This window comes from Musa acuminata, chromosome BXJ1-6 (assembly GCF_036884655.1).
Source record: "Musa acuminata AAA Group cultivar baxijiao chromosome BXJ1-6, Cavendish_Baxijiao_AAA, whole genome shotgun sequence".
Taxonomy (NCBI): Eukaryota; Viridiplantae; Streptophyta; class Magnoliopsida; order Zingiberales; family Musaceae; genus Musa; species Musa acuminata.
This window is the reverse complement of record NC_088332.1, coordinates 4,374,764-4,495,650: the sequence shown is the minus strand read 5'-3', so window position 1 is coordinate 4,495,650 and position 120,887 is coordinate 4,374,764. Positions and strand designations below refer to the sequence as shown.

The 120,887-nt window shown below is 38.8% G+C and overlaps 14 protein-coding genes and 2 long non-coding RNA genes across 29 annotated transcripts; 7 read left to right on the top strand and 9 right to left on the bottom strand.

Annotated features, from left to right (window-relative positions):
- Nucleotides 1-902: 902 nt before the first annotated feature.
- LOC135675731 (AT-hook motif nuclear-localized protein 10-like) lies at nucleotides 903-6,462 on the bottom strand. 4 transcript variants are annotated; one of them, XM_065186184.1, is made up of 7 exons: nucleotides 6,351-6,462; nucleotides 5,195-6,249; nucleotides 4,446-4,498; nucleotides 2,799-2,930; nucleotides 2,022-2,183; nucleotides 1,562-1,669; nucleotides 903-1,414 (listed from the first exon to the last, which is right to left on the bottom strand). In XM_065186184.1, exons 2-7 carry the CDS (start codon nucleotides 5,688-5,690, stop codon nucleotides 1,178-1,180), a joined length of 1,188 nt encoding a protein of 395 aa, XP_065042256.1. In that variant the 5' UTR covers nucleotides 5,691-6,249; nucleotides 6,351-6,462; the 3' UTR covers nucleotides 903-1,177. The 4 variants fall into 4 exon arrangements, with proteins under 4 accessions (XP_065042256.1, XP_065042255.1, XP_065042258.1 ...); XM_065186183.1 differs by having other exon boundaries at nucleotides 5,195-6,442; XM_065186186.1 differs by lacking the exon at nucleotides 2,799-2,930 and having other exon boundaries at nucleotides 5,195-6,451.
- Nucleotides 6,463-10,399: 3,937 nt separating this feature from the next.
- Nucleotides 10,400-11,125, bottom strand: LOC135677944 (glycine-rich cell wall structural protein-like). Its single transcript, XM_065190347.1, has one exon. The coding sequence runs from the start codon at nucleotides 11,123-11,125 to the stop codon at nucleotides 10,400-10,402; it is 726 nt and encodes a 241-aa protein (XP_065046419.1).
- Nucleotides 11,126-15,901: 4,776 nt separating this feature from the next.
- LOC135677637 (AT-hook motif nuclear-localized protein 25-like) lies at nucleotides 15,902-17,617 on the top strand. Of its 2 annotated transcripts, none has more exons than XM_065190006.1 (2): nucleotides 15,902-16,101; nucleotides 16,216-17,617. In XM_065190006.1, exon 2 carries the CDS (start codon nucleotides 16,334-16,336, stop codon nucleotides 17,213-17,215), a length of 882 nt encoding a protein of 293 aa, XP_065046078.1. In that variant the 5' UTR covers nucleotides 15,902-16,101; nucleotides 16,216-16,333; the 3' UTR covers nucleotides 17,216-17,617. The 2 variants fall into 2 exon arrangements, with proteins under 2 accessions (XP_065046078.1, XP_065046080.1); XM_065190008.1 differs by having other exon boundaries at nucleotides 16,213-17,617.
- Nucleotides 17,618-18,621: 1,004 nt separating this feature from the next.
- LOC103986860 (uncharacterized) lies at nucleotides 18,622-27,803 on the bottom strand. Of its 2 annotated transcripts, none has more exons than XM_009404976.3 (4): nucleotides 27,621-27,803; nucleotides 25,752-26,812; nucleotides 20,634-20,908; nucleotides 18,622-19,639 (listed from the first exon to the last, which is right to left on the bottom strand). In XM_009404976.3, the coding sequence occupies exons 2-4, from the start codon at nucleotides 26,765-26,767 to the stop codon at nucleotides 18,918-18,920; spliced, it is 2,013 nt and encodes a 670-aa protein (XP_009403251.2). In that variant the 5' UTR covers nucleotides 26,768-26,812; nucleotides 27,621-27,803; the 3' UTR covers nucleotides 18,622-18,917. The 2 variants fall into 2 exon arrangements, with proteins under 2 accessions (XP_009403251.2, XP_009403252.2); XM_009404977.3 differs by having other exon boundaries at nucleotides 27,624-27,803.
- A 109-nt stretch (nucleotides 27,804-27,912) lies between these two features.
- LOC135675730 (rab escort protein 1-like) lies at nucleotides 27,913-33,370 on the top strand. Of its 2 annotated transcripts, XR_010513981.1 has the most exons (10): nucleotides 27,913-28,713; nucleotides 28,802-28,924; nucleotides 29,793-29,892; nucleotides 30,169-30,207; nucleotides 30,657-30,888; nucleotides 31,051-31,126; nucleotides 31,317-31,518; nucleotides 32,151-32,231; nucleotides 32,870-33,014; nucleotides 33,090-33,370. XR_010513981.1 is itself a non-coding variant. In XM_065186182.1 (9 exons), the coding sequence occupies exons 1-9, from the start codon at nucleotides 27,956-27,958 to the stop codon at nucleotides 32,957-32,959; spliced, it is 1,701 nt and encodes a 566-aa protein (XP_065042254.1). In that variant the 5' UTR covers nucleotides 27,913-27,955; the 3' UTR covers nucleotides 32,960-33,370. The 2 variants fall into 2 exon arrangements, 1 of the variants encoding a protein (XP_065042254.1); XM_065186182.1 differs by having other exon boundaries at nucleotides 32,870-33,370.
- A 1,877-nt stretch (nucleotides 33,371-35,247) lies between these two features.
- LOC135675729 (uncharacterized) lies at nucleotides 35,248-37,719 on the top strand. Its single transcript, XM_065186181.1, has 7 exons — nucleotides 35,248-35,466; nucleotides 35,805-35,865; nucleotides 35,959-36,053; nucleotides 36,149-36,182; nucleotides 37,037-37,091; nucleotides 37,175-37,217; nucleotides 37,507-37,719. The coding sequence occupies exons 1-7, from the start codon at nucleotides 35,248-35,250 to the stop codon at nucleotides 37,576-37,578; spliced, it is 579 nt and encodes a 192-aa protein (XP_065042253.1). The 3' UTR covers nucleotides 37,579-37,719.
- On the bottom strand, nucleotides 35,391-42,014 carry LOC103986856 (probable mitochondrial adenine nucleotide transporter BTL3). 2 transcript variants are annotated; one of them, XM_065186180.1, is made up of 5 exons: nucleotides 41,360-42,014; nucleotides 39,709-40,012; nucleotides 39,019-39,486; nucleotides 38,815-38,923; nucleotides 35,391-35,529 (listed from the first exon to the last, which is right to left on the bottom strand). In XM_065186180.1, the coding sequence occupies exons 1-4, from the start codon at nucleotides 41,863-41,865 to the stop codon at nucleotides 38,855-38,857; spliced, it is 1,347 nt and encodes a 448-aa protein (XP_065042252.1). In that variant the 5' UTR covers nucleotides 41,866-42,014; the 3' UTR covers nucleotides 35,391-35,529; nucleotides 38,815-38,854. The 2 variants fall into 2 exon arrangements, with proteins under 2 accessions (XP_065042252.1, XP_009403247.2); XM_009404972.3 differs by lacking the exon at nucleotides 35,391-35,529 and having other exon boundaries at nucleotides 38,639-38,923.
- A 2,763-nt stretch (nucleotides 42,015-44,777) lies between these two features.
- Nucleotides 44,778-50,170, bottom strand: LOC135581418 (sulfate transporter 1.3-like). 2 transcript variants are annotated; one of them, XM_065186178.1, is made up of 15 exons: nucleotides 49,955-50,170; nucleotides 48,273-48,668; nucleotides 48,142-48,190; nucleotides 47,847-48,054; nucleotides 47,597-47,771; nucleotides 47,451-47,516; nucleotides 47,245-47,358; nucleotides 47,034-47,150; nucleotides 46,824-46,950; nucleotides 46,444-46,730; nucleotides 46,144-46,334; nucleotides 45,717-45,802; nucleotides 45,544-45,620; nucleotides 45,296-45,440; nucleotides 44,778-45,224 (listed from the first exon to the last, which is right to left on the bottom strand). In XM_065186178.1, the coding sequence occupies exons 2-14, from the start codon at nucleotides 48,609-48,611 to the stop codon at nucleotides 45,297-45,299; spliced, it is 1,980 nt and encodes a 659-aa protein (XP_065042250.1). In that variant the 5' UTR covers nucleotides 48,612-48,668; nucleotides 49,955-50,170; the 3' UTR covers nucleotides 44,778-45,224; nucleotide 45,296. The 2 variants fall into 2 exon arrangements, with proteins under 2 accessions (XP_065042250.1, XP_065042249.1); XM_065186177.1 differs by having other exon boundaries at nucleotides 44,778-45,440; nucleotides 49,955-50,169.
- On the top strand, nucleotides 44,933-46,360 carry LOC135675728 (uncharacterized). Its single transcript, XR_010513980.1, has 2 exons — nucleotides 44,933-45,067; nucleotides 45,283-46,360. It is a non-coding gene; the product is annotated as an uncharacterized LOC135675728 (long non-coding RNA).
- Nucleotides 50,171-56,889: 6,719 nt separating the features above from the next.
- Nucleotides 56,890-57,894, top strand: LOC103988205 (sphinganine C4-monooxygenase 2). The gene is made up of 2 exons (XM_009406760.3): nucleotides 56,890-57,131; nucleotides 57,211-57,894. The coding sequence occupies exons 1-2, from the start codon at nucleotides 56,907-56,909 to the stop codon at nucleotides 57,760-57,762; spliced, it is 777 nt and encodes a 258-aa protein (XP_009405035.2). The 5' UTR covers nucleotides 56,890-56,906; the 3' UTR covers nucleotides 57,763-57,894.
- Nucleotides 57,895-58,561: 667 nt separating this feature from the next.
- Nucleotides 58,562-64,692, top strand: LOC135675726 (protein EMBRYO DEFECTIVE 514-like). 2 transcript variants are annotated; one of them, XM_065186176.1, is made up of 3 exons: nucleotides 58,562-59,018; nucleotides 63,287-63,373; nucleotides 64,164-64,692. In XM_065186176.1, exons 1-2 carry the CDS (start codon nucleotides 58,665-58,667, stop codon nucleotides 63,356-63,358), a joined length of 426 nt encoding a protein of 141 aa, XP_065042248.1. In that variant the 5' UTR covers nucleotides 58,562-58,664; the 3' UTR covers nucleotides 63,359-63,373; nucleotides 64,164-64,692. The 2 variants fall into 2 exon arrangements, with proteins under 2 accessions (XP_065042248.1, XP_065042247.1); XM_065186175.1 differs by having other exon boundaries at nucleotides 63,287-64,221.
- A 330-nt stretch (nucleotides 64,693-65,022) lies between these two features.
- On the bottom strand, nucleotides 65,023-90,682 carry LOC135581388 (uncharacterized). 3 transcript variants are annotated; one of them, XM_065186174.1, is made up of 14 exons: nucleotides 90,521-90,682; nucleotides 80,817-80,907; nucleotides 80,620-80,704; nucleotides 80,343-80,427; nucleotides 78,008-78,077; nucleotides 76,059-76,128; nucleotides 74,807-74,852; nucleotides 74,476-74,722; nucleotides 73,796-74,001; nucleotides 73,626-73,700; nucleotides 71,298-71,367; nucleotides 71,067-71,147; nucleotides 65,397-65,476; nucleotides 65,023-65,311 (listed from the first exon to the last, which is right to left on the bottom strand). In XM_065186174.1, exons 1-14 carry the CDS (start codon nucleotides 90,547-90,549, stop codon nucleotides 65,233-65,235), a joined length of 1,314 nt encoding a protein of 437 aa, XP_065042246.1. In that variant the 5' UTR covers nucleotides 90,550-90,682; the 3' UTR covers nucleotides 65,023-65,232. The 3 variants fall into 3 exon arrangements, with proteins under 3 accessions (XP_065042246.1, XP_065042244.1, XP_065042245.1); XM_065186172.1 differs by having other exon boundaries at nucleotides 90,525-90,682; XM_065186173.1 differs by lacking the exon at nucleotides 73,626-73,700 and having other exon boundaries at nucleotides 90,525-90,682.
- Nucleotides 90,683-91,199: 517 nt separating this feature from the next.
- On the top strand, nucleotides 91,200-96,346 carry LOC135675724 (phytanoyl-CoA dioxygenase 1-like). 2 transcript variants are annotated; one of them, XM_065186171.1, is made up of 9 exons: nucleotides 91,200-91,385; nucleotides 91,483-91,604; nucleotides 91,718-91,775; nucleotides 93,286-93,354; nucleotides 93,519-93,637; nucleotides 94,904-95,051; nucleotides 95,135-95,279; nucleotides 95,363-95,449; nucleotides 96,093-96,346. In XM_065186171.1, exons 1-9 carry the CDS (start codon nucleotides 91,331-91,333, stop codon nucleotides 96,139-96,141), a joined length of 852 nt encoding a protein of 283 aa, XP_065042243.1. In that variant the 5' UTR covers nucleotides 91,200-91,330; the 3' UTR covers nucleotides 96,142-96,346. The 2 variants fall into 2 exon arrangements, with proteins under 2 accessions (XP_065042243.1, XP_065042242.1); XM_065186170.1 differs by having other exon boundaries at nucleotides 91,715-91,775.
- A 2,269-nt stretch (nucleotides 96,347-98,615) lies between these two features.
- LOC103988204 (protein SAR DEFICIENT 1-like) lies at nucleotides 98,616-100,752 on the bottom strand. The gene is made up of 7 exons (XM_009406759.3): nucleotides 100,544-100,752; nucleotides 100,185-100,260; nucleotides 99,994-100,046; nucleotides 99,376-99,875; nucleotides 99,143-99,303; nucleotides 98,864-99,061; nucleotides 98,616-98,781 (listed from the first exon to the last, which is right to left on the bottom strand). The coding sequence occupies exons 1-7, from the start codon at nucleotides 100,633-100,635 to the stop codon at nucleotides 98,668-98,670; spliced, it is 1,194 nt and encodes a 397-aa protein (XP_009405034.2). The 5' UTR covers nucleotides 100,636-100,752; the 3' UTR covers nucleotides 98,616-98,667.
- A 1,872-nt stretch (nucleotides 100,753-102,624) lies between these two features.
- LOC135675723 (uncharacterized) lies at nucleotides 102,625-105,502 on the bottom strand. 2 transcript variants are annotated; one of them, XR_010513979.1, is made up of 4 exons: nucleotides 105,233-105,502; nucleotides 104,850-105,131; nucleotides 103,320-104,764; nucleotides 102,625-103,193 (listed from the first exon to the last, which is right to left on the bottom strand). It is a non-coding gene; the product is annotated as an uncharacterized LOC135675723 (long non-coding RNA). The 2 variants fall into 2 exon arrangements; XR_010513978.1 differs by having other exon boundaries at nucleotides 103,320-104,801; nucleotides 104,910-105,131.
- A 6,646-nt stretch (nucleotides 105,503-112,148) lies between these two features.
- Nucleotides 112,149-115,761, bottom strand: LOC135675722 (multicopper oxidase LPR1-like). The gene is made up of 3 exons (XM_065186169.1): nucleotides 115,319-115,761; nucleotides 113,483-114,943; nucleotides 112,149-112,365 (listed from the first exon to the last, which is right to left on the bottom strand). The coding sequence occupies exons 1-3, from the start codon at nucleotides 115,547-115,549 to the stop codon at nucleotides 112,312-112,314; spliced, it is 1,746 nt and encodes a 581-aa protein (XP_065042241.1). The 5' UTR covers nucleotides 115,550-115,761; the 3' UTR covers nucleotides 112,149-112,311.
- Between the last annotated feature and the right edge of the window lie 5,126 nt (nucleotides 115,762-120,887).

The window sequence follows — 120,887 nt, the reverse complement described above, 5'->3', positions numbered from 1 at the left end:
CACCTCAAAACAAGCAACAAAATTCCGATCTCTTGCATCAATTACCTACAAACTCACCTACTTTTGACGGAAAACCATCAGCAGAGAAACATATCCACTACGAAGACGAGAGTGAGAGAGCGCGACAGCAGGACCGTCATGGATTCCTCGTAAGGAACCAAGAGAAGAGATGACGAAACCGTACGCCCCGATGACAAAGTCGCAATCTTTATTACTCTCTCGCCCTCTCTCTCTCTCTCTCTCTGGGATTTTGCTCCAGAGCAAGGGCGGTCTCTTTGGGAAGAGCAAGCAGTGTTAGTAAACCAAATTGGTACCAATGGGGCCCTTTAAGAGGTGTTTGATAACTGAGCCACGACACCCCCTCTCTCTCCCTCTCTCTCTCTCTCTCTCTAAATTCCAACTGTATGTGCTCTCGGCTAGACTGACCATGAAGAGAGAGGAGGGTGGGCAAGAACTGTGGGATGGTCTCACCAGTGTCATGGATCCACCACCACCATCATTTTAGTATAAGCCCTTTTTCTCTGGTGCTGTTCTTTCATCTTATCCTCTTCTGCTTACCTATGCAGGTGCCAACACAGTTCCAAGCCACCTCCATTCATATGTGGGTTAATGCAAGTGTTATCAGTTCATCATCATATTAAATGTCTCGCCTAATTTATTGTTCATGTGTTATATAACTTGATATTAACAAGAGAAGACATATTCAGTTCAGTGAACTCAAGCATTTCACTTCTGTCAAGAAAATATATGAAACCTCTACAAAGTTTTGCAGAGGCAGCACCACACAGTATTGCAGTATGAAATCGGAGTCAGTATTGGCTGTCAGTTCTTTGGTTTCCTTGGAAGTTCAAAGCAACAAGATGGATACTGCAAATTTAAACAGGACTGAATGAGCCCACAAATATATAATCATCAACATATATTCAAACTGACATGGAGGAAGAGTAGATCCAAGGATTTGGGGCAGACAAGCACATATATACCGACATGACAACATTTGATGGCACATTCTGATTCAACTTCAGGCACTAGTATGATGTGCCGATACGACTAAAGAATAGCTACAAAGAGCAACATAAGTAATCTGATGAGGGGAATTTTTAGTGATTTTCCCTCTTCTTCACTTGAACTAAGCTTATTAAGGGTTCAAAACAGTAAGAACGCAAGTAAGCGCAAGTTACTTCCATGGTATGTTAGAGAGGCCTTGCTGATTGCTGTTATTGCACACAGGGGTGCTCTGGTTGAGTGGGCTCCCAGGGCCACCGGAGTATTCGCTCATGGTGCCCCGCGAAAGTGGGCTGCTGGCTCCCGTCATCCCATCTGCGGCAAGCTTTCCAGGGGCAGATGTTGGGTCTACGGGATTAATCTGTTTCGGGCCCTTTTTTCCATCAGGTATAAAGCTCCCCATAACTACCTGAAAAGGTCAATTCCAGTCAATTATGATCACTCGGTGCAAATATTGAGCTACATCGGAAACCAATTTATGCAACAAAGTATGACCCAAATGTGACCGGCGTAAAAATTTACGCCATGACATCACTCAAAAAGAGCCACCATTTACGTATTCAAACAGCCTGGAGTAACTTTTTGAGTGGATTGTGAAGTTGACAACTGAATGAAAACTTGAGAACGTAGAGATGTCTTGATGCATCAATCGCTTAAACCACAACTACAAGGAGGATAACACTAAAAATAATAAGTTCGGGGCCACAAAAAAGCACAATTATATTTTTAGCCAAAGCAATGTCAGATAGGACCTCAACAGCCATGCATAAAAGGTATTTTTATACAACTCCACATTAGCATTAAATGGCAACGTGGTGGAAACATCCTAAAAGGCACCAAGTTTATGTTGCTTGTATTTCCCCATTTGTGGAACTTGATGTCAATAAAAGTTTGATAAAAAAAATGAAGACCATACTAATTGTTTAATCTATAATATTCACAAGCTCAGTAGATAATAAATGATCATATGCCTAATTGGCCTGATGAAGTTTTACTTTAATTTAACACAAACGAACCTGAACTGGGGATGCTGCCATCAAAAGTCCTGCCACTCCACCACCTAAAACTCGTCCATCAGGACCAGCTAGCGATACACTCAAGCCACCTGTTCGACTTCGCTGTCCACCACTCTCTGACAGCAAAAATGATCCAGACAATGACAAGATCTCAAATCGTCCCTGTATAAGAAAATACTCTAAGAACCTGTACAAGTGACTAAGACACTCCACAAACCTGAATGAAAAGTCAGTCAACAGAACAATGAACAAAGCACAGTTTGAGGCTTTTCTTAGATTCCATAAGCAGAACAGATTTCGAAAATGTCAGGAACAAAGATGCAGACATCTTTCGAATGAACAAAGGACAGACTTAAATTATTCTCCAGATTCTGTAGGAGGGCTATATTTTCAAAATGTCAACAACAAGGATGTGGACATCTTTCTTATTGTATACTAAGAACATCTTCCAAAAAGGACATGCACATAAGGCTAAAATGACTGATGTGATATTACAAGTATTACCAAATAGCTTCCTATTAAATTTAGTGAACATCATTCCCAAAAAACCAAGACTTCAGAATCATTCACTAAAATGAGTGACATGACTTTGCCAAAGCTTCCAAACATTGATCAAGCGACATCTTCTGTTGTGAAATAGTCCATTGAAACAATTCAATCATGATAAATGGATTTGCAAAACAAAACAAGCAGGAAATGAACCAGATTGTCAGAGGAAACAAAAATGCAGTACTTAGCAGATGCTTGTAGCAGTTTTGGAAAGACTAGCATCTGTACCTCATAAGTTACAGTACCACCAGAAGTTGCTGGCTGACGAAGAGTTACATTAGATATGGCACCATTTGCTGAAAGAATGCAAATGGCACGTGATCCATGCTGAGAAAATGACATAATTTTTGAAAATACATCCTGAAACCAGAGATCGAACAAATTAATAGCAGTTAAATATTTTTTAATGGATCCTCCTATTCAACAATAAACCCAAGATCATGGACCTTAGACCAATCCAAAAATATGTAAGACTAAAATGCATGACATATATTTGGACTATCCATCCCACTAGAGATTCTCATTTGCATCAGGCATTAAGGAATCCAAGACTCAAGGCATCTTAGTCTGAGACAATAATATGCTTGTATGCTTTGGACTTCAATCTCTTTCAAGGCGAAGTATAACAGAAGTCATCAAATAAAAGAAACTAAGTGGGAAAAGAAAAAAGAAACTGGTACCCAACTTGTTATCTCGTGCATGAGAACATATTCTTTGTCTTAAGAGTATATTATGCCTGATTATGTGGATGATAGGTTCATAAAAGCTTTTACAACCATATGATGTTAAATAATAAAACGAATTACAGATGACAAGCGTTGCATGGATATAGTCATGAGATAAATATCCAAGTGTGGTGCAGAAAAGAGAGAAAAAGAAAAAAACATGGCACACAGGAGAAGAATAAATTATGATGTATACATGTAAATTATGTTTGTGCATTATGAAGCATATGACATTGTTCAAAGAGGTAGTTGTGAAAGATCAGGTAAAGTTTTAGCTAACATGTCAGATAAGTTTTACACCTGTTCCCCTGGCCATTAATGATTACTAATCATAGCAGTTAAGCAAACCTGGTAGGTCAACATTATTCTTGTGACCAAGTTTTTGTCATAGGTAATTTTCCAAATTTGATAAATAAAAAAACCTCGCCTTAGTAATCGCCTTTGCATTCTACATCTCATAATAAAATCTTTCAGTAAAAACAAAGAGTTGGTTGCCAAGATTTGCATCAAATGACTATTCAAAATTTCAGCCGAAATTTATTTCTATCACAGAATAAATTTCAAGGTGCCTAAATAAATAGCTTATATCACTAAAAAAATTATACAAAAAGGATGTCACAAAATTATACAAATAGGCAACATCCTTGCTCCTTTTGACATCAGTTCAATGGAACACAATAATTTTTCCTCTATGTTTAATTACTTTGGCCTCTCAAGGAAAGTTTTGGCTTTAGCCCTGACTCGATATAGAATTAGAAATAACCTAATGGAAAAAATATATATACAGAAACAACATGCATCTCCTTCATAAGAATGAGAAAATGAAACATGAAAAAAACAAATGCTTTGACGAACTACAATTTTAAATGTTTGCTTCAAATTAATTGGATCTTGTTTGCAGAAAAAGCAGAAATGAAAAGACAAACAAGTGTACAACCTATGTTGTACATCACTTGACAAATCACAAAGCAACATAGAGACGAGTTCTGTCAAGGTTACAGATTATTCCTTTATTCACGTTAAATGCTATAAAAGAATAATTAGATACAGGAAGCTCATACAACAATTAGATACAGTAAGCTAATACAACCAGGACAGGTGGAACCTATCATCCTCCATATATGAAACGATTTTAAGAAGAAATTGATACCTCTCCTGCCGTTACTGTAATAACATGAGGAGTAAATCCAGTTCCTGATGATCCTGCAAGTCAACAAGTACAGTTACAAAGAAGTGGCAAGAAATACAAACATTCTATCAAAAAGAAAAAAGAGAAAAGTACACTTAAAAGAATCTACAAAATACATCAGATGCATATCACTGTTACAAGCTTATAATAATTCAAGTGTTAACAGAAATCAAGTAAAAGATTAATGTGTCATTTCCTAACAAGAAACCAGACTATCAATTATTGGCCAATGGGAAAGCAACTTTATCTTGCTGGACAATAGAAAATATATAATCATCGAGCATATAATTTGGAGAATGTATATAAACTTTGTTAGGATGCATAAAACAATTATAAAAAAAATTAGTATAATAATGCATTTAGCATCAAACAATCATTTCTAAATTTCTCAGGTTTCAATAAAATAAGAAGAAAGAGGTCATGAACAATGATATATTTTGAGAACAGTTGGCCATGCCTGTCAGATCCATTAAAATTTGAATTCAGAGAAAAAAAAAAGAATCTTTCTTTACTTTTTGATAAGGCAAACACTCTCGATGGAAACAAGAATCAGCTTCTCCACAGGATACCAAGCAAGAAAAACAAATTTGACCGACGCAGTTAAGATCACAAAAAAGAGGGCCAAAGTCCACCAAAATATTCATCCACCGAGGTATATCAATACCTCATGACAAATGCTAATAGCAATACGAGATAAGCATTGATAATACCTAGAGCACCCAGCTTCTGCTTCTTGTTGCCGGAACCCGGTGGCCGGCCCCTTGGTTTCTTAGTGGCATCAGCCGGGTTAGCCATCCCTGCACGAGGAGAGAATGCACCGGCTACCGGCAAGACTGAAGCAGCAGTGGATAAAGGGTTCAGAGCAAGGCCATCGGGTCCGTACTTCCTCGGCCGCCCCCTCTTCCGTTTCACTGGCTCTCCAACGTTGATGTTCAGGCCATGGGGTGTGATCACCGCAGAGCTACCATCTCCAGCTCCAGCATTCTCTCCTCCATCTCCTCCTTGATAAGGAGGAGGAGAAGGCCGAGGAGGAGCAGGAGATGAACTGGTTATCGGCTTGAAGATAGCCGTGCCATCTGCCACGTAGGCCAATCGCAAGCTCTGCATCGCCGGCGGCTGCGATCGCACCGGACTTTTCTGCACACCAAAGAACAACGAGGAGGTTTCTCTACTAGCCATAGTCCCCTGCTCCAACCTCACTTCCATGCGACCAAGCAGCGAGCTGTAAGCACCATTACCTACCAGGCAATCCAAATCCTACAGCGACGCCAATAACATCCAAAACTTCCTACAGGGCTACTCTGAGGAGTAAGATCACACTCGAGAACCTCTTCCGAAGTCAAAAAAAGAAGAAAATTTGAGCGCTTTTCTCCACTAAGCACTCGAAAATTTAACTACGTTCCAAGGAATTCTAACAAAGATCAGGAAAGATGAAAATTTTTACGGCGAAAGCCTCCTGAAACATGCACCGAAGCACTGCAGCTGACAAATAATTCCTAAACCCATAAGCCCTACGCTTCAAAATCTATTCTTCGTCTCCAAATTACGACAGCAACGACCAGAATAACAATTCGACTTGTAATAATTGGCAGCACAAAACACTAAGAAACCAGACTAAGCAAGAAAATCGACATAACCCTAACAGTACTAGGAGATCAAAAGGGCAGGGACAAAAGAATCAAGATCCGGTCAAATAAAGCAGAGGAACTACTACTACTGTCCCCATCGCCTTATCACGTCAAAATTCCTCCTTTTCTCCAAACTCCTGCGGAAAAACACGACGACTCTGGCCAATAATTTCCTCAAGAAAGCCGAGAATGAGGGAAAAAAGACGAGAAAAGAGCGATTTTGGTGAAGGAAAAGAACCTAAACGCCCGTGTCAGATCGCTCAGAGAGCTTCTCTCACTGAGCCCTGAGAACACTAAAATGGAGGAAATCAATGCCCCTTTTTTTAATAATTTCGCGGAGGTTTTCCGAATTAAATAATAATCACAACAATAAAAAGAAGGCCGGCAAAATTTCTTAATCCAAATTAACGTAACAATTAACCTAAAACGCTATTAATTAATCTCCAAAAACCCACAAATCTTTCTTTCTACCATTAGGTGGCTCGTCACGATTCGTGCAAAAAGCTTGATAATCATGATGTCCACACCCGACTTGAGTTCCATACATAGTGGTTTTCATCCAATATAATAAATATATCATTAAGATTAGGGCCTGTCTGCAATTAGTTTAGGGGAATCTAAATTGCTTATTATTATTATAATATATATATATATATATGATTTATCATCTTTAAAATATTTTAAATAATATTTTAATTATATTAAATAACATACATATGAATTTACCTATCACTTATATAATAAATACATTAATCAATTTAAATATCTAAACATCATCCTTAAATTTGATTTATACAAGAGGGATATAAAAAATATTATGACACTTTGTTGATTTTTCTGTCAACTATTTACAAGAAATATTAATTTTTATTACTTTCATGGTTTATAAAGAAAAGCTAATAAATTAATTAGTCAAGATTAAATCTGCATTTTTGAACCAAAAGAGTAGTACTATCAACATGGATAGCTACTGATATAATATTTAAAACAGGCCAAGTCTGACTTTTTAAGCATGACATTATTATAATTAAGAGAAGTTTATCATTGTTAAGTTAATTAATTCAACCACAGGATAAGCATGACATCTCAGGAAAAAGACAGATTTAGTGGACAGCCTTGAACATATTACATGGAATTGAATTGTTGAGGGGAGGAGGAGGAGATGTGAAAACCTTATCTTGGAATTATATTGTGGACTAGCATACCAAAAAGGTGAGTGTTAGGTCTAAAACCAATAAGTTGTGTTGGAAAAAGTAGGGAAAAAGACAAATACTCCATGTGACCTCCTACCCCTTCCATTTCTCCCATTGCTCAACTTGATAATCTCCCCCCATCTCTTTTTGCCTTTCTTATTTTCTCCTACTTCCTCTTGTGAACAAAAAGATTCATTGCAAGTCTGGTCTCCCTTTCCCTCTTGTGAACAAAAAGATGATAGAAGTCTGGTCCCTGGTGTGGCCATGACTTGGACAACTAATGTTTATGCAACCAATTTACTGCAAGAAGATTGACAACAGCACCAGCTGCCATGGCTTTTGGTTGAGAAGTCAAGTTTAGAGGGGCAAAAAAAATTCATTAGGCTAGAAAACAAAAGAGATTTGTTTTCTTTCTAGCTTCCCTAGAAAGGGGAACTTGTATGGTGGTCTGTCTTGCAAGCAACTGGATACTGTCTGTTTGATGGCATGACTTGGAACCTTTTCCAAGATGGCCAAACTTGGGTCTGCTGGGATGCCAAGTGGATCAGGTTACATCTTCTCCAGTTGGGAACTGAACTTATCTGCCACAAGGTGAAAATTATTTGGTTAGACATGAATTTGAAGTCAGAAACACCAAAAATTTTCACTTTTTTTGTTGTTGTTGTTGTCATTCTTTCTCATTTTTCTTGCAATAATTTAACAGCAAAACTCTGCTGATATGTGTTCAATTCTTCTTTTAGATTGGTAGGACAAAGAAGAGGGTTTATTGCATTCATTCAATCAGGAAGTTATTCTTTGAAAGAAGTGAGATAAGAACTAGTTGTTTTGCCTGTATGTTTTACATGCTTGAAAAGCTCCCTGGCAGTAAATTACTACTGCAAGAGAGTTTGTGAGTTGGATGGAGCCTCCAATATGAAATGAGGATGACAAAGAGAGAGACAGAGAGATTTAATGCAGTGGAGATTAAGTAGAAGGTAAAGATGGCTCCTCCTAATGAAATAATGAAAAGCCATCTTCACTGCCTCAGTCACCAATACTCCTTGGTTCTCTTTCAGGACAGCAGATAAAAAGGTTTTCAGGAACTAATCAAACCCCACAAGAACACTCTTGCCATCTCAATCCATACATACATGATCTACCTTTCAAGATAACATCTTCCACCTGCCCTCTCCATAGCCTGCATGTTTCAAAAGCAATTAATTTGTGTATATCTGTAATTAAATTAGAGCAATGCAACAAAGCACCCAAGAAATTGATTATACCCAACAGCACATTAGCAAAGCTTCAGTTAAAGATACACCATAAAACTTGAGCTATTATGAGTTTATGACATGACAGGAACAACTTAAGCAGTAAGAAGAATGACCATAAATTTATGGTGTGGAGTCTCATTTTTCATCTGAGCTAATTTAAAAGAACCAAATGGAAGTGGCAAATGAAATCTAAGGTTGTGAGAGTACATCCCTAATTGCAGTCTCAAGGATCAAATGGTACATGTCATGCTTAATGGTTTGTATCTTTTACCAACCAGAATGTTGGTGGCCAATAAACCTTTGTATTGAGTTTACCCTTTGGCATAGTTTAATTTCCATTTTCTCTACAGCTTCTGTTTTATACCGATTTAAACTATGCTATAAATAATATCTTCACCATTTTAATCTTCCTATTTTACTCTATAAATAATATCTTCATCGATCTCCTAAATATATATAGCTTTTACTTCAAAGTTTTTTTTGTCTATTCAACTTAATTATATTATCTTATTTATTTCTATAATCACTAAAATTATATTTTATTTATTCAGTTTTAATCCTACTTAATCTAAAACTTTTAGTTTCTAAGGCTTATCTCTATAGGTCAAGCTTATAATTAATTCGACTAAAATTTTCATCAACTAAGACAACATCGTATAAGTGACTAGTAAATTCATCTATTATCAATATGAAAAGGTAGGGATGGATCTTTGATGTAATCCTATGCTAATTGTAAACCCACTACATACACTATTTATAGTTTTAATACTAATAGCTACATTATCGTACATATCTTTAATAGCATTAATATAATTAGTAGGTATATTTTTTTTTCTAAAATCCACTATAATAAATCTCCAAGAATCTTATGATTTTCTCTAGATTAATAAAATTTTTATAGTTCACGCATAAAAATTAAAGATTTTCCTATCCATTTACACTTTAAAAAACCATTTAAATTATTCTGGCTCCACTAGAAAGCCATGCATAAATTATGTTTAACTTGAGGATCAACAATAAATGATGAAAAAAAGTAAGATTACTTTTGTATCAAATTTTGAATGGCTATATTTCAGAACATGCAAGGATACGAAGAAAATACAACTTAAAGCTGTCTCAGGTTGACTTATAATGGATGATGAAACTGCACGACATGGAGGACAGAGGAGATCCTCTGGCGAAACTTTAGGCACCTAGATAGTTGTGAGAGATCCATAAAATCTATATAAACTAGGGATTCCGTCGTTATCAAACACCCGTATAAGTTAGGGATCTCGAAAACCCTCGTTAGGGTTTCAAGAAGACGTAACAATGAAACATATTGATTCGACGATTCAATAAACCGATCTGACCCCAAATTCTCACGATATCGAACCGTTCAATTAACACCGAACGGTTCAGGAAATTAAGATCCGCTTTTAGCTTATAAACCGTCATCAGGGTACTTCGCCTTCATCAGGCCTACTGTCCATCTGATCTCGGATCAACGATCAGGATACAACACAATACTTTGAGATATATATAATATATAATAAAAATTACTTTTCGTACGCGTTGTCTGTTACCCGCGCATGCCTTTAGATGTGGGGCCCTCTGTTCAACCAATCACAAGGCAGGAAGGAAGTCTTACTCGCTGAAATGGCTCAGAACAGAGCATTTATCAGAACAACGATTGAGACAGTAATAAAAGCTCATGCACAACGGTAACACGAAGCGCCTGCACCTCAAAATTATCATGGCAGCAGTAGCGCAAGAACAACACCCTTTGATATCTATCACCAATCGCCACTGCACACTCCGAGGACCAAAACATGGAAGCAACAACGACTCCAGTGTGCCGTTCACCGGAATCTGCAGTGTGCCCTGCAGTTGCTCTGGCAGTCGTAGAAGCAGGGCCCGTCGCAGTGCATGGGGCAGAGAAGCTTCATTCCGCCGCACCGCCCCCGGCCGGAGCACCGGGCGTACTCCCCCACCCTGTACAAGCTCGAGCTGTAGTTGTGCCTCCGACTGCCACTTAACGTGCCACCTCTTCCACCTCCCTGTCTCTGATTGTTCCCGCCTCCGCCGCCGCCTCCGTTTCCTCTGCATCCCCACCAACACCCCCCGTTTCTGGTTCCGTTTCCTCCTCCTCCTCCGCCGCCGCCGCCCGATGTCCCACCGCCACCGCCACCGCCTCCACCTCCTCCTCCGCCACCACCTCCTGCGCTGCCCCATCCCCATCCGTAACCCCACCCCCACCCCCAACTCCAACTGCTACCAGCACCGCTTCCTCCTCCACCGCCACCTCCACCACCATTTCTGCCGCTTCCTCCTCCCCCACCACTCCCACCGTTACTCCCCCCTCCGCCGCCTCCGCCGCTACCATCAGTTTGCCATTGCCTGCGCGCGTACATCTTGGCAGGAGCTGTTGTGTCGAGCTGCGGCTGGTGCAATTCACCATGTGAGTCATTGCTGCTGGTTGTTGGCGATGGAAGATCAGCCGCGTAGCAAAGCATGACGGCGCAGGCCGCCACAGAGGCAAGGAACAGGGAACCCCGCCAAGGAGTTCCTCCTGATGACAACCTCATCGCGGTTGCCTCGATCTACTTGCTGGGTTCAGGAATCAGGACACCATTAACTCTTGGAGCGCCGCACCTTTATACTCGTACCGGCGGTGGAGACGGCAATGATGGTGACAGTTAAGCAAGAAGAGACGGACCAAGATTGCAGACTGCGACAAAGACACAGACAGAGAAATGGCTTGCGCTCTACTCTTCCCCACAGGCTGGGGGAAAGCTTTTGGTTGGCCAATGCCCGTCCAAATCCTTGGTTTCATGGTTCAGGGGGGGGGAGGTGTATGGACCAATGCCTGAGATCATTTCATGAGAGTTGAAATGATTGCAGGATTAGGATGGAATGGGGAGTGCTTGCTCAATCTTTTCCTACAGTCTCTCACACAGTTCCCTCTGAATAGAAGCTTCCATTGGCGATCTTAATCCATAATCCCACTTGCTTCACTCATGGTGGAAGTTGGGATGACAGCTACCATCTCTGCAGTGAGCTATCAAGTTGGCCGGATGCTGCCCCAGTTGCATTGCACACATTGTACACTACAGTAAGTGCATCATCTATATCTGTTACTGCTTCATCTCAGGTTTTTAGAGCATTTCATAGAATGATTTCTTTGGAGACAATAGGCTGTTCTTGTTTCAAATTGATACAACAATTTATAGGCTGTTCTTCCTTTTAGATAGCAGAAACTATGGATTGTTTGATGTCAAAAGAATGGCTTAAATGAAGGCAGTGAGAGAGAGGCTGCATGGTAATACTCTTGCTGGCATTTCCAGTAACCTTCATGGAAGGATATTCTCCAATTCATCTGATGGCTATGCAGAGCTCCAATCGAGTTCAACTGATCAATAGAAATGCTGTTTTTACCATCAGAATTGTGAGACCTGAATTCTGCAGATGCTTATAATTAAAGATCCAAGAATTTCATGTCGTAATGACATCTGATAACCAGAAAAAGGCAGTCAAATAGAAGCAAGGATATTTGTAAGAAAAAAGAAATATTACTGTTCTTCATGGACAAGATGATGCAGATGACTGCAAGAACACATTCTGTTGGAGATTTAAACGAATAAAGATGGTTCCACCATGGGATTAATTCTATCCAAATCTTTATCTGAGTAACTGTGACTGGTTCTTGAGTTCTGTTTTGTTTTGAGTTTTTGTGTGGGTACTTTTTGATTCTAGACGTACATGACTCTGCAACAGTGGCTTCATTGCTCATCCAGGAAGAGCATCCTTCATGTGCAGTTGACATACAAATGCAAGCATTTGGCAACATCTAGCTTCTTTTCAAAGAAAAGAAAAATGATATGCCTGATAATGATACAGAATGCAGTTCCTGAATGTTGTGCTCTGTAAGTCTTTCCAATCCTTGCCTACAAGTAGCCTCAGTAGGTCTACACCACTCAGTGCTATCAAATCATGAACCCTAGAATATCTACAATATTAAATGAGTATGGTGTTTGATTCATATCCAGTGGGCCTTTTCATCCATATTGAAGTTCAAATGCCTACTTATTTCACTTGTGATGTAACACTAGCAAATTAGCAAATGTTCAGGAAAAAGCAAAAAAGACACCATCAGGACAAGAGAAATATTTTTATTTCCTATTGGACAGGGACAGGAATTAGATCAACTTCTTTGACCCAAAAAAGGATGCAAATGAAAGATTGAAAGAAAGACTTTATAGATCGAGTCATTTTCCTAACAGTTTATGCTTTTAGGATAACTAAGTTGTTATCCAACTAAAGTTATATCATATTATGAGAGCACTTTGAAGACATTCAACAAAGGATGCTAAGGTATTGACTACACATATAATTAAGCTATTTAATGCCTTGCCTTAGTTTATAACTAGCAAACCATCCATATCTTCTTGACCAAATTGCAAGCCCTGTGTTCTGATTCTCTTTTTCTGTAAACTTACTTCTTGCAGATGAACTTGAGGCCTTGATGAAAGAGCAAAACTCCAGAAAAAATGTCATGCAGAGAAAGGCAAACTGATATCCAAAAACAAGGACCAGATTCTTTTTTGTCTTTGCAGATGAATTCATTGAGTGTTGAATGGAGGAGGGACAGGTGAAAAGAGAAGCAGACAAAGGAAGTAGAGAATTATTGGGGAGACCATGCTCGTAAAGAACACAGAACATGAAAGCCAAAACCAAAGGGTAATAACAGAAGCTATTTTTTATTACTATTAATTTTTTTTTCCACCAATGAGGCTGCTCATGATGTCACAAAAAGTCAACGCTAGAAGAGAAAGAAAGGGTAAAAAGTCATCATCCTTTTGTGGTAAGTATTTATAAGTCAATCAAAGATCATTTCTCCTTAATATAAGACACTAGCATTTTGATCATGTCTCTTTATATTGTGGAAGACTCATGTACTGCATACATGAAAAACTACTATAATCGTCAAGAAAATCCTCACTCGTATAAACCTTTTGGGCCTTCATATTCCGATCTAAAACTTAATCCTCTCAAAAGAAACCCTTCTGCATCCTCAGAAACTCTCATCTCATAGAGAATTCTAAGTATATGTTTTCCTGTTATCTTGAATATAGCATATTTTCTCATAATTAGTGATGCACGTACCTATCATTAGCATTCCTTCCTCCCAATCCAGCTAACTACTGAACAAATCATCACACATGAGTTGTGTTCAGTCCTAAGTATCTGTGTCCAAACAAGCATGCAGCAGAAGAATGCAGGAACCGCTGATCGAAGAACATGTAGAAACCAGATTCAGATTTGAATTCATGCTTTCTTAGTTTGGTGAACAAGTTCATTTGGTGTTGCTGATGAATGCCTCATTGTTCTATGCCTTGTACCTTCAGCTAGCTAGAGGTCTTCTTTCACTTGATTTCTAGTGTGACTGCAACTTCATGATTAATCTCACATTATTCTCTGTGGATTTAGCTCGATAGAATGATTTGATAGGACAATTAATGCCTCTGCCTGCTGGAGCTTCCTTCATTAAAGTATGCAGCTTAGCTTATGCATGCATATTTATATGCTTACACACCCCAAAGTAGATCAAGGATTAACCATTGCTATCCACATACAAAGCATCCATCCAGTGAGATTAAACAACAGTTTAAGCATCAGATTAAAGTCATACCAACTAAAGAAATAGTGGTGGATGCAGTGGGTTAATTGGACAGAGGAGCACGACAAGAGCGGCCAGTGGAGCGCACATGGCCGCCTCCCACACCGCCGACGGCGATGCAGCGGCGCCGCCCGATAAAACTATTGATTGCCCAGCTTATTCCTATGCTTTCAGTCGATGGATTGATTGGAGTCTGCATAGAGATTGATGCTTTTTTGGATGCTCGAGTTTGTCAACCTTACAAACAATTGTTTTGCTTTGCCAACTACTCATCATCGAAGGAGAAGCAACGACATGAAGGGGTGCTGCGGAAGATTTCCCAAGTAAATGTTTATGGAGTTATAGATCGGACACATTACTTATCAGGTGGGATTCTCTCGCACAAGCTTGCCTTTGGCAACACAGACGAGAAGAAGAAGAAGAAGAAGAGGTGAGAGGGTTACAGTGAATGTTTACCTCAGCCCTGCAAAGGTAGAGAGAGAGAGAGAGAGAGAGAGAGAGAGAGAGAGAGAGAGCTTCGGTACTTGTCCATCACTTATTAATCCCTATATGTTGTTCATGATGAATGGAATCTTGGTGGAACAAAGTTGATCACAACTCCATGTAATTGGCATCTCTCAACAGCTGCTAATTAACTAATGCATGTTGCTTTTTCTACATGCTTTGGAACCCATTAAGTATTAATGATTACTCTAAGCATCTGACCCACTTTTCTTTAGTTAAGCTATTATAATTATATATAGTGGAAGTTGAATCCCTAATCTGAATATGTCATATTTGAGGTTGATCTAATTAATCTAATGGTTAATTCCCCATTTTTGTGTGTTCAAAACATCAGATTTACCCTTTAGAGTATATACAAATAAAATAAAATTTCACAAACAACCAAGAAGAGATGATGAAACTTAACCATCATTTTCTCGATCGTAAAGAGGTATTCAGTATTATTTTACATTATTTACATGAGCTAATTATATATTATCTCCTATAATTAGTTATCTTTAGCAACTCTATCTTTATACTTTTACGTATCGACTCTACTATTGATAAAAATATGATAAGGTTTACTATTAAATACATGCTGACTTTATCTCACTTTAGTTTATCATTAAGCACGTGCGATATTTTCATTAACGGAGTCGACGACATGAGAAGAAATGAGATTAAATATTTTTTTTTGTAAATATTTTCTAATATAACTTTTAAAAATGTAAAGATCGATATAGATAACTAATTATTAGAGATAATATGAAATTAATCATATTTATATTTAGTGTTGGTAAGTATAAGTCTTTTGTTGTATACATAAGAAATAACTTCCTTTGATGTTGCTGTAGATAATTACTTGAAGCTAAAAATGATCTCATCACCAACTTAATATATGTTTTAGGTAGATAATATTGAATTATGCATGTTTACCTGAATTAGAGGGTCAAACACCTGAAGCTGTAATTGATGGTTTAATGACAGTGAAAACAAAGTAGGAGCTGAATGGATCAACATATTCCATGTTTCATGATATCTTTACATGATATATGTATTATAATGACATCTCCAAAGTCCATACTATGAACAGTTGTGTGCAATATAATACAAAGGCTGCACTAATAGAAAGCCATTCGGGCTGCTTCCAATCCATGTTATTATACTAAATGGTCTCTATCTATCTCTCGTGTATCTTCCTGAATGGCCGCCGATCCAACTTGTTGCTTTTGGTATATTTATTCTGATGCATCTCTTCTCATCATCATCATCATCATCTTGTTTCTCTTCTCTCTCTCTCTCTCTCTCTCTCTCAGAGATGTATGGCAATGCAATGGGTTCTTGGAAAGAGAGGGTTTTGAGCTGAGATGGGTGAAAGGTGGAGAAGGACTCGGCTATCAGGTTAGTTGTTCTGATCGAAGGAGATGAATTAAAGAGCGCTCTTTGGGGTTCTCAAGCTTCTTATGGTTTGGATTTTGATCTCATTTGCTTCCTTCTGTTGCTGTGGAGGAGAAGAGAGACTGCTCATAAGAAGTTGGCTCAAAGGAGGGTCTGATTTGGTTCTATAGAAGACAAGAGAAGAGGGGAGGAGAAGCTGGCGAACAAGTGGTGGGAGAGAGTGGATGCGGTGGAGATGGCAGGAAAGGAGTCTGGTGGCAGCAGAGACGACTCTTCTCTCTACCTCCACCACCTCCTTGGCCCGCCAGCGCCCCCGACGCACGTCCCGCCCGAAGAGTCCAAGCTGCCTCAGAAGGAAAGCCCGAATCCCGCGGACCATGGCGATGGCAGCGGTGAACGACCTACTACCTCTGCTGCCGCCGCTGTAGGTCCTGTCCGCCGCCCCCGCGGCCGGCCCCTTGGTTCCAAGAACAAGCCGAAGCCGCCTATTATAGTCACGTGCGACAGCCCCAACGCCCTCCATTCCCACGTGCTCGAGGTCGCGGCCGGCGCCGACGTGGTCGAGTGCGTCAACGAGTACGCCCGGCGCCGCGGCCGGGGTGTGTCCGTCCTCAGCGGCGGCGGAGCTGTCGTCAACGTTGCCCTCCGCCAGCCTGGAGCCTCGGCGCCGGGGGGCGTGGTGGCCACCCTCAGGGGTAGGTTCGAGATCCTCTCGCTGACCGGGACCGTCCTCCCGCCTCCCGCGCCGCTCGGTGCGACCGGCCTAACCGTGTTTCTGGCCGGAGGGCAGGGGCAGGTGATCGGAGGAAGCGTGGTTGGACCGCTGGTGGCGGCGGGGCCGGTGGTGCTGATGACGGCGTCGTTCTCCAATGCCATGTACGAGCATCTGCCGTTGGAAGGCGAGGAGGAACCGACAGAGGCAACAGCAGCGGAGGGGCAGCAACCCGGCGGTTTGCAGTCCTCAGCAGTTACTAGCAGTGGCCATGAAGGTGGTGACGGAGGAGTTGGCGCCGTCGGCCTTCCGTTCTACAGTTTGGGTGCAAGCACGGGGAATTACCAGCACCCAGGTGATGCTTTTGGATGGGCTACCGGTAGTAATCTTCGGCCACCATTTTGATTCAGACACAAGTTCACTACTACCACTAAGTGATGTTCAACACACACTGCCACCGAAGAAGAAGAAGAAGAAGAATTCATAGGTTTCATGCTGTTTGCTTTGGAGTACTGCCAGATGTTAAGCTTCAGTTGCACCACTTCACCAGCTTCAGCGGCATCAATGGAGGCATGCTAGCTGATGAGGTTGGTATGAACAATGAGTAGGATCTGATCTGAGTACTAAGAATCACTCCATTAACTTGGATTTGCTGTGAAGCGGAAAGAATGGGAAGTAGGAAAGGAAGAGATGTCAGCAGGAAGTCACATATGTCTCCTCTCTTTCGCCTTATTTTCCTTTTGATGTGACGCTTCCTTAGCTATGTTGTAGAAATTGTTCTAAATCATGAACTCACCAATTGATGGACTTCTGGTGCTTATATCTCTTGTGTGGGTTGTATGAGTTAACATTCTCAGCTGAGCCTTCCGCAGAAACCCTAGCTGTGGGAAGAAGAAAGTGCAGACTTGACCTACTGTGAGACTGTGCAAGGAAAAGAACTGAAGGTGCAGTTAATTTACTGAGCATGATGGCAGGCAAACTGACCATATGATATTGACAAAGATGCTCATAGATTCTCAAATCTGATTTCATCTTCTTCTAAGTACGTTTGCAGAAGAAGATCTCTGCCTCCCACTTCCCATGAACATCCAAACCATGATCATGTTGGTTTCACTGACATGGTCATCCTCTCTCTCTCTCTCTTTCTCTCGCTTTATTGTGTGCATAAAGAATTATAATTTTATGTGTTAAGAATATTTTAATTTTAATTTATAATTTCTAATAAAATCTTTTGAAATCTCTTTTACATCTTTTACATCTTTTTTTTAATTTTTTCTATCGACTCCACATACGTACGTATATATGTATACATATAACGTACGTATGTATGTATGTGTGTATATATACAATGTTGTCACAAAGCTAACAATTTAAATATCACATTCTATACACGTCCATTTATTGATATCAATATACAGAAAGAAAAGCTTTCAGGTTCTTGATCCAAACGAGGCTATCTTACAAGCAGTATAAGGTTAATTTTCCACTATGTCAATGAAAATTCTTATTCTGTGTTACCTGTTCTAGCCAACTTACTGACTATTGTGTATCCACCCATGGATGCATACAAATCTATATTCTGAATTTTAAGGGACTATCGAACTCAATTGGTATATATCTACTTCCGCATGCTACCTTTCTGATCCATCTGACCTGTGAGTAGAACTTGGAAGTGCAGTCAATACAACTATTCATTAACTGAATGGAGGCATCGCTGGAACAATCTACAAAGCTGTTCTGCTATGAAAAAGATTCATAGAAGTTTCAGTTGAACCATAGCCAAAACTTTCCTCACAAGCTGTACCAGCGAGTAACAGGTTCAATCCAAGTCCAAATCATGGCTTTCAGCAAGACCAGTTACAATTTTGACGAAGTTGTGAAACAAAAGAAATTGTTAACTCGGTGCGGGCAAGCAAGAGCCATTTACATGAAGAACCTTTGACAGAACAATCTTTTGATAGGCGAAAGTTCGATATAAATAACAGAAGCAAACTTGCGCCGAATATTTAGCCACGGAAGTAGCGCAAGATTTTGGTGTGATCTATCACAGTAAGGTGCATTCCAGGATCGAACATGATTTCTGACAAAGGATGCAAGGGTTTCTCCATCACCTCGATGCAGCTCTGGCACTCATTGAAGAATGATAGTTGGTGCTTCTCTGTTTGCGATAGGAAGAATAGACATCATCGTACTGGCTCACCTCATTGGGGTCTGCAGTGGCTCCGAGTCCCAACCTTCCTGAGCCACCCGATCCTGCTTTTCGATCAACGCTACCATCAGCATACGCTCCAGTTTCTGCATCCATCTTCAAGTTCGGTGGAGGAATGCATGCCCCTCCCTTTCGAGCGGGAGGATCCATCCCACATTCATCGTATTCATCATCTGATGCAGACTGTCTAATTGGCCCTTCTGATGGGTTGATCTCTCCAATCTCTTTGAAGAACTTGGACACTTGATCGAGAACCTTTGAAGGGGACATGGTGGATGGGGCAATCACAGTGGGGATATCAAGAGTACTTAAAGGAGAGTAGGGAACACCACTACCGATCTGCGTCTTCCTCACCATGTCAGGGATGAGGCCAGGAGGGAACAAAGGATAAGGTGAAGGACCTTGATCCATTATGCTGGCTGCGGAATTGGGTTGCAGCTGAGGGAGAGCTGTCGGCACAGTTGGTTGGACTGGAAGAGTGAGCGAGGATGGAGTCTGCTGTGTTACAGTAGGTGTGAACTGCAGAGCTGAAGTTGGAAGCAAATGTTTGTTGGTGACTTCTTGACTTTGGAAACTCAGATCAGAATTTTTATTGTCTGACCATTGTTGTGGTGTTAAGCCTACAACCAAAAGAGATAAAAATGGTGTAAAGTTCACACTGTCAATTAAAAAAATGCTAATAGCGAGGTAATATTTAATGCTTAAGTGGGTTAACCAAACTGTCAATAAAGGTGCTCTAATTTTTTATAATTCATGACACAAACTGACAGGCCGAGCACCAAACAACATGGGTAAAAGATAATAGCATAGCATGAGGACCAATAAATAATCTTGCAGCATAAGACATGAAGAATGAAGATAAATGTTCCACAGGATTATTAGAATGATAGAAGTTTATTCAGAGATTCTGAAGTGCTTTTAGAAATAAGATGGATCATTTAATGTTCTATAAGCAACAGGAGTCGACTTGTGATCGAACATCTACATTCTGGGTAACAATGGCCATTGAATGATTGGAAGTTGGTATGATTCTGCTTCCAGAATAGGTTACTCATGTCCAAGGTTAATGTTCTATAAGCAAAGAATATCATGCAACCAATGGAGAAGATTGTAGTCATTCTCATGTATATTTCAATAATGAGTTCAAATTAGTGCATATCACAAAGGGTATAACTCGGATAAAAAACTGCAAAGGGGGTTTCTGCAGTCTAAAATAAGAAAATTTTGAGGAAGGTGGAAAAAGGAAGCAGTCAACTGGCGCAGAGCTCAATGCTTGTTAGTAAATATAGCTCTACCAAAAGACTATTGTTAGCTTCTCAGAATGATTTTGTAAAAAAAAAACCATGACATATAGGCAGGTGGAACAACTGTGGATCACAAAGCCCTAGATAATCATGACTTATAGTTGTCAAGAAGTTTGAAGAACCTCAAGTTCGAAGAACCTTTTACAATACAGCACACCTAGAAGTTAAGGTACAAACAAATGGTACATTTCATATGAATGTTTGAGTGGTCCAACAAAAGTAAAAAAATAAAAGAATTGAAACTAACATGGAGCGGATGTTGTAGCATGCAGAATTCTGTTGCACATGGATAAGAGATGGCAAAACAGACCTGTGAGATTTGAGGAGTTTAATCCACCTACTGCTTCCACTTGTGCTGCTGACCGACATGGTAATCCACCAGTCATTTCTCTCTCAAGGCTAGTAACAGTATCCTGGTTATACACTTCCTTCGATGCCCAAAACTGTAATATCTTCTCCAAACGAGACTGGTTAGCATCTTTGTTATGAGGATTATTGTAAATTTTTGCAAGCATGGATCCCAACACAGGTCTAAATGCAAGTGCTTCATTATCCAGTTCTTGAGGACTGATTCGGTGTTGCAAGCTGCAACAAAAGGTAAATGCTAAATATAGATCAATCATCGGAATGAAGTATCTAAACAAGTGGCTTCTTACTCAGTTGAATGAGGGCTAATCAATGTCAGAAGAACAAGAAAACAATAATTAGTAAATTGAACAAAGGAAATATAGAGAAACTTGGTAAACAAATCTTGACAGTACAACATATCTTTGCAGAAATATCCTACATTAATTAAATACAGACAAGTATTTATAAATATATGTGTATTATAGTATATATTGGCAGAAATTATAATGCTCCAACTGGAGCTACCTAAAAACTGAGCCAATTAGGAAAAGGATCAACCTAGCTTAGATCCTTCAGAGGTGCAAGTAGACCAAATTAAGATATGGTCAGTCAATTGGTCACTAGTCAATCCCATTTTTACCAATGCAACAAATCACTACAAAATAAAATACTACCTAATGACTATCATATTGTGTAATTTGGAAATATTCCCACATTATAGAACTATGGGTAGGTCGACCCTTTTCCTAATAGGAGCCAGTTGCTCCTATAGGAGTGATATAGCTCTCTCTCTCTCTCTCTCTCTCTCTCTATGTATGTATATGTATATTATATATGTATGTATGTATATGTATGTTTTTGTGTATATGTATGTATGTATATGTATGTATTTGTGTATATGTATATATGTATATACATATATATATTTATATATGTATATACATGTATGTATATACATATATATACATATATATATATATGTATATACATGTATGTATATACATATATATATATACATATATATATATACATATATATATATACATATATATATATATATATACATATATATATATATATATATATACATATATACATATATATATTGATGGAATAATCCTTTACTACTTAGATAGCTCATTATTTTCAATACTATGTCAGCTGTGATACCATTTATAACAACTTAAACCCATTGGATAATTGATTCATCAACTTATTGAGTCTAAACCACTACTAAAAATTCTTAAGCCCAAATTAACTGTAGCACATCCTCCGAGCACTTATTAGATAGACTCCATTCTTCTCTTAATTTTAATGTAGGACTAAACTAGGGTTTGCAAACTTCTGTTGATGCACAATCACAATGTGGGTTTGCAGTTTGCTATAAAGATTTTATTTTATTTCACCCTTCTCTTCTTTCGTTGCCATTGTTGGAGTCTCAAAAAGTCATTGCTACAAATAACAACTTCTCACTTTTTAATAAATCTATGATTCAAAATTCGATCAATTTAATAATAATTATTTGTTATTCAAAATCTTATATGCAAACTTACAACTTATTATATGATCGAAGATATCAACTTCACTCTTGAAATAAATATTCTAAAGAAATCCTAGAATAGAATTCATGAATATATTTTAGTCTAATTATTTTATCAAGAACATAAATCATATAGAATAATTTTCTCAAATTCTATGATTCGTTGAATAACATCATGTGATATGAAAATCATCAAGAAGGAATAAAACTTACATTCTAACATGCTTTCTGTAATGCCCTCGATTTAGTCCCATATCGAAAGTGGATTAAGACTTATATTGACTTTTAGGAGTCTGATAGGTATACAATTGTTAATTTCAGCGTAAGCATTCTAGGGCAGTGGTTCAAGCTCAACAAAGCTCCCATGCCAATTATCCCATTAGATCAGGTCGTAACAATTAGTATTATAATTGATCTAATTATGAGGCATGGTGTGAGGCTGAAATAAGAAAGGACTACCTGTGGATAGGGCCAGAGTGCACGTCATGGTGTGAAGCTACTAAGGCTACCCATGGATGGGGCCAACGGGCATGTCATGACGTGGAGCCATCACTAGACTATACTTTATATGCACCATGCTAGGTCTAACTCTAAACTATGTTAGGCCTTGACGAGGACGTCAAGCCCATAAGCAGAGAAGATTGGAATGCCCCCGATTTAGTTCCACATTAGAAGTGGGCTAAGACTTAGATTGACTTATAAGGATCTGATGGTTGTACTACAGGAGTACTACTATTAATTTCAACTTAAGCATCTTGGATCAGTGGTTTAGACTCAACGAAATTAACATACCAGTTAGCCCAAGTCGGGTTGTGACACTTTGATGACTAAAGAAAATTTTGAAAGAAGTCCAAGGCTTACTTAGGAATAGTCTTCGTGGATAAAAGATCCTTCAATGGATATAGACACAACCCTCTAAGGAGGTATTTAGATTCACACATTAGTATTTAGAAGATTGTCTTTACTCCCTATAACGAGAGGAACTAACCTATGGGAAGATTATGCACCGGGAACCAAGAACAACTTCAAAAGATCAAAATTCTATTCATAAGGACTAATCTTAAGTAAGCCTTAGACTTCTCTTATTTCCTTTTTTATCCATCAAAGCATGTAGATTGTAAATTCTATTCCTTCTCGATGATTTTTAGATCATAAATTTTATTCAAATAATGATAGGATAAAAAAATTTCTAGACAATTTATGTTCTTGATGAAATATCTAGATGAAAAATATACTTAATAGGATCACGATTTATTGATTTTTTTTAGAATAGTTATTTCAATAGTAAATTTGATACTTTGGATCATATGGTAAGTCACAACTTTACTTATAAAATTTTGAATCATGAATTGTTATTGAATTGATCAGAAATCTAAATCATAGTTTTATTAAAAAGAGAGATGTCATTTGCCACTAGAATCCATAGCTACGACTTCTTGAGACTCCGACAACAACAACCAAAGAAGAGAAGGGTGAAAAATAAAATAAAATATTTATTGTAGCAAGCCACACAATTATTGCACATTAACAGAAGGTTGTGATTAGGAACCAAGCAAAGCATGGGAAAGAAAAGAGGAAATAAAGAAGAAAAAAGTGAAAGAAAGAGAGATTGTTTTGCAGCAAATATGTTGTTTACTCCTTCAACGGAAGGAAGGTCGACGAGTAGAGAGGTAAAGGAAAGTGTAAAGAACTAGAAGGGAAGTAAAAAAGAAACTAAAAAAGAAAAAGAAAACAAAAAATGAAAGCAAAAAGAAAGAGAAGGATAAAAAGAAATTTTGATCGAGATCAATTACATCATGCATATATGATAAATTAGACTTGATAATCTGCATGATAAATTACAACATGCATGTATGCATGATTCTAATCATACTCCTTATATAATTTAAGAAAATCAAAAGGATATTCTATAATTAAGATAAGTACCATGTGATTTCGTTTACCCATACTCAAAGTTACTATATGTATTTTTAAAAAGAGTAAAACTATAAGATTTGAAAGGTTATTTGAAGTATTTATTGAATTGCATAATATTTTATTGTTCAAAAGTATTGCAATTTTTTTGCATATATTAGTCTTAAAATGTTATATGATGCTACCAAGATTTGAAAAGATTTGTAAAGAACTATTTAAACCCTTAGATTCCTATATGTATTAAATATTTCAATTGTCGGTCATTATGATGATCTTAATGGGAACTAAACATTGATTTTCTAAAGAGGCTAAAAATTAATATTTCTTCGAAAAGTAATTTCTTTTAAGCTCTAGCATAGGGATAATATATATCAGTGTCTGTCATACCGAATCGTACGGCCCGGTACGGGCGGTACGTACCGGTCCGACAGGCCAACGGTACATGGACCGCCCGGTACCGGTCCGCACTGTAGCAGTGCTACAGTGCTCGGTACACCGTACCGTACCGGTACCGAGCCCAGATCGAAATACCGGTACGGTACGGTATTGCGAACCTTGATACATATCATGAGGATTGAAAATGACTATGGACTTTATTATGGGATACAACATGGCCATCATTGTCCTTGCTAATACGACAATTATTCTCTATATATTCTTTGTTATGTACACATTATTTTAAAAATTAAATATGTATCATTTTGAAAAACTATTTAAAGTCTTATAGTTTATGGTTTGCAAGATACATAATGCTAAGTTTATGATTTACAAAGTATAAAACTAATGTTATGATTTCTGTATAACCAATAAGAAAGATTTAGCAAGTGCTGAAGATCAATACGATTAATAAGTTTTAGCAAGAGATATATTTTATACATTAGTTTAACTCGTATGTGTGTTTCAATGTTTATTAAGACGTGATTTGCTCATACTACCATAAAATTTCTTCAAATGTCCATAAATATGCTCGAAAGAACAATTGAAGTATCTAAACTTGGATTTGATTCTAATCATAATGTTATTTGAATTTGGATATTGTGAAATTCCAAAGATGTAATTGCATTTATTGAATATGTTATTTGCTTATTGAATAATGTGAATTTATTGAATATGATATTATTCTAAGAATAATCCCTCCAAGTAATGAAAGATGAAAATAATATTCCACTAATACCTTTAGTACCTGTTTCATGCTATGCCAGGCATTAGACCAGAGAGGTAGGCCTAAAGAGAGAGCATACTTCTCCAATAGCCTACCTCATCCATCTAAAAGGTGACATAGGAAAGAGGAGAAAAAAAAGTGCTCATATTGTTCAGTGTTCTCCAAATGTAAAATAAAAATATGAAAAATCAAATAGTGTATTTGGTTTCACAAGCAAAACCACTTACAACAAAAAATGAATACGGACTCCCATATCAGCAAATATGAAACCAAATGTTTGTTATACATCAAATAGAAATCAATTGAGGCGATCTTATATTCATACTCTAAAATTAATAACAAATCCGGCATATCCAAATGTCAAAAAAAAGAAGAAAGTGGAATGACTTTGAACCCTAAACAAGAACTGATCATTTTCTGCTAAAGATAATGTGACAAATAGATAAAAGAAAGAGATGTAGTACCTGTCAAAGAGAATGTCATTGACCAGAAAAATGATATGCATCTGCCTCTCAGAATCATCTAAAGCAAAAATTCTGTCTCTAAGTGACTCAGCTAGAGCTGGTGCAAAAGGTGACCTTTGCATAAACCACACTTTGGCCCCCTTTATTGATTCTTTGGTGCCAGTAAGATTGATAAGCACACTACTAAGCTCTGCAGCAACATCAGATGGAAGTGGACCTGATAGCCCCTTGAATGACTTTGTTGACAGTTCATAATCAGGTCGAGGTTGTCCCATGAAAGGTTGGGAGTGCAACTTCTGATGCTGATCATAAAAGGGTGGATAAGAAGGTTGATGCAACTGTGGTGCTCCGAACACAGAACCCGTTGGACCAGCTGGAGTGCTTATGAGAGTAGGATTTACGGCAGATGGATTTAACATTGGATTATGAGATGAAGGAATCATAGGCATTGAAGAGGAGTGGAAAGAATGGTGGGAGGGTGCACCAGGTGGTCGTGTGTATAGCCAGCACTTATATCTATAGTAATTATGTCCTTCGCCGCCAAAAAGGAAACTGTAATCAGGATTGTCACGCTGTTTCTCACAGACCATAGATTCAAATTCAGAGCCATTCTTGGCAACATATTCCACCAACATATCAATCCGCTGTTGAAGCTCAGGATCTGAAGGTGGAGCAACTGGTGGAGCTGACTCATATGGATGTGTGTAAGCCGCTTGTGCCATGATATGAAGGGGTAAATTATGAGGTTCTAAGGCAGCTAAGGCCTGCTGTTGTTGTTGAAGATTAAGAGGAAGATGATGAGGAAAAATCTGCTGCTGTGGGGGAAAGTGGTGATGATAGGCAGGAAATGGTTGAGAGGGATGAGGAGGCAGGAATGGTGAACCATGTACTTGATGAGGAAATTGCTGAGGTTGTGGATGAAATCCAAACTGTTGTTGTGGTTGCATGCTTGCCTGCTGCTGTTGTTGCTGAGCAAAGGCCATGGCTGTTAAGTACTCCTGAGCTTGCCGATCCATCACTGTAAGAAGTGTACAATGTTTCCTCCTTTTCCTAAAACAGATCTGAAAGCACCAACAAATAATACTAATTAGCCAAGAAAAAAAAGGAAAGCCTCCAGAAGCAGCAAGGTCAACAGAATGTGATTATTAAACAGCCAAGAACATATTTAAACACATTAATTTCCCCATTCATGGGCTAGTAAAGTATATTACAACTAGCTTTATAATTCAAACACATTAACCTGATAATATTTCTTATCAGAAACCGAGTGATAACGTTTACGTCTCACAAAATATGTACCGGTTATGTGATGGGCTACAGGTAAAGATAGCATGCCTTAAGTAACATGTTACAAGAACAAGAAAGAACAACTTCGCATAGAATATACGGCTTTCGTCTCCCGATGATCCAAATACGAGAACGCATTCCATTCTGTTAAAAAACGTGAAAACAAAAACTTGATGAAAAATAAAAATCCAAGCAAAAAATTGTTCTTTGTCGAAAGCTCAAAAAGATCTTATTTTGGGGCTGTTGAGTCAAGGAAAACATAGGAATAAAAAAAATAAACCTAACAACTGAAGAAATTTCACTTTTGATGATCCAGGAAGCACGAAAGGGCGATAACATATCACAGAATCAGAAAGAACAAACACGAACTCGAAACCCTAGAAGTAAAACGACAAACCTAGTGAAATCGGACGACTTTACCATCTTGGTGTTCAAATCAAGGCAAGGAAAAACCAATTTGACCAAGATTAATAAAGTTAAGCCCGTAGTCCTCTAAAACAAGGATACAAGAACGACGAGAAAGGCGAGAAAGATAGAGCAAACAAGAAAGAAAGAAGAGAGGGCGAGATGGGTAGGTATTACCACCCGACCAAGCGAGAAGAAGATGAGGCCGAGCTCTACTGATGGCTGCGGTGGCCCTCCGACGGGATTGGCGGCGTTGGGTAGCGGCGGAGAGAGGTGTCGTCGAGTGTCCGAAGGCGGGGCATGATAACAACTCGAACTTCGTCCGAGTCAGGACTCGGTTTAACATCAACTCGTCCATCTGTGCGTTCCTCGATCAGTCCCGTCGAATTAAGTCATCTCCGGCCCAATTTAATCCGGTCCGGTCCATTTCCGTCCAAGTTCGGTTTACCACCGACCCACTCGATTGATAATTCCAAGCCCATCCCTTCTTCTCCCTTCCCTCCGCTGCCCCCATGGCCGCCGACATCGAGAGTTCGTCTTCCTCCTCTTCCTCGTCTCTTCAGAACCAATATCCCACCATCGATCCAACCACCTTCGACCTCATCGTCTGCGGCACCGGTCTACCTGAATCCCTCCTCGCCGCCGCCTCCGCATCTGCCGCCAAGTCTGTCCTCCACGTCGACCCCAACCCCTTCTACGGCTCCCACTTCACCTCTCTCTCTCTCGCCTCCCTTTCCTCCTTCCTCGAACTCCCCTCCTCGTCCCTCGACTCCTCCCCTCTCCCTTATCCACCCACCGCCGCCGAAGACTCTTCGTCCTACGAAGCTGTCGATCTCCGACGCCTCCGCCTCTACTCCGATGTCGAGACTTTGGGCAAGTTTCCTGAACCATCTAAAGGCTTCCTCGTGGACCTCCCTGGACCGAGGATCCTCTACTGCGCCGACGCCATGGTGGATCTGCTGCTGCGCTCGGGGGCCAGCCACCACGTCGAGTTCAAGAGCGTCGACGCCACCCTCATCTTTTGGGAGGGCAAACTCTGCGCCGTGCCCGACTCGAGGCAGGCCATCTTTAGGGACCGCACCCTCGGCCTCGCGGAGAAGAACCAGATGATGAAGTTCTTGAAGCTGGTCCAGGGCCACATTGACTCCGATCAATGCGGCGACGGTGGCACCGCGGAGGAGGACGGGTTCGTTAGGATCCCGGCCGATGACTTGGAGATGCCCTTCGCTGACTTCCTTCGCAGCAAACGCCTCCCGCCAAAGATCAGAGCGTAAGTACCATTTTGCATGCTCGATGTATTCCTATCGCTTGAAGCCTCCAATTTGCTCCCTTTTTTGTGACTAACTATTGTATTTCAGGATGATTTTATACGCAATCACACTAGCAGATTACGATCAAGAAAATGCAGAGTCAAGCAAAAAATTGATTGTGACAAAAGATGGTATAGAGAGTCTGGCTCTTTACACCAAATCTGTTGCTAGGTAAACTTAGACGCTTGCTTAAATTCTTCCCATCTATTATGTTACAAGTTAGCATTTTGGAGGTGAAATTTGTGTCCAGTGAAAAGAGAACCTCGTATGTTCTTTCATTGAGGCCAATGTACAAAGTGTGACCACTGACTTCTTTACAATAACATTTGCTGATGCATCTGATAAAACAGTGCATTGCATTTACAACTTAGAACCTTGATAAAATTTCTAGGTTGGTCCATATATATTTTGTGCTCAAGTATTTAAATCACGGAGATAACTTCTTGACGTGTGGCAGTGGTTGCATAAGTGTGGCCTCTGCAGATACACACTTCTAGGAGTCTAATGCATCATGTTGCTCTATTTTATCTGAAAGATTTAATGCTTTCGATGAGAGAGGAGCAGGTGAATGAGGTCATGTGTTGCCATGACCATCCTTTGTACACTGAAAATGGAAGAACAACAAATATCATTAAAGCATTGAAACAGTAGTGGCTACTGTTTTCTCTTTTTTGGGTAAATAATATTTGGTCAGTAAGTGTAATGTTTCTGCTTTATTTTATAATTTAAAAATTAGCTTTGAATATCCTTTTTGCTCCAACTGGGAGAACTTTTTGGCAATATGATTCATGTTATTTTTTAGTTAATGTGAAAGTTGCTTTGATAATGCATCAACGGTCCCCTGCGTTTTGTTGATAGCATGTTATTATTACTGTTGGTCTTGGAAGCAGTACTGATTAAATCCCAAAAAATTGCTCACAGACTTGAAAATCCCAAAAAATTGATGAATTAAATTTCTATTTTTTGTCTAGGTTATGCTTCTTACTTCACTAGTGGTCTTGGCCTTGAAGTATTTGGTTACTGACTAATTTCATGGCAGGTTTCCTAATGCACTAGGTGCATTCATCTATCCTATGTATGGTCATGGAGAACTACCTCAAGCTTTCTGCCGTTGTGCTGCAGTTAAAGGTGCTCTTTATGTAAGTATTTGACAGCTTGTCCTGCCTGTCTGGTATGTCCTGCCTATCTTGTTTAAGTATCTCTAAGTAAAGAATGACACAAAGACTACCCCTCTTTTTGTGTTCAGAGAGAGTGATATACAGTAGTCAAATTATTTCAATTTGAAACAAAATTTGTGGTTGTTTGGATGTAAGGTATCACCTTTATTTATTGTTTTTATGTTTACATTGTCTCGCTTTTGAACTGTGATGTAGTCGGAACTGATTTGCTTGTTTTCTGGTTGTGATCATATGCAGGTCTTGCATATGCCTGTGTGTGCACTTCTCTTTGATAAGGTATAATATTTACGATCATGATTGTTATTTGACAGGGTAATGGTAATTACCACCTTTGCAGCTAAGTTATTCTCTTTCAGGAATATATATATATTATGTTGCCTTTGTATCTGGGTGATCTTGTGGTGAAAATAATTAAAACCACCATTGCTCCCAATTTATTTATCCAACTCCAGCAACCATTGGTTTATTAGCCAGATTATCTGGGTTTGGTTTCAATTGGATTATTTGTCTGGTTATTTGAGTTCAATTTGGCTAAGTTCTGAGTCAGATTATACTGTCTTGTTGTCCTAACAATTGTGTGCTAAACATGCTATCCCTTAATGACTTTAATAAACCACATCATGCCCTTTACTTTAATCTGTTCGTATCTCAACTCTATCTTATTAATTTCTTTGCAACAACCTTAGGTTCTATTCTAAAGGTGGAGGTATCTCTCGAAAATGTAGGAAACTGGAAAGTATAAAGGTGTTAAGTTGGCATCTGGTCAAGATATATTCAGCCACCAGGTGGTAATGGACCCATCATTTGACGTTTCATCCTCAATCTCACCTCCAAATGTTGCGTGTGAAGGGTTGAATGCCTCAAGCCTTTCGGGGAGAGTTGCTAAAGGAGTTTGCATTACTGGTAGCTCTATATTACCGGATTCGTCAAATGTTCTGGTGATTTTCCCCCCAAAATGTAAGATTTACACGTCTGTCATTTTCATCTTGATTCCTATTTAACTTAGCCTCCTGTGCTGCATACTAACATTTGTTTCACCCTTATGTCCATGTCATCCAATTTCAACTCAATTATCTCAGGTCTATCAAATATAATATAACTGAGTATTTCTTGATGTAGCATTGTACTCAGATCAGACAGCAACAATTCAAGTGCTTCAGTTGAGCAGCAATGTAGCAGTTTGTCCTCCAGGATTGTAAGTTAACCCATTAGAATTACCTATAGTTGTTTTCTAGAAAAACACCATCTTGTTACTAGTACCAAATTATAAAACAATTGTCTATATATATATATATATATATGCTACTCATCCTTCATAAATTTACAAAGCATCATTTTGACATTTTTCAAATCTACCTAGAAGGGATAATTTTCTTCTCTTGCAGGTTTGTAGTGTATCTTTCTACACCTTGTGATGATACCATATCAGGAAAGAAACATATAAATGGAGCTATGAATGCTTTATTCCATATAACAAATGTGGACGGACCTGTTACCTGTCATTTATCTACAGAGACTGAAGGCTCTGAAGGAGAAAACAAACCAGCTCTGAAGTGGAGCCTTGTCTATGGTCAGGAGCTGAAGCAGGTGTGGTTTATTTTTGTTATGCAACCCAATTTTTGGGGTTTGATTCCTTAACTCTGTCTCTTATCATGTGGGATTGCCATTTGGATCCACTAGATTTATATCCAAAAATTGATATCTTTCCAGTATTTATAGTTTAAAGTTTAAACATATCAATGTGACATTTATTATGATGTTTGGTTCAACAGCATATAAACTTAGGTTGAGCATTTCAAAATTTAAGTTGTGGTAAAGATTAATTATAACATGATTTTCATTATGTATACTATTGCATATTGATTCTCTTAAAAGAAGAAGACTCTAGTTTTTGAATTGTAATGCAAAATCTAATTTGTGACCTGGTAATTATTATTGGATGTGGATTTTGATATTAGGTTTAGTACCTTATTGGATTGTATTTATGTTTGGATTCTTTTTTAACTGTTTATATTTTCTTAATATTTTTTATGTTGGTTTGGTATAAAAATAAACAAGAGGAATTTGAAGAACTATTTTCATATTTTTAGAAGAGCATGAATTTTCATATTTTTAGAAGAGCATGATTACTTGTGCTTTCTGAGAATGGTTTTCAATATTTATAGTTCAGCTGGATATATGTTACTTTATATGTATATAAAATTTCTGTATCATTGCAGGCTTCATTTGGTGCTGTATGTTCATCTCCCATGCCTGATGAGAATCTCGACTACAGAAACATACTGGAGACAACAAAAAAGGTATCTAAGCAATTTGTTTCAGTAATTAACTTCTTGCATCTTAGGTCATCATCTTGTGGTGAGAACAATCTGGCACTACTAATCACACCATTTTGACCTAGTGTACTAGATTCTCAAACACCTTAAGTAAAAAAATAATTGAAGGTCATTTTGACCCAATTTTCAATCATTTGGCACTTTTGCTGCCGACTTGCATGATTTAACGTCAGGTTATTGGCTTCCATCAATCCCGGACTTTATCTTCTAGAAAATGCATATTTTGAGCTCCCAGTGACTCTTAAGCACAACATGTCTGCCTCTGTTTTGGGTCCAAAGAAAGTGGAAGAAAATGAAAATTATTGCTTATAGAAATGAAAAGAAAATAAAAGAGAAATAAAGAACACAAAATTATTGTCAAGTACAAGTGAATTAACCCAATGGACACACTATTTTCTTTCCAAAATGACCACTTATTTTGGGATAAATTTTAGATGAGAAAGTAAATTCTCAACATAAAACTATCTCAAGACTCTTCTGTGTTTTTGACAAATTAAATAGTGAAAAAGAAAATTCTGACCGTGCTAATTACCATCATTCATCTTTGATTATTTTTGTCATAATCCTGACTAGATTCTGGTTCTGTATACTATATGTGGCAGTTATTTACCACCATATATCCGGAGGAGGAATTTTTTCGGAAGATTCCTGCACCTGACAATGCTGAAGATGATAGCAGCCTGCCGGAGTGATTCTCCGCATGCATGCGCTACTGATATTAGTCCTCTGGATACTCATTGTATTAATGTAAGATTACAAAAAGAAGTACCAAATAATTCATCGGCGGTCAAATATTTTTTTGTGATTTTGTAAAATTAGCAGGGTTTGAACATCTACCAATCTCATGGACGTGCCGCTGGTGCAATTTTAATTTGCCTCGTGAGCTGCTGATGGTGATTTGTGTTTTGTGGAGCTGCGCCAGAGAAAGTTGCATCACTACTGATGCCTCCACAGTATGTCGAACAAAGAAAGTGTTACATGTGCTGCTGTTGTAAAATGACTGTTGTCTTTCCATATTTTTCCTTCTTTTTATTTATGTTTGTGACACTTGTGAGGTATTCTTTAGTATTTTTTAAAAAGTTATAAAATTTTCTTTTTACCTATTGTTAGGAGAAATCATCATCCATGGATTTTGAAGGCAGGCTTAAGTTCTTTCTTTGTCATGGTTCTCTCCTTTCGTCGGCTTCAAGTTTTTTCACCGTAACGGATTTTAAATCCTCTCTCGTTGTGGTGAGCTTTAAATTATTTTTTTATCATGGTGGATTTTGAGTCGTTGTGGTGAGCTTTAATTTTTTTTTTTTTGTCGTGGTGGATTTTGAGTCCTTCATCCATCATAGCGGACTTCAAGTCTTTTCATCATGACAGATTTTGGATCGTTGTGGTGGATTTTGAATCCTCTTGCTATTGTTGTCTTTTGAGACTTATCCTAAAAAAATATTTATCTTGATCGTAGGAGGAGAGAGATCGATATCCTCCTTATAAATCTTCTCTCACCTTGTAGGGTGGGATTTATTCTTCCAGCTGAGCTTCTAAAGACTTCAAAGTCTTCTCAAAAGTTTTTAGCCTCACCCTTAGGGCCTCCTTAGGAGCATTCTTCACCTCAACCTAGTTCTCGACAAGGTGGGTCAGTCTTTAAGTCCCTCGTCCCGACATCAATTCTACAACAAACTAATCGTCAGTCATCCTACTATTTTGCCTTAGTTCAGGATGTCTTTCTTTTCTCGTACAAGTTTCTCCTTATCTTCTAACCATCAATCGGGCGAGTTTTGTGCTTCGTCTTTAATCGTCTTTAAACAATCCAAGGGTGAAGGAGGTTGCATCCTCTCCTTCATCGGAGAAGGTATCTCCCATGAACCTAAAGGTTCTTGAGGACTTGGAGTTTATGAAAAGTTCACGTGCCCTTTCGACCACACACTAGGGTCTTTCTACTTGTCTTGCGATGCCTTCGAGATGGGACTCCATCTTCCCCTCTACCTAGTGGTAGTGTCCTACCTCCAGTGGTAAGGAATATTCGCCTTCTCAAATGATGTCCAACTCATAATGTTATTTAATAGTATTTGTGGGAGAATACCAGCGTGCTAGTATTACTCAAAACCTCACCCTTTTGGTCACTTGTTTTTCATTATGCAAGGGGAGAAATGATTACTTCCTAGTTACTCGGGGAAGTTTCAAGATTAGTGGTGCCCCTTCCAACCATAAAGGTTGGAATGAGCACTTCATTTTCATGAATTCAAGTTGAGACTAGGGATTCAACATTACCTGGTTAGCACATTACAGTGACAATACTCTTTCCTTCCTATCCGAACCTCACTCTTTTGGTCACTTGTTTTCGGTTGTGCAAGGAGAGAAATGACTACTTCCTAGCTGCTTGGGGAGGCTTCAAGATCAATGGTGCCCCTTCCAACCACAAAGGTTGGAATGAGCGCTTCTTTCTCATGAATTCAAGTTGAGATTAGGGATTCAACCTTGCCTAGTCAGCACATTACACGACAAAACCTTGGGCGGGCCTCTCGATGTTTCTTGGAAAGAGGAAGTAGGCGAGAAGATCAATCGAAAGAAGCAACGAAAGAAGCGGTGACAGAGGCAAAGAAGCAAACAAAGATCACCCGAGGAAGACGAGAGATCCTCGCTCTCGGCCTCCATTTCGGTCCCACGCTTGGAAGTAACGGCAAGAACGGCAGCATTCCTGCCACCCAAATATATATATATATATATATATATATATATATATATATATATATATATATATATATATATATATATATATATATATATAAAGAGGATATCAACTCGGTCCTTGATCGTGTGGTAGAACAAAGGCTTTCACGAATCGTAAAGCCATGTGAACCATAACTTCCCTGCACTCCGCTTCGTTCCTCCCTAATCTTACTGTGCCCTTCGCCTGCCCCTCGTTATACGATATACACACGTAAATTACCAACACCACCACCAATTGCTGCTGCTGCTGTTTGGAGAAGCGATGCAAGCCGCCGCTACCGTTGTCTTCTCCGTCAAGCCCCGCTTCAGCAGCGCCTCTCCTTCGGTCCCCCGTTTGAGATCCCACAGGGGCCCGCCCGTTGCCGCCTCTGCTGCCCTTGGCACCACCACCACCACCACGGAGTCCATGGCCGCCAAATGGGCACAGAAGACCGTCGTCATCCCTCCCCATAGGCGCGGCTGCCATCTCATCACCTCCAAGGTGAGATACCACTTCCTCGTCCTCTCTCGATTCTTGCAGTAGCTTCATAGCATCGGTCTCGTCCTGACCTCGTTTGATTGAGCCAATTTAGTAAAAAGGGGTTTTTGATGGAAACCACATCAGAGAAAAAATAAACAATTTTTAGTAATTACAAGTGCGTTGGTAGATCGCTGTAATGGAAATCGGAAGTATCATCCATGTTAGATGTTCCATCAAACACTACTATCGTCTCAGACTGACTCACATCTTGATCCCATTGAACTCGTCTGAGCGATCGATGCAGAAATATGCATCAATCACCCCATCATGTTAATTGTGTGCCGTCGGTGTTCTATCAGATTTTGAGAGGGATAGAGCAGGATTTATCAGGATTTAAATGCGGCCTTGCTCATCTTTTCTGTAAGTAAAACTTTCGGTAGATTTGTCTCTCTATTTTTTGAGTAGTAGTTTGCTGGTGTTTCTCTTAACCAGAAGCTGGTCTGCACTCTACAGTGCAGCATACGAGTGCTTCTCTCACCATAAACGAGAACTACGACTCAGATGTACAGGATGACACCGAAACATTTCTTAACCGGATTGTACCGGAGGTGATGTATAAAATTGACTCCTCAAGTGATTCTTTCAAATCTGTCGCATTGTTGTCATGCATGTTGTGAATTGATGCTTTTATGATTGTCTTCAGGGACGTTCTGCACCTTGGAAGCACACATTGGAAGGTTAGGAATGCATGGAACACCCCCTTACCCTTCTAATTCTTTCTCACCTACTGCTTGCTTGTTTCGATGATGGTTTCTCTTCAGGGATGCGCAATGCCCATACTGAGGTGAAGCCTTTTTTATTCGATTTTGTTTGCTCAATCCTTCAAACACTTAGTAACCTGAAATTTGGTTTGCTGGTAATGAACTCATCAAGGCTATTAATGGAGAGTTACTTTTCACCACTCTTCAAGTACTGTTGATTAAACTATTGGGGGAATAATTACTGTGATAGTTGTCCATTGACAGAAGGCCTTATGACTAGTTTGATAATATAGAGATCTCTCTCTTCTTAAAGAACAGCCATAGGGCCATTAATTGGGCATATTATTTGTCTGTTTTACGATGGTAAGAAGTGATTCTGCTGTTCTTCAAGGTCATTGATCTCTTGTCTTGGATCAAGGTCCTGTCGGACAAAGTCTGAAACCGATTCTTAAGTGATCCCGAGTAGGATCATGAGCCTTTACTGCAATGGAAAATGGAAGTAAATGTATGTCCTAGTCAAGTAAAATGAAAGATGAGAACAAGGCCTGTCCAACTGAAGCAACTTTGTTATCTCATTCTTGGATCAAGTATCATGCACAACATCATCTCTCACTCAAACAGGGCTCCCATATGAACAAATCTAACCAAATGATACTTCCAATCTAGCTAGTTTTGGATGGTCTGGTTTTTGGTGTAAGGTCAGTGCTAATGTTTATTGTTTGTGATCAAGGCATCACTCCAACTAGTGGGTTTTCTCCGGCAGCAAGATGGAGACTTTTTGGTAGCTTGCTTAGCATCTAATAATTCTCGATTCATTCGACATTTTGCAGGACCTGATGATATGCCGGCACATATAAAATCATCTATGTTTGGTTGTGCACTCACGTATGTTTTCAGTTCATTTTGTATAATGATTTCATCAATTTTCCAAAGTTGTCTGCCGCTAAGACTGCGTCATCTACATCCAGGATTCCTATTACTGATGGTCGTTTAAATATGGGAACTTGGCAGGTGAGATACAGTTTCTAATACCTATTTCTTTTACTGTGGAGTTGCAACTTATCCTAGAAACTCATATTAGAGCCACATCATTACCGATTCCCTACTAAAGCACCAGTAAGGATGCATCATGAATGATACATTCTGTATTGTGGATCATTGATAAAGCACAGCATATGAGTGTATAGGCAAAATATGGAAGAGTTTCTGTCATTCTATGGTGCCTATGTCTGAAGCAGATATTTATCTACTTTTTTTTATCAGTAGAGCACCTAATTCAACACTTCATGTTCTTCTACAGGGAATATGGCTTTGTGAACATAGGGATCATGCAACTCCTCGCAAAATTGTTATTACTCTTAATGGGATGTAATTGGTAAAGGTTTGGGAATTATCTGGAATGTTCAAACTATATTGTCTACAGATGTTGCTGAAAGGAGTTGCTCGATTTTGCAATTATGTAATATGTAGCAATACTTACAAGTCATGAAAGTGCATGTTGTTGTGTTCTTTATCTGTTCCTGGCAGAACCTAAATGAAGATTTGGGAACTAACTGTAATGTTTAAGTTCAAACAATATTGTTAGAAAGATGTTGGCTTATTTGCATATATCCATTTGCATAGTAGCCAGATGAGTTCACTTCCATTATTTTGAACAATTTATAGGAAAAACTTCAGTGTTTTTGGGGGCAAAACTGCATACATCTTCATCCAAAACTAGTGAATTTTGTTTTTACTTATCTAAATTTACCTTCAGCACATTGCATATACATAATTGTGGTTAATCTGTCCATTGACCAAACTCCTAATGACATTAATAACCTTTATGAATATTACATATATTCCTACTTATTATGTCTTGTCCCGATAAATTTAAGTTTTTTATTATAGGCCTTTTTTCTATTTTAAATATTTTAATAACTTATTAGCAATCATAGAATACAACGAGATATATGGGGGATTTAAGTATTTGATGCTGCATTAATCAACAGCCACTATGGTCTGAAATTTAGTGGTCAATGCTTTATTAATCAACAACCATTATGATCACTATGGTACATAATGGATGCTAATGACAATGACATCTGAGGGATTTAAGTATTTGATGCTATATTAATCAACAACCATTATGATCACTATGGGCCTACAGCTAGTGGTGATTGGTGCAACAACTATTATGTCCATTCTTGTTATTGGAACAAGAATTCTGGATGCCAAATGATACAAGTTGTCATTGCCAAATTGCATACTTGTGTAAAAATTTTAACTAGAGCTTGTAGCTAAATGAGGGCAAGTGGGCAAACCACTCATTAACCCATCACATGCAACAGAGGAGCATTGTCATTGCTAATACATGCAGATGATAGATGAAGATGTGGAACAAATTATGAACTCAAAAGGAAGGGGGAAGACAAACTTGACAGGTTTTAACATACTATGAAACCAAAGCCATTGCTGTACTCCATAGAATGTAAAAGAGTCAGAATGCCCCTCCTTGGAATACAGGAGGGTAAACAATTTGATTCCAGGGTGAACTATATCTTGCTGGTCCGTTAGAGAAAAAGAGTAATAAAAGAAGAGGACAGAGGGGGAAAAAAGAAATAGTCACCCCAAATGCTTTAAATTGTGATGAGCGATTGAGTTTGTACTCACTCCACCTTCAGCAATATCTTCATAATCTCATATACGAAGTAGCTAATGGAAGCAGATGGCAGAACCTGACAAAACAATGAGAAGATTCTGAAAATAATAGCTTATCACAGATTGATATGGAAAACAATGAGAAGATTCTGAAAATACACAGTACGAGTACCTGTAACAAGCTGGGAATCACACCAGCATACAGTGCAGGGATGCCACCTTGCTCAACTATCTTCATAAATGTTGCCAAAGCATTCAATTTGTTTGCTCGAACCTGCATCTGCAATTGTCGCCTGACCACTTCAAAGGGATATGTGGTAGCTTCAGCACAAGCACCAGCGATGGCCCCATACAACAATGTCCTTGTGGATCCCAGCTCTAGTTGATCCAATGCATTCACTTCTTCACCCTGTTGTGTCATTAAAGCCAACCTCTTCCTCCCTTCCGGTGAATGCAGATAAGCTGCCTTCATTATATCATAGACACCATAAAAAACTGCACCTGAAGGTGCCATACTAATGAGAGATGGAACAAGTCCCTTATAAAGAGAAAAGAATCCTTCTGTTTGAACCATGTGCCGAAAAACACCTATAACACCACCAAAGGCTTCACCTCCAGGAGCTACAATCTTCGTTCGAATCTGAAAATTCAGAACTCAGATATCAGAAGTAGGCATCACAGAGAAAGCACTAAAAACCATCAGAGGAGAGAAATTAGATCTTATAAAGCACATCTCTTGTAACTTTCTCAGAAACTGAATAGTAAGTGATTTCTATCTCCAAAAGCTTGGTGCAATTACTCCCAGAAAACCAGAGCATATTGTGATACTTATTTTAAATTTAAGAAGAACTCAATGACATACTGTGTCCATTGGTATGCAAAGAATAGTTGCTGTAATGCCAGCTGCAGCACCAGCAACGAACCTCTCAAAGTTTGTGGCCTCTTCATTTCCAGATAATTCAAGTAGCTGCTTTCTATATGTGTCATATGCGTAGAAGTTAATTGCCTTAAAAGGAGCAGTACGAAGAATGTTGACCATGTTTCCTTTCCAGAAGCCCTTCAAACCTTGGGTGGTTGCAATTTTGTTAATGAGGGCAAATAGATTGCTCTGTTCACCACGGACCATATACTCCAATTTTAGCCTCTCAAGAGGAGCAACAAAAGTTCTGATACACCAGAAGTTCATTTTCAGGAGATGTTGTAACAAGCTGATGCTACTCAGAGATTAGTAAGCAAGATTAAGGGGGAAAAAATAGTTAAGCAAATTTAGTTTGGCTTCTACTATTAGAGACTGAATATGTTGCTTGTTATTATGCTAAATCTCAAATCTTGAGATGATTCTAAACAAATTGACATTCTAATAATCTTTTTATAAGAACATTTGAAACCTTCATGTAGGGTAAGAAAAGCTTATCAATTTTCACATAAATATAATCAAGAAATCACCAAATTGACAAAAATTCTCAACAAATTAGCAGAGGAAATGGGACCACAAGAAGCAAATTGACTTTCCTTGAACAGGCATCAATAAGATGTGAGGTTTGTGATATCCAAGTCAAGCAAATGAATCCTACTAATGTATTTTTTGGCACAGTTTGTCAACAAAGTTTTCGTTGAACAAAACCTTCAGTTCTTTTTCATAAATATGACAAGAAGCTTTTAGTTGTCCATGCATTATTCCACTTTGTATGACACCTAATATCAGTCAAAGAATTCAGCGCAATATGAGCCTCCTGTCATGTCTTGTATGGGACCTAACATTGGGTGCTACATCAATATTTTTGTACTAATCCTTTCACAAATTCTACTTTGTTGATTGGCTCACTCACAAGTTGAACGAATTATCTAAACAGTTTTGATCATATCTCTCAATAGGTTGACTAGTTGTTAATCCTTGGTGAAATCATAATCCTCTGGCCATGTTAGAAATGTGATAACACTATTTTCATGCAATGAAAAACACAATTCAAGGATCCTTATTTGAATACCCAACTTCCAAAAGATTAATTTCATCAACCAATAATGTAAAGAATCCCAGGGTGATCCAAGTCACTTAACGTTTTGCGATTTAAAAATTCAAATACTCCAAAGGAATTCATATACCACTTGGGGTAAACAAAACACATGTGGTTTTTAACTGAATCACACTATTGTTGGTTGAGAATTAAATATGATTTATTTGTTAGGAATTAAACAACAAAGGCTACAGATTATTTACCACCACTAAGTGTCAGCTACAGCTCTTTTCATAAGGAACATGTTTCTCATTTTGGCCTGTTAAAATATGCTATGTTACATTGTTTAGCTCAGTTATTCCTATAGAAAAAAAGTCCAAACACAACAGAGACATATGGATAATCACCACAAATAAAAGAACATTTTTTAGGGATAAAAAAGGAGTAGCCTATGGAAGTCATACGATCCGTGAGCAATATCATTTTATTGAAGTATGAAGATGCATTCCCTCAAATCAATTGAAAAGAGGAATCAATAAAGATGATGCTCTTCGGTACCTCGAAACCATTGCAGCGACAGCTCCAGCCCAAAGATGCTTGGTGGTGTTCATCACACCGGTTCTTTCCTCCTGCAACCTACCATTCTTGTCCCTGTTCTTCTTCTCCTCCCCCAGAACCACCAACACTCCATCCTCCACCTTCCCCTCCGATGCCACAGTCTCCAACCTCCTCTCATCCTCCCCCTCCAATGCCGGCGCCTCCGACCTCCTCTCCTCCACCTTCCCCAACAACTCCACCGACTCCCGCACGAGGCCTTCGCTCCCTTTCACCGACAAGCTCACCGACACGAACCCATTCACCGCGGCAGCCCCTTCCCACCTGATTCCGCCCAAAGGGACCGCCCTTCCGCGGGAACACCGCGATCGAACCAGAGATTCGGAGGCATAGGGCTCGAGAAAGAGGCAGCCTCCGGCGGCGAAGAGAGGCGGCGGATCCGAGGCCTCGTCCGGGATGCAGATCCTGGGGTGTATGGAACCGTGGAAACGGACCTCCAGCTCGTGCATCGCCGCGAGACTGATACCAATGGATGTGAGAAACTACAAGAATGGGAGGGGTTTTCTAGGGTTAGAGTTAGCACTAGGAGAGAGGAGGAGCAGGCAATGAGAGAGAGAGAGAGAGAGAGAGAGAGAGAGATGGCGGAATGAGAAAGCATTGGTTAGGTCGGGGAGAAGGCGTTATAAAAGGGGTGGGTAGGTGGGTGATTTGTTTTTGTTTTTTTGCTTTTTGCTTTCCCTTTTTTATACTATATCTTCGGAGGTAAAACGACAACATTAAACCCCTGGATTTGCTTTTGCTTCTGCTTTCGTTCTTGTTTTTGTTTTCTATTATTTAATGTTTGTACATAGATATGATATGATATGATATATATTGGATTTATAGGAAAAAACATGTGATAAAGAGAAAAATTAAGATGAGTACAAGTAGAGGAAGATCCAAACTATGGATAGAACATAGTATCATGAGAGTATCATTCCCTGGGGAGCTTAAGATCCTCATTGTTGTTGTCACTTCTTGTGCTTTGATGTTTCAGAAGCATCAGTTGTTGTGTGATGAGAGATTAAGTTAGCATTTCTTTTGTTGGCTTATGTGAAAGGAAATAGTACAACAAAACAGATGACTTGCATTAAGAGCACTGTCGAGCAGTGCTTGTCGTGAACAAGGATTAGCTAGAATGCATCATCCACAACTGCAGCAGCAGCAGCAGCAAACACGTCCTCCTCACCTACACTCCACTCACATCCCTCCTCCCATTCCATCCTCTTGCCATCCTTCCCCACCTTGGACACTCGAACCGCCATGTAGACCACCACCTCCGGCGGCGTGTCACCGACGTGCGCGCCGCCCGCCATGACGAGACCGACATGTTTGTGCACCGACGTGTCAGTCGGTCCACAGATGTCTCGCCATGGAACCTCGGCTGTGCCCAGGAGCTCGGAGCACGTGGCTGCCCCAGCCGCTTGCCTCCGATCGCTTCTGCGTCCTCGTAGCTCGAACACGATGCCGTGCCGCTCGAGGAGGTCACGCACGTGGCGGGAGGACCCACTGCACTCCACCGAAGCCATCCTATCCCACGTCGGATCGCCGGTTGGTGGCACGTCGCAGGAGTCGATCATGATCCTCCGCCCACCACCGGCATTTACGTAGCATCTTATGAAGAGGTTTCCGACGAAGTCAGGGCTGTTGAGTTTGGTCAATCTGATGTTGGTTAGTTCACATTTAAGGTGCAGACGTTCGTAGGATCGAGACATAGCTGAAACAGGAGAAGAGAGAGAGAGAGAGAGAGAGGAATTAATGGAGGATGGAGATGACTGACTGTAAAAGGAGTGCTTAAATAAGGTGTGCTTTTGGTGGTTTTTCTAATGGCTCTCAAGTTCCTATGGGCTGAAGCAGCAGAATGGAAGAGAGAGAGGAATTAATGGAGGACGGAGATGACTGACTGTAAAAGGAATGCTTAAATAGTATATAAGCAAGCCACTTTGCCTTCTTAGAATGTGTAAAAGGTGTGCTTTTGGTGGTTCTTCTAATGGCTTTTGAGTTCCTATGGGCTGTGGATGGGTGGAAAGACTGATGCCTAAATAGTCTTCTGCCAACTTCAAAGGCCAAGTGACTCTTGATCCTGAGGAGGTGCCTTCATTTCTCCAAGTTTTGTGATTGCACCTTTTGTATCAGTGACCTTGTTCTTGTCCAACCCAGGATCATCATCTTCAAAAGTTTGGATTTTTTGTTTCTTTATAGAGGTATTTTGATTGGGTTTGAAGAGTCAAATTGCTCCAGTAATTACAGGCATGGTATTTTGATTTCTCCTGATTGGAATTGTTGATCTTCACATCTCAGATCTGAATGCAGAGTTCAACAATTCTGCTAGTTGATACATAGAAAACATTAATGAAACAATTTCTTGGAATTTTATGTAATTGTCTGTCTCAATCATGGAATACTATTCATATAAGTTTCATGTGATTTTTCTGTTGTGCAACAACTCAATCATCCACTTTGACATCTTTAGAACAGAGATGAGAACATTCTTCCTCCACTGATAAAGAATCTCTGAGTTGATCCAAGATGAGGAAGAGACTTTTAAGGTCCTGTTTCCCTAAGAAAGAAAGTATTCAGATATTACTTGGATTCAGCATGATTTCATGAACTCCAAGGAGTCTTAGGTGGACTCCATTCACAAGCTTACATGTCTTCTAATTCTCTAAAACAATAAGCATGTGAGTGTCTGCATCATTATCCACCATAAAAAAAAAAGTGAAGGTGTAATATAATCCTCAGAACTTTTGGCAATGGTGACTACCTGCTCGTCATCATATTAAATGTCAAGATATCGATAAGATTTACATCATAGAAAGCTTAAATGGACCAGAGATTAATTATGATCTTTTTTTTTGGATGTCAATCTAAGAACAGAAGCTAATTATAAGGCTTCATCTGAGTTCTTGAATAGAGGAAAAAATTGTTCCAGTTGGTAGACTACCAAGAATTGAATTAGATTTTTCTCTGTTAGATAAGAACTTTGTTATTTCTGTCATGAGTCAACATCTGATATAAAGTCTAAAGTGCTAAAATGTCAAACCTCTCTGACTTTTGCAATCCCATTTCTGTTTTGTGCCACATAAAGCTAATTTACAAATGAAAACTGTTATCAGCACATCAAGAAAAATAAATTCTATCCATTCATATGGTGACACAGTGAATAGCACTAACAAATGGCAAAACAAGTGACTGATATTAGTCTATTCATGCAAGTTTGTGAGATCTGTTGCACAAAACATTGGTAGCAAGTCAAAGGTTTCCACTGATGCATTTCACTTTACTCATATTACTTATCTGTTGTCAGCCAAGAGGAAAGAAGAATTATTTATACACTATTAAAGGGCTTATAATGTCTGATCGACAGCAACATCCACCTCCAGAGTGAAAACAATTTTATAGATTCAATGCATGTCACTGCAACCCAGTAATTTAATTCATCAGCATATAAAATTTGCAGTGGACAACATGAACAAGTCCTCAACCCCACCTCAATAATTCAAGCTATCCACAACATTCACCTGCTCCCTGACTCCACTTCATTCACCTCTTATCTATGGTATAATGCTTTCATAATGCTACAGCTATCATTCTCATTCTTATTCATCCAACATTTCTTGAGGGAGACTGAAGACAGCTTCAGGTTCATTTCATCAGATTCAAAAAAATGAGGTAGTACACAATCAGCGGCAACTCCTTTGTATAAGCTCTTTCTGGTTACTGCTCCTTTTATTTTAGATGAAACATAAGCTCTTGTAGTTACCTCTTCAGTTCATCCGAGAATGAACCTTTACACATAAATCCTTCTCTCTGTTCTGTGTTCCAGAACCTGAAACACTAAGTGACACCCTCTCCATGAAAACTCACATGATATGTGCTAATTGTAGGTGACATGTCTACCTTATGAATCTTCCCTTGCCTTTGAAGTACAAGTCATCACAGCTTCTCCAACCGAGAGGAATATCTTGTCATGGCCTATGAGCTCTGTGAACTTGGCTAAATGGAGCTTCTGAATCACCACTGGGCCGGGATTTGCAAGAACAAGCTGAAGAATAGATGTAAATACTTGTAAACTTCACTGATCTTCCATTTTCTTTTGAAACAACAGTGTTATCAATGCTATTTCGGCTGTTGTATAAGGTACTAACCTGGATTTCATGTTTTTGGAGGCTCCTATACAGTTCTTCAAAGGCATGGATGCCACTTGTGTCGATGTCTGTCACAGCTGCACATACAATCAGGCAGCGAAAAGATCAATGTTGTAAATATCAGATCAAGATTGTACAATAAGAATGAGAAATAAATGTAAGGGGCTCCTCACGCGACATTTCGACTATCAAGAAATTTATTTGGGGTAGATTTTTTGCTCTCAGTTGCTCTTCTTCATCTCTTAACCATCTCAGGATCCTGCAATAGGTGAACAACCATTGCAATGATAGATTCTAGTAATCCAGTTTTAAAGTAAAAAGTAAACACACAAATTTTAAGAATCAAAGAAAATTGGCCTGGTGATGTTCCTGAGTTCAGTCAATGTGTTCCTCAGATTTATGTACTGAACTCATTAGAATGACTTCTAGTGAGTTTAGTAAAAGTCCTGACATTTATTCACTTTGCTGTTGGGTTCTAATGTACAGTTAAACTATGTCCAACTGAGATCTGTGGGTTCTTCATGCTATTCTAGCTTAAAGATGTGCTACCAATCTGAATTAGCAACTATAATTAGTAACATCTGAGTTATAAAGATTTACCTCTCCTTGACATAGTTAGAGTTTGTGAAGTAGATAGCAGAGTCAACTCTCACTATCAAAACTCCCGGAACCTTGGTTGCCTCTGGGTATTGTACGATGTTTCGGTATACCATTGTCGAAGGAAGATTCCCGAGTAAAGCTGTTCTTGGCCTTGTTACTTGCAGAAGGACCTTCGCAAGCGATATAGAAACCTATTTGTGCAGGAGAGAAAAAGAAATCCATGGCAATTGATAACAGCAAACACAAAAAGGAACCTTTCAGCAGTTCGAAAAGGGGGAAACAAGCAATCGAGGTTCTTACAGCAATCAAGAGGCCAATTTCAACATCTACAAAAACTACACCAAAAAAGGCTCCCATACATGCAATAAAGTCGAGCTTGTCAACCTTCCAGATAAGAAATGCTGCTTCATAATCGATAAGACTGATCACAGCTGAAATAATGATTGAGGAGAGTATCGCGTTCGGGGTGTACTTGAAGAGGGGTGTGATCACTAGCAAGGTAAGCATCACTACCATGGACATGACAATATTGGACACAGATGTTTGACAGCCAGCCATGAAATTGACAGCCGAACGTGAAAAGGAACCTGCAACCAAATACATGTTTTCGAGTATTTAATGTTCATGGTGATTCTCTAATTCAGAAATAACTCCTTCAAGCATTGATCTTATATGTTTACCTGTTGCTACATAGCAAGATGTCATTGAACCAACTATGTTCATGGTTCCTATAGCAACCATTTCCTTGTTTCCATCCAATTGATATTCCTTCATGGAAGCAAATGTTCTTCCAATTGCTATTGCTTCCTACAGATTTACCCTATTTGTTACAAGTAGTTCAAAAATAGATTTCTTCGAGAAAGATGGACTTGAGTTTAGAGGTTAAGTACTGTCAGAGCTATCAATCCAGCAACCACTCCAATTCTGAATCCTTTTGCGGCATAAGAACCACTGAAGTGAATCTGACTAACAGATGATGGGTTGAGTCCCCTATCTATCTTTTTCACCTTTCATAGATCAATAACAGAACCAGTTTTGGTCATCAAATTTAATGAAAGTTTAGTTTTAATTCAAACAGATAACTGATAGCTGAGAACTTACAATCTGGACACCATGCTTATCAGCCCGGGTGACGTACACGAAAAATGTGGATAGGATAACTGATATAAGTGGCGCAATTGCAGGAACCCAGAAAAATTTCCTATTTTTCTTTCCCTGTAGAATTTGAACAGTATCACTGGAAGAGGTAAATTAAATATACAAGTCTTGTTCTTGAAAGCTTCTTCAAATGAGAATTAAGCACATACAATGTACTTTGCAGAAAGAAGAAATGCCAAAAACATTGTCCCTATCAATATCGTCTCCCAGTTCCACTGCAAAATTAACAAAATCGAGTAAGATTCAGCAAAGAAGCCCCATCCTAAGACATAATAAACTGAGTTAGTAGCTTTACCCCATGATGGACTGAACCCCAAACAGATTTCATAACTGAAATGATATCTGTGTTCTTGGTAAACTTCTTGATTCCAAGAAATCCTTTTAGCTGCTGGAGAGCAATTGTAATGGCAGCCCCACCCATAAACCCAACAATTGCAGCATGAGAGAGGAATTCGATGAGAAAGCCTAATCTGTGATATCAGATAATATAAAGTTACATTTCCATATCTAAAACACCAATTACAATAACTATAAGGAGCATTTACCTCAGAAATCCGAGTGCTGCTTGAGTGACACCGGCGAAGAAAGTTGCTGTGAATGCAAGCCGCCGGTAATCCTCCTTATTTTTCTCAGGATCTACTTCATTCTGAAGAAGGGTTCCAAGCAAGAGAGACACAACTGCAACTGGTCCAATAGCAATGTCCCTTGAGCTACCCATCACTGCATAAATTAGTGGTGGAACAAAACTGGAATCTGCAAAAGAGAAAAAGCAACAATTGCTCATAACAAAGAACATAAAACTTTAATTCTGATTATCCAAAGCAGTATAACTGAACTCACATAGCCCATATTTTGCATCCATGTTGGCAAGCTTAGCATATCCTATGTCCTGGTTTAGAAAATATCAGGTTTCAGTAATTTAGTCTAACATAGGAACGAATTCATTTAATCGTGCTATTAGGGATGAATACCTGAGGGATACAAAGACTAGCAATTGTCAATCCAGCAATAACATCTCCTTTGAACTTACTAAGATTGTAGCTTCTTCCCCACTCAAGGACTGGAAACAAGAACCGAAGGCCCAGCACCAGCTGTCTTGATCTAGGCTGGTCCTTGTAAGGCCGTAGAGGATCATCTGAGAAGAATGTTTCCTTTAACGTTTCAGAGAATTCTCCGATGAAGTTCCTCCGAGGTGGCAGTCCCACCTTGTGCACAGATTTGTGATTTTCGGTCTGCCTGTGGGAGGAAGAATGATTGGCCATCTCAATATCCTTGCTCTCAACTTCATCAGAGACAGAGTGCGCCATCATTGGCTTGTTTAACTAAAGAAGCAGGATTGCTGGATTTGGGGGGCAGCAACTTTTAGCCTGCAAACACAAGGACTTCTTAGAAATCAACGTAGTAGTTGTTGAAATTTCAGCAGTTAGCACAGAAAGAATCAAGACAGACACTACAGGTTGAATCACTTTTATCAGTTGCTGTCCAAGCAAACAAGCCAAAATGTATCAATCCAACATGTTCAACTAGCAAAAGACATGAAGACAAATATGTGCCAATGACCAGACCTAGAAGAAAGATACAAAAATGTAACTTAAAACATTTATTCCTAACTTTTTCTTTCCCTCTGGAAGATAGTATACATCAGCATGAACATAATAAATATAAACAGATCAGAGACTGGGATCAAAGAAGCTAACACAGCATCTACAATTGGCAAAAGACCAAGGACTTAATTCTCATGAGAACTAGTTGATGTCCAATTGTCCATATATAGGACTGAGCAAGATATCCTGGTATAAAGTATAAACCACATTCAAGATAGTGAAATAACATTAGTAAGAGATTATTTTCTCATGAACAGTTAATTCCTCCTTGAAAGCATCCAATACTAGTCCTGGTCAAACTACTCATCCAAGTCAGTTAATCTACATCATACATACATATAGATCAAGATATTGGGTGGCATTATACTTCTTTAGGGTTATCATGATTGAAACATGATTCATGTTATAACAATATATAAGAGATCTGCAGAGGGGTCTTCAAAAATTTCTTTGCCAGGCACTTCTGAAGGTTCATATGATATCTTCAGAAAGAAGTCCACTAAATAAATCTAATAATGTGGGCAAATATTGGGAGAACAAACTAGAATTGTGTCACTTTCAGAAGTCGGATGTAGTACAAAAGGACAAGGAAGGCTGAGGAGGTGTTTGAATTATGCATCTCAATGCTTCAAAACATTTTCAGTCAATGGATCATGTCATTGGTTAGAAAAAAAAATTACAGCATAGTTGCATTAAAAGCTTCAATAGATATACTCTGTAACCCATTTAACAGGGATCAAGGAATGATGCACAAGGAACAGAAGAAACCACCACCATGGAATAAGTCCAGAATGAACTTCAACTAGAGCAGAACACAAATCATGCACCAGAAGAAGTACAAGCCTGTTTTAGGTCAGAACAGCATACAAATGCTACTTCAGAGACCAAGTATCAGAAACCACTAAAAGAATCCACAAGCCAAAGCTCCCTTGATTCCCTTTCATCTTGGAAGTGGACCTTTTAGCATTCACATATGCTATGAAAAAAGTAAATAAATGGGAACACAAGAAAGAAACCAAATAGAAGATTGAATGACAAAAAGAAAACACCTTTCCAAACAGGAGCCACTGCTGAAGGCCCCCTAAACAACTTCTCTCCACCACCCAATGTTGCTTTTTTCTCCTCTTTTCTTCCTTGGTTTCATCCTCAGATCCTCCAGTATCTCCAAGATTCCCATAAAGAGTGAGGAGAGGATACACCCCTACAATAATCATCATATCTAAGATGTATGTAAAGGGTTCGAAGACCCTAACTGAGTCAACCCAGTTGTTTCTTTTTCCCTCTCTTATTGGTTGCTACCAGCCTACCATCTTATACCTCCTCAACTAGTGGCAATGAGTGATCAGGAACATCACACAGAACTTAGAAAGAGGAAGAAGAGTCCAAACCTGTCCACGTTCATTGCATTTTGACAGCAGGCCTCAATGATGGATCTGAACAGGATCCAACAGCAATCTTCTTGCTTGTTTATTGTTTGGAGTTTACTGATTTGCGCAGCTTGAGAAGATGCCTTCCATACATAGAAGGGTGCAGCTTCATCAGTGCAATTAAATACTTTTGTTTCTTTGATGTTGACTTTCACTGATCATAATTCCTGTGCAGAGAGGGCACATTTTATTATGAAATGGTCCTCTTTTGGATTTGAAGGATATCAATTCAAGGATGCCAATTTGCTCATATGATCATGTGAGCAACCTATTGTCAATCTATGTCCATAAAGTCAGATTGATAGGCAAAAAGAACAAAAACTTTTGACTATAACACTTATGGCTGAAACTTCAAAGAAACTGCCCACTAGACTTCATCACTAAGAAGGTTTTGGCACAGCTTGTAGACTTTTCAACTAATGAAACAATAACATCAATAGACTGAACAAATGGCTCTATGTGAAACAAGAGACTTTGAAGAACTTGGGCAATAAATGGGGCTGTCTGTCATACTAGTAGTTGCTTTCAGGGATGACCTTGCAAAGTCAGCAATGCCTTTCAACCAAACCCTCAGGGCTTCAATGTTAGACCAATGAAAGTGGATGCAACACTTCACCTGCTCAGACATCCAATTCAGATTGCTCATAATTAGCAGTGATTGAACCATGGAATCTCTCTAAATAAATATCATATTTATTGGACTAATATATATCAACTGGTATTTACCAGTTCAATCAAGCAGTGATACTAGAATATATAGTTCAATATCCAGAGATATTATTTTTATTATTTTAGTTAATGATGTATCAACATACACTTTGATATAACAGTTTCATGCCAACTTCATCGAAAACTACAATCAACATCAAATCGAAATTTAAAGCCTTGATTATTGTAACAATCATAATTTAACTTTTATGAGGATCCCATTAAAAGATGATCAATGACTCATTATCCTTCATTATTTTGTATAATTATTATTCTACTTTAATAATATCTATTATAAGGATTAAAAAGTATATTTCTCAACAATGGCATGCTTGGAAATTAGTACAAATACATCATATATGCAAAAAGTATCATGTAAATTGTAAATGTCATAGGTCTTAAGAATATTCAAACTTTGGTTTTTTTTATCTTTATAGTAAATCTTTGGCTTTGTTGTAGACATATCTTGGTGTGACATGATCAGGTTTACTGGGCTTATCTTCCACCACAGGATTAAGACATCTGCAGATGGTGGTCCTAAATATTTTTTTCTGATTAATTTTGTCCTCTCAATATCTTCATGTAAGGCTAAACTTCATTAAACTTAAATGTCTTCAAACAGTTGTGCTCATTTAAAGGGCATCAAGCAGGTCCAAATACAAAAGGCTATACTTCATTAAAGAGTCATAACTTTGGACTCCTCATGTCATGTAAGTGTTACATGTGAATTTTTTTCCCCTTCAAATTTGGAATGATTTACAAAAAAAAAAATAAAAAAAATAGGAATAATCATACAAGGGCAATAAGAAAGAAATAACAAAGAAAAATGCATAGAGTTATTGCCTAATCAAACTAATCAAAACACATGGAGAAAATGATGGATTGATGTACAGCCAACTAGTTAAGGAATAGTTATGTCATTATTGAGAGAATAAAAGAAAATAAAAAGAGAAATGCGATAGAAATTAGCTATGCAGAACTGCATCTTATGATTGTAAAGAAATTATGAGAAGCTTTACTGAAAAGTTCTACGCCTCAGCAGTTTTCCGAATGTGATGCACTACAAGAAAAAAAAAAAAATGGAAAAGAAAAAAAAAAAAGCTAGGTATCGCTGGGGTATCGGATCGTCTCTCAAGTTAGATTTTGAATTGTATAAATCATTCCTGCATGATTCATAAATTTGCATGCACCCATCCTGGTATCCTTATGTTTGTATTGTTCAGAGGCCTACAATATCTTCAGCAATTTCCTGCACTGAGCATGACAATTTCTATCAACAGGAATCTGACCAAGGGAAAAATAAATGGAAAGCTCTTTTATATGATTACTTCACTCAAACTGCTTTCTTAGTCACAGGTAATAGCAATGAAGGAAGCTTTCAGAATGGCCTCCTCAAAGTGGTACAGAGCTACAATTCATTCCTATCTGGCACACTGAAGTAGACTAGCCCCAAACCCATTCCTCCTTTCAACTAAGGCTACAACTCATTCAATGAAAGGTGAAAGGTCAATCTAACACAGGGAACTATATTTACATGTGCAATATTGTGTGAACAGTGTGGAGCTAAGAGATCAGATGTGGTCGAAGAAAGAATCCTCCTAATTTTTCTCTACCATGTTTCTTTGCTAAAAACAGACATCATAATTCACACCAATCATAGAGTGATATGTGGATCATATGGTTATAGTCATTCAACACAGATTCTGTCATTATATCATAGTCCAATCAGGTTATTTGTTATGTTATGTCTAAATCAAGACAAGAAATTATTCTATCAATGGATCGATACAGAGAATCTTCCACAACAACCTAGCAAGCTTTGATTCTATAAAAGAAGACTCATTCTAAGGTAGAAATATCATTTGTTTCTCTGAATTTTTATTGTATTTTTCATGTAGTCTTTTCTTTACCTCAAAGTAAACTCTGATTTGAGCATCAGATGAGGATTCTCTTGGGCACATTCATGACAATCCCTATTGTGCAAGATCAACTTCCTCAATTCATCATGATTACATCGATCATTTATCACCACACATCTTTCCTGAGGGCTGGACATTCTTTAAAGACATTGTCTGGCTCAACATAGCAAGTGACAGAGGCCACAACCATCTACCAACAAGAATGGCCCAAGTGAGGAATTTGAAGGATGAACACAAGTGAGGTATAATTGGACTTGCAGTGGATGCAAAGATGAAAGAAGGCAACACCTTTCATTGAAGAAAAGTGTTTCTTGACCTTGAGCTCATAGCCCTCACAGACAAAACCCAGTCATTTCTCCCAAGTGCATGCAACTGTTGACAACCATTGACAGGCATGAAACGTTTAAACACAGATGGGTAGCAAAAGATCAGTATTTCTTGATGACAATGCATGATTGACAGAAGAAAGAAACAAAATGAAGGGGGAGATAGTACCAATCACCACTGCCATTTAAGCACTAGAGGACATGGGTGTGAAGATGAAGGGGCTCTTTCTTTTCTCAACTTTAAAAAGCAACAAAGAAGTAAAAGAAAAGATATCTAATGTATTAATTCCCATATATTAATAGTTTTTAAGACTGAATAAGCATAACTTGAGAACAAATAATAGTGATAAGTTTAACTAAATCTAGTAATATATGCAATAACATATGGACTATATATTTATCTCACTAATAATATGATCCCATCTATAATGACACAGATGCTATAAGGTTAGAGGAATTAGTGGATATTATAAAGAAAACTAAATGTTGGATTTAGCTACTATATTAGGCTCAAGTGCAATGAAGAAAAATAATAATAATAATTTATGGTCACTAAAAGATTTGATCCATCTTAATCCATTTCAAACATTCATACAATTTGGACTTAATATTCCCCAAGCTTTTGCTTGCAAAGAGGCTGCTTCTAACTTCTTCCAAACATTCACCAAATCTAATAAACAAGGGGAAAATAATTGAAGAAGGATAAGCCAAAATAATAAGTCCTGTTAAACCAGCAACTAATTTGCAAACAACAGCAGTTCTACAACCAACACCTACACATAGTAAGTGCATCAAACATGACTCTCTTTATCTTTCCTCTCTTTCATGGGTTACACTTGTTGAGATCAGCCTTGGCTTGTCTTGGTGATGAGCCATCAGGGTGGACTCTTCCTTCAGTTCCCTTCTTCTGTCCCTTGGGCTTCTGCTGCCCTTCCTTTCTCTTGATCTTCTGCTTGTAGTGCTCTTGTTGGACATGGAGCTGGGCATAGCTGGCTCCAATGGACAACATGATATCCGAGAGCAAGAGGTTTATGAGGCTCCTGTGGAAGACTCTGAATTATAGCTTTGTGCAGTGTGATTGGGTCACAAGATGTGGTATTTATAGCAGTCCTCTGTCAATTTTTTTAAGGTTTTCCTTTGGTGGGTCATGCAAAGTGGGTGAAGCAACTGCTGCAATTGCAAGTGCCCTTTTGACCTTCCATCTATTATGTCACAATGACCCACAAAAAAAAAAGGAAAAAGTATTATCTACCTTTGTAACAGATAATGATGATAGTATTGTTGCACCAGAAATGTAGTGACACCCACACCATCTTTTGGTTCTTTACTTCCTTTGATGTGATCTAGACTCAGATTTTATCTTGTGGGGCAATCTATACCTTTGTGTATATGAAGATAAGATTCATGTCTCTACAGGAGGTGGAAGTTATGGCAGACATTCAAGTCTTTATCTGCAAGTTTCTGTGGCTAAAGCTATCTAATGTTATGTACTGTTTGGATAAGGTCTTGTAAGCCTAGGATTGGATTAAGTGCTCTCACTTATCTAGAAATGGGAAACAGAGTGGATAGAGATCAGGATCAACAGCTTTACATCTTCACTGGTAAGGAGGACCTTCATGGACAAGTTCAAGAGTATTAGTATGTTCTCATAGTGTCAGAAATCAAATTCATTCATGAGTGTTTCAGAAGATTATATTTAAGGTTCTCATATTAGCCATCCACAAAGTAGAAGAAATAGTGAGATTCCCCACCATCATATAATAATGTGGATATGGTTTGTGGGGGGATATGCCATGTTCCTTGTCTCCTCCATGCTAGTGACAAGAGATGAGGCTCAACTTCATGTTACCTGTGTTGAAATTTCTTTGAACAGAGGAAGTCCAATTATTAGCACAGTGAAATGACATACTGCAAGTTCTTACATAAGTAGTGACAAGCCAATTTGTTGCTTTTGCTGCTCTGCATTTGTGGAACCTAATGACTCAACAGATCACAACCTATCAAGAATAACCACCACCTCTGTAGTCTATTCCACTGTAATCTACAGTTCCTTTCCTTCTTCCTAAGTGAAACCAATGATGATATCTATGAAGGATGAAATGATTCTCCAAAAATCACTAAGTTGATCATATTTCCAAGTCTTTTACACTGATATCCATTTTTTTTTCCTGTGTTGATGCACCAGCAATGGAACAATTTTCTCAAAAAATTTGATCTGGTTTTGGTTACAGAAATAAGATGTTTGTGAATTATATTGCTGCATCATATTCAGAAATAAAAATAGATCAGCATAATAGAAAATTCAGAATTCCGAAAACCTACAAGTCCTACAAATTGTATAAAACTTGCACATAAATTATATAAATCAAACAAAAGAGCCAAAATGGATCAAAAATATAACCCACAACTGCAGTAATAATTAATCCTGCCCAAGCCACCAGTAACTTCAGCAAGTGTTTTCTGATCAGTGAAATCCACTTTATTCTAAGGGATACATTCACCCTTACTGATGAATGAACTCTTATAAAAGCCTTCATCACCTTGACCAAAATCCACATTCTGGGACTGCAACATCCTAAGATTTAGTATTTGAGCATGTTTAGCTCAACTTTGAACATGTAGCAACTGACATGGAAATGTTAATGCTGTGAGGTTATTTGGATATGTGATCAATGACCTTATGACCTTTAATTTACTATGCCAAATGATCGATACGCTCTCATACCATTTATTATCGATATTTGATCCGATGTGATAACTGATTCATTAACTTGATACATTTGAATTACTAACCGAAAATACTAATATTAAATCTCAAACTGAGGTGTCACATGATTTTATATATTTATAAGAATATTATTCTTATAGATACATGACACATAGATACATTGTATGGATACATGACCAATGACTATATATTTCACTTTTGATATAAAATCAATAAGCTGTTCAAAATGTGATTTTACATACCTAATTTAAGGTGTATGGAAAACAGTCAACAATTGTTTGCTCCTCATGAAATATTGGATCAAAGTCTTCTCAAGAACTTCTGAAACATCAAAGGAAATTGCCCCTATTTATGACCACTTGGTACGCTGTTTCCAGACTACCTAAGCAAAATACTACTCTTCAACCATGTGGAAAAAGCCCCACTTGCAGTTTACTGCATGTTGACGTTCAAAAATGGAGTGCATAAGTTTGATCACTTCCTATATTGGGTTCATATTACAGCCATGCATGCAGCTGCTACCTTCTGCATGTTCCCTAATCTTTGTTTATTAGCCAACTACGTGCGATTAATTATTATGAATCTCTTGCACACAATTAATCCTTTTCTTAACCTCAAATCTACTCAGGTCATTAGCCAAGTCCAACTTGTTGGAGTCTCTTTGCACCCTTCGAGATTGCATCAATGCCAAGCCATATATGGATCATTTCAAATGGTTCTACGCTATAGGAAGTCTAAATTTCAAGGTAGTCGGCTGTATTTAGCTGACTTTTAATGGAGGACTCTCTCAGAAGAAGATGGAGAGAGCAAACACTTGCTCTTCGTGATCTATATAAACTACAGAAGCAAAGACACCACCACCACCACCAAGGGATCGTGAGCTTTGTGTGGCAATGGAGTATTCTCTGCCTTCCGATGAGATCTTAGCCATTGTAGTGCCCATTCTGGTTTACTGGGTTTACTCCGGCGTATACTTGATGCTTGGCTCCCTCGACAACTATCGGTTGCACTCGAGAAAAGATGAGGACGTCAAGAACTTGGTCTCCAAGCTCCAGGTGGTGAAGGGAGTTCTTCTCCAGCAGCTGGTTCAAGCTGCTGTTGCCTTCCTCGTGTTTAAGGTCGAACACCAACGTGCCTCCATGATCTTTCTCTCTTTCTATCAACATCACTCAATGAGTTCATCTTGTGCATTTACAGATTACAGGTGATGATCACAGTGCAGCAGCCACAAACGATTCGGCCTCGTTTCTCTCGCTGGTGAGGCAGTTCGTCGTCGCCATGTTCGTTCTCGATACATGGCAATACTTCTGGCACCGATACATGCACCTGAACAAGTTCTTGTACCGCCACGTCCATTCATGGCACCACCGCCTCGTCGTCCCATACTCCTTCGGCAGCCAATACAACCACCCGGTAGAAGGGCTTCTCTTGGACACCTTCGGCGGCGGCCTCGCCTTCATTCTCTCGGGCATGTCGCCCAGAACCTCCATCTTCTTCTTCTCCTTCGCCACCATCAAAGGGATAGATGACCACTGCGGGCTGTGGCTTCCCGGGAACATCTTCCACCTGTTCTTCTGGAACAACACCGCGTATCATGATGTCCATCATCAGCTCTACGGCAACAAGTACAACTTCTCGCAGCCATTCTTCATCACATGGGACATGATCTTGGGAACACACATGCCTTACAAGCTGGAGAGGAGGGCTGGCGGTGGTCTTGAAGCTCGACCACTGAACCGCCGGTCTTGATCGATCGCCATGAGAATGTGTGGAACCGCTAAGCTTAGTCTCTTCAGCTTTATGAGCATCCAAATTAAGCAGCTTCTGTAATAACTTTGCTGAATCATAAGGTCGGATGAATTTTCTGACATAATTTCCTAAGTTTTTAATGTATCAGTATCTCGTTATTAGGATTGCAGTCTTCGGAAGTAATTGCGGAGGGTTGAGACCGACGAAGACAGCTATTCTCTTGGAGCAGTTTTTCTGCACACCTCATTAATGCAAATTGATGTTCCTATGGTTGACTTTGCCAAGTTGACCAAACGCAGGATGTGCTAATTGGATCACTATTTGGCAAACATCCTAATGAAGGGGAAGAGACAAGGAAGTTGACTTGGTCTAAAGTTGACCCAAAAGTCAAGGAACCTTTCACTGCCTTCTTGTGAGGCAGATTTTGATGCTGTATTTGGTTGACTGGATGAGTGACCACATGAATGATTGACAAATAATATCCATGACATGGCAATGGTTGGTTGGATGTCTCACATTTATCCACAATTAAGTCAATTATACTTGGCAAAGCAATCAAACTAAGTCAACATTCTTGAGCTTATTTAGTAGAGTCACTTCATAGCATATTATTAAAATGAAACAAAATTTATTATATTACTAATTGCATGATGGAATATTTGTTGACTACATTTTATTTTGTTGATAGAAATTATAGTTCATTAATTAACAATAGTATTTTTCTTCTTTAAAAAAGGATAATAAATAGATAATCACCTCCTCCTCACGTGACAAGTCATAAGTTATGTTATATTACCGGCCGGCCGGACGGCCGCCCCCTGAAACCCGGTTAGGGTTAGTGTTTGATCAATTGAACCTACGAGCTGGAGCCTCCGCCGATCGCGGAGCTCTTCTCTTCGATCATGGGGGACGAGCACGCAGAGAAGCCCCAGGTCCCCGAGGGAGGCGGGCTTGTGGCCGAGGAGGTTCCGTCCGAGAGCGGAAGCGGCACTGAGAAAAGGGGACGGGAAGAGGACGACGAGGAGGACTGTGGTTTGAAGAGACAGAAGGTGGAGGGGTCTTGGGAAGAAGAAAAGACGGATGGAGTTGACGGAAAGAGGGAAGGTGGAGGCGATCTGGAGGTGAGCGGGTGTGGGGACGGGAGGGAATCGGAGGCAGCGAATGTCGGGCCGAAGGGATTTAAGTCGTCCGTGGAGATGTTTGAGTACTTCTTGAAACTTCTCCGTTCCTGGTCGCCCGATCTGGATATCAACAAGGTGAGGCTTTATGTTCTTATAACAAATTTTCTTTCTTTTTGTTGGTAGAATAAAAGATGTCTTTTTTGTTATTAAACCAATGGGGAGATAATTTATATAGTTGAATTTGTCTAAATCTTTTTTTCTTAATTGCGTCGGAGAAGGATTCTTAGATGATCAGATTTTTAATCTTGAGAAAATGTTTCTGAATCTCAGCTTGTGAGCATAGTCAACATGCAATGAAAGATTGTTCTCTGCTGATGACACCTTTGAGTCTGCAACTTCTAGCTTTCTAATGATCTAAGTTGCTAATTGCATTTGCCATATTGTTTTGTTCGGAAAGAAAATTTTCAGCTTATATTACCCTAAGAAAATGTAACTACTAGTGTTAGAATTATAGGGAGTATGTCTAGTGAGTTTCCTATTAGCATAGGATTACATCAATGATCCACATTAAGTTCTTACCTTTTCACATTGATAGTGGATGAAATTACTAGTCATTTACATGATAGAAACCTCCCTAGTGTATATTATTTTATTATGATATTGTCTTAGTTGATGAGAACCTAAGTAAAATTAATTATAAACCTGAGCTATGAAAATAAGCCTTAGAAACTAAAGGTTTTAGATTAAGTAGGACTAAAACTGAATATATAAAAAGCAGTTTTAGTGATTCTAGGAATAGATAAGAAAATATAATTAAGTTGGATGGACAAAAAGTCCCTTTTAAGTACAAGCTTTAGGTATTTTAGATTATTTATTGAATAAGATGAAGAGATCGATAAAGATATTATTCATATAATAAAAACAGGGTGGTCAAATGGCAAGGGACGTTAGGAGTCTTGTGTGATCATCGGATATTTTTGAAATTAAAAGATAATTTATTTTAAGACAGTTGTGAGACCAACGATGCTTTATGGATCTGAGTGTTGGGTAGTCAAGAAACAACATTTGCAAAATTTTTGTGTTGCGGAGATGAGAATATTCGTATAGATGTGTGGAGCTACTAGGAAAGATAGGAAAGGAAATACTTTTATTATTTATGAATAATTAAATATCTTCGATAGAAGATAATATGATAGAAAATATTTTAAGATGGTATGGACATATGCTTCGGAGACCTTCGGATGTAGTAGTCAGAAGAAATGAAATGATTAATGTTAGTAGTACAAGAAGAGGTAGAGGAAGACCTAAAAAGATTTTAATAGAAACTATAAATAAAGATTTAAGTACTCTGAACTGAACTAAATATATGCCTTTTTATAGATCTCAATGATGGCAAAAGATCCATATAGATCTCAATGGTTGTATATTACCCTTAGAAAAGGAAGTAATATTTTATATGAATTCCTTTATATGTTTTGTTCTGAAAAGGAAGCAGAAGCTGCATCCTTATGTAGCTTCTTGATTGTTCACCATTAAACCAAGGAATAATAAATTTCTGAAGACAAAAGTAGAATTTTTATATAGTCGTATGTAGGAAGACATGTATGTTCATTTGGTTTTCAAGTTTTTTGCTTGTTTATTCGTAATCACATTTGGGTCTTCTCAAGGCAGTGCCTTGAGGCCCTATTAAATGTTTGAGAATGTAACAACTGAAAACATGATATTGTTCATCTGATCATGTTGACCTTGGAGAACCCAATTCCTTTTTATAGTTTTACAAGCTAAGAAGTGGAAATGACCTCTATTAGCATGATGGAATGGATTATGAAATGATTTTGCTCTATGCATGTGCTTTTATGTTCAAGAGAGAATTCTGGTCAGGCTAAAAGGATCATCTGGTCACTCCATATAAATATTTGAAATTCTTGAGAATATTGGATGTGGTGTGTCATGTCTTGAGTTATCAAATACAGTAACAACTAAGGGTTGGTATTTTTAACATTTTGTTTACTTTCACATTATAATTTCTGGAATGACCAACTAAGTTAGACTTTCAAACCCTTGATATTTAAGGGATTGTTAAGACTTGGTTGTCATCATCACTTTGACATTATAAGCGCTGGAGGGACCAACCAAGTCAGACTTTTAAACCCTTGATATTTTAAGGGATTGCCCAGACTCAGTTGTCATTATCAGAATCAGATAATCTTGAATTTGTTGCAGCTGAGCCAATTGATTTCTGATGCAAAATTGATTGTTCGGTTGGATTCTAGTTTAATACAAGTCAATCCCAGCTTTAATCCAGCTTGTTGCTGTTCCCAGAAAATTTCCAAATAGTTTTATTGATGTTGATTGAGTTTCGTATGATCTTGGCTGATTTATTGGTCATTGTTGAAAATTCCAGTCCCAGTCTGGTCCATTTTGCCAGGATCATGACATCAAATCCTATTGCCCATCCTGATCCTAGCCTTGTGAACTTAGCCTATAAGGTTGACTGGAGGGGACAACATGATTGCAAAGGTAAAGTTCTGACAGTACATAGGATGGAAGAAAACCTATCTGGCAGCAGATACTAAGATTCTTGTGGCAATTTGGCCATTCTTGGCAGGCACTACAAGCAATTTACAAGATGCAACAAAAACATTACAGAGAATAAATTGAACTAAAATGCGTCATTTTTTGGCCTGGGAACCAATATTGAACAATGCGACAGGAGCAAGACTAATAACTAGTGGAAGCAAAGTTCATAAAAGAGGTACTAAAAACTTGCAGAGAATGAAATGAAATTGATCTTGACTAAGCGACTGTTGGTTGTTGTCCTCCAACCATCAGGGGTCAAAAGTGGTTACTCAAGTAAAGTATAGAGTGTTTGATCCGGATCAATTTATTGACTGTGAGTCGGAACAAAATTTTTTTTGACTCTGTTTGTAGAAATGATGAAAATTATGAATGCCAGTAAACAAAAGTTCACAACATTGCAAGATAAATCTAGTAAACTTATTTGGTTACAGTGCTTTTGTGCAATCATGCCAGTATCTATGAAATGGAAACTAGTAGTGACTCTATTGTGAATCGGCTATGAAAAAACAGAAATTTGTGAGAATGAATATTGGAATCATGCATGTCATGAATAAAATATGTTATTATATTTAGCTATCGTATGCACTGTTTACCTTGCAGTAACATCAGTTTCTCATCTTGGATAAGTTGGATCTTTTATTAGTTTTGAAGAATTTGGTTTCTTGGCCTTACCAGTGATTGCAAAAGGCGCTCGGGCGAGGCGAGGCGAGGCCCGAGCGCCTCGCTAATGTCCCAGGCGACGCGCTTCAAACAGGCGCCGCTTGGGCGCTCGCCCGAGCCCAGGCGCTGGGCGCTTCGGGCGAGCGCCTGGGTAAACCAAGGCGACCGAACCATAATTTTAGGTCTGGTTCGGTCTTGGTTCGGTTGTTAGTTGGTTCAATCGAACCAACTAAACCGATATAACCCCAACCCTAACCCAACACTAACTTGTTGCCGCTGCCGCTCTCGATCCCGATCCCGATCGCGATCTCGTCGCTCGCCTCGCGCCTCCCGCGAGCCCTCTCGCTGCTCGCGTCTCCTGCGAGCCCTCCCGCGAGCCTTCCCGCTGCTCGCGCCTCCCTCGAGCCATCCCGCTGCTCGCGCCTCCCGCGAGCCCTCCCGCTGCTCGTGCCTCCCGCGAGCCCTCTCGCTGCCCGCGCCTCCTGCGAGCCCTCCCGCTGCTCACGCCTCCCTCGAGGCCTCCCGCTGCTTGCGCCTTCCGCTCCCTTTCCCTTTCCCGCTGCCGTCGCTCGCCGCTGCTTCCTCGTTTCTCCGTCAGCAGGTTTATACTGTTAATGTGATTATATTTATTAATTATATTATATATTATTATATTTTTATTTAAAATTTTAAATATTTATATTTATTAATTATATTTTATATTTTTATATTTTAGCGCCTCGTTTCGCTCGGGCGAGCGCCTAGCGCCTTGGGCGTTTTTGGACCTTGGCGCCTAACGCTTTTTAAATCACTGGGCCTTACCAGCTGACTTGCCATTAGTGTTTAGACCATCCTCCAAACCTTTTTCATATCGTTGTGGATTGTCTCATTGTTAGTGTTTTTCTCTTCCTATATATCTATTGCTTATTGATTGATTTGCTTTTTCGAGTAAATATTATTTGATTAAGACTATATGTTATTCTTAAAATGATTTCGAATCCTTCTTGTATGGATCTGATTTCTTGTTAATATGTTGCATAAGATTGTTATTTTCCGTTGTTTATCATGTTTATTTTTAGTATTGGATCATACTCTTAAATAAAGTGTTTATTTGTAACTATCACCAAAGAAATTCGTAACAAATTTGATGTTCTCAATATAAAACACTGCTTATACTTTTGCAGTATGAGCACATGGTACTGCTGGACTTGTTGAAGAAGGGGCATCCTGAACCTGCTAAGAAGATTGGAGCATGAATTGAGGCATTCCAGGTGCGGAACCACCCAACATTTAAAAGTCGATGTTTCTTCCTTGTTCGGGCTGATGGAACTAGTGATGATTTTAGCTTCTGTAAATGTGTGGATATGATACTCCCGATGCCTGACCATTTGAAAGCCCAGTCAACTTCAGATAATGGTAGGGTTTTTTATCACAAAAGAGGCAGCCATCCAAGGGGAGGTGGCAGAAGCCGTGGTAGAGGCTATGGAAAGAGAGGTAGTTCTGGGAAATGAATCATATATTTTTTGCTTCTTTTCTTTGAAGTAAAAAATATCATATGATCTAATTTCCCTAAAAGGACCGTTTATGGCGCATGTGTTGAGTTCTATATAGTTTTGCTAAAAGGACCGCACATGCGTTAAGTTCTATATAACAGAACAGAAAACATCTTTCTATTTTGTATGGATTTTATTTATGACATGTCATGCATAATTTTGATATCAATGTCCGAAATTTTGGTTTGTGTTACATTTTCATAATCTCTTTACATGGTCGATACCTTTTCTGTTTGATATTGCTGTATGTTGTATCATCAAGAGCAATTATAGCCATTTGGAATCTTCTCAATGTTGAACAGGTTATAAACAAAAGACATTATCCTTTAGAAATTGGATGGTGATAGACACCCTTAATGTCTCTAAATCTGATCTCTATGTTTGTTGGTAGTGCTAAACTCCTTGTGTCCGTCCACATGGTCATGTGCATGACTGGAACTGGATGTCATTTTAAGTTCACAGGATTCTACATGGCTTTCTGCTACTGATTGCTTCCTTTTGCTTCCAGGATCTAGTGGTGTTTGAGAGCTATAGCAGTATCAGATTAATGTGCAGTCTCCAATGAATGTACATATCAGATGCCGCTGGGGTACCTGACTTAGTTGGGCGGCAGGCTGTAGCTCATGATGATGCCTATGCCTATCTTGGTTAGCACCTCCGGCAGTGGCTTCTCTCGTAAGATCGTCGGAGCGACCATTTTGTCCACCGGTGGTGGTGGTGGTGGTGGTGGTGGTGGTGGTGGTGGTGGTGGTGGTGTGGGTGTGGGTGTGTAATGTCTGTTGCGTTGCTTTGCTTACTTTCATTGCTCTTTGTATGGGATATGAAAGAAATGATCCTTGATCTACAACAAACTGGACATTGATTTTTTGAGAATCAAATCTTCAAAAAAAATGAAGGTGTATCCTTCACAAACATCACCTACAAGACTATTGCCAGAGCATGCTCGATGCAGTCGCTCTTATATTTTTTGTATCTAAGCCACATCTGAAAGACTAGTAGTTTTCTATTTGTAAAGTGAAGAAACATTCCCTTGCTTACTTGGTAAGTTTGACTGACATAGTCCGCATATCAGAGACTTGAGTGGCCGAAACAATCTCACCATATGAACAAGTGAATCCCACCATATATCAGAAGGTGAGCATGTTCTAAACAATCTCACCATATGAACAAGTGAATCCCGTTGGGCAAACCCTAAATAACAATGGGGGCACGTCGCAATACAGCCCGGCACAGCCTGAACCATCTGTTTGGGCAACCGACCACCATTCTCCAGATTACATCTCTAATATTATTTGTAGCATCTGTTTGGGCAATCATCACAGATACGTTAAGCGTAAATCTAAATTTCTCACAAATATACCCGACAATCAAGAAATAAAAGAGATTTTGTTTTCTTTTTTTCCTGTTTTTCTGCAGATAGAGAATTGATGCAGGACAAACAGCTTTACACAGGTTGTAATCAGATCATGTCCGTGTTATGTACAATACGAGGGTGAGAACAGAACACACACCAAAACCTTTCTAACAGATGTTAAAGCTATACAGTTGCACATTCTTGTTAAGATCTTGGTCAGGGTCTACACATAATATACTGGCATACGCTCCTCGATGGAGACACGGCAAATAGGACACTTCTTGCACCTCTCAGAGCAAGGCCTACAAACAAAATTCAAGTCGATATCCAAAAGAACAAGAGCCAAACAGATATTTTGTGTCACGGAGAATGGCTCATGGAACATACTTGCAGAGAGTGCGGTGCCGGCAAGGAAGGAGGACCATGCATATCTCTCCATCAAAGCAAATACTACAGAGAACTTTTTCCTAATAAAATGAAATTTTCACAAGTCAAAAATGTTTTAAGACTTCAATTCTTTCAAGTGGAATGAGATCGAAAGGAAAATAACTTTTAGATGTAAGGAATATTACAATGGAAACAAACATGCAAGCAACCAGTGTTCGAAGATTGTTGAATATGTATTTGCCGATATTTATCAGTCCAAACATAAACTGACATGCAGACCAGCCAATTTTGAACAGTCCACATGCAATACAGGGCTTATGGTATGAGTTCAGCACTATGTGATTCAAGCTTTAAACGCAACTCAGAGAAAGGATATATACTCAATAGTTTACAAGTGATAACTCGAGTGACTTGACAGGTGCATCTACAGTATATGAGCACTTAGTTAAGATGAGTGGTTCAATTTTATAAAAAAGAAATAGTCTCGAAAACATCAGCAGTTGAACAAAGATAAAAACCAAAACATCAACAGTTGCACAGGTACAATACATACAAGAAATAATGGGAACACCAAGTAGAAAATGAACAATATTGTAAAAAAGAAAAGGCATCAGGAATGCCTTGAAGGTGTATCACCACCCATCTGTTTTCATACTAACCTACTGGGAGGACAACCTGCAAATGCACTTCACATCACTAATTTGTTTGCCCAAACAGAAAGGCATTATTCACAGTTTATAGGTCAGCACAACAGGGATTCCTAAAAAAGTTTCAAAGCCAGAAATGTTCATAAGATAACTACACTGCTACTTGGTGATAATCTTACTCATAGTCTGTTTGTTCATTTTGGATGAGTTTAAAGGAAAAAGAAAATGTAATCGTAAGCAAGCCGATTGGTGAAAAGAAACAGTTGAAAGACCATAAGTTCTTGCAGATTACTGAATTAACATTAAAGTTTACAAGACTATAAACCAGGGTCTGTCACACCGCGGTATATCGGCTAATATGAGTGGTACATACCGATCCGATAGGGGACCAGTATGTCGACCACCCTGTACCAGGTGGTATATACTAAAAGGCTCTGTAGCGCTCGATACAAGACTGTACCATTCTATAATGGTTAAAATCCAAACGTTACTAACCTGTGCCAATCGATAACGATCGAATTTCGACCATTACTGACAAATGACTCAGATCTGACCGTTTCCAATGGTTAGATCCATTTGAAAGGGTTTTTAAACCCTCCCCCACTCTTTCACCTCTTTCACTTCTTTTCACTCTCTCGTACTCTTATATTCTCTCAATCTCTTTCTTACTTCTTTCTCATTCTCACATTTACACTCTCTTAAAACTTCATAAAGTTACAATTTGTGGATTGGATCAAGCTTAGGAGGCTAATTGAGAGTTTTAACACAAAAGTTAGAAGAAATCTAATCAAAGGTATGTAAATAACTTTTCAACTGCATTCAACAACCCACTCGGCCTGGAGACATGGCAATGATGTGGGCAATAGTGCCTCAATTGGTGATAGCGATGACACCGGGGAGTCGATTGTCCTATCTACATAGTTTAAGGGTGGTGCATGGACTGAAAAGCAATACTTTACGTATGCCACCCAAGATTCAGATCATAGAGCTCGATATGATAGTTGGCCATTCTTCTCCGAGCAGCAATACGATAATAGTTGATCATTCCTTTTTGAGCAATAGTACGATGATCAATTTTATGATGCAACAAATCAGTGGCAAAAGTAGAAGTTTCCACATTCTCCATGCTCCGCATCAATACATGTCGCAATCGTACTTACCTTCAGAGCCGCCTCAGACATGTGGTTCACGACAATCAGACTACGACCATCATTACATTGATGCACCAATGACATATGGTGTATCAGTATACTATGTCATGAGATTATTTTCAGGATTGGGTCAGACAAACATATCAAATTGATATACAGATACATAAGATCGAGGAACCTCGATCCATCACCCATAGAGTTCCATTGTTCTTTTTGGTGGTAGAACCAAGTATAACATCGATCGATTATTTGATTCATTTGAATCTTAAAGTTTAAGTTGTTTAACAAATAATCTTACAATTCAAATCAATTCTTTGTAAATAATTCAATACCAACGGAAGGACAATCCGGAACGTACCACAAAGCTATTCCTTAAAGCCCTTCGAAACAGATATGGGTCATTGTTCTTTCCTAATTTAGATTATTTTTGCTAAAATTATACTAAATTATATTTATTTCCAACTTAAAAATCCTAATATAACTTTTTCACTATTTTTCAAGAATTTTTTGAGCTATTTTTGGCCATTTTTCTGTGATGTCGGTATGCTCTGTCGTACTGACACAGTACGTTGGTACGGAGCGGTACATACCATACCATCAACCGGCCAATACATTAATTCAGACCGATAAGGCAAATCTTGCTATAAACAATTATCACACCCTACAAGGATCAATTGATGTTTGAACCATAACTAGGACTTTGACAAAAATGCATCTAATTATAATTTATTCATTAGAAGTGTTCGAAAGAGAAAGACTAGGATTCATATGCAAGCTAATTGGTGCAAAGAGCAGAAGGAATGACAAACCTGTGTTGACTTTCTACCATGCAATACCAGTTGGTATAGGCTACAAACTGATCTAAGTCATATAGTGGCATCTATGGCATGGCACTACACAAGCATATAACTTTCTAGTGCAACAAATACAAACCAATGTTGACCAACCCAACCAATGGGGCAAACTTATGCATGATTTATCTCTTTTGCATTCTCTTACTATCTGGCAACAACGACACTCAAACATAACCAATTAGTAGCAATGTATGTGTACCGAAAGTAATTAAATACCAACGTATACAATACCGTACCATACCGATGTTTCGAGATTGGCTCGGTATGGTACGGTACCGGCATACTGAGCAGTACACTAGGGTGTACCGAACGGTATACCAACTGTAGCACTGTAGCACGGACCGTCCGTACTGTAGCGGACGGTCCATGTACCGGTAGCGGACGGTCCGCGTACCGGTAGCGGACGGTCCGCGTACCGGTAGCCTATTGAACCGGTACGGTCTACATACCGGTAGCCTATTGAACTGGTAGCGGACGGTCCGCGTACCGGTAGCCTATTGAACCGGTACGTACTGCTTGTATCGAGCGGTATGATTCGGTATGACAGACCTTGTTAAATACATCTAATGCATGAGACTCCTATAAATGAGAGTTCATTTATAGACAGGATATTTTCACAAAAATCATTAAGTACCAGAAAGTAAAATTCAAGAATTGCCAATCTGCGAAATGGTATTGTTGCGAGCCTTTTTCTGGTGTGGTATATACAACTATGCAACAAGCCTATGCATAGTATAGCATGCATGAAGTGGAATTATTAGAATGCCATTTAGCAGCTAAAAATAGAAACATACAGAAAATATATTCAGTGATGGATCTAACCAAAACAACAAAAATCATAAAAATAAAAGATATTGGTGTAAAGATGGATATTCCAGTGCTTGGCAAGTCTAGGAAAGAGGCAGAGCGATCAAAACACCAAGCAGTATTGAAATAACAAGTACAAAATTTTAGTATCTGAAACAGGGATGTTAAGATCAAGAAATCTCTTTTGCCAAAAAACAAGAACAAGAATTCAAATATTGATACCAGTACCTAAACCAAAACTTAATTGAACTTATTAAGAATCAACCAGTATGGTACCTATACCAGTTGTTAACTAAAGAGAGCATTCTTGATTAGCTATATGTTAAAGGGTTTAAGTCTACAAAATAACCTTTTATATTTAAATATAGAGGTCAGGTTGCATACATTGACCCTCCCCATACCCACCCCTGCATTGGCAGTAATCTCGTGTTCTCGGTATGTCATTTATGTCAAGGATTCAAGTCACAAAACTAAACCTTTTGCTTGCAAAGGTAAGGTCACCTGCATTGATCTTTCTCAATCCCCACATTAGCAACAATCTCATGTGTTAGATTGTTTTTTCTTAAATACAAGTTGATGTTTGACTGTGTTGGTGGTATATGACATGGCAGATTCCTATCACTTATGGATTGGTGTACTCAATGTATCATGATTTGAGACAGATTTATGAAAAGTTAATATGAAAATAAAATAAGATAGAAATTTTACATATTTAAAGAACCACAAAGGCACAAATTTCAATGAAGAATAAATCAACTAATACCATTTAGCATAGCACGAACATGACTGAAGCAGGTGCATAGATCCACAAGTTAGATAAAATGAGGCAATTAGGACTAGAGTTATGATGAAAGGTAGAATAAGACCTTAAGAATTATTAGAGATATGAAAAGAGCTTTAATTACTGTTGACTAGTAATATTGATACAAAAGAAAATGCACATACCTAACCCCAAACACACATGCCCTATGTGCAATATGCATTTAAAAAGTTAAAACTGAGAAGTCACAATCTAACTAATGAATAACCTTAGAAATCCTAACTAAAAAATAGGCATGCAAGATTCTTGCTTTTTCCTCTTAACAAATAGCCTTAAAAACAGGGTTTTAAAATTCAATTAATTGCAATATAAATTTGGATTATCAACTACCAACAACTTATGGAACAAAAATATTAAGATCCAACCTTCCTTATCTTCTTTTCCCCCTCCAACTGGAATATCCTTATCCATAAACACCCTAATCAAGACAAATGTCCATCCTTCTTATCCCCCAAACTCAAACAAAGAAGAGAAGCAAAAGAGGAGAGATAAAAATGGAAGAACAGTGGAGATAACAAAAATATCTAATGTCACTGAAGCACTCCACATCTCCACCACCAACGACACCTCAACATCGATGTAGAGGTAAGTTGTGCTCTTCATCTGTAGGCAATGGGAGAGGAGGTAACAGGGAATTTTTTCATACCCTGTAAATTGAAGGATCAAGCAGCTGGGTTCCAGCAGTACCCATGAGAAAACAACCCCTCCAAGAAGGTGTATGCACAAAAATTCTTCCAAAACACTATCTCGTGTTATGTGGCTCTCTCGTAAACTAGATATGCACAAAAGGTTTTTAGGAGAAAAAAATTGTCATATAAATTACATTAAAAAATTGTCCTTCCATTGCAAAAAAAACAGTAATTCTCTCTTCTGAATTTGTAATGATAAATTTTAAGTACTTTTCCTAATTTTATGAATTTCTATTTCTAAAGTATTTTTCTATTTTTAGACTTATCTATTTTTTCCTGATTTATCAGATATTTAGGTTTTCATTTCTTTTTTTACACGTCCAATCCTCCGATCCATATATTTCGAATCCTTGATACCTTGTCATCTGACTAAGCTCATCAAATCTGGCCCCCATTCTTCAACAAATGGTCAATCATTATATTCAAAACTTTGCATTGAAAGAACATGGACAAAGATTAGATAAATCTTACAATATATATAATTTGATATAAATTATGGATGGAAACAATTTAATAATTCAAAACAAAAAAAAAGCTTAGAAAATAATACAAATGCATTTAAAGATAAAAAAACCACATGGCATCTAGAAAACAAAGTTATGCTTACTAATCAAGGAAATTATGATAAGTTATACAGGATCCATAACTATCAGTAAGTTAATCAGTTGAGTTTTAGACAAAAGTCAGAATAAGAAGCAATACGTTTTGAAGCCTCTCATACTCTTGCTGACTATACTTTGTTATTTCAGCTTGTTCTCCCAAAGCTGCTTGTAGTCTCCAAACCTGAGATACAATGGTTCATTGAATAAAGCCAAAATGACCAAGTGTGTTGCTAGTATTTGCTGAGACTAACAATAATATAAGACCAAGAGCTTCTAGCCAGTTTAAGACCAATTCAAGACTAACAACAATATAAGACCAAGGAAACAACACCTCGTCTGCAAGTTCCTTCTTAGGCATTTTCTTCACCACCTCAGGCGAATAGCCGCAGAAAGTGTTGTATCTGCAGATATAACAAATTAATCATGAGAAAGACACTGCAGCTATGCAATTCCATTGCATTCAATAGTTTGTTAAAGAATTATGAAACATATTAGTGTAGAAAGCATCAACTTTTATGCTCTGGTCTCATAGAATTAGCTATTATGTATATGATAAACTCAACAAAATATTTTAACCATAGTAATCTTTCACAACTCCCATTATGTAAAAAAAATATAGAAGAAAATCAGACCTCATAGTCAAAACAAAAAAAAGAAAAAGGGAGAAAAAACTAGAACATCTCGAGCACCAATAACTATTTCATTTCAGGTGATTAGCAATGAAAGCCAGTTCAAAGTCTAATTTAAAATAGTAATTACCAATTAGTGCATTACAAACAGGGACATATTTCAGGAGTAAAGTCATCCAAGTATTCTTGAACATAACAAATTCCATAATCAGAATAAGCATTTTAGATATTCTCAGTTTCTCACATAATTCATGCACATCACCCAGCGCAAACACCAACACATACAATTCCATGCATGTCTAAACCACAGATCAAAACCCTTGTCCTGCTAAAACAGGTCATATGCTCAAAAGACTGAGTACGTTCAAGAAGAATAGACTTTTGAAATAGAAGTGTGAGATTGGAAATGTTCTGAACTCCACTATGTTCAATCATAAAGCCTACCTCACATGTACACTTGCACTTCCAGTCCCCTAAGATTAAGAGGACCTAGACTCGTAACAAAATATAAACAGAATGCCAAATCTTCATGCTTTATGAAGTTTGATCAGTCAAAACTTTAGTCCACTAGGATCATTCAGATCATCTGTTATTTATAAACTTCTAAAGTATATCTTATTTTGGTGTTTATTGTTAAGTTTGGTACAAAAAGAGGGAACAAACTGCAATATGAAGTTGCTAAGTTGCTCATGCTTGCTTACATCTACTTTGAGGCTTTCTTCTTATGAATTAACCTAGGTAAGTGCTCTAAATGAAATGATTTTTATGTGTTTCCAGAAAAAGAAAAAAATTCTGGAAACATTCAGTATCAAGGTCTGCATAAAACTTTCCCTCCCAGTTCAGAAATTTATCAGCACTCACATGCATTAAATCAGTGGCAGATAAAACATGATCATGTTAATGCTCACAATTCATGCTTACCACTGAACACATCCGAGGACCTAGCATACTGAAAGAGTACATTACAATGGCTAGTTGTCTCACACCCTTAATAGATCCATCTACTATATCCAAATATAAGGTCAACTACAAGAAGTTATCTTATACTCAATTACCAATAAGACCAAGTCATGACATATATAGAAACTTAAGAACATGACTCACTGCTGCCATAATATTTTGTTAATACACTGTCTTCTTTGTCCTTTCCTCGATCACCACAATTATCTCATACATGTCTTTCAACCTGCTAGGACTATCTATGATCTAAGAGGTACAAGTCTGAGCTTTTAATAGTTCTGTCCACTTAGCTTCTACTTGTGTATTTGCTAACATCTCTTACTCCAATACTCACCTCAAAGTGCCTTCTCAAGTACAAACATAATGATCCAAAGAACCCAGTGTGTCTAAATGGTGTTAAATAATTTTGAAATACTGTAACTATTTTATCTTATCCTTAACGGTATTTAGCATAAATTGATCATTCTAGATAATTTGCTTATACCATCATTGTCTACTTTAAAATCATTTACCAAATGGCATCACAAGCTTCTCTCCTCCTGTGGCATCTATCTTAGTTCAGTTACAATACCATGTTATCATAAATTCCATCAATTGCATATATCTCAAATAGAAATATCAAATTAACCATATTTAGTGCAATGCTCAAAGGATACCTCATGATTGTTGCACAAGGATGTCAGAGGGATTGTTCATCAGTATAGGTCAAATTATGATACTTATACAACAGTTACTAAAGCACATTATCAATTCTCCATGGTTTTATTTGCAAAAGAGAAACTTGAAGCACTTTGTGAAGCAAATTAAATCAAATAAGAATTGTTCAGCTAAAAACAAATTGCAATGATACACTCCATAAAACCTCTAGAAAATACATCTTAATCAATTCATCAATCAATAGACAAGTAATATCTGGCTTAACAAAGTAAATAAATAAAACAAAAAGGTGACACCCTTTAGGATCCTGTACTTATAATCAGTAATTCTTCACATCAAGAATAAATTCAGATTATTCCATTTGCCCAGTTACAAATTGCAATTCATAATTGTGCAGATTTAGGGAAACAAACCCAGTGGCGTTGGCATGAAATAAGCAAGCTTGTTCTTCTTTGCTTCCTTCATCAATAGACCACCAACCCAGCAGTCTAAATCATTCTGACAGTAAGTTTAATGAAATCTCACAGAATAAACCATGTTAACTAACAAGTAGAGCTCATCTCGCACATAAAGATCACACTACCTAGAGCCATGATGTAAGAAAGTGAAGCAATCCTGTGCTCTTGATGAAACAGCAAGATATCTACCGTCAACTGATCGATTATATAATAAAAGAACAAGCTTCTCCATCAATCTTGAAATAGCAAATAGGACAGCAGCACCTTGTAAAATAAATATGGGCAAAAATATGGTAAAGATGGGAATATGTCGAGCTCCAGATGGCGTTCCCTGAAAGGCAGACAAGCAATAGCAACTCAGTGGCAAACTTATATGCATGTAAACATTGTAATGTGCAGTTATTCATGGTTATGAATAAAAAAAACAAACTGATCAGCAAAAGCCTACATAAAGTGGCTTCTCATCAACATGCTGTCAATGTAATTCTTGTGTATCCAGAAATGGTTGCTCTCAACCAGTGCATGCACTGCCTAGCATGGATATGGTCATCACCATGTTGTTTATCATTTTTGTAGTAGATGACAAACCTACTGCTCAATGGGCAGACATACTGAGTACATGCAACCCTTCCTCTTTAATCAAATACATTTTCTTCATTGTGGTTCTCCACTGAAACATGCTTGTCACTCATCTAAGTCACTGTTACACTTGAAATAACTGATCTATTTTGTTTTGCAGCAATGCAGCAACAATCCGAAAACAGTTTCTGTATAAAGCAAAATATCAACCAATAACTTGACATACCTCCAAGTGCATACATAACAAAATTTGGAAAACCACAAGTGGAATTTTCATTATATGGCCTCCTATATCTTGTGGACCACAAAGCCTATCCTGCTCATGGTCCACCACAGAAGGGAGCATGAGGCCACTATTCCAATCACGATATCTAATTGCTGAGGATGAACTAGGCTCTCCATAATGAGCTTGTCTATGAATCATTGGGTTAGACCACTTTGTACAAACTAGGAATGCAAAGCACTCTGAAATTCTGCACAAGCAAGATTGTATATTAGAAAAGATAAAACAAACAACATAACCCAATTAAAAATGTAAAAACTAAAACAAAAGGTACCCGAAGTTTATAAATAAATCCCACCATCCAAGAGCTCCAACATCACCTGCAGTTGTCAGACTTGAGCATTATATCACCTAGCATACTTCATATATCATGTAGTTGTACTGTAACAAAAAGGATGTCACTGCAATATATTACCCAGTAGCACTAGAATCTGAAATATAATAAAATACTCAGTTCTGCATTTATAACAGAACTTGAAACGGTTGCAATCCCAGAAAAATGAAAGGTGGAATTACATTGTTCTAGCATGTCTGATTTTTCCATGCAAATCCAGTAACAAGGAGCGATGTACTGCATAAACACATTACATGATAAGGCCTTACCCAAAAATGACCCATTTAAGTAAATGTCACATAAACTCTAAACTGACTATTATATTATCATGTCCACAACTACCTGCGTAACCGAACTAAGAATCCTACATTGTCTAGAGTCTAGACTCATGTAAATAATGCATGTGAAGGCATTTAGCAGGTAAAGTTCATTCCCAACAATTCTAACTTTGCTTTTTCAACTCAGTTTGTGGGGTGTGCTTTTTTCCCCCTAAGAGGGATTCTTGTCTTGCCTAGTTAACATGCCAAATCTCAGCCTTTTTATTTGAAACTCTTTTGTAGAACACCAATTCAAACAACTATGTAAGATGAATCTGGACTTTTATGCCAATGTGTTAAATATGTCATGTCTTTTTTGTATCTATTTAGACTCCATCATGTTGCAAGTCAACTAGGTTGCTGATAATATTATATGTGTTTCCCTTTTCCTAAATTTTATCATGCAGCCGATCCTAGAATCTTACTATCTCTTCATATTCTAGCATTTTGCCTATAATCTATATTCAAATGAATGTCATGATTCACTATTCATATCAACACGTCAATTTCTATACTTTCATCAATATAGCATTATAAAGATTAAAATAATGATACATCAAAGTTCTAATTATATGTGTGCTATGGTTCTCTTCACATATTCTATATATCCAAGAAAAGAACAGTGTTTCAGCCTTCAGGTTAACTTGTCTGAGTCCAGATCAAATCAAAGTCCAAAGTTCGCACCCTTGATTAAAGCTCCAAATAAGCAAGAAGAGTGGCAAGTATAGCTATGAGCTCTATTTGAGTTAAGCATCCCACAAATATTCCATAAAAGAGAAGTGAACACTCTATAAACTATAAAGTCAATCTCATAGCTAGCTAACAAGCAGTGAATGAGATGAAAAATCATAAAACTACGATAAAAATAGACTTACCACAAAGTTTAAGAAGTGTGAAAGTGGTAGCGGCAATGAGAAACACCATAGAGATTGCAACCCAGAAGTGCTGAGGCACCGAATATTTATTTAGTATGAATAGGCTTTGGAAAGTACATTAAAGAACCTATAATATCCAGAACAGATGCAATCCGAATATTTTGCATATTTTCATGTAACATAATGCCTTCAGAAGTGACCAGAAAGATTTTGCCAAAGAATTATTGCTTTAAAAACGGCAAGCTTATGACACATATATATAGTAAGATCTGCAAAAGATGCAAAGGTGAACTTTTAAATTTGAAAAAATGAGTCACTGGAGAAAAATAATAACTATTTATCAACATCAAGAAGTTAGAATTATACCCCAAATATTTATGATCCCCATAAGGAACTATATCGGTATATCCCAGATGCCTAAGCATGTGGAGTAAGCAGAAAAATGGCTACCTAACATGTTTAATGCCAAAATCATTAAACCAATAACACTAGTGAGATGAGGATGCTGAGATAGATGCTTACACTAAGAAATAACAGGAAATACTTTCATTCCTGAACAACTAAAAGTAATTCCAGTCAAGGATAAAATGGAGGAAATGGCATGCGTATGTCCAAAAAAAAGTCAACTGAAAGATCTATCATGAAAGCTATTTATATATTAAAGCCATTAATTAAAAAAATATAGAGAGAAGAAGAAAGGCATGCATATGATTTTTATTGACTTAGATAAAGCCTATCTCTAGAGATTTATTAAAGTAGAATTAAAAAATTTTGTATCTACTAAATATACTAATGTCATAAGATATATATATATATATATATATATATATATATATGATATTGTAGCTGCTAATATAAGAACTATATTGATTGCATCTAGAGAGTTTCCTTAATATAGGATTTACACCAAGGATCAACTTCAAATCCTTATTTTTTTAAATTGGCAATGAACAAACTTAATATTCATATAAAAGGTAAACCTAAGTGGTGTATATTACTTGCTGATAATATTTTTAAATTTATGAAAGTTCAAATGCAATTAATTTTAAACTTGAATGATGGAAAAAAAATTTGTTAAATAAAGGTATTAAATTAAATAGGACTAAGTCTAAATTTATGATATAATGTCAATATACTAAGAAAATAATTTGAGGATGTAGTTAAAATAGATGGACCAGAAGTTCAATAGAAAACTTTAGATATATTGACTCAATTATTCAAAATGATAAAGAGATTAATGAAACTATTGTTCATGGGTGGTTCAAGTGAAAAGAGTTATCAGGAGCTTTGTGTAATTACTAAATGTGTTCTAAAATTAAGATAATTGTTAAGCTACCATGTTTTACATAGATAAGTGTTGCGATCCACATGTCCTACATATGGCACTTGTCACGATGTAAGAGCCATGTTGGTATTATATTGTACTTTTAGATAATAAGGAATCAAGCATCTAGTGAGCCCGATTAAGAGGGAACTTGAACCTTAAAAACTCGAGTAAAATCATTTTAAATGGTATCTTCAAAGCAAGGTTCGTCGTACCATGGTATACCACTCAGTACAAGCGGTACATATTGGTCTGTCGATACACCCCATTATATTATGTGTTAGTATATCGGTATGTACTGTACCGATGACTAGTTGGTACATCAATACGGACTGATAAGGCGAACCATGTTTCAAAGTTTCTAAAATTCCACAAAGTTAAAGCCCCATGTGGTCAAGAGATATGTACAAAACTACAAAAAACATAGAAAATATCAAAATCATCATAACGTAGATGTTATACATGTTAAAGATGCAAGTTTTAGTAGTTATCATCAAGATGACGTCTAAAGTCCACGTGACAAACTTAAAGCAAGTCACAATTAAGAAAAATGAAGTGCATCATATGATATAACGGGATCAAGTTCACAATGACTGAATCAACATCAACTCTCAGTTATACTTACAGGAAGTGTCTCCCATATGGCTTCATCACTCACGCTTTCTTCATCTCCGGGCATTAAGGTCCTACACATTCTGAACATGGAGCAAAAGACCATGTCAGGCAAGAGAGACCAGAACATCAAATGGAAGTGCTAATTAACCAAAAAAAACAGTCAGTTATTCTTCATTAATAAAATCTCTCACATGATCAGTCTGGTTGACAAAAAGTAAATCACCATTGTACCAATTGCAAAAAACTAGCCTTGCCCAATTTGCTTCAATTTCCAAGAAACCCTTTGGAACAAAGTAACTAGATTAATTCTTTTCAAACTTGAGCTTGAATAACAAGAACAGAACTGGGTATCCAATACCAACTAGGTTGGCTCCATCAAATATAGAGGTATCATTGAGAAATGAGACCAACATCTAGCATCTACTATGAAGCATGAATACTTCAAATGCTTACGGTATCATTGTTAAAACCTACACTTGTTCAGTAATTTGCAAAGTGTGTTGAATACTCCAAAATTTGATTACAAAACCGCTCAGACCAGTATGATACAGGCGGTATTTACTGGTTGTACTGGTACTGGCAGGATTTACATGTTCGATCAGATGTTGAGAAGCAAACCAAGCCCAACCAAGCAGTTTTAATCTGATACAAGGCTTGCTGTCTGGTAAGCTTACCAAGCCCAACAGTCGAGAAGCAAACCAAGCCCAACAGTCTGGTAAGCACTGTGAACTGAGCTTACCACCTGGTCCAGGCTTGATAATGGACATGGATTGGGCGAGAAGCCTGATTCTTTGTTTTTAATTCTTAACAGATTTTTTAAAACCCTAATAACCCACCTCACCCTTCAACCGCCCATTTTTCTCTCCTTCTCACATAGAGACAATACACACTGTTTAACTGAGCTTACCACACAATCCAGGCTTAAAAATAGGTCCAGATGGGGCAATAAGCCTAATTATTTTTTAATTTTAATATTTTTTAAAACCCTAATAGCCCACCTCACTGTCCAATGGCACATCTCTCTCTCTCTCTCTTCCTCACATAGTCTGCCTATGCTCATTGTGCGTTGCACCACCCACTACCTAGGACCCTTGCCCCCTGGTCACCATGTCCAGCCCCCACCTGTTGCCCCTTGCTCCCTTCAAGTTTCCTCTCCTCTTCTTCATCCTTCTCCTTTGTTGCCTCGTCCTCTTCTCTACCATCTCCCCCCTTCTCTTCTTCTTCATCACCTCCTCCCCTTCTTCTCCACCTCTTACTCTCCTCCTCTCGTCTTCCTCCTCACGCATCCCTTTTGTACTGCAATACGCTCCAACATATGGAATGTAGGAAAAAATACCCAGTCCATAGCATATGTCAAAATGGACCACACCCATACTAGTCTAGTGGACTCCTATAATTCCGACATCCGGGATAAAAAACATTGCTTCAAAATATCAAAACAATGTACAGTATTATATGTAGGACATGTCAAACACACATTATGCGCATATGTTAAGCTGTTCACTTACTATAATGTGAATGATCTCCTTAATATTTTTTAAAACATATAGGGAACATTTTTATGATTGGTTGTGTCATATTTCGCTTTGCCAGTCCGTATCGATGTACCGACTAATTGCCAGTATAATATGTACCGAGCTGTACAAAACCATATCAAGCGAACTAACACACGGTACATGGAGGCATATTGATGTATTGCCCATACCAGTCCCCTATTGAACCGGTATGTACTAACCGTACTGAGCAATACTCTATGATACGGTGAACCTCGAGTGTTGTGGATAATTGTTATGCTTAACAATTATCCACACAACCAATCACAAGAATATTCCCTATACATATTAAAAAAATATTAAGCAGATCATTCACATTATAGTAAGTCAACAGCTTAACATATGTGCATAATGTATGTTTGACATATCCTACATATAATACTATACTTCGTTTTGATATTTAGGGTCAGCTATTTAAGGTCCTAACTATTTAGGGTCAACTATATGGATCTTTTGCTACTATTAAGATCTATAAAAAGTCATATGTTTAATTAAGCTCAAAGTATTTGAATATTTATTTATAGTTTATATTAAAGTATTTTTAGGTCTTCCTCTACCTCTTTTCGTATCACTAACATTAATCATTTCACATCTTCTGTATAAAAGTTTTTCTTCATATATAACTTGTATTAGTGAAACAAATTTTAAACTGTTGTTGTATATATCCATGAAAAAATGAAGATTTATAATATAGAATCTCTAGTAACTCTACAATAATTAATTCAAACTACAAAAGCAACAAATGAGAAAGTTGTGCACACAACATCAACAAAAAAACGAAAACATAATTACCTGACATTGTCAACAAGAATGATTATTTCAAAGGCTAGCAGTGGAATAAATACAATCTTCAAGTTAACAGCAGGTTCACCATTAACTGCAAACAATCTATGTTTTAGGGAGACAGATAAGAGAAATATAGTGCTTATGTAAAGTACATAAACAGGCATCTAGAACATATTTAGACAGCTAATATCCTAGCACATTATTTCAGCAGGAAAAAGAATACTTTGAGTATGTAATTTAGGTTAGCTAATGACTGTATATTGCTCTATCTATTTTCACTTACCACTGATGCCCTGGAGATAAATACAAAGAAGCAGCTCAAAGGAAATTAGTAATGGCGTTGCCACAACAGCATGACAAGGTGCCCACTGTGGAAAAGAGGGACTTCTTTTCAGTGCCTGATCATGTAAACTCTCCTAAATAAAAGCACAAATGCATGAACAGTAGAACATTTCTCCAAAAAAGGATCTGAAATCTGACATGACGATCATGCGGTAGTGAAGGAGCAGGCAAGGAGAATCTCCCTCGTGCAACAACACCATGAAATAGCCAAAGAGGGAAGAAGATTATCCTGCATAATCAGAAAAAATAAGTTTAAGTTTTATATAGTAAAATAAATTTAAATTTTATATAGTACTTCACTAGCTTCTACGATTCTCCATTTCAAAAACATTTCATGGATTTTTGGAGATTTTCAACATTATACTAACTTGGGGGAAAATACTCAAAAGCAAGAAGTAATCAGTTCCAGTATCCTGATCAGGTAATGAAATAACTCTTGATCCATGTAGTTAAATAGCACTGATGGCTACTTTAAACCAGAAAATGCATAAAATATTTATATTAGCATGAACTTTAACAAAAGGCATCTACACAGTAAATTACCATGTTGTCAAGCATAATTCGACAAGTTATCCACTGTATTTTTTCATTTCTGTGTGTATTAGTATCAACCATTCCGGCAGTCTAGCGCCTTGTAAAATTACAAGGCAACATTCTTTTGGGAAAAGATGTCTTGAATCTATAGAAGCAACAAGAACCAAAGTTTTCTTCTTTCCTCTTTATGTGAATCAACAATATATATATATATATATATATATATATATATCAAATAACAGTGTACAAGCCAACAGATAAGTAATCAAATAATTAACAAACCAATTTATGTGAAACCATTCAACATTGATGGTGTGAAATGTTGGTGACATCTCTATCAACCCAACTTGGTCTTGGGCTACGTGTGCAGGAGCCTGAGGATGTCTGAGAAGGGGAGTCTGGAACTTGTCTACACGCTTGACGATCGACCTACAGGAAGACCAAACTCAGGTGAGGTGCTCGATCCGATCCCTCCGATGCTCAAGTTAGGGCCGAAGTGGAAAAAAGACTCATAGGTGACCTCTATAACTAATAAAAGAGTGGACCTTTATAGTAGGCCAGGCCCAAGGGAATATTCTACGATATGGGCTGAATATTCCCTTCTGGGCTTACCATTGTTGTTGGCCTTTGGGTGGTCACCACCTCATCCAGGCTCCACCACATGGCGAACTACGATTGGAGGGGTAGATTTCTCCCCATCAAATATAAAGTAAAAAACCTTGAGCAAGCCATATGAATTCTTCCACTATAAAAATAACGGGTTGACTCAATTCTCTTTCAAGACTAACTAAAGGATATCAAATAGAATAAAAAACAGGCACCCAAATGAGTTTAAAAAAAACCAGAGTGAAAACTAAGAGAAGAAATCTCAAAGATCAACAATATTAATAGTTAATCCAAACACCGTGCTTTCTTCTTCCCAAAGGAAAACCTCCCTTTTCTTCCCCTTACGTATTGTCACGAACGGTCATCATGCACCCGCAACAATTCTGTTCAATGAATCGTTCGTCGTTTGTGTTTACATGTATAACTGCGTGGCAGCATGTTTTGGCTTGGTTTTATGTCCTTTTGCTTGTAAACATGTAAGTTCGAATAAGCTGCAGTGCTACAGTGCGATCGCTCACCGAACCGAGCAAAACAGCCTAAAACAGCTCCGTTTTCATGTGCCACAGGCTGTTTTCTGCAGCCCGCTGCTGCATGAGAAACGTCAGTCATCTTAGCACCCTGGAACCACCCGGGTGGCACCATGGGGGATGGGGCTTCGGTATAGTGTCGGGTATTGAACAATCTTTCGTAAGTTCGCACGTTACCTTGACGGGAACTTGTTGTCGCGATCGGCACCCGGTGAGCAGCTGTTTGTGGACTTACAGTTGTTCGTTCAACCTTCTAAATTCCTTGTTTTTCTCCTTTCTCTCTTTTCTCTTGTGCACACAAGGTGCTCGCTGAATTGCTTGTAAAGCTTCCCCTTTCGTGAGACTTCGAGACTTATCCGTCGCTCATTCTTCGAACTAATCAACTTTCTCTTTTACAGGTCCTTCGAGACCTAAGTGAGGTTACAACTTGGCTAACTTTTGCAAACACATATCACAAGGGCGCTTCGCGATTTAGGCAATCCAAACTAAGTTCGCGTCTTGGCCGCAATGGTGCATCACGACGTAGGCAATTCTAGCTAAGCCCGTGACAATATGACGACTTTAATTTTTCTTTTTCTCTTCTAACACCTCTCTTAGCATTAAAGTTATGACTGTATTATAAACCCCTACGATCCCACCACTTAACACATGGGCGAGACCACCCAACAGATCTCCCCCTCACGCCCATGTTAAGAGTTCTTCCATGCCTATTATCTTCCCACAAGGAATATAATTTTCTCAAAACAATGATTTAGTTATCATCAAAGTCTGCAATTCCGTATCGTACCGGAGTTTCGACGATCTGTCACGGACAAACTTCTAAACAAGGTGTTTGATGTAATGCTTATGTATGTCCGTGTCTTTTGGCATATCCATGCCTTGTACAGCATGTAAAGGGGCGACCGAAGGCTTAATAGTCTCATTTTAGTTGGGTGGTGGCCTCTTTAGGTTTGTAAATAAAGGTTGTGTCATGTGGACACGTGCGAGAGATTTTCGGTCTGTAATGGACCATTTTACCCTTTGTTGTGCCACTGTTCAGAGCTTGTAAAATCTGTTTGTATTTTGCATTGTCTATAAAGTGTTTTTCGGACATGTCTGCTTGTGGATCACGATTGAGGCGTTCTTTTTAACCCGTTCTCTCTTTGGTTGGTCCTAAGGGACAATGGGAGGCTTCGGGGAGGCTGACCTTTGCGGACGGACGCGCGAGGGTGCCGCACGACTTAGGCAAAACCAACTAAGTCCGTGTCATATGGTATCAGAGCGGGACAAGCATTCATAGAAACACTTAGCATGCAAATGTGGGGGACCTAGCGGGGCTGCATTGAGGGCAGTCAGCACACGCGCGACCGTTTGAGGGAAAACGGGCATGGAGATGTAGGGAAAAGAGTCGCTCAGAGGAGCGGGCATCTGAGATTGGCATTCAGAGGAATGGCCAACCCTTCGCGCAAGAGGCACCACGAGAACAAGCAAGCTTGGAAGAATTTGGAGCGCACAAAGGTTGGGATGGCTAAGTTTGAGCTACGGCTTAACGTTGACAACTATACTTGATGGTGCTCAAGACAAGCGAGGCGCTTGGTAATGGATGAGACCATCCAAGGTGGAATGAGTTGCTCAACGACCAAAAGAGTTATGCAAAGCTCACAGAGGTGAGGGGAATTGCTAACTCGAAGAATTTGGTACTCATGCAGGGGCTTGTATGCGGACGATGGAATGTTCGTGGCCATCCCAAGGCGACCGAAACTCGATGCCATGGAGCATTAAAACTCTCTTCGGTATGTGAAGGATACGTCCGTAGGAGGCTGAAGTGTGCAACGAGTTCAGCATGTTGCTAGGCCTTGAGGGGTGCAGTGGGGACTGTATTGACGAGGAGTCGCAATCTAGCAAGTGCGTTTGCAGGAGGCAGAACAATGCACAGTTTGTTCAGTAGATCGGAGTAGTCCAAGGGGATGGTGGCCTCCGAAATGAAGAGAGATGTTGCTCCAATGGGACAGCTATCCAGGAGGGATAAGTCCCGGCTCTCCAGAGGGAGAATCATGTGAGACGGACCTCACATGTTGAGGAGGAGTACCTCAACAAACAACAACTCCACGAAGCTCGATGGACTGAGCAAGCGGCGAGGAGTCGTCGTATGATCTCGTTTGAGAGAATGCATTGGTGGATGCATTGCGAGATCAAGTGGGGGAGCGACCCAAAGCAACTTAAATGAAGGCACACTTGGAGTCGATGTGGAGATCGGACTCAAGGGAGGGCTGACCCGTGGAATGGTGGGCGCGAGGACCACCATCGACTCAATGCAAAAACGAGGAGCGGAGCAACTTGGGTGTAACTTGGCGAAGTACCCAAGCCGCATGAAGGGAGCCAGCATAGAAGTTGGAACGTGGAGCAGAGGCACAGTGCTTTCCTTAGACAGAGGTCAAGGACATGAACTCTTGCAGAGGCAATAGTAGGATCATGTTGTTCCATGGGTCCTTCATTCTGACGGAGCGGACTCATCTTGCATGGTGCCAAAGACGAAGGGAGCTTCGGGGCACATGCACCTTATCTCGGAGAAGCAATTGATGGAGGAACTAGGGCGACTCAATTTGCGGAGGCGAAGTTGGGTTCAGAAGGCCTTAGCACGGGGCAAGAGGACGCAGAGGCGGGTACTCTTGAAGAATAGGCCACAGTGTTGCCATTCGAGTTGCTATGAAGGAAGCGGTGCGCAGCAGAGATTGTGCTGGTAGGGGCAGAGGCCCAGGATCCAGACAATGGTGCACAAATTACAGTGAAGTCGGTGGACTTCGGGAGCTACTAGGCGACGGACTGTCCTAGAGCGGTGCTTCATTTGGGTGTGACCTAAGAGTGGGTGGATGAAGGTCGATTGCCAAAGGAGCGAACAAAATCGAAGGTGGAGGAGACCCTGCGATGTATTGGCAGAGGCCACACATGGAGGGTTCACAATTCGAGTTTATTCCACAAGGATCAGAATGCAATGGAGATGTCACCAGGAGGCGACATGGTGCAGCGGATCGTGGTGGAACAGTTCGTGGCAATGCGATACACACGACTTAGTCCCGGGAGGGACTTGATCATATGGAGGTATGATCGGGAGCTACTGGAAGCTCCACTTCGGTGAACAACACGACGGCAAGAAGGGCTATGGATTCAAGGAGTGAAGGCCATGGTACCGCAGAGGCGGGTCTTCCGGGCGTGCATCGAATTTTGCATCGGATGAAAACCTTGGTCATCAGCATATGGGGGTTGTGTTCCACTAAGGGAAAAGTTCGAATGCAAGTACCAGTGAGTCCCATGGGAGGGACTTGATCATGCAGAGGTATGATCGAAGCAGCTGGAGAGTTGGACTGCTTCAGAACTCATATTCGTTTAAGGGAGCCCGACAAGTCAAAGGACAAGGTCGAGTAAGCGGACGTTGCTACCAAGGAAGCTAAGGAGAACAGAATCGGTGCAAACCCTACAACGTGATGGCAGAGGCCATGCATGGGGGTTGCAGTCTGTCTTTCCATCGACCAAACAGACTGCTTGGAGAACACAGAGGTGCTGAAGCAGGGGGTCGAAAGGGGCGAGGAAGCGACGACAAGTCCAGAGGGACTTAGCTACCCAAAATCAAGCATCAGTTAGAATGGAGGTGGACTCAGAGGAGTGCCACGGAGACATATCTACTGATCGTGAAGAAAAGGGATGCAGATGCGAGGCGACGGATAGTAGGGCTATGGGCATGGCAGCGCCATGGTACCGCAGAGGCGGGACTTCCGTGAAAGTCATTGATCCCTTGCTCTCATGGAGGGAGAGCGCTTGGTCGTGAAAGGGGCGGAGGATGTGGAGCATGCAGAGGCAATCTCCAAGTACCGAGACAAGGTTGAAGGGTAGAGGTCGAGGAACTTCGTAAGACCGGTGTCAACAAGTTTCTCATCAAGATAGCCGTAAGTGAAGGACTTCGGGTCATGCAAGAGTGCACGACCAAGGAACGAAGCAAGCAGTACGCGGTGCTGTACCTTTGCTACTCAGTGGAGTAGGCGACAGGGTTGATGGAGAAGACGGTACAATCCCAGAGGCGACCTCATCTATCAGAGAATTACTCCAAGTTGGGGTAAAAACTTCCTACATTCTAGAAGTTCAATGGCATTGAGAAGGTGAATCACAGTAGCTAACTCAATGCAAGGAGTGCAAACACTTCAAGTGCTTCAGAAGTGTGAGCAAAGAGCAGGCGAAGGCCAGTAACCAGCTCGATGCATGAAGTACAACCTCGAGGAGGCGGGCGAAGTCAAGTAACCTTTGCCTTCTCAACTCTTAAGAGGATGGGCGAAACCGAGTACCCCAATTCTCTTATCTATCCAACAGAGGAGCTCTACACAAGTTCAAAGACCCTTCGAAGATAATGGAAGACAATAGTTGTCAAATCCTCACCAACGGTGATCAGTGCTACTGAGAGTAGATTGTCCGCTTCATTTCCCAACGAAATGCCAATCGAAAGCGGAAGTGATGCGAACCTACTTGGATGTGACAACTAACTGAAAGAAGAGTCAATGAGCAGATTTTGTGGAGGAAGGACCCAAAACTTCAGAAGTTTGCGAGATGATGCTCGTTAAAGCTCCAACAAGCATCCACCTAGTTCAAGCAGCATGTGGAATTTTGAGAGACTGGCGCAGTAAGGATGGTCTTTTCCTTCATCTGGGAGATCCGCAGGAATCAACAAGGATCAACACAACTCAGCCAACCCCACACCAGAGTCAGAGTCATTGGCGAGTTGAAGCAGCGTGGCGGATCAAGGGTTCGACGACTCAAAAACAGCAGCGGAGAGCAGCTGGGAGCCAGGAGGCGCATTGCAGCTGGAGCAGAAGATTGGAGACTCAGCAAAGGCGAAGAGTTGCAGTGTTCACAAAGGCTTTGACGAGGACGTCGAAGGAATAAGTGGGGGAGAATGTCACGGACAAACTTCTAAACAAGGTGTTTGATGTAATGCTTATGTATGTCCGTGTCTTTTGGCATATCCATGCCTTGTACAGCATGTAAAGGGGCGGCCGAAGGCTTAATAGTCCCATTTTAGTTGGGTGGTGGCCTCTTTAGGTTTGTAAATAAAAGTTGTGTCATGTGGACACGTGCGAGAGATTTTCGATCTGTAATTGACCATTTTACCCTTTGTTGTGCCACTGTTCAGAGCTTGTAAAATCTGTTTGTATTTTGCATTGTCTATAAAGTGTTTTTCGGACATGTCTGCTTGTGGATCCCGATTGAGGCGTTCTTTTTAACCCGTTCTCTCTTTGGTTGGTCCTAAGGGACAATGGGAGGCTTCGGGGAGGCTGACCTTTGCGGACGGACGCGCGAGGGTGCCGCACGACTTAGGCAAAACCAGCTAAGTCCGTGTCAGATCGCCCGGTACGGTACAAAACTATATACCGAGCGGTATACCGTTCGGTATACCACTCGATATATATATATATATTATTATATATATATATATATATATATATATATATATATATATATAACTCGACGACGTCGCCAAAGTGACATCACCTCTCTCTTCTCCCAGGCAGGGCGACGTCGCCTCGTTTATATATATATAAATAAATAGATATATATATATATAAGATTATATATATTTATATATATTTTTTATTTATTTATAAGGCGACGTCGTCGAGGCGACGCAACGTCGCCTCATATATATATATATATATATAATCCGAAAAAGGCAACGTCGTCGAACGTCACCTTTTTCTAAAATATTTATATATAAATATATATATATATATATATATATTTTTTTTTTTTTTTTTTCGTTCCGCCCGATAGCGGGCGGTCTGCGTACTGATATGCCGTCGGACCGGTACGTACCGCTCGTACCGGGCGATATCATTCGGTATTGCCTTCCTTGGTTATCATATATAATCTATTCTCATCAATATGTATTTTTTTTAAATGCAATACCTTTATCCAAGGTTCGTTGTACCATACCGTACCGACGTTTCGACCCGGGCTCCGTACGGTACGGTACTGGTGCATCGGGTGATACATCAGGGCGTACCGAGCGGTACACCCTAGTGTACCGAATAATTTTATACTTTTTTCATACTGTAGCAATGCTATAGTATAGTACTGTAGCACTGTAGCAGTACCGGGCGGTCTGCGTACCGGTAACCTGTCGAACCGGTACTGGGCGATACGCTTCGGTATGACAGACCTTGCTTTTATCTCAAGTATACCAAATCCAATGATATCTGACATCAGTATACTTGGGTCTGAAATGAAAAGGTTAATTTTACTGAGATGGATATTGCTTTGATTGCCACAGTAGAGAATAAACTTCTCTTGCCTATGTTTCAACTCATCTAGGAATTATTTCATCCAAAATAGTTTTTCTATGGCAACAATATCCTCATCCATAAGAGGTAGACTTTGTCTTTCACTGACGTTGAGTATATTGTGCAACAAAAGCTTGTAAAAAACTCTTATCTATGAAAAAGTAACCATAAGAGTTGGAATTAAGCAAGAGAAGTTTATTTTACACTGCGATAGTCAAAGTGCTACCCATCTCAATAAAAATCCAATTTTTCATTCCATATCTTAAACATATTGATGTTAGATATTACAGAATCCGAGATATACTAGATATGAAGTTATTGCATATTGAGAAAATTCATACTGATGAGAATGGATCAAATGTGATGAGTAAATCATTGTTTTCAAAAAAACATATTGCTTCAAATACATGATGACTAAGTTCCTCTATACACGAAAATAACAAGCATGAAGGAACTTCCCACATGGGAATGAGGGAGATATTTGTTGGGTGGTACTATCATCTGTTAAGCGGTAACACCCTAGGGGTTTACTGATAAAATACAACCCAAACCCTAAACCTAAGAGAGGTGTTAGAAGAGGGGGGGAAAAATCAGGTCCAATCATCAATAATTGGATACTTAATATCAGGTCCAATTATCATAACATTCTGGTATGTTGATTTAGACACCATGCTTGTTCGATATTAGTCTTTGAGATTTTTTCTCATATACAATTTTCTCTCTAATTTCTTCAAGCTCATATGAGTGTCTGTATTTAGTGGTATTTGATATACTCTAGTCAGTATAGTAAGAATCATTTGTAATCCGATTATTTTTATAGTGGAAGAATGGATCTGACTTTGCTCATGCTTTTTCTCTCGACCTTGAAGGCTTTTTCATGTAAATCTTATTATTTTATCACTTATTTAATGGTTTGCTTATTATTTTGTCACTTATCTTATTGACTTGTGCACTGTTAAATTTTCTACAATCTCCTATTTGATATCAAAATATATCTTGGTTGATTCACATAAAGAGGAAAATGAAGATTTTGTTGTTTGTCACTTTCACCAATTCAAGACATCTTTTCCCAATGCATTCTAACACTTATTCATTAAAATATTTTCTGGGAGAGATTTAAGTGCAGAAAAAAATTACAAGCATGTGAAGTGAAGGTTTTATGCTCATATCTTATTTGAAAAGATCGCACTAACAATACTCCAAATAAAGGATTGAAAGCAACAATAAAGTCATTATTGTGAATAATACTGGGATTAAGTTACATATGGATAAGTGGCATAATGTCCATAATATCTAAGTTAAAAGCATTGCTGTGGATCCCAAATAAATCATGACAAATAAGAGGTAGGACAAAAAAAATCATATATTGTAAAGTGTGACATGAGAAGGCACTATGATGAATGCGTCCCTTCACTAGCAACTAAACTACAAGGTTTCTATCAATAATGCGTACCCTAATTAATCTGCAATATTGGATGACACTAAAAAAAATCTTTAAAAATTGTGATACTTTGAGCCCTTCACTGCTGCTGAATACAACCATAAAATTTGATCATGAGATCTTGTCGAGCTAGCACTCTATTTCGCGTTGTTAACGTTAAATCCATGGTCTCCAAAGCACAGCAACATGGAAAAATAGAGCATATGGAAGTCACAGCCGATGTCAATCTTCTACGCTCATCCCTTGTTACCAAGCTCCAAATCAAACCCATTTTCTTGCGTGTCATAACAGAAAGTGTCCCAACAATTCCACTCGTGTTCCACGAGAACACAACTGAAACCCCAGTAATTTGATAAGATAATCCCAACTCCAAAGAAGACACAGCAATTCAAAGGTAAACGAAAGGAAAGATGACGGGGACTCAAAATTTACCGACCACCAAGGGTAGTGCGTCCGGCCATCGATCTTTAGAGCAAGGGAGAGGGTAAAGCAGATGAGCAAGCCCTGCGCCACCAGCGCCTGAGCCGCTTTCCCCACCCTCCGCCACGTCATCGCCCTCCGCCGCTGCATCTCCCTTTCTTTCTCCGCACGGATTTGGGGATTTTGGTTTACGAAGATATCCACTTAAATCGTCAACTCACGAATCACAAAGCAGAGTCCACCGCCATCGTCAACTGTATTCAAATCCGACGGTCGACAAGGCTCCCGCCAGAGAGACAAATCAGCCGTCACAACGATATCCTCGTGACACGTCAACAGATTAAGCATTCGTGTCCAAGGAGACGGCGGACACACTAATTTACATTAATATCCCTTCAAAATTATTCTTCTAAATACATGTAATATATTTAATAATAGTTAATGATGTAAATTCTAGTAATCACTGTTTTTATGGATCAAGTTTAGTTCTTTATGAATTTTAATGACTCAATTAGATCATTATATCTTCAATTAGATCAAGTTTAGTCCTTTCATTTGCAAAAATCTAGTTTTATTTTAAAATACTAATTCTATTTTGCCAAAAGGATGGATTTGTAAAATCACCTTTTTTATTTTTTTGTTGTGTTTTTTTAATTAAGTGATTTTTAAACGCGACACGAGTAACTCGCTAATGACCTCTCTTGCCTTGATAAGGGTGGCCTCGTATTCCGAGACGACGACGACGACGGCGGCGCCGACGAAGACGGAAAGCTAGACGATCCTTCGGCGGAGGAAGCGGGCGGACGAGGGCGAGCGAGCGCCATGGGGATCGCCGGTAATCTCACACCTGAGCAGCTCGACTTCTTCAACACCAACGGTATCAATCCCCAACCGATCCTTCCTCAATCGAAATCCAGATCCAGTGGCACGTGGTAATCTTTTGGAAAAATTTTAATTACTGTCATTCATCGCAGGGTACTTGGTTCTCGAATCGTTCTCTAGCCCCGAAGAGGTCAGAGAGATGAGGGATCGGATGGCGGAGTTGTTGGACGGGTTCGACGGCTCCTTCTCGTCCATCTTCTCCACGAAGAACCAGGTATTAGAACTGCACGAAGTTCCTAGTAGTTGTGGCTCTGATAGGGAAAACGGAAGGGGAAAAAAAAGGATTTTTGTATGTGATCAATTTTTTTCTTTTCGTTAATTTAGCAGCAGCACACGGACGATTACTTCTTCGAGAGCGCCGAAAAGATCTCCTTCTTCTTTGAGGGTCTGTGCTCGTTGAACTATGCGCTTTTTGTTTTGTCATGGCAAAAATAGTTTCTTTGTCGGAAAATTTGTTTCATTAATATGTATGGCAAGGAAGAACTCCGTGGCTATAGTGTGGACACAAAAATTTATGGAGATTACTATTTACAATCCCTTTATTATTTGCAATCCTTTTTTCCTGTTTACCATCTTACTTTAAAAATTATTAATCTTTCTAAACTATTCCTTTATAAATGGGCGTAAATATCATCCTCTTTCCCTTCTTCCACATCTTCTTTTTTCCTCTAAAGAGTCTCTTAAGAGGACGACATCGAGGGGGCGACAAGTAGGGTCGGACAATGGCAATCGATATTGGCAAGTAACAGTTAGGAGCGGTTGTGGAACTGTTGCAGTGTGCGGATTGCTAAGGATGCTATGCTAATGCCACTCAACCATCTGAAAACCGATATTGGCTTGATAGTCAAAGACTTCAAGCGCTACAGTTAAAGTGGAGTTTTCTGTCTTCCATTGTGGAACTGATAGCAGGATGTCAAATGGGCAGCATTTTGTGTAATCTGATGTGCGCTAAATTTTAGAAAATTTGAAGTCAATTATAATGATCTGAGATACACTCTCTTTTGAAAAGCAGAAAATTCACAGATTGGAAAGCAAGCGGGAAATGGATTATTTTGCATAGAGATTCTGTTGGGGAATCCTGACAAATACTGATTTAAATTTGTAATGGGTTCTGTAGGCAACAAGATGCATCTTCAGGAGCAATGCTCTAGTATGGCAGTTACCCCCATGCTTGTATGTTGCAATCTTTGAATCAGTTATTCACAAGGACTAAATGAGTAGTGTTGACTAATTATTTCTGGCTATAATATTTTCCATTGCTAAGCTGTTATTGTAAATCTACAACTGAGAGACATTGGTGGGTTCAAAGCATATGATCAGACATATCCTTCTAGAAGCATATGCCAGAGTGTTTGATGCAAAAAATTTTTGCTGCAAGCTTGCATGATCAGATAAAGTGTCGTAAACATTATTGAAGATCTTGATTGTGCTTTACCTGGAAAATACTCTGGTTGTAAAAAGTATATGCAGGAATTATTGGGAAACAACTGTTATTGTTTACCGAATAAGACAGATATTTGTTCATGTAGTTAGTATACTAGGAATTTCTGTGTGCAGAGTAGGTGAGCTATAGTAGAGTGGTTCTGTCATTATTTTCAGAGAACATGAAATCACAAGTGGGTGTGAGGTGCTTATGCACCCAACCCACCTACTTCTCTCTCTGTCATGGTGTGGTAGGACATATGGTGTACAAACAAAAGATATTTGATGACTTGTGTATCCTGTTATTTTTCCTCCTGACATAGTTCTCCACTTCTGTGTTTATACAGTTGTGTAGGTTGCTGCGTTCATTTCTATTTTCCATTTTCTTCATTTGTATGTTTTAATCACACTGTTTTCAGCTCATTTTCTTACTCGCTATGTATCCTGAAAAGCTTTTCTGATGGTCATTGCAGAGAAGGCATTTGGAGAAGATGGGCATTTGAAACAACCAAAGGAGCTCTCTATAAATAAAGTTGGCCATGGTTTGTCCTCTAGCTGTGATACATAATTGTCATTTCATGTAGTATAGGATAAAATGTGTTTGTTTATAGTTGGTTGTAGATATCTTTATAGGTTTTACAAGGATATTTTTGATTTTTTATCTTTCCAAGAGAATTTATTTCTAATTCTCCCCTTTCCTCTGCAGCTCTACATGAAATAGATCCTATCTTCAAAAAGTTTACATCCTCAGATAAAATCTCAGGCATGCTTTACTCATTGGATTACAAGAGACCTGTAGTTATACAATCCATGTACATCTTTAAGGTACTTTGTTAGTAGTTCTATTTGTGCTTTTGATTCAAGTTTGGCAGGAGGTAAGGATCTTATTTCTTGTGTTTGACATTCATGTAATTTCAGCCATAATAAAAGTTTCACTGATATATCCGTTGAGGTTCCATAGTTCACTATTTTTGTTATTGTAATTTATGCTTGTTCATCTTGTTTAGGCATTTTTGGCTGGGAATGATGTTGAATCAATATAATGCCTCAATACCCATGATTAAGAGAGCAGGCTGAGTACAGACCAGAAAGGTTGGTGTATAGATGAGGACTGACAGGTTAATTTGGACCTCGTGAATCAATTCATAAGAGAGAAAAATCTGAGGGCATGCAGGATCTTATCCAAGTTAACCAAGAAGTTTTGTCTGGGGACGATGATTTTCACCATTTGTGGTGTAAGGAGGAAAATTATCTGAAAGATCGAAAATGCATATTGCCCATTATATTTCGAGCATGGATAGCATGCTTATTGTAGTCATTTATCTCTTATACCTTCTTCATACAAGAATCATGCTGTAAACAAATGAAAATTTTGAAAAAATATTATAAAGAGTACCTAAAACTTGCTATTGAGATGAGGTTGAAGCAAAAGGAACTTATGTAAAACATGAAGAATAATATTAACTGTGTAAGATTGCTTCGAGGCAAGGGACTCCATAGGCGAAATATGACCAGTAATTAGGGACAAATATTGTGTAATTCATTCTCATCTTAATTAGGTTGGATTAGGGTTATGTAAGTGGGGGTTTGCTACATGTACGTGGTAGCTCATGGAAAATTAACTATTTGAGCAATTGGAGAATGCAATAAAGACAGTTATCATTGCTCACAAAATTGCAAGGAACTTTGGACAAATATTCATTGTTCAACAGAAGGATGAACCATCTGAAACATAATTTCTGTTGTTCAGAGAACTCTATCCACGTCCATAATCAGTTTTGTCTCATAAATCTGTCAAGACCTCTAAAAATTGGAAACTAAACCCTGGCAGCTTTCAGCTGAACAACTTGCATAGGAATGCCATTTTTATATGAAGTTGTCAAGCAGCTAATATTGCTACAGTGCAAATATTGTCATATTTTGAAGCAATTAATTGCTAAATACAACTAAATTTTCTGAATATTAGGCCTTATTATGTTAGAAATTTTCTTTCCATGTGGTTACTTGCTTTTTTGTTTGTTAATTAATTTGTACATGTTATATACTACCAACTTATCATTGATTGGGATCTGTGTACAATTGGCAATCTAGCAACCAGGCATTGGCGGAGAAGTAGTACCACACCAGGATAATTCATTCCTCTATACAGAGCCTCCATCATGCACAGGACTGTGGCTGGCACTAGAGGATGCAACTATCACTAATGGTTGTCTCTGGGCTATCCCTGGCTCCCATAAGAGTATCTCTTTCCTCACTTCCTTTGTTTTCTTCTATGTTCTCGCCATCATAGTACTTCTGAATTATGCAATGTCATGTATTTAGATGGTCTAAGGCGGAGGTTTATTAGAGACGAGAATGGGGTCCACTTCGATCATCCTTCACCATCCTATGATGACAAGGAATTTGTACCAGTGGAAGTAAAAGAAGGCTCTCTAGTGGTTATACAAGGTGATCTTATACACCAAAGGTAGTTTTCTTGGCCATCATCATTATTTCTTGGCAGCGATTGTAAATATTTTGTTTTGATGATGTTTTTACAATTTATTGCAGTTTTGAGAACAAGTCTCCCAATTCAAGGCATGCCTTGAGCTTGCATGTGGTGGACACAGATGGACATGTTTGGGCCAAGGACAATTGGTTAGTATATGATATCCCTCGGTTTATGTAGATCTCTGTGGTCGATAGTTCTATTTAGTATCTTAGTTTGTTTCTTATCCAAAACATCTGAGACTTTGAAAACCAATCTGATTCTCAATCAAATCAAGTAGATCTTTTCTGTTTGTTGTTGGCAAGTTCATATGAATCTTTTTACGTCTGTTTTTTGTTGCTTTGCCCCATTCTACTTTGTTTTAAATTGTAAGCACTGAAAATTAAACAGCTACACATATCAACTTGCAGTTGCATCCTGTATACAACAAATTTTCTATAACTGAAAGGTACTAAAGTAAAGGTATGCTTTGTGTGAGTAACTGCTACTTGAAGACTGGTTTTATGCATGGACTGCACTTTGAGATTGACATAGCTATGCATATAATGCACACGTATCATGGCACATTGATCAAAATTTTAATTACAGAAAGTTCTGGGTGTAAAATCTCCAATGTTATTTGATCTAACATTTCGAGTAGAAAGATTATCCATCTCAGCACCTGTAAACAAGCATTATTTAACTTGTTTTTCTAAGGAAGTTTAGATTTCAGATCAACTTCATCTTCCTTTTGGTTGTTCAATTTGAGGTAGCAGCATGTCTTTTAATCATTTTGTCACCATGTTCTACCAGGATTCAAAGAAAAGTCGAACCTGAGGCTCTCTACGCCTGTCGATGTTAAGGGGTAAAGCACAGCACAGAGAATGTTACACACTTTTCTACTCCAGTGGCAGTTGTATACTGAACACAGAAATCATAGTGCTGCTATATATGCTTTCGTGGTTGTCGTAATAATGTGGTTATCTGCCTGAAACTTTCTTCTGTAAAATGAACTTTCTTTTTATTGGAATGCAAACAAGATATGGACATGAGGATTTATTGGGTAATTGTGTAGTGTTTCTTTCTTTTATATGTGTTCACTCAAGATTCTTTTCCTTTATTCTTAGAGTCAAGAATCAAAGAATGCAGCCTTACTCTCCCATTGCGCCAATTCATGCCCGATACATATTGCCGCACTTTATATTGTGTATCATAATCTACTTCAAGGCTGAGAAGGACCAATCCCCCAAGTTGATATACGGATTCTTTGCATCATAGATTATGTGATTTTTTTAATTGTATAAGGTATATAATAGTTCTAATCTGATTACGATTATCAATCAATAAAAATAAAGTTTAATTATAATAAGATTTTTTTTATTATGAATGATCTTGATTAAAAGATTTTTTAATTATTTATCTTAATCTTTTGTTCGTATATAAATATAGGTTCTCAAGAGAGATTATAGATGTATTCTTATTTTCTTTTAGTTTTTATTTTATCATTTATAATAGTCTTATAAAGGATAAGACAAAAGATGAAATTGATTTTCCTTGTAGATCATTTTATTTGGATGCGATGATGGTGTATTTACAAATAAGAACAAATATATATTGAATGACATTGAGATGTGTGCATCCTAAATTTAATTTATGTTATTTGATTTTAAATTTTGATATTAATTTTTTTTATAAAATAATAACATAATTATACTTTTCATGTTTACAATTGGAATCAAAGATGATTTTAAAACCAAATACCTTAGATCTAAAAGTATTATATGTGTTTTATATTATCACCCTTTGCTTGCAAAGGGTGATTCGATCTCTTTTGTTTATCTTGTAGTCGCTTATTTACGCACGATGAAGGTTTCTTGCCTATACAAGTGTAATCATGAATAAAATGTTGCTACTTGATCTTGGTTAACCAGTTGTGACGGTAGTTTGGTGTCAACAATAACATTATGAAAGTTAGCGACCTGACTTGGTCATTGGCCTTATTGTGAGCCATGATTGTGTAAGTGATAGCATTGTATGTAACTATTACATAGGCCATAGTGGCGCTCTATGTGGTGGTAAAAGAGAGCAAATATGTTGAGGGTTCTGTAGTAGGTGATTGTTGGTGAGCAATCACCTCTGTCGACTGATGGCTTGTTGTCTACGACTATACAACATAAGGTGATATGTCTATGACAGTTTGCTTTGTCCCCAACCCTACTATGAGCAGCGAACTATTATTGACGACATTAAAAGAAGTCACGATGGTTGGAATTCGGTGGCTAGCGCTAATGTGCATTAGTTCTAGCGATGGTCGAGGGTGATAGTGGCATCACGACATTATGCACTATGATGAGGAGTCTCACGGTTGTCGTAGGGTTGTATTGCAAAGTGTTAATGGTAGCCTGGAATAATAGGCTTATATGGTATGAGTTATAAAAGTAATTTACTATTTACATGACATTTAAGATATATTTTATATTCTTGTATTGTTCATGTAGTTACCAAAGTGGTCTAAAATAATAAATTTATAAAAAATATATTATAGAATTAGTCTTAAATAATAATAATAAAAATAATATTTATAATTATATACATAATTAAGAGACTTAGATAATCCTAAAAGAATATATACTTTGAATAATTATATGATGAGGTAGGATTGTACTATTTTAAATATCATTATAATTTAGGATTATATATCCAAATTTAATAACACACCTCTATAAAAATAGTATCAGTTCTTATTAATTATAAAATCTTATGTGAACGCTAGATTTACAAATATTTCATCTAAAAGTAAAATAGAGATAATATCAATGGTTCTTGAAAAACTTAAAATATTAATATTATATTATTTTTATCATTAAAATGGTATTTTCGTGCTTATATTATCTTTATATTTTTTGATTAAATTATTATAAATAATTTAATTATATATAATTTACACTAGATATATTAGATCAAGAATGTTATATTATATAACCTTTGGATAGGATATATTATAGTTCTGACTGAATTCTTATTAGAATTATTGTTTAATAAAATGGTAACCCAAGTATGATAAAATATTTATTAGGAATTACCTTGATGAATGAGACTCTCCTAATTAATTATCTTAATTTTTTTGTTATTGCATAGAATCTCTTAGGAACTATACATACAAAGATCATGAATCTGTTCTCATCTCATAGTTTTTATTTTATTGAATGAGAAAACTAATTTAGTTCTTCTTACGGATCGCTTTATTCGCAAATCAGAAGAAAGATATTCTAAATAACAACAAGAGATATGTATTCTAAATTTAATTTATTATTATATAATTTTAATTCACATAACAATAATATAATTATAATTTTTGTGCCTACACCAAATCTTAATTCCAAGGTACTCATATTACCAAACTTTGTTGCTGAGGCATACTGGTTGCATGAGATGATCCTTCGTACTCTTCCAAATGATCCCAGTTTGCGTACGCTTCTCGCGCTAATTGGTGTATGTAAGCCTGCGGAACGATGGGGAAGTTAGTGGTGTGGAGGGAGATGAGGAGCTCGCCATCAAGCAGAGCAGGTGGTCGCGGTGCTCACTCTGTCAGCAGCTCTGTTGAGCTGCTGCGGGGCGAACGCGGCGGTGCCTGCAACGACGGCCACCACCTCGCAGACTGGGTTCAGGAGGAGGTCGCACTTGGGGCTGCGGCGCAGGTAGAGCTTGTCGCCCACGACGCACTCCTTCGCGTGCCCGATGGTCGCCTCCCACGTCCGGTCCGACATCCCCTTTCCCAGAATCTGATGCACGAGCCGGACGAGGATTTGTCGTTCCGGTGTTCTATGTTATTACATGCAACAACGAGGTCGAGGTCTCTCTACCTGGCGAAGGCGATCCGGGTCGACGTGCCACAGCTTCAAGAAGTCCTGCACCGTGTTGATGTTGTTGGCGGCGAGCTTCCTGTGGAACACGCCGTCCTTGCTGATCTTCTCCAGCCGCCATGCCTCGTCGCCCAGAGCTGGTGGATGATGCTTCTTGTATGCTGCAGGTACACAGTTCATCAGTTCGTGCCTTGCAGCAGCTCATCTGAAGTTGATGAAGACAGTGAACTCACATTCTCCTCTGTGATCCTTAACCTTGAAAGGCTCCGTCATGGCTTCTCTAATCCTTGGTCCGGTGTAGCTCCCGGGCACAGTTCTTGCACCGATCTTGAACTTGCCACTCTTCGTCCAGCTAGAATTATCAGTGAAGCATAGCTCGGGTATGAGCACGACTCCATCTGTTAGCGTGACATTAACATCTCCAACGAGCAGTGGCCTCTTCCCGGCTCTCTCTCTCACTATCTTGCTTTGGAACTCATGGCTGGTCCAGTCCTCCTCATCCCCGGAAGCAAAGTCTCCATCCAGTGCTACGAGTTCTACTCTGAGAGGTGATGGGAGTAAGGAGGACGGAGGAACTCCCACGCTCTTCTTCGTATCGACAACGAGGATCTGCAGTGGATTGTTTTCGGTGTCTTCAATTCTGCCTCCAGTGAAGATGGGCCGTGATGGCTGGTTCACGAAGATGAGTTTCAGGCTTGATGGCTCTGCAGCTTCATTATGCTTTGGGAAACAGCTGCAGAAGAGTAAACACAGTTCCAGATTACCGTTTTGTTCATATCAAATGCTATGGATGATCCAAGAGTCTGTAATCAACAAGGTGTTTGCTAAACACATCATTCTTCTTGTGTTACCTCTGAGATAAACGTGTGCTGTGGATGAGTATTCTCTCCACTTCTTCTCGGACCTAGAAGAACACATGAAGATGTCATCAGATCATCTATTTGTTTGGCTCATTAAAGTCTCTTCTACATGCTTGGCGAGCAAATATAGAAGAAGGAAATGGAATGAGATATTTGCATGTCATAGTAATGCTTTGTAATACCACTCTGCGAAGCAGTGGCTCCAATGCGCAGCGCACAGTCTGCAACTTGTTTGCTACCGCAGCTTCTTCTATCACTCTGTCAAAGGGAGAGGGACACAGAGAGAGAGAGAGAGAGAGAGAGAGAGAGAGAGGTTGAGCGTTAGATGAAGACTCACATCAAGAACATCACCTTTTACAAGATGTTCAAGTAACCTACAACTAGAACAGAAAGATATGAAGCAGCTTCTTCCAAGCCACCAACTGTGCCTTATGAAGAGACTAACAAGCATGAGACCTTGTAATGAGAGAAGCAACTTCTCCAGCATCAACAAAGATCTGAAGAACTACTTCCAGTAGATGAGAAAGAAAGAATCACAAACGTTGTGAAGGAAGGCAGACGCCTCATCCTCTTTTCTTCCGACTGCTCCGGTGGGCTCTCGTCGGAGTCGCCCCGGAGCCGTCTGCCCGCCATGTTCAGCACTCTCAGCGAGGAAGGAATTAAGAAGAAAGGGAATAAGAGAGAGAGAGAGAGAGAGAGAGAGAGAGAGAGAGGTTTCAATAGGCTGAAGAGAAGGAAATGGAGATGAGAGATCGAAAGGCTTGCAGGAGCAGCTGTCAAAAGGACTGCGGAATCAATGCAGAAGGTGGACGTGGTCTTATAAACGAATGCCGACATGGTGGGGGACTGAGAAGCTGCCAAGAACACGGTGGGAAGGTGGAAGTATGGCTTGTTCAAAGGAGAGAGACCGTGTGTTGTGTTGCTCATTGATGGCTTAGTATTATTATTCTTCTCTTTGATATCACCTAATACAATACAAAACAGTCAACCAATTCTCTCTCCCTCTCTCTCTCTCTCTCTCTCTCTCTCTCACACACACACACACACACACAGCTGCTATCCGATCACCCTCCCGTAAGCTCACCTCCTCCTACATATTAATCTTTGCAACTATATATATACATACATATATACATATATATATATATATATATGTATATATATATATATGTATATATATATATATGTATATATATATATATGTATATATATATATATGTATATATATATATATATGTATATATATATATAATCCTTGTGTTTATCATATCATTGTAAATAGTAAAATTAATTTTTTTTGAAATTGCCAATAATAAGGAGGCTACCAATAGAAATAGAAAATAGGTTATTAATAGCAAGCTTATAGTTTATAAGCTTACACAACTCCAAATGGAGTTGACGAGCTTTCAGTATCAGAAGACTTGTCATTTTGCATTGCTCTAGTTCCAACACTCTAGGTGTTTCCCTGACAAGAACATGCACTATCTGTCTCTATTAATGGTCGATTCAGAAAGATCCACTTCCCTGTTCTTCTCATTTGTTCCTTTCTAGATCTTACGGCAGTCACAACTACTGTATAGAGGCGTTGACTTCCGATCTCTCCCGTCATATAATATCGCTGCATGCTAGGAGGAGAAGTCCATGACGGAGTTGACCTACCAGTTCCTGAGCAGAAGAAGAAGAAGAAGAAGAAGAAGACGACGACTGACGAGGATGGAAATTCCCGCGGACACAGTTGCAAGCAGAAGACTTGAAAGACGCGGAATTGGCTCTCCGTGTTCCTGTGGGTTCGTTCTTGATAACATCTTGTTGTCAGGTGATCACGACATGGACGATAACACCTACAAGATGTGTATGTCCACGTGATCTGCATCTACGAACTGCATTCAATTCTTTGTGTTTCCGTGTTACTGGGTTTGCCTAAAAGATTCAGTCAAGTCAGACAAATGAATGAATGATACATCGGTTTCATGTTTTCTCACTAGAAAGTTGGAATTCCGGTATGAATGATCGAGACCATCACGACTTTTACTGTCATCAGAAGTCAGATGATCCAGGTTCAGTCCTTCCTAGGGACAAGGTGATCTATCGGATCGGTACATATTAGACGATGCATCAATTAATTATGATCAATAATAATTAAAAATATTAAAAAAGTTAAAAATCGATCCATGCTGATCCTTGTGTTGTTCATGTTTTGGAAAAGAAATCTATATAATGAATGTAGGAGCTTTCAAAGTTCATGTGATGTTCATGGTTTTGATGCTATGTTTGTGAGGAAGACATACTAACTGATGGTGATGGGGCTTCAAATTCTTGAGTGTGCATTCACATGTGATGTTGACCAGAATCATATTCTTATATTAGGAACCACACAGTGTCAAAACACATCACAAGAATTAAGAACACCAGAATTGACTTCCATGTTTACTTTTGCCAAGTAGAAGAGGCTTGGCATAATTGGGAAGTTCAGTATGATCAAAATATGGTTTGTCTGCAGAGAAAGAATGATTGCTACAAACAGCTGAAGATGAGTTTCCAAATTATTTTCACAACAAAATCTCAAATTAGTTTAATAACATCAACTCCTCTCAAAAAGACTTAGCATAAGCACAAGATCACTTAGAACAAACAAAAGTGTATTATTTTCTTTTGACCAAATAAGAATTGGTCAATTGACCAGGAGAGCAGACAACAAAAGTAGCAGTAGCTGCTATACATTCTGATGTGCAGACAAAGCTTGCAAGCTCACAGTTTCAATCAAACTGCACTTTGAAGCTTGAACATTGAGTCCAATCCATGTCTTTGGGACAGACTATACATTCAGTTCACATTACTGCAATAAACCTTATGACTGAGAATAAGACTTTCAAGTAGAACAAATGCCAAGTTCTCTCTCTCCCTCTCTAAAGTTTTGAGGGCCATCAGGTTTGAATTACTTGAGTCAGGACTACATTATCCTCGATGTGCCCAAGCTTTTGAAAAACCAAAAGGACAAATTTCTCATTGGCAGAATGATTTGGGTAATCTTATATCAACCTGCTGCAATAAGAGCACTCTCGATCTCTTTCAAAGACCGGCACTTAATCTCCACGAATTGCCAGATATGTACAAGAACTGCAAGAAGGCATACTTTTGCCAAACTTGTTCACTATGCTCAAAAAGCAGAGACTGATAACAAAACTGGAAACCTGTGCAGAGGGATTCAAGTTAATCAAACAAGTTTGTAGAGCATGTTTACTTAAGAGAAAAAGTATTTGGGAAGATAATCTTTCGGGCATGCATTACTGAGTTTATGATTATAGTAAAATCAAAACCTGTATCTGTTCTTGATTGTTGTATGAGCATAGCTGTTGTAAAATCATAAGCTGCCATGGACACATCTTGCAAATAGCTGTTTCAGCCTGAAAAGCTTCCCTTGCTGTTATGCAGGAGATGACGTAGAGGTTGGATGCACAACAAGGAAAGGTTTATAAGATCATAACCCCAATTGCCGTCAGAACAGTGGGAACAATTGCAACAATAGACATTGTCCTCCATCTAACTAAAGGGCAGGAGTGATATAAGAAGACTAAATATACAATAAATGAGGCACATCAGATGAAGACAGTAAAGGTCGCATTCTATAAATTGCATAAGATGAAACATAAAGCATGATAATGTGAATATGAAACAAATGCATAACAGCACTTCAAAATAGCAGCACAAATTTAGCTTATTCAAGTTTATGATGACAACATCAACAACAATACCAACAGGGTATATTTAAGTAATTGTCTATCATATTAATAGTAACGGGGGACAACACCCCAAAAGAAAATATTTGAAGTCATTGAAATGCAAAATGAACCACATGAACAACAAAATTAGCAGTAGAGGTCGTCGAAACATAGATACTGTTTTCTGTTTGTTTCAACTGCTAAACAGTTTGCAATTCTTACATGATGTCCTAACATCTTGGAGTAACTACGGTATCTATAATGACCTACATGGATTACATTTCCCCAAAGATTTTCTCCTTAAATCAGATCTGAAATAATCATCCAAGCCAGAACTAGCATACTCATACAAGATAGTTTCCATGACAGTGACCATAATTAGCCAATCTAACAGCTTTATAGATCTTGATAACACCTGGTAAGGCCACCGCAAAAGAAGTTTTAGTAATTGGCTCTTTTATACATTGAACAATGCTGAAGATAATAAGCTCATAAACAATTCTTGTTTTAGTTAAATTTGGAGTAGATCAAGCAAGGGAATCTGAATAGCTAACCACAGGAACAGCTTCTGCTTATTAATAATGCAGGAAAAATCACCCATGTTTCAAGAAGTAATATGACAATCTAATCACTAATCATGCACATTTTGAGTAAGAAAATTGGGAGAAAACAAATCCAACACAGTGGCAGAGGAAAAAGATTTAACAGGGAAGACAAATAAATGCTCCTTAATCTGATTGCCTTGATAGATAAAACAGAACATTATTAAAGTTATTTAAGACCGAGCTTGAGTTACTTTTGAATCTTTTATCAAAAAGTCAGGAGAAGTACCTCACAAATCTTTGATATATCCTCAACTTTCCTTCCTTTTCTTGTTAGATTCTTGTTATGACTCTGGAACTTGAGGAAACAAAGTTTGACAAGTAATAATTCTCACCTTTGTTGTTAATTCTCTGAATTTCGCGATAAATATATGTAATTCCATTTCTTAGAAAACATTGCAATCGACCAATTATCATCTTCGCACATCTTGGGCTGTCAAACTGCAATGGGATTCTCCATCAAATCGGGCATCGAAATCTGTCAGATAATTTTAGAGTTTTAAGTCAATTAAATCAGCCATCAAACCTGAGAAATGCATCAATTGCAAGTGGACTGCCCCTCCAGTAAAAGAACCCACAGTTGTACCTGCAAGAGTTGTGCTTGATCGCCGATCCGAGCCGCAGACGGTCCGGCATCCGCAACCTGTACGATCCCGACCTCCTCTTCCGGACCACGCCAAAACCAGCCGAAACCCTGTTTCTGCGACTCCGGAACTCGGGAGGGAGACGCCTCCTTTAGCAGAAACCACTAGAGTCGTAAAGAGAAGCATTGAAACCGTTCGGTGACGGGGAGAGTTCAGAACAGATGCTGGAGAGACCCAAAACAACAGCGATGAAGAAAAGGTCGATCTTTGAGAACTGTAACCGGTTAATCTAACCCAAAGCGCAAAGGATGTGACAGAGCCCAACCTTCCTGGCATCGGCAGGTGAGAGAAAGAGAATAAAACAGAGCAGCAGCAGCAGGAACGTTGGAAGCTCCACTAGCTTCGACGGAAGAGAGTGAGAGCAGCATTTTCTTCAACATAAAAAGATTTGGAGGGTGAAATGCGACACTTGGATGGAAAAGATGCTTCTTTTCAGCCAAAAAAGCGCAGGGGACGCAGCGACCCAGCCGGGAGGGCCACGAATGGCATGTTTGCCGTCCGTCATCTTTGACCGACGTTCCTGTGTGCGTGTGCGTATGCGCGCTCGCAGTGAGAGAGAGAGAGCAATTGGCTGCTGCTGTGAGTAGCCGAAGGAGAAGACAGGATTTGTGGGGACAGGGTTTATTCCGCACACGTGTCAAAAGAAAAAGACAGTTGTATCATCTTTGATGCTGCTACTTTTGTTACGAATCCTCATATTTCGTCGATGGGTAACCTCATTCTTTGTTAGAGTTTATTTACATTTTTTTATTATTTATAATTTTATTTTAAAACTTTTTAATATTTTTAAATTACTGTAAATAAATATAAATACTCTCTTTTTCTTTTTCGAGGTTGTGAAAATAATAATAATAATAAAATCATTAATACTGGAGTTATAAATAATAAAATAATATTTTTTTTATTTTCAAAAATATCTATAACAGGTCTGAAGGGCTTAGTACATATCTAACCTTCTCCAGTTTGAATAATTACACACTTGCCTTTATATATGTTAATATAGTATATGTATCCCTTTAAATATCAAGATATTATTAACCCATTAATCACCTAGTATTAAAAAATTATAATTATAATTAATGATCAACTAATAGAGAATAACATTGATATATATATATATATATGCTAAAATTATTTTTAGCAGGATAAATACTTAAATTATTGACTTTGAAGGGGATAGATTTGTATATATATACATTTTATTTAATGTTTCTAGGAATTTGTTTTTCTTTTTACCAAACAAGATTAGTAAGCAAAAAAAGTAAAGAGAATTGGTGTGAGATGTATGGCCATTAATCATCATGATCATTAGTGAAAGATAGTGCTGCTAACTATTCAATCTGCAATCTGTGATGCAACAAAAATCTTAAAGAGTTACAACCCACCCTTTTGTCCATGAATTTAATTAAAGATTGTGTTTTCATAAAGTGAAGGAAATGACAGGATCATTGTCAGAAGTTGGATGTGCCTCAGATTGTGTTAGGATGCATTTGTTTTGTTCTTTTCTTGTCTCCCGATCTGCTTTGGAACAAGGGGTGGAGGAGGCTGTAAGGAATCTTGTACTTGGAAGGTCTCAGTGGAATGGCAGAACAATCTGAGGTTTTATGCTTGCGATATTTCGAGTTGACTGACGCGATCAGAAAAATGAATCCTGATGAAGGAATGGACAAAAGTTGATTCATATGATCAGAGTTTTGTGGTAGCAGAAAGAAGAAAAGGAATCGGTGTAGAGAGCTGGAGAAATAAAGAGGTGGTATGCTCTACGAAAAGTCATACACCACCAGAGGGTTACAGTCTCTGAATGATTCAAGAGTTAGAGATCAGCTTGCAACATATGCTTCTGTAACATGAAACATTGATCTGCCAAAACTTGCTAATAATTTCTGCACTTGTTGAGCAGGTAGCTCACTTGGAGTTTTCATGAATAGGAACTGAATCGAGAGTCTATTATGTCTTCATCCTTCTTCCAGAGAAGATTGGCCTAGTCTGGGCATGCATAAGCTCAGTTTTCATGTTCATATATCATGTCAGTGGGACTCCAAAAGTAGGTTTTAGATTCACAACTGAGAGTCCCACAGACTTTCTTCTTCCAAGGAATTCAAAGACAAAACCATGTGGCCAAAGTCACGGCAATCATAGATGTGTGTCTGTGTATCTTTTCTTCTGAAGCACCTAAGCAAATGAGGTATTATAGACTAATGTTGGTGCAAAACACAAACAACACTGGGGTAGTGGGGTTTTGCTGCTGCAGGAAGAGAAGGATATCTGAAAGGAGCAAAAGAGGGAAGTGGACGAGCACAAGGGGCCAAAGAGATTGGGTGGCAGAGGGGGAGAAGAGAAGCCCCCACGAGGTTCCCAGTTGAGGGAGAAAGGCTTGGTGGCAGTGTTGGCTTTCAGGATGACACAAACTCATCTTTCATGCCAAGACATTGTCGTCTTCAGGACTGCCTTTCAAATCACTTTCTTATTATACCCCGCCAGGGGCCAAGGAAGGTGAAGGCCTGCCAAACTTTTGTCTTCACTGCTTCTTCCCATCTTTGAAAAGATTTAGTCCTCTGCATCCACAGACACCAGTGGAAGGTAAAAGATAACATCGTCAGTGCAAGTGTGTGAGGCAGATTCATGTGGTCAGGAAGGTCTTTAATGGTTATTTAAGATGCCAATTAAGCTCCATAAGAAGATGGTTGCAGTGTCATGATATCACTTGTATCTCACTTTGAGCCAGCATTTGCAACTGATTCAAAAGCTCCAGGAAAAGATGGATGCAGTATTTTCTACCAACACCTCCAAAAATGGCATGAGATCACTTTCATCTCACTTGGAGCCAGCAGTTGCAAATCGATTCAGAGCTCACGCAAAAGATGGTTGCAGTGTTTCCTGCTAACACTTCAAAGTCCACTGCTATCTCACTTTGAGCCAGCATTTATGACAGCTGTAGAACATTTTCTTACAGTTGCAAATGATTCAAAGCTCAAGAAAAAGATGACTGCAGTGTTTCCTATTTACACCTCCAAAATGATTGCGATGTCATGGGATCACCTTCAATCGGCTCAGTACTTTGAGCCAGCATTTTTCCCACTGTTGCAAATGATTCAAACCTTAAGAAGAAGATGTGACATGATATCACTCTTTATCTCACTTTGAGCCAGCATTTGCTACAGCCGCAAATGATTCGAGTCTCAAGAAAAAGATGATTGCCGTGTATTCTACTAACAACACCGAGATGATTGCATGTATCATGAGATCACCATCTGCAACAGCCGCAAATGATTCAAAGCTCAAGAAAAAAGATGATTGCAGTCAGTGTTTTCTACAAACACCTACAAAATGATTGCGTGTATCATGAGATCTCAGATTGAGGCAGCATTTTGGTCGAGCGATTCAGAGCTAAAGAAGAAGATGATTGCAGCGTTCTCTCCTAACACCAAAAAAAATGATTGCGTATATCATGAGATCACTGTTGTCTCAGATTGAGCCGCAGCTGTTGCGAGTGATTCAGAGCTCAAGAAAAAGATGATTGCAGTGGTTTTCCATCATCGCCTCCAAAATGATTGCGACAGTTTTCTCCAAAGTAAATGCCTTTTGGACTGGGATGGGTGTCAGCATTGGGTGGGAACTCGACATGTCTGTGTCAAATTTGACAGGAGATGAACCACCGGACATGTGACTCCACATGTAAAAGCCCCACCGTGGGCCATGGGGTGGACAGGCAGCGATCACATCAGCATGATTGTTTATGGACTCGCTCGTGGCAGTCCTCCGGCCATTTCCGATCGGAGAAAGAAAGGGGGAGAGAAAGATGAGGACAAACAGCGCCCGTCCTACGCGGGCCTCCGTACTCCATGTGGTTGATATCTGCAACCACAATGCCAATTGCCATGCCATGCCATGCCATGCATTGAGACAACCCCCCACCCCCCCCACTAAAACAAGACCACAAACCCCGCCCTCTCTCTTCATCTACTCTCATGGCTTCTCTCTAGTTCATAATCATCATCATCATCAGCAGCAGCTGCTGCAACTTACAGTAGCTTTGTGATCGATGCTGTCGGCAGCTGAGTGCGTGAAGACGAGGAGGAGGAAGAGGAGGAGAAGGCCTCTCTTCTGCCTGGCGATGATCATGCTGTGCGCCATCTTGGTCTCCTGCCGCTGCTGTCGCTGTCAAGCAGTGGCAATTCCGATACTTCGTCCAAGGACAGGCGGCGGCGCGGTGAGAGTGCCGGAGAGGGTGACCGTCATAGGGAGAAGACCGGCGCCACCCGACGTTGCGTCCCCGGCTTCCGACATGGATGAAAACAAGCGAGTAGTGCCAAGTTGCCCGGATCCCCTTCACAATAAGTGAATTATCTTCTTCTTCTTCTTCTTCTTCTTTCTCCTTTCCTTTGACCACTTCTCCAGTGGTGTTGAACTCTTAATTCTAAAGGATGGAGTTTGGGAATTGCTAAAGGAAGACTTGCATGTAAATTATAGGGAGAGGATGGAATTGTCTTCTATTTACTTCTCGTCAAAACTTGTTATCTACTAGAAAAAGCGGAAGCTTGTAATCTAGATAAGATTCTTGGCAGTAGTATGGTAGCTGAGGCCACCTTAGGTTATTTATATAGGCTGCATAGGCCATTGACTTGAAATTGCACTCTAATTTACTTCTACTCTCCTTACTCTTCTGTGATGAAAAATTATTGGATAAAATTAGAATAATTAAATAAATGGATGTGTGTGTTTGAGAGAGAGATTATTTAGATGCAAAGATCATATATTAGCTAAATTATTAGTACTCTAATTTCACATCATAGAAGCTTCTTTACACACTTGAACACTCATTTGACTCTACTTTTCATATTTGCTTTTGGTTTGTCCCAGCTACTAGTAATGAAAATTAGTAAGGGCTAGAAATCATGAAATTATTTTGTTGATCCAAAATGCTTTCTGCCCATCAAAAATTTAGTAATCCTTGCAGGTTATTTTAGAAAAGAAATAAATCACTAGTAACTTTCCTTCAAGAAAACATGTACCACATTATCACTTGGTTTATGCCAAGTTATGCAATTGATTATAATGGCTGTCTCTGATTTATCCATTTACAGTTCAAAATATAAGAAACTTATTTAGCTCATTCAATGCTTTGCTGGGAGCCTATAACAGTGTATTCAATTAAATTTATGCATTACTTTTTTTTTATAATATATTCAGGTCAAATCATATATTCAGATAGTACACAGGAATTGTGTATGCATTTAAGTTATCAACAATGTATTCAGGTCAAATCATAAAAGTATGATGGCAGGCATTTCAGCATTTTTCATAGCAATATGCATGCATATAACATTGGTGTTCAAGTCAAAATTCATTCAACTCATATGGATTATATAAAGTGCTAATACTAGCTAGTGTATATGTAATATAATAGAATTTTTGGAGTCAATGCACAGAGCTCATCAAAGAAGATTGAAACAAAAGACATCAGAAAGTAAGAGAGAAGTAAGCTTCCATTGCTATGAGATGGAAGCTCATCTGCCACTAAAAGCTTATCTAAGCTAAGAATATTAGGTTCAACAAAAGACATCCTAAAGATTTTGCTTAGTAAATGGAGTCATCAGGTTTGAGTAGTAGCATTAGAGCTTAACCTGCAATCCTTATAGTCACTGATTAAGTTGATGATCAACCTTATCCTTGTGCTCATGTTATATGTGCACTCTTCTTCTTCACACAAAGCTTTCTCTTCCAGCTTCAGTACTCATTCCTCTTAGAGACTGCAACTGATGTGATCATAGCAATGAGCTGAGAGAGCAGGAGTAGCTCAAGTTTCAAAGAGAGGGAGACTGTGGAAGAGCCTGTGATCCAACACTCATTCTGCTGCAGTCTCCAAGTGAAGCAGGCTAATGGAGTGCAAGCTGGTCCTCCATGTTTGCCGAGCTCGGTCTCCAATACCTGTCAAGGCTAGCAGAAGCTTAGCTGTTCTATCCTTGGCCTGCTTGTTTCAGTTTACCAAGTCTCATCACTGGATTGTCAGATTAATTGCATTAATAAGATGGGCTCAATTTATCTGTTCCATATATTCTTGAAAAGGATCTAAACTTTTTCATATAATGAATAATTGATAATAATTAATAATGGTTAAGACACAATGTTGATGGTCATTATCCTATTAGTTAATAGTCCGATCAATTCGACGTATAATTAAAATTCTTATAATTAAAGTTCAAACACAGTTGCTCTCCAACTATATAGTATGTAATAACAGATAGACCTTTTCATTATGCTCAACATTATTCACTTTTAATTTTTCCTTTTTGAAACATCAACATGGGATATAAATTGGAAATAAATAGTATATGGGCCAAAAGAGAAGAGTTGCTAGATGTGTGTGGCCTGTTGTTAGAAGAACTTGGGTTGGGGAACAAATCACCAAGGAGAAACTTGGTGTGTTCTCTCTGTCTTTGGCATATATTTATTGGCCTTCCAATTATACAGTATTTTCAAATGATAATTACCTAACATTTATCTATGTTTCTTAAACTATAATTATTGTCTTCAATAATGGAAATTGCAACACAAGATTCATGTATTTTACACTCTTCATTATTGAATCTACTAAGGTATTGGAATTCATCCCAAGCTAATAGATATCTTTTGATTTGATTGAATCAACATGAACCAGACAAATTTGTGGAAGAAACACGCTGGATTTTGTAGTTCCTAATCTTCCACCATTTCATTTGCCTTTCTCTATCAGCACTGGCTCAGAAAATGGAGATGTCCTCCTCTTCTGAATTGAAAGCTGCAATGACTCAGCTTGGATGTCCTACTAGTGGATCAGAACGAAGAGGGAGAAGGAGCCGATCACAGAATCATCACCATCCATCATATCATCACAACACAACCCCCACTTAGGAGTGGAAGAAAAAAAAAAAAATCTTTTCTTTCCCTTTCCATTGCTGTACTCTCATGATTTTCTTCTGACTTTAATGGTTTCTTTTGTTTTGGTGATGAGTGGAACTGCTGGAAATCCTCTCTTTTTGATTTGTTTCAGTTATGTCCTCCAGTTCATTCAGTGGAGTTCACAGATAGCTTCTCATCTAATCAGTATCGGAGAGACCTCTTAGTCTTCTCCTTGACTCTTTGTAGTCATGAGTTAAGTTCATCCATGGCAAACCAGCAATGGTTCCTAATAGACAACTCCATGAAAGAGAACCTTTAAAACGCTTGAGGAACAAAAAAGGCCTTTAAACAACTTCAGCCAGACTAGTTTTAGTCCCAACACAGAAGCTATTGTCAAGTAAACATTAGTATTTCAGATGCCACATGCTTCCTTCATTGCTCCACCAGCTTCCTTCTGCTGCCTCATCAGTAAACAAGCTTTAAAGGCCTCATCATCACATTGTCTTCGTGATCCAATATCTGAAAGGCCAAAGGAATGATTAGTTTTAGCTCACAAAAGCAAAAGCAGGTAATAAGGTTCACATTAGAATCCTCATAGGTGGCAGCATATCAACATTACAATTATTCTTCTATCAGAGCCTCTTTCTTCTTGCTCGATCTGCTGCCAGTCACACTTTCAACAAAAGCAGTAGTAGACATAAAAGAAAATACAAAAGACACACACAGAGAGAGAGAGAGAGAGAGTTAAGGTCTCATAGATCTTCTTGTGAACTGATAGGATGGAAGTCCTCGTCATTCTTGTCAGTGCTGGATAGCGAGGTGCACTAAGCAACCAAACTTCTTAGCATCAATGGTCCACTACTTTGAAGAACATTAGCAATCAAGTGCAGACACACATCACTTTCCCGTGATAATGCTTCTCATCTCTTTTTGACATCTTTTTCTGCCATCACTAAGAAAAAGAAGCAGCATTTTCCATCCAATTTCTATGTCTTACGGAAAAACAAAGATAAATCATTTACTTTCAGGCCATGAAGTAATGTTTAGTATGGCATATTCCATTCGGTGTCCACAGTGAAAGCTGGCCGAAGACAAACACAACCATGGCTTCTACATAAGAAGCCAATAGTGAGCGTCTCGGGATTAGATTCTGGAAACAAACACATCACATGTGAGTCTCCTCCTCTCCCAAGACACTGATTGCAGACCTCCTTCATGGAAGACAGAGTGTCATGCAGAGGTTGAGCCCCCTCCATCCCCTTCCTTTCTCGTACCCAATGACTTGACCTCCTTTTTTATTTGATTTATTTAAAGAATACTTAAATGAGTAATCCATCAAAAAGATTTTAGTTCATCATTAGTAACCATGATTATGGTTACTAATTTACTTTCAACTATATTTTATTTATAAAATATCCGAAATAATTTTCTAAAAAATATAACAAAGTAAAAAAAAGAACATCAATTTCTATTTTAATAACTATTTAACAGTCAATTAATTAAGATTATCTAAATATGAATATAAGCAAGTCATATATATATAATTAAAAGAAGGCAAGAAAGATAAAAGAAAAATGGAAATAGAAAATAATAATAATAGTAGAGAGACAGATTGGTGCGAGAGGAAAGAGCTTACGTGGCAGTGGTAGACGTATCCGGGCTCGGCTGTGACGTCGAAAGCGTAGGTGCCACCGTCGAGTGGGGCGAAGCGCACCAGGATCCGCGTCGCTACTCCCGGCCTCATCTTGAACACGTTCTTCCACCCCTGCTCGTACCGGGGGACGCGCCGCCGCCTCCCCCCCTTGAGGTGCTCCTCCACCTTGCAAGCCGCTGCGTCGTTTGCCTTATGCATGCACGCCTTGAACTCCTCCAGCTCCACCAGCTCCCTCTGCTCCAGCACCACGAACGACGCCAGGTGGATGTGCAGCGGGTGGTTGTCCTCCGTCAGGTTGATCACCTCCCATACCTCGCTGGTCCCAGCCTTGGGCGTCTCCGTCGCCGGTGCCTCGAACGGCTTCCCGTTCAGGTACAGGTGCGTCGGCTCCCCGCTGGCGGTCTCGTACTCGTACATGGCGATGTACCTCGTCGCAGCCGCCCGGTGCACCGACGGCCGCGGCAGCGTCAGCAGCCACCTCGGCACGCGCGACGGGTCGTCCTCCCTCTCGGGCGCGATCACGAACCTCATCACCTTTCCGTTGAGCTCGTCCGTGGGGTCGCCCGAGGGGTACGGGTATGGCGCGTCGTTGGTGAGGACGACGGCGCTGGCCGAGGCCTCCGAGAAGTCGATGATCACGTCGGCGATCTCCGACGGCGCAAGGAGGAACTTGCGGGAGTGGACGGGGCGGGGGAGGTAGTTGGCGTCGGAACCGAGGTGGAGAAAGCGGAGGCCGGAGTCGCTGGAGAAGAAGAGGCGGAAGAAGCGGGCGTTGCTGGAGTTGATGATGCGGAAGCGGTACCGGCGGCGGCTGACGCGGAGGAAGGGCCAGGCCTTGCCATTGACGATGATGGCGGTGCCGAAGTACTCGGGCTGCCACTGCGGGTGGATACTGGGGTTGTTTCCGGTGGTGTTCATGTAGATGGAGCCGTCGGTGCGGAAGGCGCGGTCGAAGAGGACGAGGGAGCGATCGAAGGTGGGGCCATAGGGGAGGCCGAGGGGCCGCTCGAGCTCCGGCGAACGGATGGTGTAAACGCCGAAGAGGCCGGCGAGGAGGTTGGCGCGGGTGAGCCCCATGGCATGATCATGGTACCAGAGGCAGCCGGGTGGCTGCCGGTTGAAGTAGACGAGAGAGGAGCCAGCGAAGGCGGGGCCGACGGCGGCGAAGTCGGCGGTGAACCAGGCGATGGCGCTGCCGTCGGAGGCGGGGGGTTGGACGCCGCCGTGAAGGTGGACGACGGTGGGGACGCCGCCGGAGCTGGACCTGGCGGTGGGGATGGTGGGGTCCCACGGGAGGATGTGGCGAAGAGGGAGGTGGTTAGTCCACGTCACGTGGGTGGGGACGCCTCGGATGGCCTCGATCGTGGGGCCCGGCACCGTCGCCGAGTCCTGGCTAAGCCCGTAAGCGAAGACGCGTGTGGGCGGCAGGTCGCGGTGGAATTTCTGAGTTCACGTGTGACACAAAATTACAATAAAAGAAATATTTTAAGCATAACAAAACGTAAATTATTTAGTTGTTGATTTAATATAGAATGCTTATTATTTATAATTATAATAACTATTTCTTAGTTTTAAGCATAAAGCAACAAAGCCATCAATGCAAAGGTAAACTGTCTCGATCATTAGGATAAGAAAACTACACATAAATTAATTATCATAAACAATAACTCTTTCGAAATTATTGCTCAAAATAAAACGTCAACCTTACTTTAGAGATCAGAAAACGTTGATCTGATCACAGCCGTCCATCGGGGATAGTGCGCTTACCACGAGCACGAAGCGGGGAAGAAAAGAGAAGAGAAGAGCAAGGGAACTCACCCAGAACTTCTCGTACATGCCGACGGTGAGGTTGCCGGGGAGCAAAAGGTCATCCTTGACGCCGTATCCCTGCAGCCGGGTCATGTCGGGGAGCTCGTCGACGAACCTCTCGAGCTTGGAGACGTCGAGCATGTCCTTCCCGCTGTCGCCCGACGCTTGCTTCGCTCCCCAGAGGCAGGAGGCCGCCACCGCAAGCACAAGAAGGAGGGCGGAGCAGGGAACCCGTCCCATGGCTCCTTTATCTGCCCGCCACTCCTTCCTCCGCTACTTTATCGAGCAAAAAGGGGACGGGTGAATGATGAGGAAGGCGAAGAGGAAGAGAAGCGGACAAAAGGAGGCAGAAGCAGCAGCAGCAGTAGCCTTCTTTGTCTCCTCCTCTACGTCTGGTACCTGTTTCTCCTCGTATTAATCGTATTTATAGCGGACAAATGAACAATGGGAAGAAGTAGACATGGAGATATTTCTATGGGAAGTTTCTATACAGGTGCTCAGTGCAGGAAAGCTAATAAAAGGCATGATTTGGGATCCTCCAACTCGTCCATGTTGGTCGTCGCAATCATCCACTTCGTATTCATAAATAAGTGTATGATAACATATTTTAATGTTATTTTTTATCATCTCTTAGTAGATATTTTGATTTTTATGATTGCTTAATTAATATTATTTTCTACAAACTAATATTTATACATATATATGGAGAAAAATAAAAAGGAGGGATTGGTATGGGGGAGGATGAGAATAGTGGAAGATGCTTTAGTTGCAATCAGTGTTGGCCAAGAGGAAAAAAGATGGGAAAAAGATTCCTCCTTGTCTCATTTGTATGGCATTCTCTGGCTTTGTTTGTTTGTTTTTATTTCTTTTCTTTGGATAAATAAATGAGAAAACAAAATTCAATTTCTTCTTCTCAACCTCTAAATTTTCTTTTAAGAATTATAGCATTTTTAAAGAAAACCTTTCAAATTTACAAATTAGGGGATCGGTATTCTTATATACTTTTATTTAGCTTTGATGATGGTGATATTCGGTAATGTTTCTATCAACTCCATTCAATTTTAGACAGTATGTGTAGAGTCCAAAAATGATTGAGGAAGTAACTCAAGTGCTCGCCTAAGGGTCGATATGTAAGAAGATCATAATTGGGAGTGCGACCTTCGGGTCATGGAGTTAGCTGAGCAACTGATGGTCGAGGTAACTATATTATCGAAGAGAGAGGTCGAAGCGATTGAGAGATATAAATCATTAGTCGGCTTCAAGAAGAGAATGATGCACTTGGGGGATAAAGATGGTGAATATATCCTTTTGTAATTGCCCTATAGATAAAGACATATCAATATAGTTAGAGGTTCTTTTCGATGACACCTTGAAGTCCTTGCCCAGCAATGGCTCCTCGGGCACTCCCGCTCTAACATCCTCCTCGTGCACGACATGCCGCTCAAGCAATGCCCCTCCTCTAGTTGAATAATGTATTTTTATCTTTTTATCTTGCTTTTTGTTAGGGTTGACTACTTTTGAGCATAGATGTAATACCTTATCCATATAGTATAACATCTTTTTTTTTTGAAATAGAAATACAAATCTTTACAAGTTCATTGATACATGAATTTTTATAAGTTGCTTCTCGGTACATATCTCTTATGTGATCCTTTGGTATGACTTCTCAATCGGTCTACCCGAGCTGAGGCCCCTCGAACTACAAGTAGAATTTTTTTAGGTTGGATGTGTCATATCCTTGGTAGCAGCAACCTTTCTATCATTCCAAGATAGGTTTTATTTTGGACTACCTCGATTGGTCCTTCCTTGGGAGTATGTCGGGTCAATTATCTCAGCCTTCTAAAGGACTAGGTTGATCTCTTGTGGCTGGACACTTTTGTCGTAGAATCAAGCAATGACTTTCTTTATAGTTGAGCATCTTCAAGTGTGACTTAGCTTGGGATTCATCAGTATGGTTTGATCTCACACGAAGTCCCTCCTTAGAGATAGCCTCATCGAAACTCTTTACTTAGGGGTTGGGAGCACTATCTTGGGAACCATGACTGCTTTGTACCGAAGATGAGGATGAACGGTGACTTGCCTTACCCAATCTTTCATGTTGTTCACAAGGCTCATAGGATGCTTGGTAACTCCTCAACCCAAGCAACTTTTGCAACCACCACTTGCTTCTTGAGTTCCTCTAGTATAACTTGGTTTATCACCTTGACCAGGCCATTAGCCTATAGGTGAGCCACCAAACTGAACCTTAATTGAATGTGGAAAGACGAATAAAATTCTTTGAACTCGTGATTATTGAATTGTTGTCAATGATGACGGCTCTGAAAATGTTGAACTGATTGATGATGTTTTTCCACACAAACCCTCCAACTTGTCTCTTTAGGATCAAGAGCACTAAGAGTAAGGGGGGGGGGGGAGGTTGAATTAGTGCAGTAGAAAACTTTCGACGATTAAAACTGCGTTCGTATGATAAAAAAATGATTTCGATGCGAAATCCAATTCGGAAAGTTCTTCAACTTAAGATCAAGCTAAGTATAGTTGAAGTAAAGCTATGGAGGCAGTTTGCAGTTAAGATAAAGAACATAATGTAAATACAAACCGAGATTTAGAGTGGTTCGGTCAATCTTGACCTATATCTACTTTTGGCTTCTTCCTCCGATAAGGTCATCAATGTCCACTAGAGGCCTTCCTTCAATAGGCGAAGGTCAACCACCTCTTTACAGTTTCACTCCTTTTGACAGGCTTAGGAGACAACCCTTATAGATTTTTCACTCCTCTCTTGAATAATCAAAACTTGGAAGAAAAGTGGGAGAAGAACTTTTGGCATTTACAACACTTTTGAGTTCTAAAAATCACAAAATAAGATCAAGATTTCGGTGCTCTTTCATGCATGAAAGAGTGGGGCATATATAGGCCTCAAACATGTTTGAATTTGGAGCTCAAAACTGTCATCTCCCAGATTTTCGGGGTTTGGCGGTACTATCGCCATTATTGGGTGGTACCACCGCCCAGCCTCGCTTGGAGACTGAGCCCAGGCGGTACCACCACCTGACAAGAGCGGTTCCACCACCCAGCTTTCCTGGGAGACTGAGCTCCAGGAAATATGGGTTCGAATGGGCTGATCCATTCGGCCCAATTTTGGGTCTGTTAAGGGCCCAATTACCCCAAGATTAAGTTAATGGGATCACCTCTCATTTCTAACTTAATCATCATGCTAACTATGATATTTTAAGATATTATACTGCAGCTTGCTCCAGTGCATCAATCGCTTCTTCTGGCGAGCTTCCGTCAAACTTCCGGCGAATATCCGACGAACCTTCGGCGATGCTCCGACGGACTTCTGGCAAACTCCTGGACTTGCGACGATCTACTTGACGAGTTCCGATAAGCTTCTTTGGCAAACTCTTAGACTTCTCGGATTTGTTCTTGCATAACCTTTGATGACCGTCCGGACTTCCATCGAACTCTCGAACCCCAACGTAATCATAGTCTTGACTCCGGCGCAACTTCTACTGCATGTCTTACTTTTATCGTAGTTAATCCTGCACACTTATCTTAATATATGGATTAGATAACAAATGATAATTGACTTCAACATCAAAATTCGAGATTCAACAATCTCCCCTATTTGATGATAACAATCAATTGATAATGGAGTTAACCTTAACTCCCCCTATCTATATGCTATACTTGAGATAAGTCATTCTTGAATTCAAAGCCTTTGAATTCAAGAGAAATATTGATATTTTTAGATCGTTTAACCTAATCAATACTCCCTATCATGATTCCTATCATGATGTATCTCTTTGAAAATGATGTCAAGGCTTAACATCCATTTTCAAGTTTTACATTTCAAATGTGAATGATAGTAATGGTAGCAATTTATTATATGGTAAGATATCAGCATGTAAAATTGAGATGTAAACTCTTGATATCTTAACATAATACAAACATTTCAAGTATTTAGCAATCATAGCATTTCATCACATTGCAAGATATCAACATGTAAAATTACGATGCAAGTTCTTTTGATATCTTAACATAGTGCAAATATGGCATAGTAAAAATATGACAATTATAGCATTTCTATCATCAATTTATCATATATTTCGATACAAGCTTTTGATATCTTAACATAATTCAAATATGACACTCATAGCTATTATCAATTCATATATTTCTCCCCCTTTGTCATCAACAAAAAAGAAGAATGATATAAGCAAATTTTAAACATAAGTGCGATAATGATTCATGCCATAACTAGGTTCATGTCATTCTTCAACAATGAGTGGTAGGATACTAATTATACAAACATCTCAAGGAAAACATGACATGTCGATAGTTTTGAATACTTTTTCCTTTTTATTTGTTATTATCTTTTTGCATGAATTAGGAATGCCATTTGTGAGTTTTACTCAAATAGCTAAAATCGATAAGAGATTAAATCACACTTCATTTTTACGAGGATCAAGATATGTATGTGAATCAAATCCTTGCAAGTAAAAAATATTTTTCTTTTTCAAGAAAGAATTTATAAGAAGGAATCATTGTATCAAATCTATTTCTTGAAAAATATTTTTCACACGATAAGTCTATGAGAGATGCATTTATTAATTGATTCCATATATCAAAAATCAATTATATGAATCTAACTCGATATGCTTATGAAAGCTACATTAAGTCCGGAAGAGAATAATGAATCAAGAAAATCCGATTGTTAGGATACCAATTATTAAGAGAATCCGAAAATGAAATTTAATACTTTCATGCATTTAGACAAGGTTTTTTATAGATTTTCAAACACAATCATGAAGATAAAACATGCTTATTATCATGAAAATTTTTGTATCCAAAACACATAATTTCCAACATGTTATGTAATTGTGTAAAATTCTCATCATTGCAATTAAGTGATTGAATTAAGAAAGTCTGAAACGTAATTTTAATAAGTTCATGCATTCGGACACATTTTTGCCATGGTTTTTCAATGAAGATAGAACATGCTCATCATTATGGAAATTTTTGTATCCAAAATACATAATTTCCAACTTGTTATTAAGACATATAAAATTCTCATCATAGCAATTGAATGAATCAATAAAGTCCGAAAAACAATTTCAACAAGTTCATGCATTCAGATACAATTTTTAAGGATTAAGAGAGTATGAATCTTCAACATGCTTATCATGGAAACTAAGGCACAAGATTTTCAAAGTAAGCATGTTATAGAAACATTCAATTTTAACGTGAAGTGATCAAGGAAAATCTGAAAATGAGTAATGTAAAGAGATTCAAGGAAAATCTGAAAACGATGTTAAATCTATATTAAAATTCCTAACTCTGCATATGCTCACCAAATAATACATCAAGCAAAACATACGAAGGATTAGTAGTCATCAAGGCAAGAGGCATTGTGATCAAGCTGAGTAGCATAAAGAGTTTATAGCAACATAATTGTTACAACAAGACAAGAAGTGATTGTGTCCACATTTATATATAAAAGCTCATTCAGGAGGTAGAAAATTAAAATGCCTAAATAAGGAGTCAAATTGTTGATGAATTTGCTGTAGCTCAGATAGGA

Excerpts from the sequence above, each read along its gene's own strand:
- LOC135675722 (XM_065186169.1), bottom strand. The coding sequence starts at position 115,549 with ATGGGACGGGTTCCCTGCTCCGCCCTCCTTCTTGTGCTTGCGGTGGCG. Across the intron at positions 114,944-115,318 it reads GCATGTACGAGAAGTTCTGG|AAATTCCACCGCGACCTGCC; the intron begins GTGAGTTCCCTT and ends ACGTGAACTCAG. Across the intron at positions 112,366-113,482 it reads GATACGTCTACCACTGCCAC|ATATTGGATCACGAAGACAA; the intron begins GTAAGCTCTTTC and ends TTGGCCTTTCAG.
- LOC103986860 (XM_009404976.3), bottom strand. The coding sequence starts at position 26,767 with ATGGATCGGCAAGCTCAGGAGTACTTAACAGCCATGGCCTTTGCTCAG. Across the intron at positions 20,909-25,751 it reads AATGACATTCTCTTTGACAG|CTTGCAACACCGAATCAGTC; the intron begins GTACTACATCTC and ends CTTTTGTTGCAG. Across the intron at positions 19,640-20,633 it reads AAACTCCTCAAATCTCACAG|GCTTAACACCACAACAATGG; the intron begins GTCTGTTTTGCC and ends TTTTGGTTGTAG.
- LOC103986856 (XM_065186180.1), bottom strand. The coding sequence starts at position 41,865 with ATGCACGAGCTGGAGGTCCGTTTCCACGGTTCCATACACCCCAGGATC. Across the intron at positions 40,013-41,359 it reads GTCGCTGCAATGGTTTCGAG|AACTTTTGTTGCTCCTCTTG; the intron begins GTACCGAAGAGC and ends CTGGTGTATCAG. Across the intron at positions 39,487-39,708 it reads TTTGCATACCAATGGACACA|ATTCGAACGAAGATTGTAGC; the intron begins GTATGTCATTGA and ends CTGAATTTTCAG.
- LOC135581388 (XM_065186172.1), bottom strand. The coding sequence starts at position 90,658 with ATGCAGCGGCGGAGGGCGATGACGTGGCGGAGGGTGGGGAAAGCGGCT. Across the intron at positions 71,148-71,297 it reads AGAAGGAACTTGCAGACGAG|GTTTGGAGACTACAAGCAGC; the intron begins GTGTTGTTTCCT and ends ATTGTATCTCAG. Across the intron at positions 65,477-71,066 it reads AGTATGAGAGGCTTCAAAAC|GAAAAAGTTCTCTGTAGTAT; the intron begins GTATTGCTTCTT and ends TCATTTTATTAG.
- LOC135581418 (XM_065186178.1), bottom strand. The coding sequence starts at position 48,611 with ATGATGGCGCACTCTGTCTCTGATGAAGTTGAGAGCAAGGATATTGAG. Across the intron at positions 48,055-48,141 it reads GGATGCAAAATATGGGCTAT|ATTCCAGTTTTGTTCCACCA; the intron begins GTGAGTTCAGTT and ends TCTCTTTTGCAG. Across the intron at positions 45,803-46,143 it reads TCTAACTATGTCAAGGAGAG|GATCCTGAGATGGTTAAGAG; the intron begins GTAAATCTTTAT and ends CACCTATTGCAG.
- LOC135677637 (XM_065190006.1), top strand. The coding sequence starts at position 16,334 with ATGGCAGGAAAGGAGTCTGGTGGCAGCAGAGACGACTCTTCTCTCTAC.
- LOC103988204 (XM_009406759.3), bottom strand. The coding sequence starts at position 100,635 with ATGGCGGGCAGACGGCTCCGGGGCGACTCCGACGAGAGCCCACCGGAG. Across the intron at positions 99,304-99,375 it reads TAAGGATCACAGAGGAGAAT|CATACAAGAAGCATCATCCA; the intron begins GTGAGTTCACTG and ends GTGTACCTGCAG. Across the intron at positions 99,062-99,142 it reads ACCCGGATCGCCTTCGCCAG|ATTCTGGGAAAGGGGATGTC; the intron begins GTAGAGAGACCT and ends CTCGTGCATCAG.
- LOC103988205 (XM_009406760.3), top strand. The coding sequence starts at position 56,907 with ATGGAGTATTCTCTGCCTTCCGATGAGATCTTAGCCATTGTAGTGCCC. Across the intron at positions 57,132-57,210 it reads TTGCCTTCCTCGTGTTTAAG|ATTACAGGTGATGATCACAG; the intron begins GTCGAACACCAA and ends GTGCATTTACAG.
- LOC135675731 (XM_065186184.1), bottom strand. The coding sequence starts at position 5,690 with ATGGAAGTGAGGTTGGAGCAGGGGACTATGGCTAGTAGAGAAACCTCC. Across the intron at positions 4,499-5,194 it reads GCAGAAGCTGGGTGCTCTAG|GATCATCAGGAACTGGATTT; the intron begins GTATTATCAATG and ends GTTGACTTGCAG. Across the intron at positions 1,415-1,561 it reads ACTCCAGGCTGTTTGAATAC|GTAGTTATGGGGAGCTTTAT; the intron begins GTAAATGGTGGC and ends TGACCTTTTCAG.
- LOC135677944 (XM_065190347.1), bottom strand. The coding sequence starts at position 11,125 with ATGAGGTTGTCATCAGGAGGAACTCCTTGGCGGGGTTCCCTGTTCCTT.
- LOC135675729 (XM_065186181.1), top strand. The coding sequence starts at position 35,248 with ATGCAAGCCGCCGCTACCGTTGTCTTCTCCGTCAAGCCCCGCTTCAGC. Across the intron at positions 35,866-35,958 it reads CGGCCTTGCTCATCTTTTCT|TGCAGCATACGAGTGCTTCT; the intron begins GTAAGTAAAACT and ends TGCACTCTACAG. Across the intron at positions 37,218-37,506 it reads TAAATATGGGAACTTGGCAG|GGAATATGGCTTTGTGAACA; the intron begins GTGAGATACAGT and ends GTTCTTCTACAG.
- LOC135675724 (XM_065186170.1), top strand. The coding sequence starts at position 91,331 with ATGGGGATCGCCGGTAATCTCACACCTGAGCAGCTCGACTTCTTCAAC. Across the intron at positions 93,638-94,903 it reads AATCCATGTACATCTTTAAG|CAACCAGGCATTGGCGGAGA; the intron begins GTACTTTGTTAG and ends TTGGCAATCTAG. Across the intron at positions 95,052-95,134 it reads TATCCCTGGCTCCCATAAGA|ATGGTCTAAGGCGGAGGTTT; the intron begins GTATCTCTTTCC and ends TCATGTATTTAG.
- LOC135675726 (XM_065186176.1), top strand. The coding sequence starts at position 58,665 with ATGGGGGACGAGCACGCAGAGAAGCCCCAGGTCCCCGAGGGAGGCGGG. Across the intron at positions 59,019-63,286 it reads CCGATCTGGATATCAACAAG|TATGAGCACATGGTACTGCT; the intron begins GTGAGGCTTTAT and ends ATACTTTTGCAG.
- LOC135675730 (XM_065186182.1), top strand. The coding sequence starts at position 27,956 with ATGGCCGCCGACATCGAGAGTTCGTCTTCCTCCTCTTCCTCGTCTCTT. Across the intron at positions 31,127-31,316 it reads GCAGTTTGTCCTCCAGGATT|GTTTGTAGTGTATCTTTCTA; the intron begins GTAAGTTAACCC and ends CTTCTCTTGCAG. Across the intron at positions 31,519-32,150 it reads ATGGTCAGGAGCTGAAGCAG|GCTTCATTTGGTGCTGTATG; the intron begins GTGTGGTTTATT and ends GTATCATTGCAG.